The 144179-nt window shown below is 35.9% G+C and overlaps 6 protein-coding genes, 2 long non-coding RNA genes and 1 other non-coding gene across 9 annotated transcripts in view; 5 read left to right on the forward strand and 4 right to left on the reverse strand.

Annotated features, from left to right (window-relative positions):
* Positions 1-18414: 18414 nt before the first annotated feature.
* LOC130967750 (uncharacterized) lies at positions 18415-18825 on the reverse strand. Its single transcript, XR_009081427.1, has 3 exons — positions 18748-18825; positions 18592-18669; positions 18415-18506 (listed from the first exon to the last, which is right to left on the reverse strand). It is a non-coding gene; the product is annotated as an uncharacterized LOC130967750 (long non-coding RNA).
* Positions 18826-18928: 103 nt separating this feature from the next.
* LOC130967751 (uncharacterized) lies at positions 18929-19834 on the reverse strand. Its single transcript, XR_009081428.1, has 5 exons — positions 19753-19834; positions 19591-19658; positions 19435-19484; positions 19090-19252; positions 18929-19007 (listed from the first exon to the last, which is right to left on the reverse strand). It is a non-coding gene; the product is annotated as an uncharacterized LOC130967751 (long non-coding RNA).
* Positions 19835-20206: 372 nt separating this feature from the next.
* Positions 20207-39101, reverse strand: LOC130965792 (uncharacterized). The gene is made up of 5 exons (XM_057890551.1): positions 38750-39101; positions 26293-26731; positions 25800-26225; positions 20377-20632; positions 20207-20260 (listed from the first exon to the last, which is right to left on the reverse strand). The coding sequence occupies exons 1-5, from the start codon at positions 39099-39101 to the stop codon at positions 20207-20209; spliced, it is 1527 nt and encodes a 508-aa protein (XP_057746534.1).
* An 8781-nt stretch (positions 39102-47882) lies between these two features.
* LOC130965793 (uncharacterized) lies at positions 47883-49405 on the reverse strand. Its single transcript, XM_057890552.1, has 4 exons — positions 49241-49405; positions 48918-49031; positions 48625-48743; positions 47883-48465 (listed from the first exon to the last, which is right to left on the reverse strand). Exons 1-4 carry the CDS (start codon positions 49403-49405, stop codon positions 47883-47885), a joined length of 981 nt encoding a protein of 326 aa, XP_057746535.1.
* Positions 49406-51563: 2158 nt separating this feature from the next.
* LOC130967867 (uncharacterized) lies at positions 51564-54426 on the forward strand. The gene is made up of 5 exons (XM_057892903.1): positions 51564-51809; positions 52078-52175; positions 52352-52451; positions 53447-53629; positions 54107-54426. The coding sequence occupies exons 1-5, from the start codon at positions 51753-51755 to the stop codon at positions 54227-54229; spliced, it is 561 nt and encodes a 186-aa protein (XP_057748886.1). The 5' UTR covers positions 51564-51752; the 3' UTR covers positions 54230-54426.
* Positions 54427-58121: 3695 nt separating this feature from the next.
* Positions 58122-65869, forward strand: LOC130965201 (putative multidrug resistance protein). The gene is made up of 7 exons (XM_057889928.1): positions 58122-58494; positions 59005-59059; positions 59171-59358; positions 59963-60420; positions 61275-61815; positions 62550-64507; positions 65413-65869. Exons 1-7 carry the CDS (start codon positions 58315-58317, stop codon positions 65777-65779), a joined length of 3747 nt encoding a protein of 1248 aa, XP_057745911.1. The 5' UTR covers positions 58122-58314; the 3' UTR covers positions 65780-65869.
* Positions 65870-69500: 3631 nt separating this feature from the next.
* LOC130965794 (uncharacterized) lies at positions 69501-82140 on the forward strand. The gene is made up of 3 exons (XM_057890554.1): positions 69501-69735; positions 81085-81192; positions 82028-82140. Exons 1-3 carry the CDS (start codon positions 69501-69503, stop codon positions 82138-82140), a joined length of 456 nt encoding a protein of 151 aa, XP_057746537.1.
* Positions 82141-93825: 11685 nt separating this feature from the next.
* Positions 93826-93929, forward strand: LOC130971598 (small nucleolar RNA R71). The gene has a single exon (XR_009082809.1). It is a non-coding gene; the product is annotated as a small nucleolar RNA R71 (small nucleolar RNA).
* Positions 93930-134395: 40466 nt separating this feature from the next.
* LOC130970591 (pentatricopeptide repeat-containing protein At4g04790, mitochondrial-like) overlaps positions 134396-144179 on the forward strand; it is a 14413-nt gene continuing 4629 nt past the window's right edge. The window contains exons 1-9 of the mRNA XM_057896719.1: positions 134396-134840; positions 135191-135250; positions 135398-136042; positions 136567-136746; positions 139063-139127; positions 139953-140060; positions 141648-141761; positions 142349-142444; positions 142720-142818. Of these exons, the coding sequence (XP_057752702.1) occupies positions 134672-134840; positions 135191-135250; positions 135398-136042; positions 136567-136746; positions 139063-139127; positions 139953-140060; positions 141648-141761; positions 142349-142444; positions 142720-142818 (1536 nt within the window). The 5' untranslated portion in view covers positions 134396-134671. The remainder of the gene's footprint in view (positions 134841-135190; positions 135251-135397; positions 136043-136566; positions 136747-139062; positions 139128-139952; positions 140061-141647; positions 141762-142348; positions 142445-142719; positions 142819-144179) is intronic.

Below are 144179 nucleotides of genomic sequence, written 5' to 3' on the forward strand. Positions count from 1 at the left end.
ATTTTTAGTCCTGTTATAAGACCATCTACCATTAGGACTATGATTTCTATTGCTGTGACAAAAAGCTGGCCTCTGTGGCAATTCGATTTCAATGATACCTTTCTAAATGGCACATTGGATGCAAATGTTTATATGATGCAACCACCAAGTTTTCCCTCCTCTGACTCTACTTTAGTATGTAAGTTAGATAGGACAATCTATGACTTGAAGCAAGCACTTCGTGCTTAGCTCCGCCTTTGGTTTTACTAATACTAAGGCTAATAACTCTTTATTTGTTCGAATCACTAACACTAGTACTATCTACCTATTAGTTTATGTTGATGATATAGTTATTATAGGGGACAATGCATCTAAAATAAAAAACTCTCATTCAACATCTTCACAATAAATTCTCTCTCAAGGATTTAGGCAGCCTGCATTACTTTCTTGGTTTAGAATTCAATAAATTACCTAATGGTGACCTACACATATCTCAGTTAAAATAAATTCTGGATCTATTACACAGAGCTCAGATGCATGAATCGAAAACTGTACCTACCCCTTTATTATCTACTCCAAAACTCATCTCCCAAGGCTCACCAGAGTTTGCGAATCTAATTAAATATCGCTCACTAATTGGAGGCTTTCAATATGCTACTTTAACCCATCCTGAAATTGTCTTTTTTGTAAACAGGATTAGTCAATTCATGCAGAATCCAAGAAGCATCATTGGAAAGCTCTAAAGCGCATACCCAGATATCTCTTAGGTACGTATCATTATCATGGTTTATTATATTCCAAATCTACTGATCTTCGTATTCTGGTGTTTGCAGATGTTGATTGAGCTAGTGACTTAGAGGATAGAAGAAGTACCAGTGGTTATTGTGTCTACTTAGGCTGTAATCCCATCTTTTGGTGAAGTAGGAAACATAATATAGTGAGTCAAACATCCACTGAAGCAGAATTCATGTGCTTGGCAGATACAGGGCTGATGTTCTCTGGGTGCAGAAGTTGTTATAGGAACTTGGCATACTGCAAACTGTCTCCCCAACCATCTTCTGCGACAATTTGAGTGTTGTTATGCTTGCTGCCAATTCAGTTCTTCATAGTCTCAGCAAACATTTTGAAATTGATTTGCATTTTGTGCAAGATAGAGTTGAAAAATACCAACTTTTGTGGTTTATATTTTTTCTGATTCTCAGGTAGCTGATGTGCTGACCAAGCCCCTCTCAGCAACTCTTTTTCATAAATTCCGAACCAAACTTAGGGTGGTTTCCAATTCCACACTAATTTTGAGGGGGGATGTGAAGAGTATCACTTCTAATATAGAGCCTCAAACTGATACAGTCAAGAAGTAGTTAGAGCCTCGCCTTTCTTGATCTTGGTTCTTGTAATATATACCCTCTGATTTATCTATAAATAACACTCTTGGCTACTAAAAGAGAATAAAAATTAATTATATTTTCTCTCTACTCTTTGATTCTCTACTATCTAATTCTCTAGTCATACATCGTTGCTGCATAATCACATATGGTGTACACGTAGCATAGTCGATATTATATAATCATTTTTGTCATTTTCAGCCATTAATAATAATACATACGACACACATCCATATCTTTATATATATCATCGCAATCAACAATATATGACAAAGACTATTCAAAATGAACATTTTTGTTCCAACCTTCAAACAACGTAATCTTAAGTCCTCCATATTTTCTAAGTCATCAACGTAAGATTAATGGTAAGCCAAGTAACAAATAACAATAATAAATTTGAAATTAGGTAAGTAACAAAATGTTTTATTTTATTAATTACATATAATAACAGATATTTCAAAAAAAATTGGACATCAAATTACTTTTATATCCCTTCTAGATAGATAGATAGATAGATAGATAGATAGATAGATAGATAGATAGATAGATAGATAGATAGATAAGGATCCAAAGATAAAATTTTGATTCAAGCATAATAAAAACCTCCATGTAATAGAAACTACTTTGCACTCGACTCCACTAACACTCTTCATTAGAAATGACAAAACAGATCGAACTCACCAAACTACCAAAAATTGTCAAATAGATTAAGATTTTGAACTCGTCAAAATAAAAAAGACCACCAAACCCTCAGCTTGGGTGGGAGTAGGGCAAGTTGGACTAGCGGGCCACCGCTTTATTTTTCCTTTTGTTTTTTAATGAAAAAATAATGAAAAACCTAAAAATCAATTCCGTAATTCTCTTTTCAATTTAAGCCTCTCTACCTTCTCTTAACTTATTCTTCGACAACGCCACATTTCCTCTTCTGCACTGACATCAAAGTAATCTTAGATTTGCCATCGTTGTTTGTTGCTCGTCGTCGATTGTTTGCTCACCTTTACACACTGCCTTTGGGTTCTGGATTGTTATGCTTCTAAGTACTGCTGTCACTGATTATGATAAAAATTATAATTATGTTGTTCTACTTCTTGTTTCTATTACATTCTACTCGCTGATTATGCTAAAAAACTTTTGATTGTGCAAAAGACTCTCATTATGTGAATTGTATTCTGATGATCAATTTTGATTGTGAAAAAAATAATTTTGTCTATATTTAGTGTTTTATTGAATTAATCTTAGTTAGGCAATTAGTTACATTATAATTTAGCTTTACAAAAAAGGCTAAAAGAGCGAGTCGGCCCGCTGACCCCCTGTTAGATGAGACGGTTTAGCAATTCTAGTCCGTTTGACTTTGGTGGGTCAGCCTGTTCCACCCGTTTTGGGCGGGCTTGGGTAAGGTAGGACGAGCGGGCACTCTGCGACTCTTACCCTTCATGGTTTGAAAGTAGGGTGGCGAGTAGGGATGACAAAAAGAATCCGAACCTGTGGGGATTACCTGTGATGGAGAGGAAAATGGAGACCCAGTAAGTCCCCACAGGGACAGAGTCGCGTCCCTACTAATAAACAGGGAAGGGGCGGGCACTGAAGTACCTTCCCTATGGGGACCCGCTGAATCTCCACTTGAGTGAAACTACTTAAATGCCTTTTATATATATATAAGATGCATAGCAAGTGAGGAAGAGAACCCCTAGTTTTGAACTCTCACACAGTTGCACACTTGCACTCTCTCATCTACCCACTTCTCTCTCTCTCTCTCTCTCTCTCTCTCTCTCGCCAATCTCCAACCATGCTTGGCCTCTCTCCCTCCGCTCTCTGTCGCCGACACCATCTACAACGTCACCGACTCCAACCATGCTGCCGCCATCCTCTGTTGTCGTAAGTGTCGCTGAAGTCTCCTCGTCACTCCCATGCAAGCTTCGCCATCGCAGAAGGTGAAGATCTGTCATTGCGGAAGGTGAAGCCACAACCCACAAACTCTCCTCACTCTCCAGTCCCTTTCCCTATCCCTCTCTCTCGCGATCTTGCCCATTGCCTCTGAAGATTTTCCATCATCTCTCTCACGAACATCGTTGTCTCCTTCGTTAAACCTGTCATCGATAAAGACCTTTTAGGTTTATCTTCCTCTTCTTCTGAAACTGTTATTGAACCTTGTGTTGTTATTGTGTTACTGTTAATGTGAAAATTTTACTTTCTGAGTGTTGTTGGTAGTTACGGTTAATGTGAAAATTTCACTTTCTGAGTTTTGTTATTATGTTGTTGTTAATAGATCTTATACTTTTATGAATGATGGATGAATTGGCTATGTTTTTATGTATGAATTGTTTTGTTTTGTTTCAGTTCTTTCAAAAACCTTCATCATTTACAAGGGAAGGTGAAACACAAGGTGCAGTAGCAGTGCTGCCAGCAACGGTTGAGTCTCAACAAGAAGCTAATGCTAATTTAAAAGTACCAACACCAACGAACTCAAGTAGCACAATCACAAACTGAATGCTCAACTCCTTATGGCTGTGGAATTAAAAGAAAATTAACTTCTGATGTGAGGAATCATTTCAAAAGACAAAGAATTGATGACAAGTGAAAAGCTATTTGTAACTATTGCAAGTCAAAGCTATTAGGTGGCCTTAAACAAGGGACTTCACACTTGTATGATCGCTTCAAATCTTGCAAGCTTCGCACAATTTAGGATATAAGAGTTTTCTCAAATAAACACATCCGTTAATAGTGAAACACTTATGATTGGTTCATATGCTTTTGAACCATTTTTTTCCCTAAGATATATGGAGCAAGTGCGTTTAAAATAGAAAAAGTGAAAAACATTTGTCAAGACTTGGTTAAAGAATATATGAACAAGGATATGGAGAGAGAGGGAGATTTAATGCATCATCTACTACTCTAAGCTCTACTACCCTAAGATCTGGATTTGTTGATGTTGTCATGTTGACATGGATGAAGATTGGGAGGCTAATTTTGCATTGATGTTAATGAAGAGTTAGCATTTACGAAGTTTGAATGGGACCATTATTTAGATGAAAAGGTCTAACCTAAATAAAAAAATGATGCATTTGGCATTCTTGGTTAGTGAGGCAAATGGATTGAAATTTCTAACCTTGCAACAAATTACAAGAGAATTTTTGCTATTCTGATTTCTACAATTGTTTCGGAGTCCTCTTTTAGTACTGGTGGCTGGGTTATCACACCACATGTAATACCTGGTCTAACCGAAATTAATTAAATAATGAGTTAAGTAGGAGCGAATATGGTTGGAAGATTTGGCAATTGGAATTTGATGATTTCAATATGATATTTGGATTCAGTGAATTTTTCTGAGTCGGAAGACATAGTTTTCTGCGTAAAAGTGCGCAGTGGAATTTTGACCGGCAGTACCAGCTGAGACCTGTCTGGTACTGCAGCTGAGAAAGTTGATTATGAGTAAATAAGATTAAGAAATGAGGAATTATAATTAGGGGAGGTAGAAATATTTGAAGTGCGATTTAGAGCGCTAATGTTAAAGGTTTTGGTCCAAAATTGGGCCAACGGACAAAAATAAGTGAATTGGGCCTAAGTGGGTCCAAGACCCAACATATATAAACATTAGTTATGAGCATTTCAGCTCATTTTTACCCTAAAAGAGAGGTTGGGGCGCTGAATTAAGAAGAGAGAAGAGAAGAGAGAAAACCTAACTCTCTTTGATCTTCAAACCACCATAACTTGAGCTACGGAGCTCCGATTGACGAGCCGTTTGCGGCCACGCATCGCTCTTCTCATCCTCTACAATTCTATCTAAGTTTTGTGGTGAGTATTCTATTCATCTCTGCCCAATTTTCGAAATTCTCCACTGTTACATGTTTTTGGAAAGTTAGTGTTGAAATCTTGTGATTTTGGGTGTTTAGGGATACTCCAACATGGATTCTAAATGGGTTCTATCCCTACTTCATATGGGCTGAGGTAAGAAGTGCTCAAACCCTTGTGATTTATCATCTTTATGAGCCCTAGGTTGATGTATGTATGTGATATTGGTTATGTTAGTGTATTTGGTGATTTTGATGCACAATTGGGAGGTTGGTATTGCTTGTGGAGCTTTGGTGAGGCTTGGAGCTAAGAGTTGGTGGAGACTTCCATAGAAGAGGCTCAATTGATTTGGCTACAAGAGGTACGGTTTAAGTTTCATTTAAGTACCGTGTGGTGTGATGAGAATTCCTAGGCTAGATGCCCCTAGGATTAAGTTTGGATTGTGTAAATGGTTGATGCTAATATGCATAGTTGGTATATAATGTGAATTGATGATTGGGTTGAGAATTGTGTGGCCTTGTATGCTTGGTGTATTGAGAATTTGATGTATTGGGTAATGAGTATTAATTTGTGGTTTATGCATTTAAATTGTGAAATTGGGCCGGAGGCCGTAAATTTTGGGCCGGAGGCCGGAAAGAGGTAAGGGAGGTAAGTTGATGTGTGCATTGTATGATGACACAAGTGATTGGATGAATTTCATATAATGAATATGCGAATGATTGGGTTGATTGTTGAATAATAAGGTTTGAGGAGTTGAAGGGTGAAATTATGTAGATGAAGTATGTTTGGTTTTGGGTTGAGAAATATTATGTGGTCATATATGTGATTATGATTATTGATGTCTTGATGGTATGATGATGCATGAGAGGTATATATATTGTGATATATGCTTGAGGAATGATTAAGGTTGATTTGTGGGTGAAACCACGTGATAGTGATTATGATATTGATTATGTATAATAATGGTTGATTGGAAATAGTATTGTTGGAAATTGAGATGAGGAAGGATGTATGACATGTTGATATGTTTGTAATTTAGCCATTTGCTTGAAATGGGTAAAGATGGTTATATGGCGATTTTGTGAATTGTGGTAAGGTGTTAATGTATGAGTTGAGGAGGCTTGATGTTAATTTTGATATATTTTGACCGGTTTCAAAAAGGGTTGAAATTGGCATGTTTTGGTTGATTTTGAAAAGGGTTGAAAATGGCTTGTTTTGAAAATGGCACTTTGTGGTTTTATATGAAAACATGGTTTTTGGGCATACTTTGACGGGACATAACTTGGACTACGGATCTCTGTTTTGTGCCAAATCTGTTTAGAAATGTAATTAGATCCGGGATGTCCATGCCGTTCGAAGAACGGGTGAAAAACGATTTAAAATGAGAAAGTTATGTCCGTCGGAAGATTGGGGGTTGAATCTGTGAATTCTGCAGCTTTTAACTTAGAAAATTTTTAGCAGAATGACCCTCCACGCGTAGGCGCACTTGGCGCGTACGCGTCGTTCTTCAAGAAGGCACCATCCACGCGTGCGCGTAGTGTGCGCGTGCGCGTCGATGCGCTGCACCCATTGCCCAGCCATTTTCCCGAGAGTTGTGCCAGAGTTGTGCCAATCTTGTGCTTGGGGCGCAAGTGTACCCACGCGTACGCGTGGCTGACGCGTACGCGTGGCTGACGCGTACGCGTCGTTGTCTATTTTTCAATCCACGCGTCCGCGTGAATGGCGCGTATGCGCCGATGAGTTTTGTGGCCATCCACGCGTGCGCGTGGAGTACGCGTACGCGCGGCCCTGTTTTCATGCCAAAGTTGATACTTGAGTTTTAAAAGCCAAATCTCATACTTTTAAGCCTCCGATCTCACCCCTTATGTATTAAATCATTATGATATGCTTAGTAATGAGAAAGGAACTAGGGGATGTGGTAACTTGCGAGTGAAGCAAGGGGAAAAGTTATGATCAATGGCGATCAACGATGATTATATGAGATATGGAGGATGACGGTAGGAGTACCGTGTATGCCATGAGCCGAAGGGCGATATTTATTGATAAATGGCTGGTTCCTGATTGGACCATGAGCCGGATGGCTGAGTTATTGCCGGGTCACGGCAAAGCCATTATTGATTATGGCTAAGAATAATTGCATATATGATTAATGAATAAATGTGTTAAATGGATAATAATGGAAGATGCTGAAATGTGATGTGTAACCCCGGGTAGTAGGCAGTGGCGTTGTCCACTTGCTCCGGGTGTGAGACGGAAAAGGATGTTTATGATAAATGGGTTTAATTATGGAGTTTTGAATAAATGTATTTGTGATACCTGGGTAGTAGTAAGGGTTGTGGTTCGTCCCACTTGCTCCAGGTTAATGTTTGAGATTTGATAACAATGAGGATTGATAATGTGAATTGAGATTGAATGAATATATGTTTAAGATACCTGGTCAGAGATTGTGACGCCTGGGTAGTAGCCGCAGTAGTGGTTGTTCCACTGGCTCCAGGTTGAGCTGTTAAACACCCGCCTGGGTAGTAGCCGCAGTAGTGGTTGTTCCACTGGCTCTGGGCTGAGCGGGTAGTAGCAAGGGGGTTGTAGCTCAAACCTACTTGCTCCGCAAGGGGTGTTTCTGTCCATGGTTAGCTACCAGGACATGTCGGGTTGGCTATATAACCGACAGATGATATCATCAGCCATAGGGCAGGCATACATCATTTGCATATGTTTGAATTGTTTGGGTTTGCCTATTTGCTTTGGATTTCTATATCATATATGCTATGTTACCTGATTACATGCTACTTGTTCTACTTGTACCTTATTTGTGTATTACTTGTCTGTATTGCTTGTGTTTGTACAACTGAGAGATCCCTCATGATGGTGTTGGTGGATGTTGGGGGCTGTTCTTGATGAGATGAATTGATAATGCGATTGCATAATGATGATGATTTTTGAATGAGATCATTTGAGCCTCCTGGGTAGACGCAGTGATGTGATTTCACTAGCTCCAGGCGAGGGTATGATGTATTGATATAAAGTTGCTGAGGCAGAACAGCTGGTAATGGTTTTGCTTATGATTCTAAGTCTGATTCATGAAAGAATCAGCGAATTGGAAAACATGTGTAACATGAACTAGATTTAGTATCCCCTTACGACAGATGCCTATTTATGGATTAGTGAGAATCTAGGCTGGATATTTGGTGAAAAGGAGTTTAGGATGCTTAGTGAGTTTTATTGCAGTGCATTGTATTTATTTGGCACTTTTACCGTACTGGGAACCCATGGGCCCGGGGTTCTCATTCCGTATATATCTCTTGTTTTTCAGATACAGGTTCAGGTGCTCAGAAGTGAGCTGCGGTTCGTCTGAGAGACGGCGAAGATATTTATTTTCTCTACTTTGTGTTTTGCTTAGAATCTCTCCACCTTTGTTTTGAAAAGATTATATTATGTGTTGAACTCTTTTGGAACTTGCCTATAGAGGCTCTTATGTTTCCTTTGGGAGAGATTAGGATGTACTGTCGTCAACTACTTTCATACTGTACCCTAGCCGACCTAAACTTCGCGGGTCGCGACTAGTGGCTATTACTTATGTTATATATATCTATCCGTTATCTATCTCTTAATCTCCTTTATGCCTTGTCCGTTTATCGCTTTCGGCTTCACAGTTTAACTTTTCGTTGTCGAAACGTGAGTGATACGTCTTCGCGATTTTATTTCTACTCTTTTCAGGCTTCTCGAATAATACTCCTTTCGAAATTAACTATATTTATATATTAAAAATCCACCTGAGAGTCGTACCACCGTAATATCATTGACTTATGACTCGAGCATAAGGATTTGAATATTAGGGTGTTACACCACACAGGAATAAACTACTTCCACAAACATTAAAGGCTTTGGTGTGCTGCTAAAATTGGTTTTGGAATGAGTTCAAAGGTAATATAATTAAGTGATAAGTAATACTAATATTTTTTTTTTACTTTTTGGTTGAATAGTTATACTAATTTCTTATTATTTTTAATATTTTAGATTTTCCACCATCAAATGTAAACTTTGAATATTTTACTATATAAGCTATTGGCATTGGTGATGATGTAAGTATATGATTAATTTTTTTCATTTTTATTTAGAATCAAATTAATGATATGCATAATATCTGAATTTACACTAACTCATTATTTAAATTTGTATCATTACAAACAAATTTTCTATAATCGTTAAGGAAAATTTGTATTATTAAGAGAGTACTATCACCGAACTATAATCGTCAGCCAAGAGTCCAAGATTTGTCATGATATTTTGTTAGAAACTTTTCTATTTTATTTTATTTTAATTTGTATGTTAAAGATTTAGTTGAATAGTATTGAATAGGATATTTTAACGTTGAATACGTTTGAATTAAGTTTGATTTGATAAAATTTAATTAAATTATATGAAATTTTATCATAATTGTAATTTTTCATTTTTTAAGATTTAATATCTACAGAGATGGAGCGAGGACAAGAGACAATTTCCTAAACAGGGACGGGGTATGGATACCCATTTCCATCTCTAATAGCAAGTAGTGGTGACAATGGACAGAGTAAGGGACGACTTTTCCCCCTACTTGACCCCGCCCTTCTTTAACATGTATAAAATCCAAGGTTCTGAAAACCGGTTCGAACCGTCTGGTCGAATCGGTCAAACTGTAAATCGACGAGATTTGCGGTTCGATTAGAAACTATAACCGCTAGATTTAAAAACCGTTATTAATCCGTCAAACCGACCAAGAATCGGTTAGTCAAACCGAACTGAAACCCATTCGATTTTCAATTTTTTTTTTCCAAATTAATGGCAGTGTTTTGTTTCAAACCAAAGAAACCTTAACCAAACTCAAGCACCTTCACTCACTCACTCACTCCCTCCTCCTTCCAGCCCCCTTCCTGAATCAGAAAGCAACCCAGCCAACCCTAGCCTTCAAACTCCAAAGGCTCAAATGGAAACCCTAGCCTCCACCACCGCCGTCGTCTTTGTCGAGCAGCTTTGTTGTGGTAGCCGTCGTCTTTGTCTATCCTCTGGTCGCTTTCGACTTCGCCTGCCCTCTGATCGCCATTGTCTTCATCTGCTCGCCGAAGGTCAATGCTCAATGCTCCCGTTGTCTCATTTTACATCGCGACAGCTCTGCTGTGCTTGTTCGCGAGGTTGCAGTGAAGCACACCCGCAGAACTACTAGCGTTACTCTCGTTCATCGCGCCACCACCGTTCATCGCACTGATGATTTGATTTTTGATGGTTTAGAATTTCACAAATGAATTCTCGTTGCAAGTATAGTTCCTAAACCAAACAATAATCTTTTCATACAAAAAGTTGTTTGTCACTAAAACAAACCCCTAAATTTATAAACCGAAGTATTGAAACCTCAGGTTGTTCTCCCTAGGAATTACAATAAAGTGTCTTGTTATTGGTTGTGAGTTATTTTGGGGTTTTGATGTGAAGCATGAAAGATAAATGGCAAGAAAGTAAACTAAGGCCTAAAAAAGGTCTTGGCAAGGGTTGGTGGTCAAGGATCTCTATCCTAATCACTAACCACAATATGAGAATTGGCAAGGATTAATCTCATTAAATCATCCTCTAACTAGTAGTAAAGGAAAGTCAAATGAGCTATATCAATCCTAGTCCATAAGTCCTAACTCTCCACTAATTCAATTAATGAGAACTAGAGTAAATGGCTCCAATCATCAATTACTTGGACATTAGTAACTCAAGAGCTCCTAAGTTACCTTTTCAAGCCAAGAGTATAAAATTCTACTCTAAAATCCAACCAAGCATTTCATCAAACACTTGGAAGGTATAAAAGGAAAACATAGTAAAATTGCAAGAAAAATAAATCTACACTACTCAATTGCAAGGAATTAAACAACAACAAATCAAATAAACACAATTATTATGAATTACCTCTAATTGAATTGAAAGAGAATAGGAGGAACAAAAGTAGATCTACAACAAAGTATAAGAACAACATAAAGGAAATTACAACAAAAGAATAGAGGAAGATGAATGTAACAATAAAGAATTGAAAGGTAGAAGTAGAAGAAAGCAAAGATTAAAACCTAGATCTAAGAACTAATCCTAATCCTAATCCTATAGAGAAGTGGGAGCTTCTCTCTCTAGAAACTACTTCTAAAACTAAACTATGACTAATGGTCAAAAGTATGTTGATTCCTCTTCAATCCTTGGCTTAAATAGCATCAGAAATGAGTTGGATTGGGCCCACAAGACTTTTAAAATTGCTGACCACGTGTTGCATTAAGTGGGTCATGTGCCACCATCGGCGCGTCCGCGTACCGTGCGCGTGCGCGCTTCTATGCGTGATGCAACTATGGCAAATCTTATATCGTTTCGAAGCCCCGGATGTTAGCTTTCCAACCCAACTAGAACCGCATCAATTGGACCTCTATAGCTCAAGTTATGATCAATTAAGTACGAAGAGGTCGGCTTGACAGCTTTTTGGTTCCATCATTTCTTCATGAGTTCTCCAACTTTACATGCTTTTTCTTCATTCCCTTGATCTAATCTTTGCCTCCTAAATCTGAAATCACTTAACAAATATATCAAGGCATCTAATATAATCAAGGTGAATTAAATTTAGCTATTTTGAGTCCTAAAAAGCATGTTTTTACTCTTAAGCACAATTAAAGGAGAATATACAAAACCATGCTATTTCATTGCATAAATGTGGGTAAAAGGTTATAAAATCCCCTAAATCAAGCATAATATAAGCCTTACAAATGGGGTTTATCACGCACCTCTGTCCTAGTTGCCATTTAGCACCCTGTTGCTGCCTTCAATTGCAGTTTCTTCTCCTTCCTCGTTCATTGCTTTGCTCCGCCATGCGACAACAGATCCACAATGAGTGAGGTCACGTTTTGCTGTACGAAATTTCTTAGATCGAAATTCTCAAGTCTCAATGTGCAGTTCTTGTACTGCATATCTGATTTTTAACTTTTGGTATGAAGTTTTTTAGTTATTGAAGTTGGTTTTGTTGTTGCCGAATTTGTGTTGCTGCTTCATTGTAATTACTAATTTGCTATCATATAATTTTTGTTGTTACTGATTTTATATCTAAAATTGTAGTTGATAATTGTTGAATTGTTGCTTGATTTTAGCAAGATTGAACACATATTTAGTTGTTAGCTATGATTGAACCATCTTAGAGCTTTTCCTCCCATGACAGGAAGGACACTAAGACACTAACAAGGGACACAACTTATTTTTCATTTTTTTCTTTCATTATTCTTGTTAATTTTTCATAATTATATTTTTTATTATTATATTTTTTATCTTAAATTTTTTGAATGAAAAAAATGAGAATAAATTGGATTTTTATAATTTGTTCTAGTTTATCACCAAACAGAATATAAGAACACAAATATTTGTGTCTCTGTCCATCAGTGTCTTGTTCTATCTTGTTCTCAGAAACAAACGCAGAGTAATTTGCTCCATCAATTCTAACGGAGGACAAAATAGTCCTTAGTAACTTTAACAGGGGACAAAATGGTCCCTGACCTCCTCTATTCAGAAACGACACTGTTCTCCCCAAATTTCTATCATATCTCGCATAACACTAACAGTCTAACACTGTAACTTCAAGCTACAGAATGCACACTTTGCAACTTCAATGTTCACAAGAAGAAAAATCCTCAAGTTGTTCTCAATCAATTCAAGAAGCTAATGACTATGTATCTCAAGTACTTGTCATCTTCGATAGATCCCATGAATCTAGAAAGTAAGTCTGATTTGTTAAGGCCTATCGCCGACGTCGTCATCTCCCTCCTCCTTTACCCTATCATGTCCTTGACCACATTATCCACCACTTCGATTGCTTCCTTAAGCTTCTTCTCCGAACCAATATTCAATAATTGCTTCAGTTTCCATATGAGCGGACAACAGCAACATTGCTCGTTGTACTGATAGCTTGGATGTGAGGTCGAAGCTGTCTGCCAACTTGGACTCTAGGAAAGAAGGAATGAAGTACTCGGAGTCCATTCCAAATGAGAATTTGCATATGATATCGAAGAAAAATCTTCTCATGATGTCCTAATATCCAACAATCTATATTGCTTGCGGAGAGTGGAGAAAGGCGTGCCCTTGGAGTAGTGGTGGATGTTGTTGGGGTTGGAGGTGATGCTGTTATCAAGGACGTGGAGGTGGATGTTTCTGGTGGGTGAAGTACGGAGGAGGTGGGTGTACCAGTCATAGAGATTCAGGAAGTATGTGATCCATGACATGTTGAGGTAGGTGCGACACATGTGGCAATTATACCATGACTTGATCTTGGAGTTAAAGAGGAAGAAGGAAAAGATGTAAAAGAAGACTGTGAAGATGAAGAAGGAGAGTATGAATGTTAGGGTTATGCGAGATATGATGAAGATTAGGGAAGAATGATGTCGTTTTCGAACAAAAAGGTCAGGGAACATTTTGTCCCCTGTTAGAATTGTCAGAGATCATTTTGTTCTCTATTAGAGTTGTTAGGGACTATTTTATCTTTCATTAGAGTTGAAGGAGGTAAAAATCTAAATGACTGATGAAATTAATTGTTAAAAACTAATCGAATAATTAATTTTAATTAAAGACTAAAATGTCTTATTTAAAATTATTTGAGAACCAAAATGAATAAATACTCGATCTATAATGTTCTTTTCTTTTCTTGTATGAGACCAAATTCCGATCTTGGCAAATGGAATGACATCATATACACTGATTAAAAAACAAAAAATTCTGCGATCCAATCCTTTTATTATTCACAACTAGAAAATGGTTTAATACAGACAGATTTACAGACAGATTTGGTATATATTACAGACGGATTTTTGGTTACCGACGAAATTACCGACGGATTTTGTCCCTCTGTAAAAGCCTCGTCGGAAATTATTTACCGACGGATTTTTTTCCGTCGGAAAATTACCGACGGATTTTTACCAGTTACCGACGGATTTTCCCTCTGTAAATTCTCCCTCCATTTCCTGAAGGCGACAAACTTACAGACGGATTTTTCGTCTGTAATTACAGACGGATTTTCAGACGGATTTTCCGCCTATAATTACAGACGGATTTTCAGACGGATTTTCCGTCTGTAATTATAGGCAGATTTTCAGACGGATTTTCCGTCTGTAATTACAGACGAATTTTCAGACGGATTTTCCGTCTGTAATTACAGACAGATTTTTCGACAGATTTTCCCTCTGTAATTTAAACTTTGGAAAATCATGATTACAGACAGAAAATCCGTCTGTAAATCCATCTGTAAGGTAAAATAGAATTTTTTTTACTTTTTCTAATTACAAAATAAACTTGTTTTCATACAAAATAAATATAAATTTAATACAAATTTTTATCTAATTTATATTCGAATATTTATAATATTTCAAAAAATAAACAAATTCATCGTATTATCAAATTAAAAGAAAGGTACTATATTAAACAAGCAAGTCAATATAATTCAAAGCATAAAGAAAATGTATTGATACATCAACTATAATCCTCAATATATTTTTCAACCATACTAAAACTATCAACCATACTAAAAGCTGTGTTATTCTCCATATTAAAACAGAAATTGAAAAATGCCAAAAATCTCTATATCAGTTTAGACCTCAGTTACAACAATCTCTCAGGTGAAATCTCATCTTCTCTTGGGAATCTATTGAAATTAGAAGCACTTGATCTTTTCCACAATCAACTCACTGGAGAAGTCCCTCCACAAGTTGGTGACATGAGCAGCTTGGGAGTGCTTTAATATTTAACTGTGTTAATTATGACAAAAAGCAACACACATCTGCAAGCTGTCAAAAAATTAATCCAAATGAAATAGCAACAAGAAATTAATATGTGATCAAGAATGTTCCTGACACGCAAAGCCAAGCATGGACAAGAATGGTTAGATAATTGCAAGTAATTAACCTCCAAGTTCTTAAAATCTCCTATATAGTTAAGTTTTAAATGACAGGATTGAACTTCATATATGTAATTGAAAATGTGATCATAGTAGTTTAAAGCAATGCAAGACAACAATACAAGAAAAAACAATACCTGAATACTCTGAGTTGTGATGTTCTAATGGATCAGGAAGAATTATGAAAGTGATAGGTGGTGGTTATTGTGCTGATCAATTATGAAAGTTGGTATTATACTATTATAGAAGTGGGGTTTAATTTTAACAACAAGAGAAGAAATAAAGAGGAAGATATTCTCAATTCTCAATAAAAATAACTCAAAAAAAAATACACTATTATAGAAGTGGGGTTTAATTTTAACTCATTTTGTGCATTAATAAGCATGCACATTGAACAATTAGCTCGCCAATGCTTGCTTTATTTGCGCAAGTAGTTCTACACATTTTGAAGAGTTCACATTCTTTGTTACAAAATTTGAATCCAACCAACAGCTAATAATTGTTTTAATCCTTCATGTCATTGCTTACACAGCTAAAAAGAAGCAAATGGGACACTTGAAAAGTATAAAATGTTAGATAATTCTATGATGAAGAGGTTTTTGTGTGAAAAGAATAAAATAATATATAATTTATGTTAAAAATTAATAAAAATAAAATAATACATTCTCTTAAATAAGTATTTAATTATCTATTAAAGAAAATCTTTATTTTTTTTAGCATTTTTTCTCTTAGTTTTTATTGTAATTATTGCAGCTGATTAAAAACTTATTAGTTACTTACATAACATTTTCAATAAGGGAGTCCATATAGGACGAGTTAATTAATAGGCTAACCAAACATTAAAAATCATTTGTAACATTACCAAAACCAGAAACACCATAGCCAGCTCCAAGTTCAATTACACGTTTTCCTTTAAGTTTAGCTGGAGAAAACCTTCCCTTTCTGCAATTCCGTTCCTGAAAAAACTAAATTATATTTATGACAGGACAGTTCAGAAAATGTTAGGAGGATCAACAACTTACAAGAAATTTGGCAAAAACAAGTGATGAATCCCACACTTTTGTTCCTAAGTGCTTTGAATTGGGATCCTGACAAAACAAAATTGGCATTGTCAAATATTTTATAGATAAAGAGGAAAAAGAAAAAGGAAAACTTCGGGGGGTAAATAATCGAATAATGAATTCAAATCCTAGAAGCTAAAGAAGAAAGCTATTAAATCATGATAATCAATAATCAATAATCAATATGAATCAGAAGCAGGACTTCGAGAAAGCTATTAAATTATCCATTCCAGCAGTAACATGATAATGCAGTGCAATTTTGGTGTGGTGTTAGATCAGTGGAATCAAATCATGTTTTAACTACAATAAGCAGATTATAGATCCAAAGTTATCAATCTACAGAGAAACAAAGAATGAAAAAACCATGGAGCAAAGTTCGACTTGGAATAGATTAAAAAAAAATATCGCAGAATTGGGGGAAGAAAGAAATGAATCCAAGAACAGTGTGTGAAATTAGAAACTGATACAGATGTAATTACAGCTACAAATCTTTGATGTAATCACCCTGTAAAATTAAAAAGCAAAACAGAAGGAAAAGAGAAGATATTAGTGCTGAATCAGGAACATGGTGATGAAAGTGATTTGTAATCGTCAAACGAACTTAAATATAGCAAAGCCATTACATAAAAGAAAACAGTTTATGCACTTTCACTTTCATGAATGGAAACCTGGATTTTGTTCAGCCTTATTGCTTAATATTCCTATAAAAGGTATCTCCTTTTCCATGAATGCTGAAGATCCGCGCCGAGTTTTCTTGCGATAAATGCATGTCCTGACAATATATTCAGACAAAAAATTCTTGACAAAGTTATGCTTAACCCAAAAAAAAAGAAAAAGGAAAGAAAGGAGCATGATAAGGCCCTTAGAGACATTGCGTCGAACACATGATAGACATGAATATATTATAACATTATATCCAACATAAACATGAAAGTTAACACCATCAAAATAAGTAGAAGCCATGCAGGTGCACACATTACAACTAACAAGTATTTATTTGAAGGAATGATATATCGATCACAAGCAGCAAATGGGAAAAAGATGGAGATTTTGAGAAAAGGTCCCATAAGAAATAATCCTACTTACAATTATAATCTATAAATACAAAAGGCTCCTATAACAGTCACCTCTGGTTCCTCAGCATTGAAGTTCAGAGCATAGTTATTTCCAATTTTCATGTACATCCCACACTATCTACCTTCCAACAAAGTTAAATATAACGAATGCATTATAAACAAACAAAAGAAAACCAGAATCAGTTTTCATTTTCTCATGAGATCCCATGTGTTTAATGTTACAACAAAGGAGCATGAGATATAAACCAAATCAGCATAAGAACCTATTCAAGGATTAAAAATAGAATTAAAAAATTAAATACTGCAATCAGCAATTCATCATCCAAAAAATAATATATCATTAAAGTTCAAACAAGGAAAATAACCAAAAAAGCCATCAGATCAATGAAGGACCTCATCAATATTGATTTTATCCATTGACATTATGTAGCAAATTTAGCATTCTTATCTAAGAATCCAGTAAATATAGTAGTTTCTAACGCAGTATTCTATCAACAGAAAAGAGAAAACATGTGAATACATACATAGTGAAGGAACTTACTGATAAAACATTGTCAATCTCATTTTCTGATGCATGTTCTGAAATATGAAGTAAACTATTTTAGGGAAAAAAAAGAAGGGATTTATTAAAATAAGAGTAAAAAAAAGGAGGGATTTATTTATTTATTTTGAAGGTTGTGAAGAACACACCATTTTCCATCATGGATTGCAACTGCTTGACTGCATCCTGGTTGCCAATACCCATCTTCAACTGAAACAAGGACAAATCTGCAACTGAGTTCTTGAAAAAGTGTGACCTTTAACACTAGCACAGGAAGATTCTACCCATTAAAGAAAGAGAAACTAAAATTGATTGATTCAGGTTCCCCAATGGGTTAGAGAAGAAGGTGAGGGTTGCTAATGCTTCTCCACCATGAAAGGATTCAAACTTTGTTTTGATCAAGTCATGTGAAAGCATGGAAGGGAAAGGGTGGTGGTGTTGTTTTTGGGAAAAGTATAATCAAAAGCAGAAAAATATATATAGGACTACTAAATTTCAACATCATCAACAACCACCTTAGATTATTTTTCTGTTACATAACTCCAATTATTAATAAGATACACACCAATTAATTAAAACACTTTTTCATAAATAAATAAAGAACTAGTTAACCTTGGTAAGAAGGATTTGGGCTCCTGCATATTTAAGATCCCAATTAAATTCTGTTACGCTAGCACTTATCGATTCTTCTTGTATGTACTTCAAATACGCAGGCTTCCTCGTAGCCATGTATAACCATGTTGCTAACCACATAAGTTCATCCTGTATTATCCAATAATTATTATAAACAGCCACATCATCGTATATATATAACATTCACTTGATAAGATTGATAGGAAATGATTACATTATAGCCTGAGTAAGAGCAGTAGAAGGGACACTCTCCATCATAGGTTCCTTTGTGTGATTTTGAAAACACAAAAAGCTGCCAATAAAATAAGATACAAATTAAAATAAGAGCATGATTGTGTTTAATTATATATAACAAAATATTGTAACATACCGATTTTGCTTCGTTTTAACTCATAATTTTGGAGCCTCTGTTTCATGAAGAGATCCAACTCCGGTGAAAGTTGCTGATTCACATTTAATCTCATTGTAAAGTTACTAGGGATCATATTTCTATACAAAACTGTGAAAAAGAAGAAACGCACAGGGTTAAGAAATTTAAAATTTTGAACCTCATCATGCTATTCAAGTAGTACGCAAGAAAAATTGGAACAAGTTTCTTCGGCTGGGGGTTAGATCCATCTGCTGCATTTTCTGCAAGAGTTGAGACAATGATTTAAGCTTAAAGGCTCTTATCACGATAGAAGTCAAGGTAAAATGATTAGTGACATCTCACCATTTGTTCCAGCAACTTGCTGGGTTCCCTCTTGACTACCAGCTTCTCTTTTAATATCAGCCCCGTCATCTCTATCATTATCATTTCTATCACCATCATCTGAGGAAAAAGCAATTTGCTGCTCGTTCTTTTGAGGAAAAAGCAACTCAAGGGGCGCCTACATCTGCCAAATTATATTCAAATTAAATCTGAATACAAGTTTCCAATAAAGAAAACATGAAAAAAAAACAATTCTTTAAAAGTTTGGAATTTGATTAAGATAGAAGCAAATCACTTCCCCAAGAAAGGGCCTTAAATTTTACCATGATATAAAAAATAAAAATAAAAAAAGGGTCCAAGAAAGACCTGATGATGCCCGTTTTGGGTGATTTTCAGCTGTGGAGAGTCCCCATCAGCTGCAAATTTAAATGCAACGCCAACAATTATCATCAAATACTTGGATTTCTAATTCCTTAACTAAGAAAAATGTCCCAAAACATTTGAGTTGAGGTTTGGTTTTACCCATGAGAGAAGCTGTTCCACCCGATTGATTCAACCTCACCCACTCATCCACAATTTCCTTCCACTTCCTGCAAATAAAACAGCTCAATCAAGTACACTGAAATTATGATAAGATTAATTCAATTTTGAAAATAAAAAGAAAAGTAGTGTTTAATCAACAACCTCACAAGTAGCTTCACCAATCTGCGAACGCCATTGGAGGAATGCTTCCGCAACCGATTCACGTGCCTCCCAATGTTAGTCTCCTGCAAGGAAAAACCAAACATCATTATACAGGAAAATAAAATTAATTCAAAAAAAAAGAAGCTAAGTTACCTTCAACGCTTGGAACTACATCTCTGCCACCAGTTCAACAAGAAAACTTATGTGTTAATTAATAACTACTAACATTTAGATGATTAATATGAGGAAGAATTAGAATTTTATACCTTCAAAATAGAAGATCCATCAAATTTAGTACTATATTCTTCAGGGACCTTCCAAGTTATAATTAAGAAAACCTCAGGTCACCAAGTTCAAATAGAACAACAAGGCAATACACAATAAACAAGTTTCAAGAGCACAATGACAAAAAGAAATATTAAAAACTATAGAAAGCAATGGCCTACCATGAATTTTAGGTCAAAAAAGCTTCGATTGCAGAAAATAATTCATCAAAATCAGAGTAAACCTGCAGATTCAAACAAAGCACAAAAGTAGAATATGATAAATCTAAAAATGGCACAGAAAAATTAAGCCCTAAGATTTATCATGAAGAACAGAATCACAAAATCAGGATATATATACCTGAAATTTGAGATGGTTACGAGAAGAACTAAGAGAGCGAGTTGAGATTAGATGGAAGAGGAGCCAGAGGGAGCAGATGCGATGAGAGCGGCGGCAAAGAGAGATCTGCGACGATGGGAGTAGATGCGACGAGAGCGGCGGCGGCGGAGGGATCTCGTTCGACGCAAAGGATGATAGAGAGAGATTGTGCGACGCAACGGTGGCAGCTGCAGCGGCGGAAGAAGCAGCCACGGAGAGGAGAATGAAGTAGCTCGTGCTACAGAGAGAAGAAGAAGCAGCTCATGTTTGATCTGAAAGAGCTCGTGTTTCATTTAGGTTTAATTGAATATTTTTCGACGGAAAATTTAAATTACAGACGGATTTTTCGTCTGTAATAATTTAATAAAACGCGCATCTTATCTACTTAATTACAGACGGATTTTCCGTCTGTAACCATTCCATGGAAAAAAAATTAATTTTTTCGACGGAATTATAGACGGATTTTTTTTTTCCGTCTGTAATTTATGCTAATCTATTTTTTTTGTTTTTCGACAAAAAAATCCCTCTGAAATTCTGTCTGTATTTCAGTGGGATAAAATCCGTCGGAAATATCCGTCTGTAATAACTAATTTTCTAGTAGTGATTATCATTGCTTTACATGATTGACACTTTTTTTTTTTGCTTAATCTATGTTTGTTACTATCATAGATTTGATGGAGTGGATATATATTTCATTTGGTTTTTGTGATTTTACTTTGAGTGAGGTCCTCCCATTTTTTTCTTAAAGAGTGCATTACACATTAATCTATCTTTGTTAATCAAAAATGCAACTTTAGTTTTCTTAACAATCTTGAATTCGACTATATATAACATCTTTTATTATTGTTATTTTCTTTTGAAACTGGTTCATATAGTAATATACATTTATGTAAATATTGAGTTCTTCAAGAGAATTTTATAAATTTATTAATGTTAACTATAATAGATTTATACCAGAGGTTATATAGTTGGATTTAGTTTATTTACCATCTGGTTGAAGATTTAAATGTGTTTTTCTTTTAGGTTGTTTATTTTTTAAGATAAAAAAAATATGACACTAAAACAGAGACAATAGAATATAGACATTAAAAATTAATGTTTATATATTGTGTTTTAATATTATGTACAAGACAGTAAAATAAAATCTAATATTATATTTAAATAGACATAAACAAAATAAAAATATAATGTAAAATGACAAAAATAAACATGTCCTCTAAAAAGCTCACATACCCACTTTTTCCTCTCTGTGTCTCTCAACCCTTGTCTGCCATCATCACCCTTCTCCAGTAGTCATTGTTGCCATCGCCTCGCCTCTCCTCTACCTTTTCACTCTCAACCTTCAGGCCATGGGTCACTTGTAAGAACTCAATTTTTCGTAAAATCATTTTTGGATTTTTGTGATTGAAATTCGCAAAATTCGTGAATCACAGTTTGTAACAACCCGAATTTTTATGCCAACGCAATATTTTTCGAAAAATGTTATTTTCAGCGATTAGTTTTATTTCGATGAGTTAATTCTGAGTTTTGAAGTAAAATAAATGATAATATAATTTTATTATTATGTTATTAATTTATTTTACATGCTATAATTATAATAGAGCATAGATAATAATATTACTATTATTATCAAGTATGATATTTGCCGATATAAGTAATTATCAATATTTTTTGATGAATTTAGAGTTACTAGTACTTCATTAAATATCTTTCATCGTTAAATTACTAATGTTATTTATATTAATAACTCATATATATTTAATCCTATATACATTATTATTTATGTAATAATATATTTAATTTTTATAATTATTCATTTAAGATATTTATAATTTGAACCGTTAACTCAACAGTTTCAGAACTTGACACCTAACCACTATATTACCATTAATTATTATCATTACTATTAGTTCCATTCACTTGGCCGACCAAAGCCTCTAAGTGAACAAAAGAAAAGAAAATGGAAATGTGGTTTATATGCATATGTACATATATAAAATTATGACACTTAATAACACTTAACACCACAAATCTTCACATATCACCATCGGCCTTAATCATTTTCATTTTCCTTCCTTCATCACCGTATGAACTTGAAAGAAAAGAGGGAGAGACAGAGAGTGTGCTTGAGAAGAACTGTGCCCTTCCATGAGCTTTTGCCTTCGATCTCTTATGATCCATAATTATAATTAAAAATCTAATCTGATAAAAGTGTTTGTATCTTTTTCTTACACATTAGTGTCACTTTTGTTCGGTACAAATTGATGGTAACGTAGTTCTCTTTTTCCTTAAGTTCGGCCAATTAGAATTCTAAAAGGCACAAATAATTTTTGACATTTTCTTCTTCAGTAGCTCGGTTAAAAAGTTTTTCCAGAGTTTCTGTTGTTTTGATTTCGTACGGAAGTAGAATTTCGATAAATTTTCACAGATTAAATTTATATTTGATAAGTGAATTGGTATTATAATTGATTATTGATTGAATTAATTTGAGATTATGTTGAATTTTTGTGAAACTTTGATAATTGGCCAGGGAAGAGCAGCCCAAACAGTGATGCATTGACAAAATTTAGGGTGTCACAATGTTGAAAATTAAGTAAAATTTGATGAGGTTTAAGTGGCTAAGTGATTATATAAAAGTTATGGCGAATTGGTAACTGTAAAACTAAAAAAACGGATTAAGATTTAAATGTATATTTTGAAAAGAAAATAAGAAGGGTTTCGGTTCTTTGTAAAGAGAAGAAACAACCATGAAGAATTATTTTGGGGGATATAAATGTATTTTTATGAAGAGATTGAGTTTAATATTATAATTATATAAGTTTTCCAGGTATTTTGGGTAATAAATCAAGTTCAGGGATAAAACGGATATTTTATAAAAGTTTAGGGTTATTTTTATAAATATGAAACTAAGAGTGAAGGTTTAAATATAATTCTATAAAATATTTAGGTCAAAAATAAAATATTAAGGAGTTGGTGGTTTAAAAAGTAATTAATAAACACTACAAGATACACGCCGAATAGTGGCGATTTTTTGATGGATTTGCGGCAATTTTAGATACCAGCGGTTCCAGAAGCGTTATGGTTTAGGGCGGTGGAGATTTGATTTTGCAGCGGTTCTAAAAAATCGTTGGTACAACCACTATCGTCGTTTGATTTAGCGGCGATTTAAAACCACCGCTATTGCAATGAGCGGATTTAAAAATAAATTGCAGCAGTTATAAAACCACCACAAACTTATATGCGTTTTTAAAAGAATTTGCAATAGCTTTAAACTGCCACAATTTATAAACAAACTTTAAAAAAAAACTGACTAATTATAATAATTTATACCATTTTTCTTTGTTGTAACCTATTTTCTTTACATCATGTTTATCAAATTTGAGATATTAATATAAAAAATACTAAATAAACAATATTAAACTCATAGATTAATCCAAAATGTTAACTAAAAAAATACTTATTTTTTAAAATAAAAAAACATGATATTCGAGCACTACTTGTGCACATACTAACATATATATATATATATATATATATATATATATATATATATATATATAGGGGAAAAACAAAACTAAGGTAGTAAAAATAAACATCCTAAAAAAATCCTAGATATTGAAGCCCCCATTGAACGTCATCACTAACAAATATAAATCATGAGACATATTTCATTTGGAATATAAACAAGTTGATTTTGTAAACTATGTCTAATTAAATTTTTCTTTTTTTATGCTCTCTCTTTCTTGTTTTTTCTCCATTTTCTTCAATTAGAAATTTTTTGTTATTAATTTTCAAACTATTAAACTAACTTAATTGAACTTAATCATTAAAATAATTTAGTCGTGTAGCATCACCGCCAACAAAATACCGAAGAGAAATATAGACAGTAATTACAACTTGCAACGCTACAAACCAAATTTCACAAATCAAACTTATTCAAATACTCTTGTAGAACTTGCTTTGATAAGTTTAACAACTTGCGACTATAAGGTATCATCACCTAAAAGCATAACACGGATCCAATTTATCTGATCCTTCATTGACATGTGAATACGAACCATAATGACTAACCAGAAAATGAAGCAAATAAGGCAGAATCCATGATGTCGAAATAAAAAGGGAATGATGTTTCTTGCCCTCTTACCTATTGTCCAGTATAATCTTATAACATTTAACATCTTTCGCATGCTTTTTTTTGTCCCGCTTAAAGAGCATATGATGAGAAATCACACTTTATAACAACAATTGATAAAAAAATTTTTTGAGAAAATCTATTTTCCGAAATAATAGAAATTTGCCTGAAAAACCCTGAATTATAACTCATTCAATCACACTTTGCAACAGATACTAAGTATCTTCCAGCCATGAAGAAAGTATGCAAGTGAACAAGAGACCAGATGACCCTCAACATAAAGTTATAAAAAATAACAAAAAGAAAAGGAAAAGAAAAGAAAAAGAAAAAAGAGAGAACTTTGGAATAGACAAGTTTCTAGTATGCTAATTAATGTTCAGTACGTCAAAAAACACAAAACTAAAGGAATACGTAAGCTTGTTGTATCATTTGAGTTAACTGGAACTACGGTACGGACGATAAATGCCAAAACAATAAAAGATGCAAGTATAAAAGGGTATACTGCTAGGGTAAAGAGTGAAGAGTGAAAATTGATTTTTATAGAATTAAAAAAATTCACCAATAAAAATTTATATGTTCATTCTAAATTAAAGATAAATCTTCACTCTTTACCCAATTCTACTCTAAATTCCCGAATGAAACATGAGTACATTTGACACCATTTACATTCGATATATAACAAATCATAATAGAGTCAACTAGGAAAACAAATACATCCCAAGTCCTACGATGAATTCAAGAGTATCATAAGCTTCTTTAATCCTCTCAATCTGTAAAAAGAAGTCAGCAAGAGTAATAAATTTTCTATTTTCCAATATTCTTGGAGCTCAAGAAATGAAAACTAGAAGCCAACATGCAAGATATCGAAGACAATAATTTCAGAGATATACTTAGGCAAAATAGGAGGTAGTAGAATTTTAAGCTAAACTTTGATAAGCCTTTTACTTTAAAGTAAGGGACCATTCGTCTCATAATTTCTATGGAGTTATCTGACAATATGAAATCTAAACAACTTAAAAGAGTTTTCTGAACTGAGAAAATAATATCTTGATTCTTCTTCTCACACAAATCAATCTAAAGCTCAAGTTAGAGGAATATTGGATAGTAGCAATAGCAAGTTATAAAATGATCAAAACAGAACGCAAAAAGAATAACAAAATAAATTATGCTTAATACAAAATCTGCCAGAGGACTCAACAAGTGAAAACAACACATGGCAGCCACCAAGAGTTAAATCAAGCACGGAAATCTAACAGTAAATCCTAACAATAACCTTAAGCAGCCAGCCTTCTTACTTTTTTTGGCCCTCACTTTCTTCTTCAAATCAGCTTCTTCTGACTTCAATAGAGATAGTTTCTTCTTGATATTCTTCCCCTTCTTTCCAGAATCTCCATCCTCAAGAGATAATTCACTATTCTGACTCTTCTTGTTGGAATTTTCCTTCATCACTTTCGCAGATTCATCCTGTTTACCACTTTTCTTAACATATTTTTTCAATTCTTTGACACTGCTCAACTCACTCAATGCCCCTTTCTTCCTCTTCTTATTCGCCAATTCTCCACTACCTTTTCCAGCATCCTTTAAATTTTTCTCCATAACAACACCACCACCATCATCATCACTACCTGCCACATCTTCAACATTATCCCCACCAACTTCGCTATCCATGTATCTAACTTCATGAATCCTCCCCCTTCTTCTTCTTCTTCCTCACCGCCTTCGCGCCACTATCGTCTTCGTCCTCTTCCTCCTCCTTTATTGTCAGCTTTTTTTTCTCTGCCTCCTCAACCTTACTGCCCTCAATCCTCAACTTCACCTCCGGAACAGCCTGGAAAACAGGCAGCGCCAGCGACTCGTAAAGCTTAACATGCAAGGGCCTCAAATTCGCCCACTTCTTCGGCACAACCTCTACAACCCCCTCAATGACAGCCATCATATTCTCAACAATCTGCTCACTCTCCATGGAAACCTTGGAAACCTTCACAACACAACAAGTCCCCGTTCCAAGAAACAGAAGCACCGACAAACACGCCTTATCCACCTGCTCCTTCCAATTCTTCTTAGTCAAGTCCATCTGCACCGGCACCTTCTTCTTTTTGAAGAATTTCTTCCCCAACAGCCTGGGCATCAAAGGCACCACTCTCTTATCAGCGAAAAAAAGATTATATGAATCACAGAGCTTCCACTTCGCCTTGAAAGGGCGGTGTAAAACCCGGTTAATTAACGGCTAATTAACCCATAAATGAGAATTTATTCTAGAAAGTCTAAAATGTGATTTTTATGGCTAAATGTGATAGAGGAGACTGAGACGAGAATTTTGGTACCAATTTTATAGAATTCGGACCAAGATTGGACCGAACGGGCCAAACCGGGCCAACCGGACCCAAAGTGGGCCCTTGGCCCAACATAACTTAACCAAAACCCTAGTTTTCAACACTCTCTCTCCTCACAACACACTCAAACACGCTGAAATGGTGGAGAGGAAGGGAAGAACACTCTCTCAAGTTCTTTCTCTCACTTGATCTTCAAACCACCATAACTTTTGATCTAGAGCTTCGATTGCCGCTCCGTTTGCAGCCACGCGTTCACCGTGGAGAGCTCTACAAAACCCATACAATCAATCTTGAGGTAAGCCACGTGTTTCTGTTCGAAATTCCAGCCCTTAATTTCGAGTTTCATGGGTGAAATGTTGAGATTTTGGGTTCTTTGATGTTATAGGACCCAACTCTCTTGAAGGAGAAGGTTAATCTTGTCTCCTTGGACCTTGGGTGTGGTAAGATTCTCAATCCTAGTGTGATTTGTGGTTTTATGATGTTTGGGTATTGAGATGTTGTGTATGGGTATGATGATTGTGGCTTAGGTTGTGTATGTGTGGATATTGGAGCTTGATTGGTGACTTTGAAAAGCTTGGAAAGGGTTTGGTGGTGAAAAATCTGTTCTTGGAGGTGTTGAGGCCTTGAGAGCTTGTGGATAAGTGGTTTGGAAGTGCTCCGGTGGAGCTTGGGAAATTCGGCTAAGGTATGGTTTCGGTTTCCCGTATCTAATATGTAATGTGGTAGGAAATACTTAGGCTAGAGGCCCTAAGATAGGCATTGAATTGTTGATGTTGTTGAATGATTGAGATATATGATGTGGTCATATATGTGATGATGATTATTGATGCTTTGGTGGTATGATGTATGAGAAATATGCATGTTGTGATATATGCTTGATGATTGGTTATGGTTGAATTGAGGGTTGAACCATGTTGATGGTGAGTATGATGTTGATTGTGTACAATAATGATTTATTGGAATTGGTGTTGTTGAGAATTGGCATGAGGAATAGTATATGATATGTCAATGTGTTTGAGTTTGAGCCACTTGGGTGAAGTGGGATAAAATGATGAGATAGTGATTTTGGTAAATTGTGGTTATGTGTCAATGTGTGAGTTGAGGAGGCTTGATGTTGAATTTGATACATTTTGAATTGATTTCAAAGAAAAGGGATGAAATTGGCATGTTTTGATTGATTTTGGAAAGAGTTGAAAATGGTTTGTTTTGAAAATGGCATATTGTGGTTTTGTATGAAAATATGGTTTTTGGGCATACTTTGACGGGACATAACTTGGACTACGGATCTCCGTTTTGTACCAAATCTATTTAGAAATAAAATTGGATCTGGGATGTCCATACCGTTCGAAGAACGGGTGAAAAACGATTTAAAATGAGGAAGTTATGTCCGTTGGAAGATTGGGGTGTAAATCTGTGAAATTCTGCAGCTTTTAACTTAGAAAATTTTTAGCAGAATGACCCCTTGCGCGTGGGCGCACCTGGCGCGTACGCGCCGATCTTCCGAAAAGTGCCATCCACGCGTACGCGTGATGTGCGCGAGCGCGCCGATTATGCTGCACCCAATGCCCAGCCATTTTCCAGAGAGTTATGCCAGAACTGTGCCAGTATTGTGCCTGGGGCATGAGAACACCCACGTGTATGCGTGGTTGACGCGTGCGCGTCGATTGGCAAATTTTGGAATCCACGCGTTAGCGTGCATGACGCTTGCGCGTCGATGAGTTTTTGAGGCCATCCACGCGTGCGCGTGGAGTGCGCGTACGCGCGGCCCTGTTTTCATCCCAAAGTTGATTTTTGAGTTTTAAAAGCCAAATCTCATATTTCTAAGCCTCCGATCTCACCATTTATGTCTTAAATCATTATGGCATGCCTAGCTATTAAAAAGGGGCTAGTGAATGAGGTAACTTGCGAGTGAAGCAAGGGAAAATGAATGATCAATGAGGATCAAAGATGATTAAGTGAGATGCGGAGGATGGTGGTGGAAGTGCTTGTTATGCCATTGGCCGAAGGGCCGTAATTATTTGTGAATTGGCTGGTTCTGGATTGAACCATGAGCCGGAATAGCTGTGTATGCTATGAATATTGGCTGGTTATGGATTTAACCGTGAGCCGGAATGGCTGATATGGATGTTGATCCATGGATGAGGATTCATGCATGTTTATGCTAAATTATTGATAATTGTGAATTGCACTTCCACTATCAGAGATACGAGTTTCCCTAGGTAGTAGCAGTGGCTAGCCACCACGTGCTCCAGGTTGAGACTTGATACTCTGTTGACCCTATGTCGTAAGTGTGGCCGGGCACTGTGAAAGACCCGGATGAGCTCGCCCCCGAAATATTCACCAGTGAGGGTGATGGATATGGATCATGTTTATGATCAAGTTTATAATGAGTATAACTCGAGTTGGGGATGCGCGACAGAGGGACAGTCCAATGGTTAGCGACCAGGACTTGTCGGGTTGGCTCTATAACCGACAAGATGATATCATCGGCCACTAGGGACAGGCATTCATCATATGCATACTATGTGAATTGTTTGAGATTGCCTATTTGACTGCATATTACTTGCTAATTGTTTAAATGTCTTAACTGCTCCTATTTGTATATTCTTTGTCTGATATAACTGTGTTTGCTATAATATACTCCTGCTGGTGGTTGGGAGGTTTGAAGGAATTGGAAAGGGAAGTATTAGTTAGACTGAAGAATCTTTAGTCAGATGCCCTTATATGGTTTAGCTTGTTTATAAGCTTTGATATTATCTGGAGGAAGTTCTAAGATTGCCTTTGGCTTTCCTCTATTATTATGTATTATATATGTGGAAGCTGTTACCATGCTGGGGACCTCTGGTTCTCACCCATGCGGATTTTGTGGTTTTCAGATGCAGGACGTGAGGTTTCCCGCTGAGGCATGCTGGAGACTTCTAGATTTGCGAAGATCCTTTTTTCTCGGGGCTATGTTTTGGTTTATATATTTTGCTTAGATACTTTTATCTCCATTAAATAATACAAACTGTGATGACTCCTCTTATGGGAGATTTTGGAGAATAGGTCTTATGTATTTGTGTCCCTTTGGGTTTCCTTTGGGGTTTTCCTTATTTTATCATATGTATATATATTGCTATGCTCGGACCGGTTATCTTCGCAGCCGGATCTTGAGTCTTGATATTCCTGTTTTTGACACTCCTTTGTATATATATAATCTCGCGTTAGTTTATCCTTGTTCGTTGCGTTATCGATCGGAGTGTTGCGCTTTTGAGTTGCGGTTTTTGTTTACCCCTTTTTCTACAAAGGCTCCTAGTTATAACCAATCATTCATACTACTATACGTACTAAATTTTTGTTTTAGAGGTCGTAATACCTTGCCATCTCTGAATTATGACTTAAGCATAAGACTCTGTATGGTAGGGTGTTACATTATGGTATCAGAGCAGTTCGTTCCTGTAGAGCCTGAGGGATGGACTGACTATGCTTCTGTGCATTCTCTGTACGTGTGTTATGTGCTATTAGTATATCTGCTTGATATAATTGCCATAACCGTTCATGAGCATGCATTTGGGACTTTGAAGCACTAGACTTCCGATATTGAGACTGATCAACTTAATATCGATTGTTGGGTGTGTATAGGAACCAGATGGCGCCTCGTGGACGCGGTAGAGGTAGTGCGAGAGGTCGTACGAATGCTCGTGCACCGGAGAATAACCCTAATGACCCAGTGAACTTTATGGCTGCATTGGAGAACATGGCTGCTGCTATGCAAGCCACTGCTGAGGCTCTTGGTCAACAGATGAACAACCATGGTAATGATGGAGGTGGAGTTCAGGGTCCGATAACCTTCGCAAACTTTTTGAAGGTTAATCCGCCTAAGTTCAAGGGAACCACTAGCCTGACTGAGGCTGATACATGGTTTCAGGCTATAGAGCGAGCATTGCAAGCACAAGTGGTACCTGAAGGACAGCGTGTCGAGTTTGCCACCTATATGCTCACAGGTGAAGCGTCGCATTGGTGGCAAGACATCCGACGTCTTCTGCAGCAGGGTGATGACTATATCACCTGGAATGTCTTCCAAGAAGAGTTCTATAAGAAGTACTTTCCGACTTCTGCTAGGACGGCTAAGGAACTTGAATTATTACAGCTGAAGCAGGGTACTATGTCCATATCAGAGTATACTGACAAGTTTGAGGAGCTGTTCAGGTTCTCTCGTATGTGCCAAGGGACTCCGGTGGAATATGAGGAATGGAAGTGTGTTAAGTATGAAGGAGGACTCTGGAGTGATATCTTCAGTTCAGTGGGACCAATGGAGATTAGGACTTTCTCCGAATTAGTGAACAAGTGTAGGGTTGCTGAGGAATGTGTGAAAAGGGCAACCGCTGAGAAAGGGAGTCACAAAGGTTCATTTCCACAGAACCGAGGGAAGAGCTTTGCACCTAGAGGTCCGTCTTTCAAGAGGGGAGGCTCTTTCAAGAGGCCCAACAACAACAACTCCCAAGGGAAGAAGTTTGGGAAGCAACCTCAGAATGAACAAGCTTGTACTAGGTGTGGAAGTCACCATCCGGGAGCACCATGCAAGGCCAGATGGGGTTTGTGCTACAATTGTGGAAAGGCGGGGCATAAAGCCGCAAGTTGTCCGGAAAGGCATAAACAAGGTGCTGGAAAGGCACAACAGACTGGTCGAGTGTTCACCACTTCAGCTATAGGTGCCGAGGGATCCGAGACACTCATTAGAAGTAACTGTGAAATAGCTGGTCAAACTTTAAATGCTTTATTTGATTCGGGAGCATCACATTCATTCCTTGCATTTGAGAAAGCCCATGAGTTAGGGTTGAAGATTGTAACTTTAGGTTATGATCTAAGGGTGTACAATGCTACCCATAAAGCCACGGTAACTAGGCTAGGATGCCCGAAAGTTTCCTTTAGGTTCAAGCAGCGTGATTTTGTTCATAATTTAATCTGCTTACCGATGATCGGTCTTGATCTTATCTTGGGATTGGACTGGTTATCTAAGAACCATGTTCTGCTTGATTGTTCTACAAAGTCGGTGTACTTTATGCCGGAAGATACAAAAGGGCCGGTCGTGGTGAATAATTATTACTTGAATTCGATGATGGTGAACTATTCTGGAACCGAATGTCAGGGTATCATGTTGCTAACCGCGGGTGTTTCGGGTGATGATCAAAGGTTGGAGCAGATTCCGGTTGTGTGTGAGTTTCCGGAAGTGTTTCCCGATGATATTGATGAGTTTCCACCTAACCGAGAGGTTGAGTTTGCTATTGAATTGGTGCCCGGGGCGGGACCAATCTCAAGTGCTCCTTATAGGATGTCACCGTTAGAGATGAACGAGCTTAAGTCTCAGTTAGAGGATTTGTTGGGAAAGAATTTTATACGACCAAGTGTTTCCCCGTGGGGTGCTCCAGTGTTACTGGTGAAGAAGAAGGATGGGAGTATGCGGCTCTGTGTGGATTACAGGCAGTTGAACAAGGTTACAATAAAGAATAAGTACCCATTGCCGAGAATTGATGATCTCATGGATTAGTTACAAGGAGCTGGAGTTTTCTCTAAGATTGATTTGCGATCCGGTTATCACCAGATAAGGGTGAGGGGTGAGGATATCCCTAAGACCGCTTTCAGAACTCGTTATGGTCATTACGAGTACACCGTGATGTCCTTTGGGTTGACGAACGCTCCTGCGGTATTCATGGATTACATGAATAGAGTCTTCCGTCCGTTTCTGGATAAATTCGTTGTTGTCTTCATTGATGACATACTGATTTATTCCAAGACTGAAGAAGAGCATGCGGAACACTTGAGGACCGTGTTGCAGATTCTAAAGGAGAAGAAACTTTATGCAAAACTGTCTAAGTGTGAGTTTTGGAAGAGTGAGGTGAAGTTTTTGGGCCATGTGGTGAGTAAGAAGGGAATAGCAGTAGATCCAACTAAGGTGGAGGCGGTGATGGATTGGAAACAACCAACCACCATAACAGAGATAAGGAGTTTTCTGGGTTTAGCTGGCTATTACCGAAGGTTTATCAAGGGCTTTTCACAGATAGCTTTGCCAATGACAAAGTTAACCCGCAAAGACACTCCGTTTGTTTGGATGCCTGAATGCGAGGAGAGCTTTCAGACATTGAAGAAAAAGTTGACGACCGCACCTGTGTTAGTGTTACCCGAGCCGAATGAGCCATTTGAGGTGTATTGTGATGCCTCATTGAAGGGTCTAGGGTGCGTGCTGATGCAGCATCGTAATGTGGTGGCGTATGCCTCACGACAGTTGAGACTTCATGAAGTTAGTTACCCTACGCACGATTTGGAACTCGCTGCGATTGTGTTTGCCTTGAAGGTGTGGAGGCATTATCTCTATGGGGTTAAGTTCCAAGTCTTCTCTGATCATAAGAGCTTGAAGTATCTCTTTGATCAGAAAGAGCTTAATATGAGGCAGAGAAGGTGGATGGAATTGTTGAAAGACTACGACTTTGAGTTGCATTACCATCCGGGAAAGGCAAACGTAGTGGCAGATGCATTAAGTCGGAAGTCATTATATGCGGCTTGGATGATGCTTCAAGAGGAGAAGTTGCTCAAGGGATTCGAGAGTCTTAAAATTGGTGCTTAAACCTTAAATCACTTAACAAACATATTAAGGCATCTAATGGAATCAAGGAGAATTAGATTTAGCTATTTTAAGTCCTAAAAAGCATGTTTTCACTCTTAAGCACAATTAAAGGAGAATATACAAAACCATGCTATTTCATTGAATAAATGTGGGTAACGGTTATAAAATCCCCTAAAATCAATACAAGACAAACCGTCAAATTGGGGTTTGTCAGTGCTCGAGAAGTATCCGGAACCTTATGTTTGAGCCGATTAGAAATCTCAAGTGACTTTAAGTCCGAACTCCTAAAGGCTCATCAAAATGATGAAGCGTTATGGAAGGTGTTACCGGCCATTGAGCAAGGAAAACAGTGGAGAGTGTCGGAAGAAAAAGATGGGTTATGGAGATTCAAGGGTAGGATCATTGTGCCGGATATTAGCACTTTGAGGCAAGATATCTTAAAGGAGGCACACAAAAGCGGATTCTCCATTCACCCGGGAAGTACTAAGATGTACCATGATTTAAAGGCGATGTTTTGGTGGCCGGGTATGAAGAATGATGTGGCGGAATATGTTTCAAAGTGCTTAACTTGTCAAAAGGTAAAGATTGAACATCAAAAGCCCGCCGGTATGTTGCAACCTTTAGAGATTCCACAATGGAAGTGGAAAAGTATTGCAATGGACTTTGTGTCAGGATTGCCAAGGACTAGGGCTGGTTTTGATGCTATTTGGGTGATTGTGGACCGATTGACGAAGTCAGCTCACTTTTTGCCCATTCGTATGACTTACACCCTTGAGGAGCTAGCACGGTTATACATAAAGGAGATTGTGAGACTTCATGGTGTACCTGCTACTATGATCTCTGATAGAGATCCTCGTTTCACTTCAAGGTTTTGGGGTGCATTTCAGAAGGCTTTTGGAACCCGATTAAGCTTGAGCACGACTTACCATCCTCAAACAGATGGTTAATCTGAGAGGACGATCCAAACACTAGAGGATATGTTGAGAGCTTGTGTTTTGGACCAACCGGCGAGTTGGGATCGGTATATGCCATTAGTGGAGTTTGCATACAATAATAGTTATCATGCGAGCATCGGAATGGCTCCGTATGAGGCCTTGTATGGGAGGAAATGTCAATCTCCGCTATGTTGGTATGAAGCTGGAGAGAAAAGCTTGTTGGGACCGAAAATGATAGCTGAGACTACTGAATAGGTCAAGAAAATCCGAGATAGGATGTTTACGGCGCAGAGTCGTCAAAAGAGTTACGCCGATCAGAGGCGAAAGCCCTTAGAATTTGAGAAAGGAGACCATGTTTTCCTTAAGGTTACTCCGACCACGGGAGTAGGTAGGGCGATTAAAGCAAAGAAGTTGAATCCTCGATACATTGGTCCATTTGAAATCCTAGAGAGGATTGGACCAGTGGCGTATCGGATGGCTCTACCACCTCATCTTTCGAACCTGCACGACGTGTTTCACGTGTCGCAACTTCGGAAGTACACTCCTGATGCTAGCCATGTGTTGGAACCCGAATCGGTTCAGTTAAGGGAAGATTTGACGCTTCCAGTGGCTCCAGTCAGAATTGATGATACTAATATTAAACGGTTGCGTGGAAAAGATGTTTCATTAGTCAAAGTGGCATGGAGTCGAGGCGGTGTTGAGGAACACACTGGGAAACTTGAGTCGGAGATGCGAACGGATTATCCGCATTTATTCTCAGGTAATTTCATTTGAATTTTGTGGGCAAAATTCCCAATTAGGTGGGTAGAATATAAAACCCGGTTAATTAACGGCTAATTAACCCATAAATGAGAATTTATTCTAGAAAGCCTAAAATGTGATTTTTATGGCTAAATGTGATAGAGGAGACTGAGACGAGAATTTTGGTACCAATTTTATAGAATTCGGACCAAGATTGGACCGAACGGGCCAAACCGGGCCAACCGGACCCAAAGTGGGCCCTTGGCCCAACATAACTTAACCAAAACCCTAGTTTTCAACACTCTCTCTCCTCACAACACACTCAAACACGCTGAAATGGTGGAGAGGAAGGGAAGAACACTCTCTCAAGTTCTTTCTCTCACTTGATCTTCAAACCACCATAACTTTTGATCTAGAGCTTCGATTGCCGCTCCGTTTGCGGCCACGCGTTCACCGCGGAGAGCTCTACAAAACCCATACAATCAATCTTGAGGTAAGCCACGTGTTTCTGTTCGAAATTCCAGCCCTTAATTTCGAGTTTCATGGGTGAAATGTTGAGATTTTGGGTTCTTTGATGTTATAGGACCCAACTCTCTTGAAGGAGAAGGTTAATCTTGTCTCCTTGGACCTTGGGTGTGGTAAGATTCTCAATCCTAGTGTGATTTGTGGTTTTATGATGTTTGGGTATTGAGATGTTGTGTATGGGTATGATGATTGTGGCTTAGGTTGTGTATGTGTGGATATTGGAGCTTGATTGGTGACTTTGAAAAGCTTGGAAAGGGTTTGGTGGTGAAAAATCTGTTCTTGGAGGTGTTGAGGCCTTGAGAGCTTGTGGATAAGTGGTTTGGAAGTGCTCCGGTGGAGCTTGGGAAATTCGGCTAAGGTATGGTTTCGGTTTCCCGTATCTAATATGTAATGTGGTAGGAAATACTTAGGCTAGAGGCCCTAAGATAGGCATTGAATTGTTGATGTTGTTGAATGATTGAGATATATGATGTGGTCATATATGTGATGATGATTATTGATGCCTTGGTGGTATGATGTATGAGAAATATGCATGTTGTGATATATGCTTGATGATTGGTTATGGTTGAATTGAGGGTTGAACCATGTTGATAGTGAGTATGATGTTGATTGTGTACAATAATGATTTATTGGAATTGGTGTTGTTGAGAATTGGCATGAGGAATAGTATATGATATGTCAATATGTTTGAGTTTGAGCCACTTGGGTGAAGTGGGATAAAATGATGAGATAGTGATTTTGGTAAATTGTGGTTATGTGTCAATGTGTGAGTTGAGGAGGCTTGATGTTGAATTTGATACATTTTGAATTGATTTCAAAGAAAAGGGATGAAATTGGCATGTTTTGATTGATTTTGGAAAGAGTTGAAAATGGTTTGTTTTGAAAATGGCATATTGTGGTTTTGTATGAAAATATGGTTTTTGGGCATACTTTGACGGGACATAACTTGGACTACGGATCTCCGTTTTGTACCAAATCTGTTTAGAAATGAAATTAGATCCGGGATGTCCATACCGTTCGAAGAACGGGTGAAAAACGATTTAAAATGAGGAAGTTATGTCCGTTGGAAGATTGGGGTGTAAATCTGTGAAATTCTGCAGCTTTTAACTTAGAAAATTTTTAGCAGAATGACCCCTTGCGCGTGGGCGCACCTGGCGCGTACGCGCCGATCTTCCGAAAAGTGCCATCCACGCGTACGCGTGATGTGCGCGGGCGCGCCGATTGTGCTGCACCCAATGCCCAGCCATTTTCCAGAGAGTTATGCCAGAACTGTGCAAGTGTTGTGCCTGGGGCATGAGAACACCCACGCGTACGCGTGGTTGACGCGTGCGCGTCGATTGGCAAATTTTGGAATCCACGCGTTAGCGTGCATGACGCTTGCGCGTCGATGAGTTTTTGAGGCCATCCACGCGTGCGCGTGGAGTGCGCGTACGCGCGGCCTTGTTTTCATCCCAAAGTTGATTTTTGAGTTTTAAAAGCCAAATCTCATACTTCTAAGCCTCCGATCTCACCATTTATGTCTTAAATCATTATGGCATGCCTAGCTATTAAAAAGGGGCTAGTGAATGAGGTAACTTGCAAGTGAAGCAAGGGAAAATGAATGATCAATGAGGATCAAAGATGATTAAGTGAGATGCGGAGGATGGTGGTGGAAGTGCTTGTTATGCCATTGGCCGAAGGGCCGTAATTATTTGTGAATTGGCTGGTTCTGGATTGAACCACGAGCCGGAATAGCTGTGTATGCTATGAATATTGGCTGGTTATGGATTTAACCGTGAGCCGGAATGGCTGATATGGATGTTGATCCATGGATGAGGATTCATGCATGTTTATGCTGAATTATTGATAATTATGAATTGCACTTCCACTATCAGAGATACGAGTTTCCCTGGGTAGTAGCAGTGGCTAGCCACCACGTGCTCCAGGTTGAGACTTGATACTCTGTTGACCCTATGTTGTAAGTGTGGCCGGGCACTGTGAAAGACCCGGATGAGCTCGCCCCCGAAATATTCACCAGTGAGGGTGATGGATATGGATCATGTTTATGATCAAGTTTATAACGAGTATAACTCGAGTTGGGGATGCACGACAGAGGGACAGTCCAATGGTTAGCGACCAGGACTTGTCGGGTTGGCTCTATAACCGACAAGATGATATCATCGGCCACTAGGGACAGGCATTTATCATATGCATACTATGTGAATTGTTTGAGATTGCCTATTTGACTGCATATTACTTGCTAATTGTTTAAATGTCTTAACTGCTCCTATTTGTATATTCTTTGTCTGATATAACTGTGTTTGCTATAATATACTCATGCTGGTGGTTGGGAGGTTTGAAGGAATTGGAAAGGGAAGTATTAGTTAGACTGAAGAATCTTTAGTCAGATGCCCTTATATGGTTTAGCTTGTTTATAAGCTTTGATATTATCTGGAGGAAGTTCTAAGATTGCCTTTGGCTTTCCTCTATTATTATGTATTATATATGTGGAAGCTGTTACCATGCTGGGGACCTTTGGTTCTCACCCATGCGGATTTTGTGGTTTTCAGATGCAGGACGTGAGGTTTCCCGCTGAGGCATGCTGGAGACTTCTAGATTTGCGAAGATCCTTTTTTCTCGGGGCTATGTTTTGGTTTATATATTTGCTTAGATACTTTTATCTCCATTAAATAATACAAACTGTGATGACTCCTCTTATGGGAGATTTTGGAGAATAGGTCTTATGTATTTGTGTCCCTTTGGGTTTCCTTTGGGGTTTTCCTTATTTTATCATATGTATATATATTGCTATGCTCGGACCGGTTATCTTCGCAGCCGGATCTTGAGTCTTGATATTCCTGTTTTGACACTCCTTTGTATATATATAATCTCGCGTTAGTTTATCCTTGTTCGTTGCGTTATCGATCGGAGTGTTGCGCTTTTGAGTTGCGGTTTTTGTTTACCCCTTTTTCTACAAAGGCTCCTAGTTATAACCAATCATTCATACTACTATACGTACTAAATTTTTGTTTTAGAGGTCGTAATACCTTGCCATCTCTGAATTATGACTTAAGCATAAGACTCTGTATGGTAGGGTGTTACAGGCGGTAATCGGAGGCCAGCTTCGACAACCTGAGGACCTTGGAAACGGCAACGTTATTGGCCTTGATCTTCTTTTGAGCTTCTTGTTTAGTGAGTTTGGATTTGGGCCTGTCGTCGATGATGAGGCAAGTCTCGTTGAAGGGGGAGAGGAGAGAGTGAGGTAAAGGGACCTTGTAAGGGTTAACGCGGGATTTGTGAGGGATGGTTTTCAGAGTGACGACTAAGTAAACGAATTCTTCATCGGCGTCGAAGAGTTTGGGTTTGTGAGACTCGGAATTGGAATCTCGCCACTTCAGGAGAGCCTCCACGGTGTTCTTCACCGTCTCGGTGGGTATTCTTGGAGAGGCTGCGGAAGCCATTTCGGAAAGAAGAGGAAGAAGGAGAATGGGCGGCAGGGCGGGTAATTAGGATTTTGAATTTTTGCCTTTGAGGTTTTAGAGGGGTGTTTTGATTTGATTTGATAGTGTCCGAGTCTGAGCTGCCTTTTTTTTTAAAGAACAAAATGAAGCATTCGATCATTTATCTAAATAAAATAAATTGAATTCAATATTACTGATTTATCGTAAATTATTTTTTTATATATTTGTGTATTTTTATAGGTAAATCATGAGAATATATAAGTATCATATTTGATATTTTAGTATAAAATTCATACACATACATCTCCCAAGGTTTAGTAAAAAAATATAATCCTATGAAAACTTGAGCTGCTCTCAAAATTTGGTAGGCAAAAAGAGAAACTCAATAAAATTATTTAAATCAATAAATAATAAATTATTTAAATATTTAAAATTAATAATTTAATATTAATAAAATTCAAAATAAGAAATTTTAGTAACTGTGATAAATGTGAAAGAGTAAACACTCTATTCCTATTTATTTTTACGAAAGAAAAGACGATTTTTGTCAAAAAAAATACTTCAATTTCTGACTTTATTATTTTGAAATAATATATTTTTTTGTCAAAAAAATATATCGAAAGTAGAGAAAATTGATTTTGTAAGATTTTATTTGTAATATGTAGGATTTTTATTTTTTTAAACTTTTTTTTATTGGTGATGATTAAGTAGAGAAAGACTATTGTTAGAAGTACATAAAAAAATTGCAGTACGAAGACCTTTCAAAAACAAAAAATAATATCAAACGAGAAATGAGAGAAGAGACCACTGATGTTGATGTTGATGTTGATGTTAATGATGGTAGAGAAAATAACAATGATAATAAATTATGATTGTAAAATAAAAATAATAAAGATAAAAGGATAAAACACGTTCATAAACCAAACTCATTGCAATATTACGTGAAAGTCCCAAAACAAAAAAGATTACGTGCAAGTCCATTTACTTATTTATATGTAAACCAAATTTACAATATTCGAATTTAGTAGGTTCAAGGAAAAATCGAGTTAGAAAGCTTCGATCTACTAGGGTTTAAACGTTGAGTTGAAAAGCTCATGGTAAATCGAATAAATGGGTTTTAAATTGTGTTCATAGTAAATTAAAACAAGTGGTTTCGATTTACCATTCCTACTAAATCGAATGCAATGGCTTCGATTTATAGCCATTGAAGATCATTAGTAAATCAATATCAATGGATTCGATTTACTTGCATAAGGCTTATATATAGAATTCGAATTCACCTGGTTCGAATTACAAATTTCTCTCACCCAACCCCACCACAAACGAACCTGGACAAAAATTTTGGAAATAAACCCCACAAAATTCAAATCTGAACACATGGAGGATGATCCAAACCGCATCTATTGGTTGGATGGAGTTGCGCATATTGCTAGTGCCATCTATGAAGAGGTTAGTGAATGAAAATTTTTGTTTTCAACATAATTTAGTCATGCTAGTAATTTTAACATGCTTTCTCCAGTAGTTGTTTATAGTCCTTAGTTAAAAATTAGAAAATTGATTTTTTTTCAATATAAATGGTGGTTAGAAGTAGTAAGTTATTAGTTGGTTAGATTTCAAAAACTTGAAATGGTACCTAAAAATGTTAGTTAGAGTAGTGATTGCAGGCTCTATTAGATTTTTTAAGTTATTAGTTCTATATTCAATGAGAAGTAGTTTAGGGTTAGGATTAACTTTAATTTAACTTTGGCAGTCATGATGGTGATTGAGGATTGCGATATGTTTTATATGTTAAAGATAATTTTTTTTCAGAGTAGTCATATGTTAGGCCCATTTTGTTTTATCATTTTTTCTTTTGTTTGAACGTGTAAGATTATATATTTGGGTTATGGTTTTTTTTAAATAGGTCATGCATTATTTAGTATTTTGTTGTTGTTCCTATGAACAATTTTTTCATGGTTCTTATAAACGATTTTTTATAAATTAGGGGCATGCAATATTTAGCGTATTTAGAATTTTTTTTAATCGAACACTGTTTGGTTATGGTTGTTATAAACAATTTTGTATCGTTGTGCAGTCCCAGCAATGTATCACCAGCATGAGAAGGTAACACGGTATGCCTTTAGATGACAAGATCATGCCGTACTTACATATGACCGGTTTATATCATCTTGCAAGGCTGAACAAGACTTGGTTTAGATTGGATGAGCCATTAGTGAGTGCATTCGTGGAGAGATAGCATTCGGAGACGCATACTTTTCACATGCCGTTCGGAGAGTGTACGATTACACTGCAGGATACAGTATACCAGTTAGTGCTCTCGATCGACGGTCAGTATGTCAACGGATACCTCACGAACTTTGAACAACACATCGACGATGGCCGCCTTGTGTGGGCATGGTTCGAGGAGCTATTGGGTGTTTTACCTCCTGCGAACTGCATCGACAAGTTCACGGTGAAGTGCACTTGGAAGTTGGAGACATTTAATGAGCTTTCGCAGGCTGCATATAATGCTATTGTTAGGAGGTATGACAAACCCCAATTTTGTGGTTTATCTTGTGCTTAATTTAGGGAATTTTATCAACTTATCTCACATTTATTCAATGAAATAGCATGGTTTTGTTAATTTCTCCTAATTTATGCTTACGAATGAAAACATGCTTTTTAGGCCTTTAATTAGTCAATTTTAATTCATCTTTGATTCCACTCGATGCCTTGATATGTTTGTTAGTGAATTCAGGATTGAAAGGACAAAGAATGGATCAAAGAGGTGAAGAGAAAAGCATGCAAGATGAAGAATTCATAGAAAATAAGGATTTGGAGTGCTTAGAGCGACACGCACGCGTGACAGATGCGCACGCGTGAAGAGGAGGTCATCCAGGCGACGCGTACGCATGACAAGGAAAACGCCAGACGACGCGTACGCATGGCCCATGCGTACACATCACAATCAGCACGTGACCTCATTAAAGTGAATAAGCTGGGGGCGATTTTTGAGCTGCCCAAGCCCAAATCTAACTCATTTCTGAAGCTATTTGATGCAGAACTCAAGAGGGGGAGCAAGTAATTTAGTTTAGCATCATGTTGTAGGTAGTTTTCTAGAGAGAAAAGCTCGCTCTTCTCTCTAGAATTAAGTTAGATTTAGGTTAATTTCTCTTAGATCTAGGTTTAATTCTTGTCTTGATTTAGTTTCCCTTCCAATTTCTTGTTTCTACATCTTTGCTCTTTTAGTTTATTTGTTATTTCCTTTATTTTGTTGTTCTTATGTTCATGCACTTTTGCTTCCTTTTATTTCCATTTAATACAATTTATGTTTGATGTTTTTATTGTTTAATTGCTTGCTATTGTTATTTTCTTGCTTTAAGTAGTTGTAGATTTACATTTCTTGAACTTTTATGATGTCTTTTCTTTTTTGCCTTTCAAGTATTTGATAAAATACTTGGTAGGATGTTAGAGTAGATTTTTGTGTTCTTAACTTCAGATGATAACTTAGGAAACCTTGAGTTGCTATGTCCAAGTGATTAATAATTGGTGTCCGTTAACGCTAGTCTTTCACTAATTCAATTAGTGAGTTGGCTAGGACTTATGGACTAGGATTAATAAAGCTCATTTGACTTTCCTTCACTTGTTAGAGGATGACTTAATGGGATTGATCCTTGCAATTATCATGCTGTGGTTAATAATAAGGATAGAGATCTTTAACTATCAACCCTTACCAAGACCTTTTTATCATTTGAGTTTCATTTACTTTCGTGTCATTTACATTTCTTGTTTCTTATTCCAAAACTCCAAAAGATACAATCCATAACCAATAATTGAGCACACTTTCCTGCAATTCCTTGAGAGACGACCCAAGGTTTGAATACTTCGGTTATTTTTATTGGGGTTTGTACTTGTGACAAACAAATTAAACTTTGATTGAGGATTGTTTGTTGGTTTAGAACTGTACTTGCAACGAGATTTCATTGAGAAATCTTTACCGACAATTTTCCTCCATCAAGGTATGCCCGTGCGTATATCATGATGCTCTTATCAACTCAGCTATTTGGTGATAAGTCCAGTACACGCCTTCACATTCGTTAGCTACCCTACGTAGCCAAGCTAGAGGACATGGGTCGATATAGCTGAGGGTTTGTTGCTCTGTCATAGTCATACCGGTGCATCTATCGAGTGGCCAACAAGAATGTCGTCAAGTTAGCCGGTCCATTGCAGCTCCTGCAGTCATAGATCTTCTGGCAGTTTCCTGGTTTCTGACCTAATGGATTTGATGTCTTTCATTGGCCGTTGGCGTTGAGGTACTTGCTTTTGGGTTATGTTGTGACTTTTAATATGTTATCGATTTATTTTTATTGTTGATAAAATATTTTGAGTTTCAGATGGTCAGGTTATCATCCAACGTTGAGGGACAAGGGGCCTCGAGTCGCGCATTGGAGACTTAGGATATATTTACTTCAGTCTGGGAATGTGAGTATTTAGGGTTTCAATATGTTCATCACTAATGTTATGTTGGCACTGTTTACTATTTATGATGACTAATGATAACTAGTTATGTTTACAATTTGTGTAAATGCCATATAACTTGCCTAATGTCATTCAGGTGGTGCATCTCGAGATATTGGATCTACGACATATGACCTTGTAGAGGGTTGTGACAGCATTAATCTATTTTGCTGTCATAGAGTGGCATCAGGTGGATCGGGTGCTACCTTAGCTTGGTGGAGTACATCATCGACCCGTGCCGCACTCAATATCAATTTCTTGATGTTAAAGGATGACAGAGGTGGAGATCGGTAGTTTCTTGATACGTTACAGAGTTGTCACATTCATTTAGCCAATAGGGCGCATCATGTATTACAGTTTGATGTTGTTCCAAACACAGGACCTTCACATGCGTACTAGGAGTGGTGGCATGAGCACGGCAGGAGATTCTTATCTCCTGAGCTCCTCTTTGGTGACCCCAGGGCAGTTGCGATACCAACCAAGGCGATGCAGCGAGGTCTAGGACACGTTCCTAATATAGACCAGGTGCTTGATGTCCTAGATAGATATCGTGTTGGGATATGTTCTAGTCAGCGTGAGTGGAGGTGGCTCGACAATTCCATTGATGTATTGGAGGGAAAGGGTCGTGGTCGTAGAGAAGGGAGGGTTCGCGGCCTTTGAAAAACTAGGGGTGGTGTTCAAGGTAGAGCCCGGCGTGGAGGGCGAGGCAGAGAGGATGAGGGTAGCGGTGAAGATGAGGGTGGTGATGGTGGAGATGATGGGGGTGACGGAGGTGGTGGTGGAGAATACGACGGTGGTGATGAAGGTGGTGATGGTGGTGGATATGATAGATCTGACGTAGGTGACGGAGGTGGTGGTGGAAGTGGTTATGGGGCCCATGGTAGTGGAGGTTATGGTGGTCAGGGTGGGAGTAGTAGAGGTGGTGGTCATTGATAAACCCCATTTTTAGGGTTTATCTTGTATAAGGTTTTGAGGGTTTTATTAATAATCTTTCACACTTATTCATATAAAATTCATGGTTTGTTGTTCCTTTCCCAATTTTTCCTCATAAATGAAAACGTGCTTCTTTTATATTGAATTCGATATATTTTAACCCTCCTCTATTACCATTCGATGCTGTGATCCGTGTATTAAGTGATTTCAGAGCTTATAGGACAAGGATGGCTCAGAGGAGAGGATAGAAACATCCATTAGGGAGAGGAGCATGGAAATTTGAGTTTTGGAAACTCGAGCAGCGACGCGCACGCGCACATGGCGCGTACGCGTGGATGCGCGCCACCAGATCGGCGTGAAGGAGCCAAGCTAGGAGCCAACGGCTTAGCCAGAACCTCATAGACGCGCCCGGCACTTCACGCCTGCGTGCAGATTGCTAAAACCCCAGGGACGGTACGCGCACTGTGTGCGTACGCGCCGATGGACGCACGTGATTTTTTAAGAAGAAAACGTGACCAACGATTTCAGGCAGTTACCAACCCTGTCTTGGGGTAGAATTCTGGCGGGAGAAGCTTAAGTAGACCAAGGATTGAAGGGCTTGGGATCTATTCACTCATTTTAGACACAATTTCTAGATTTTTCCATTAGGTAGTTACATTCTTGGTAGAGAGAGAAGCTCCAACCTCTCACTAGGATTTCATTCTCCAGTACAATTCTCCTTTGATTTCTTGGTGAGATCAATTGCCAATTTACTTTTGATTTGATACAAGTTGTAGATCTACTCTTCTCCCACTCTTAATTTGTGTTCTTTTGATTCCTTCACTCTAGATCTATAAATGCTTTATTATTTTGATTTGAATCAATGAATTGAGGTATTTTTATGTTCATCCATTGTAATTGTTTGATTGTTTGGTGATTGTTGTTTGAATTCAACTCCTTTCTCTCAATTTCAATGTCTACCATGAATGCTCACCAAATGTTTGATGAAATGATAACCCTAGCTATGGAGTAGAACTTTCTCACTTGGCTTAGGGGTTGAGTTATTGGAGATACTTGAGTAGTGGACATCAATATTGATTGAGAATTGAGAATTGCTAATTGGCTTGGAGTGCACTAAAGCTAGACTTCCCAAGGGCTAGGCTAGGACTTATGACTCAAGTTAGTTACTTTCACTTGACTTTCCTCCATCCTTAGGGGTTAACTAAGTGAAGCAACACTCAATTGCTATCATAATTGAAGGAAACTATAATGATGGAACTTCCAATACTCACCCTTGGCCAAGGCTTTTATATTGATTGATTGTTGTTTACCTTTTGCTAGCTTACATTCCCATACCAACTCTCCACGTCACAAAAGACTTCCTAATCAATAATGTGCATTCTAAGGCAATTCCTAGGGAGGACGACTCGAGATTAATGCTCTCAATTGTAGATTGTAGAATTGTTTGATGCGGAATTTGTGTGTTGGTTAGACTATACTCACGATTGGACTTATTACCATTTCTATACCAACATAAAAATAACGTTCATCAATCATGGTAGAGGAAGTGATGGCTAGGGTGGTGGAGGTGAGGCAGGTGACGATGTGGTCGGACGAGGATTTGGTGATTATTTCGTTGGGGTTCCTAGCAGTGATGTGGCAATGCACGCGAGTCAGACGTGCATTAGCCCAGGTGAGATGCTATCGAACTTGTTTGGCATTGAGGGCCTTGACGTAGAGTTCGGTGGGTCATACTTCCTTGACGAGATCAACATGATCATGCAGAAGGATGACTTGGCTAGACGCAAATCTCAGGTAGGTGGATCCCAGGCACACCTTGATGTGGATTTGAATGAGCCTCCTATTGGACCTGTGGATGACACATTTACATTGGGTGGGACACCCCCCTCAGCATTCGCTACACATACTCTGGCACATCCCAGTCCATCCACGTCATAGGAGCGCATACCAGACGAGAACGAGGTCCCTCTAGGCCAGAGATCACGACGAATTAGGCGCCCCCGCTGATACTTCACAGGATAACATCTCTTATGACGGGTGATTATTGCATTATTCAGTTCATGTTATGTATTCCATGTTGTTACATGTTATTAAATGTTACTTAGTATCGACTCAATGGTAGTTATACCTTACTGAGAAACAACTTAAGTTAGCATATGCGTTATGTATTTTATTAGATTTAGAAGGACATGTACGTCATATTGTCTGGAAGCCCGTTTATGTTATATGACTATTTCATAATTTATAATAAAGTTGTCTCATAACGTGAGATAATAATACGTAATATACTCGGAAACAATCATATGATGAAGTTTATAAACTATCAAGCAAGAATGGAAACAACAATAACCCTTACAACGGACACCAACATTAAAATAAACCAACGATGACACTGAAGACAAAACATTAGAATAACTAAGCACAACCCTACACGTTACTGGTGGATACAGAACCGATGTTAACTCCTCTCTATGGATACCTCCTACGTGTGTGGCCAAGCTGTCTGCAAAGCCCACATCTCTTAGGCCTGTTTGGGTCAGCCTCGTCCATGGTAGTACGGATTCTAGTAGTCCTGAGATTCCCTTTAGACGCACGTCTCTTAGTGGGATAAGGTATGACTGTCACACCATCATATGGTAGCCAAAAACCTCAGGGATTGGAAGTTTGAATCCCATTCGATAAACATCAAACACTGAGCTAAGGTGATACACCTCATGAACATATGTGGCCCAACTCAGACATGCGTATGCACAGCATGCTAAGGAATGACGACATGGATACTAAAGTATTTGGAAATAGCCACAATCACAAGTCTGGGCCGTGAAGGAAACTCTATAAGAGCCAAGTGAGAAGCTCTCGGTCGAAGTGGTTTTAGCTATAGTGAACTCAAAATTATCCCTGTTGTACAAAGTCACCGTGAAACACCTTGAGACCTTCAGATTAGCTTCTATTGCCTTAATCAAATGCTGACTAAACTGCTGTCCGATTTCTAACTATGCCTCTGTCTCTCTTCCTTTGCGAACAAGTAGCTCGACCAGTATCCTATAAGTGTACTTTACCAACGAACATACTGGAAGGTTCTTTACACCCTTTAGTATTGAGTTACACACTTAGTGATATTCGTAGTCATATGCCCGAATCTCCAACCTTCGTCCCGATACTAAGTCCACTGTGCATAGTGAATCTGATTAGCCTAGCCACACATTGCAGGGTCTTCGGATCGGAGGATGTCAAACTAGTAGTGGAACTCGACTCCGTCTTGGCATAAGCAGCATTCATTAGAAACCTCCATGCATCCTTGTCCTTAAAACTTAGGGCAAAATTCACTACCACGTGACATATACAAAATGCTTAGTATACATTAGGTGAAAGCCAACGACCATCAAGAGCCTCCAATGCAGCCTTTATCCCGTTGTGCCTACCCAATATGAGTTGATTACTTAGTTGAGACATTACATGCTTCCGGAGGTGAGACTGAAAGAATGACCACAATTCTGCACTCTCACCCTCCACAAGTGCGAATGCAATAGGAATGATATTGGAGTTGCCGTCCTGAGCAATCACGACGAGTAGTGTACTTGTGTACTTGCCGTACAAGTGGGTCCCCTCGACACTAACCAACGGCTTGCAATGACGAAAGGCCTTGATACACCGTGAAAATGTCCAAAAAAGTCGATGGAAGTAAGCTGATGACTCATCCACTTGCCCACCAACTCGCATAGGACTCGTCCTTAACCCTACGACATTTCCTGACATCGTGATTTGCACACCTAGTACCCATAATGGCAAATCATTATATGATACTTCCCAATTTCCGTAAATCTGTGCCACGACATTCTGCTTAGCCAACCAAACCCTCCTATACGTCGGTCTAAAATCGAAATGTGTCTCTGTCGCATTATGCAATACCTTGATCGACACGGCGGCATCAGCTCTAATCATAGGCAGTATGAAGGCCAATATCACATGATAATCAAGCATCCTATGATCACTAGATATCAATGTGGCTAGAAGAGTATGAGGTCCATTGTACTGTTTTACCTCCCAAATACCTCTGCACTGGCGGAGATTGATACGAATCAACTATATCCACCTGTTGTCGAACTCCTTACACTTCTCATATTGCTTGCGATGATCGGATTCCAACACTTTGTACTCAATCCCACAGCGGATGCTATAAGTCTTCACGCTTAACATGACCTCCTCTTTATCCTGAAATTGTTAACCCACCTAGAACTCAGCTAGAGCTCCTGTATTTAGTGTATCTCTGGCTCCAAAACTAATAGGTACTCTCGGAACCCCCTGCTATGACATGGTATACAAGTCCAAAGCTAAAGAGTGTGAAGGATATTGCTGCGTTCCTGAACTAGATGGTCTACCACCCACAGTTGGAGTAGTCCTCGCTGTGTCATCATCGCTATCATCAGCAATCGTGGCGGGCTCCAAATCATCATCATCATCATCACGAAGTACATCCTCGACACCATCAGGTACTCCACCCTATCTCGAAACCGGGACCATAACAGGAGTATCACCTATTTTTCCGTCACGATTGCGGTTCAGATCAGCTGCAAAAGACGAAAATGCAACCAAAACTACCTCATGTGCAATCACCGTATAGATGACGAGGCACCAAGAGGCATTGAACTAGAGCAAGCTAGAATTGCTGAGGATTGAGGATTCCGGTTCGAAGCTCATGAACTATAGACCACATCTACAAGCTTGGCCAATAGCTCAGGGGTCCTCACATTGAGAAATTGACGATGACAATAGAACAGAACTTGCAAATCTTTGTCATTGCCTATGACGAATAAATCATACTTCACATAATTTCGTAACACAGAAATCGGGATCCTATAGAATAACTTCTCCATCCGTTTCACATCATGCAGCCCCAATTTTTGGAATATTGTATTCTGAAACTCAGTGAAACTCGTCGAAGGTTTGAGAAAAACACTCAACGGATCCTTATCAGTAAATTTAATTTCAGATCTTATTTTTTTTCTTAATCGAACCTCTATAGTGTACCAGAACTAAAAAACTCTCATCAATAGCCATAATGAGTCCCACTATGATGAGAAATTCACGTTCATAACATATTTATATATGTTGGGGTTATACTAAATCGAGTTAATTCAACTCGATTTTGTATATATATAGGTCACTTAATAGCAAATCGAACCTATGTGATTCGATTTACCACTAGCCACTACTGGGTATAAATCGACTTTATCTCGTTCGATCAACTAATGATTTGTAAATCGAAATGACTTAATTTGATTTACTAATACTCAATGTAATTCGAATCATATGGATTCGATTTACTTCAACTTAGGCTAATTCGAAGGTATTAAATTCGATTGATATCTAACTACGGTGCACCAACTAATTCGAATCATGTTGATTCGATTTAGTACTATGAAGTCTAATTCAAATTCAATAAATTCGATATACATAAGAATATGCATGGAGACATCCACGTAATGTTTTTTATTTTGGGAGATTCATGTAAAATTGGACTGTAATTGATTATTGAATGTAATTTACCCAAGATAGAGTTATAATAATGACGAGGATAAAAAAAAAGGTGGTAATTTGTCCTAATTCTAAATTATAAAACTTTAAAATTCTAAATTATACTTCAATGTAAATTTTTTTAAAAATATCTAATCTCTTTTTTTTGTCTTTTTATTTTAAATCTTTCAGTTCTTTACACTCTTCAAAAGATGTTTTTCTTTCTCTTGTCTCTGTTTCTTTTCTTTCTCACCAATATCATCTCGTTTTCTCCCTTAATCTTTCATCCGTTTCGACTCTTTCTCTACGATTTCTCTTCTCTTTCGTCTCATTTTCTCCCTCTTATTACTCTCTTCTCCTTCCCTCTTTCTAATTAAATCTCTCATATCCGATTCTCTCTCATTACTCTTTTCTCATTCTTTCGCTCATCATTTTTGATCGTATCTTTATGTTTTTTAACACTTGCTCCTGCAATGAAGCGAACAAAGATGAAATTACCAAGACACGAATTATGAACTGAAAATCACATGAATACAACAAAACAAGTGACAAATTACCTGTTATGAAAAGATTAGAGAAGAAGAAGTCATTACTCAAATTTATTAAAAAAATTCAAAATTTAAAAATTATTTTTTTAAAGTCAGACCAAAAAACTACATTAATTTAACCAGTTTATTGTAGTTTTTATTAATTTTTTAAATCGATTTTTTTAAATAAACCGAACCAATTTAAATACTGATTTTTTATTAACCCAGTTAAATCGATTAATTCAGTTCAATTTTCGAAAAGCTGATAAAATCTATGGAATCCTATGATTTAGTAAACGAAAAAGTATACTCCAATTAAACCTATGAAAATCTTTACGATTTAGTAAAAAAAAAAGATTTTGAGGCACTACTATAACTTGTAACGCCCCAACTAATTGTAACAATATCAACATGCTAAGTTGTTAATAATAATAATAATAATAATGTAGCTATATAATTGAAGAAAAGAATTTGATACTTTATTTTTCTATTGTTGATATATATATTTTTTAACATTGTTTTATGTATTTTTTTGGTATTGACATAGTGATCTATCATCTATCTAATTATGTTTAATTTTTGTATTTTTAACACATTTATATGGCTTTTAACATTGATTTATTGATTTATAAATATTCATGTAGGATTGTTTCGTTTTTTATGCAAGAATAATTCAAATTGGAATCTACGATCAATTGGTAATGCGTGCAATACATGATTATTTTTCGGGAGCTGCTATGGTGAGGACAGCATTAGTGTGCTGTGCTCACTTGATGATGATGACGCGGATTGCTCCGCTGGGCAACAGCTGTGTCTAGGCAGCTCGTAAGTGCGTCAGGTCTACTGTTTGATAGTGCAACCTCTTTTACCTCTTTGTTTACGTATTGTCCCATCTGTTTTCTATTTTAGGTCATATTACAACTCTCACCCAAGATGCTCCATTGCTACGTGCCTAGAAGGCTGAAGGCCTGAACCCAACTTGGCCCATATTATAAAATTATGAGAATTCCAAATTAAGACTAAAAAGACCCAACCATAAGCCTGTGTAGGCCCGAAAGGCTTAACGGGCCAGCGTAGAACTGAAGAGGCATCTTTGTTCCTAGTGCTGTCCTTGACTGTTGTGTAGTGGGTTTCCGTCTTTGCAGCTCAGATCGCAGCAAAAGCTTACTCAGCTCCGTCAATGGCTCCAGTTGCTCCTCGTTCCGGCGACGCCATCTTCGCTAACATCGAGCGTGTTGTAAGCAAACACAACATCTCTCTCTCTCTCTCTCTCTCTCTCTCTCTCTCTCTCTCTGTTTTGATTCCTTGCTCACTCGAATTTTAACGTGAACATGTAAATTTGAATTTACATTGTAGTTCACGGAACCGTTGTTTCGCTCGTAGTTCATAGAGTCGTGAACATGTAAATTTGAATTTACATTGTAGTTCACGGAACCGTTGTTTCGCTCGTAGTTCATAGAGTCGTTTTTCTTGTATGTATTAACGATTGCTTTTGGAATTTTCAGAATGCGGAGCTTTTTACTCTAACGTATGGCGCGATTGTGCGTCAATTGCTCACGGATCTGGAAGAGGTTGAAGAGGTGAACAAGCAGCTTGAACAAATGTACGGTTCAGAATCAATTTCTCTCTCTTACAGATTTTTCACTTGATAACATAGAATTTTGGTTTTTTCATGTCTAATTTGGAGAGTTTGGTTCAGTTTAGTGCCTAAAAAGTTTTCGTTTATATTCATGTCACTTTGATCACTAATGTAAATTTTGCTGTTTGGTTGGTTATCAGGGGTTATAACATTGGAATCCGTTTGATTGACGAATTTTTAGCAAAATCCAATGTCTCAAGGTGCGTTGATTTCAGAGAGACTGCTGATGTAATCGCAAAGGTATTGCATTATTGCTTGGTTTATTTTGGTGCTTGTAAATTGCCTAAAATTTTCAGTTTCTTCATTTAAACATCGTTTCTTTTCTGTGTCCAATTAATTTGTTTGATAATTGGTTCTTTTCATGCCTTCATAGTTATATTGGTTTTCTAATTTGCTTTAGTTGGTGTGTTCCATTTCTGATGCTTTGAGCATATCTTTGAGTGGTTTAGAGCAGCAGTGCAACGTTGTTAATTTAAAGGAGTATGAAGCATCCTTCTGAGATAGTGCAAATTGGATCTATTGAAAACAAGTCTGAAACGATTGCTATGTAGAGGCAGTGGATATGTTTGCATCCCATCGGCTTATCAAAAGACTGAAACTAATCAATTATAGTTGAACAAGTAATACCTAAGTTTATGTCCAACTTTGCTTTTGCTATAATTTAGTTCAAGGAAATTCTGCCAAATCAGTTTAAATGGTGGCCAAACAACATACAAGGATTGAGAGAGGAAATGGGTACACAAAACATTTTCTCTTGATATGTACTGGAGAAAATTTACAAACATCTAAGATCCATAGAGGGTTCAAAAGGATCCCCTATCTGTGGGTTTGGCTGTCCATTAAAATTACAGAGCGTATGTCTAGTTCAAGACACATAATGAATGGCAACTATATATTGTTTAGTGTGTACTGCCATCCTTCTCAACATTACCAAACATGTTCATACTTTAGGTGACTAACTGACTATATTTCATTCCAAATCACTTTTAAACCTAAATTTGTCATCATCAAACTATGTAGTATAAGTATTTCAAGTTACTTTGGCCATTGTTATATGAGAGGATCCCGGGATTATACATATAATTTCTTTGGGTTTTGATGGAATGATATGCTTGATTTCATTGCTTGTTAGCTGTGTGATGGGTATGTTGTTGTTAATTATGTTACTAATAAAGCATAGTTATAGCAAAGGACATGTTTTGTTTTTGATCAATTGTAATAATGTTATTATACAGGTTGGTTTTAAGATGTTCCTTGGTGTTACTGCATCTGTGAGCAACTGGGATGCTGAAGGTACATGTTGTAGTATCATTTTGGAGGATAATCCTTTGGTAGACTTTGTTGAGCTTCCTGACACCTGTCAAGGTCTTTACTATTGCAACATGTTAAGTGGTGTCATTAGAGGAGCCTTAGAGATGGTAAGCTTCTAGTACTATTGCAAGTTAGCAACATCTGAAATGATTTAACATATTAGGCCTACATACCTGAACTTCCATATTCATCAATGTTTATTTTTTTCATCAGTTTTTCTTCTCATTTTCAACTACTAAGAAACTAGCAAAGTGCTTTTTTATGGTTGATGCCGCTTTCTGCTGTTGGCTTCTGAAATAATTTGAGCGATTTAATCATTAAGCAGTTTATTTGTGTGTGGAAATGGGCAGTTTTTAAATCAATTTTTGTCACAAGCTGCCGGTGTCATTTCTCTTCTTTATAAATAATTTTTCCTCAGATACTTGTCATGTACTCAATCCAATTATCTACTATAATTTTTCTTATCATGTTCTGTTTCTTGTGATATTTGGAATCTTTAAAGGTGATTTCTACTTCATATGCTTCATTTCTTTTTCCTTTGTTCGTTGTCATGTCTGATGGTTTCTATGCTTGCCCATGTTCAGGTGTCAATGAAGACTGAGGTCACTTGGATCCGTGATGTGCTTCGAGGTGATGATGTGTTTGAGTTGCAGGTAAAACTTCTCAAGCAGGTCCCCGAGGAGTATCCATACAAGGATGATGAGTGACATTTGTTCTGTAATGTTGTATACTCAAGGTTTTTGTTTCATATTTTCCCAAGTTAGATTATCATCTATCTATCCACCTAATGCTGTGTGTATTATTGTATTTTGATGAAACTTTACAAATACAATAGAAAATATGACTGATTAGATTAACTGAAATTGACATTGACAGAGTACTGCAATCTATCCTTAATTACTTATATCTGAGAGATCCTATACTTGAAAAATAGTTCTTATTTTCTTCTTCATTTTTTATTGCCATTTGCTTGATGCAGATGCTTCATGCTTAAGAAAATAAAGATTAGCAAACATCTTTTTAAGGACACATGAACTCGTCCCAGGTTAGTGATACACAACACGTCTTAATTTATCAAGCCTACATAAATATTCTCAGGAGAGAGGTCAAACTCATGTTTATAAGGAGATTAGTGTCCTATTTTATAAAATACTATCGAATAATATAAAAAAAATTATATAACTTAAATTATAAGGAGACTTTAGTGCCCGTTTTGTCTGGTTGTCAGTGGTAATTTGTCATTTTGATTCGTAGCATTTTGAGGTTTTTGAGAAATGTTTATTGAAAGTATAAAAGTGCAACCATAGAGATAAATCAACTTAAATTTTAGGAGAACCAATGATTGTTTAATTACATTAGCTCAAGCCACAAGCCCACAAGGGTAATACAAATTTTCTTTAATGGTCTTTTACAACCTGTATTTATATTGTAGGAGTTTAAAATTTCTATCTTAATAATCATTTAAAATTAAAAATAATTTTTTAAGATAAGTTTTTTTTGGAAGCTGTTTTATACTTTTTGAAGGAGGGAGCTTTCTACTATGGTGAAAGTATCTTTGGATGCTTAAAGGACCAAGGTTGGCAATGGAAATGGCGGTACTGTTGGGTATCTCTCGTAAATATGGATTTCTAAACTTTTTATCATATGAATTATGAACCCAATTTTTATCACAAGCACCCAAAGTTTGGTAACGTAGATAACAAATTACACCTTTACACGCAAAATTTTGTCTGCACAAATCGATAATTTTTATTACTTGTATGGATCATTGAGTCTGAGCAATCTTTTTTTTTTTTTTTAAAAGTCATACTATGATCTAATGTTTTTTTAATAAATCAATAAAGAAATATAAGTCTACCATTTAATTATAGTGGTATTTTAGTTTTTAATTTAATTTATAATTTCTAATATAATTAAATAACCTTTATTATAAAAAAATATTTTGGTCTAATTCTAAAAATATTTTAGTTTAAAGGTCAAGTATAATTGTATAAGGGTTTTTTTTTTAAAAGAAAAAAATTGTATAAGGGTTTAGTCTTTTTAATATTAGCTTAAAATTTTTAATTTCTGATATAATCAAACAAATTTAATTAATCCTATAGGATAATTTAGTTTTTTCATGCTAACAATTAAAGAGTATTTTAGTACTTTAAATATTAATTACAAGAATATTTTTGTCTTTTTAAAATTATATCAGGTTTTCAATTTTTAATACAATCACCGAGGGCATTTTTGAACTACAAAGACATTTTTTTCTCTTTAAAATTAATGTAAAAAAAAGTTGGTTAGTCTCTTAAAATGAATTCTGCACAAATTTTAGTCTTTTTATAATAAAATTCAAATACTAACTTCTAATACAATTACTTGCTTAAACCTCAAGTATTAATTTCAGATATTAATTTCTAGAGTTTAATTTTAATGCACTAACAGTATAAAGCGTTTTACACAGTCGTGTAGTTGTGTAGTCGTTACTTAATTAAATGCACGTGTAAAACTACTTTATACTGACAGTGCATTAAAATTAAGTTATAATTTCTAATACAATTAATTTCTAATCAAAATTAATAGTAGGAGACTAGGAGGAGAAGATGCAGAATTTAAAAGATTCAACTAGGAGCTCGCGACTAAAGGTTAAAAAAAAAGAAGTTAAAGGTATTTGGTTGAACTTTATTAAAATTTTTTTTTGGTTTATCACACTATTACTTAGTCGGATATGTCAAGGACTAATTGTGGTCGTCTGAGCTCCATTTAAAGATTTGTCACTGGCCATTGGATTATTATATGCACAAGACAGGATTTGAACTCTCGACACTTATTTAAACAGTCGAGTGAGCTGACTACTTGATGAACCAAGTTGGTTGATTACAAATATTATGTAATCACTCATTATTTTTGTTTTTCAATCATATATTATCTTTAACTCATTGACAATAGTAATTGAATATTAGCTTTATTATCTGCTAAAAAGTCACATATACACGAGACTGGGTTATATATTAACTTTTACAAGAAAGAGTCAAAATTAATTTACTTTACATTAGATAGATTAACTTTGTATACAGACAAATTTCTCTCACTAACTTGGTAAAAATCTCCCAGGTTGACATATGGTTAGAAGATCTTGCAAAAATATTTTTATGTTGAAAATATTAAATTAAACTGATTTTCTTTTTATGATATATTTATTTTCTCTGTCCAACAAGACTTGCTGTAGATGCCAATGATAACCGAACCATAGTAACCTCAGAACAAAATGACACATTCTACACCAAAACTAAATAAATAAATAAATAATGAAAACCAGATCCGTCTGTGTAGCTTAAAGGTTAAATAGAAAGCTTATGCATCCATCATCACAAATATTTAAAAAGTGAGAAGTCTATGCTAAGCGGAATAAAGTGCAAATTCAAATTCTTATTGTACTGAACGAACATATATACCAGACAATATACTAAATAAGAATCCAGAATTAAACTTCGCCTATGACCAAATCAAGTTGATGCAACAAAGATTGTCTCAATCTCTCACAGGCTTTTCTTGTTAGGTGTGGCCGGCAGCAATACACATTATAAACTGCCAGGTTAGATAATTACAATTCGGTTCCTTAATCCTTACAAGTGGCAAAAACTATTAAAAAAAAAAAATCAGAGATTGAAGTAATTATCCATGACAAAATATGACACTTACATTACTGATTAAACAATTTAATTTTGATATGATACATTGTCATCTAATAGAGATTTATTATATTAATAACTTTTGAAATAACAATTAGTCGACTCAAAGAGTATAATTTTATTTATATGAAAATATTTATTTTACACTGATTTATTTTATTAGTATACATGTATATTAATTTATATTGATATGGAATGAAGCCGTACTGATTGAGAATTAACAAAAAAAGAAAGATAAAATTATGTTTGAATCCCTAATGTGACTTTGGCCCTACATAATACATGATAATACAAATTAAAACGCCTTAGAAATATCGAATGATTATTGCCTTCCTAAGTTGGCAAAACTTTTTTTACTAGTTTCAATTGGCCACACTCATTATCTGACAGTTAACAAAGGAATCATTCTCTGCAAGTCTATATAACCTGAAGATGACAAAATACAAAAGAGCCCATGGAATAAAATTAATGCATCTGGCTAAATTAACTATGTCTAGAACCACGATATTAAACAACCAACCATACAAAGTTACACAGACAATGTATCAATATCATGGTAATTAAAAAATGACATGAATATTTTATATTTGAAGAGTTTAACAGCTTTTTCTTTTCTTTGTTGAAGAATTATATAATTGATGTATAGATTCATTTTTTATCTTGTACAAAAATCAACTTTCATTTAGAGGAATAAAGTAATAACATCAAATTCTAAACTTATTGGCGAAAAATTTCTAATATCTTGTTAAATCATTTTCATGAGAAAGTTAAATTGTTATGTATATAGGCACAAAAATGATTATAGTTAAAATAAAATAACTAAATTTTGAATAAAATATATTTGCCCGGCGGCCATTTTCACTCTATGTCCATGTTTTATCAAACGGCCTTGTTTCTAAAATGACAACAACAAGAGCCATTTGTTAGTCCATACTCATCTATTTAACTAAGAATCTGACCAAGCATATATAAATCTTTTTCAAGTATATATTTTAGTGCATTAGTGACATATGTAGCTTAATAAATCTCTAGTAGAGGGGGAAAAAAATAAAAAATAGGGTATATATCTTTCATTTCATTCTCTCCAAAGAGAGCATCAAGTGAAGGTAGCAATAATGGGGAACAATAGCATGTTTCGTTATGCAGATGGTGTGGACAAGTTGTTAATGTTGTTTGGGACCATCGGAAGCATTGGTGATGGATTGCAGAACCCTCTTATGATGTATATTCTTAGTGATGTTATCAATGCTTATGGAGACAAGAATACCAAATTGGGTATGCATGATGTGAACAAGGTGAGAGCTTGTTCATTTAAATTTAAATAATCTATATATAATTATTCTCTTTTGCCATACATATATTTAAATTTTTATGTGATATGCTTCATCTATTCTAATGTAATATGCACCTTTTTAGGAAATTGCTTTTTGTTAATCTCTTAGCATTTATTCAATTTAGAACTTACATTTCTCTTGTGAGAAATTCAAGAAACAATTTTTTTTTTTCATTAGCTCTTCATTGATCTAAAAAAAAAAAGAATTTCAGCATAAGGCTTTCTTCTATCAGTTTAAGTATGTGGGACAAATAATTTTATGACAGATATAAAACAATTTATATGTCTTTGTTCAATAGCATGAAATATTGATGTAGAGAAATCACGATATAGTATTAAAATTTTATACGAAAAAGTAGAGTTTATTTTTCTTATCCTTTATTCCGAAAATTTTGATTTTTAGGAATATGATTAGGCAACAACTTTTGATATTTCCTGACTTCACCTTATTATTTATTTGTTTTAATTTCAGTATGCATTGAGGCTTTTATTAGTTGCAATTGGTGTTGGACTTTCAGCTTTTGTAGGTAAGCTGCATAATTCAGAATTCACAGTTACCTTGATTTTGCAAAGCATAATTCAATTTGGAAGTTAAAGATAATAATTCCAGCTATCTATTTTGCTTTATGCGACTGCAGAAGGAATGTGTTGGGCAAGAACTGCAGAGAGACAGGCTTCAAGAATGAGAATGGAATATTTGAAATCAGTGCTGAGACAAGAAATTGGATTCTTTGATAGCCAGACAGCTGGTACTTCAACAACTTACCAAGTTGTCTCACTCATCTCCTCAGATGCCAATACCATCCAAGTTGCCTTGTGTGAGAAGGTTTCACTATTAACTTCTGATCTATTATGCTTTCCCCAAACTAAACTTGCTTTCTCTGCTATTTTTATCATCACATATATTTAAAGTCAACCCTCAATCGTTTCTTAACAAAAAGTATGAAAACAGATTTATTTTTCCATATTTGAAAAAAAAAATGATAAATTCATCTTTCATTATTTAAAAATTTATACATGTAGAGAAGGATTAATAATATGTCTCCTTTTTTTTTTATAAAACAAAAGATTAAAGGATAAATAAATCTTTGACTATTATTCATAAAGATATATAAGTATCTAACTAAAATTAAATATTTATAGGTCCTTTACATAGTAAAAATAAAATACGACATAAATTCTTTTTTGAAATATATAAATTCTTTGATTAGTCAACAAAAAGATCTATGTATCTTAACTTTTTTTTAATGATTTGGGACCTATAAATATTTAATTTTAGTTAAAAATTTATGTCTCCTTACAAAAAAATGGTTAGAGATTTGTTAGTTTAGAATCCTTTCAATAGATATTTTCCAAGAGTTTGAAAAGAAATTTCCTTTATTTTTATTCTTTATGCATACACTAATTTAGAACTTTGTGTGTGTGTGTAGATACCAGACTGCTTGACATACATGTCAACATTCTTTTTCTGCCACATCTTTGCATTTGTGCTTTCATGGAGACTCACACTTGCAGCCATACCACTCTCCCTCATGTTCATAGTCCCAGCTCTCATGTTTGGGAAGATGATGTTGGATGTGACAATGAAAATGATTGAGTCTTATGGTGTTGCTGGTGGGATTGCAGAGCAAGCAATATCTTCAATAAGAACTGTTTATTCCTATGTTGGGGAAAACCAAACTCTGAACAAATTCAGCAGTGCCCATCAGAAAACCATGGAGTTAGGAATAAAGCAAGGTTTTGCAAAAGGGTTGATGTTAGGGAGCATGGGAGTTATTTATATAAGTTGGGGTTTTCAGGCTTGGGTTGGAACCATTCTTATCACTGAAAAAGGAGAAAAGGGTGGTCATGTTTTTGTGGCTGGCTTCAATGTACTCATGGGAGGGCTGTAAGTGGTTTTCCCCTTTTCTAATTCTTGTTTTACATTACATTTTTATGTGGCAAATTTTTTTATTTATGGGGACATTTTTTTAATTAAAAAATATTGGATTTTTTTAGAATTTTACCATAATATGGGAGTGAATGCAAAAAGGTATATTGCTAGGGTGATTTAGGAAAATCGATGGATGCGATATCTAATTTTTTTTAAAAAATTTAAAAATAAAATTGTTGGGTGCAATTTCTGATTTTCTTTAAAAAACAAATAATTGAAATTGGTGAGTGTCATTTCTATTTTTTTTTTAAATTATTAAACAGTAGAAATCGGTAGGTGCGATTTCTGCACACTACCATACATAGCTCAAAGAAATCAGTGCCACCGATTTCTAGCACCATAGTAATGTATTTCACACCACTGCCATCATGCTCTCGAAATACATAAACATGAGCCACATTGAATAATTTGCGTTTTTATGTTACATTACATTTCTGTGATATTTAGTCTCTTGAAAAATATACATGACATCAGTTTAGTTTCTAATAATGCTTCTGTATTTATTTTCAAAAAATAGCTTCCAAAAAATTTGTGTCATTTATTTTGCATGACATTCATTTAGATTCTAAAAGTACATTTAACAACACTATTATCATTGAAAATGTGGTTATGACATTTACTTGATCTTTTCTATTCATATGCATATTGTGTTGCTAGTCTAACAATATATGTGATATAACAATAAGGACTTGATTGATATCACAAATCTTTTTAATGACTAAATTGTTATCATGTCACAGTTCTTTCAGAGAATATTCTTGAAGAGTACTAGTTTAGTCTAATATTATTATGTTATTCATGAATTTCAGGAGCATTTTAAGTGCACTTCCAAATTTAACTGCCATAACAGAAGCAACTACTGCCGTCACTCGCCTTTTCGAAATGATTGATAGGGTACCATCCATAGATTCTGAAGACAAAAAGGGGAAGGCCTTGTCATATGTTAGAGGAGAAATTGAATTCAGGAACATATACTTCAATTATCCATCAAGACCAGACACACCAATCTTACAAGGACTCAATCTCACTTTTCCAGCAGGCAAGAGAGTAGGCCTTGTTGGTGGTAGTGGTTCTGGAAAATCAACAATCATTGCACTTCTTGAGAGGTTCTATGACCCTATTGAGGGAGAAATACTATTGGATGGTCACAAGATTAGTAGACTTCAGTTGAAATGGTTTAGATCCCAATTTGGCCTAGTGAATCAAGAGCCTGTTCTTTTTGCTACATCAATTAAAGAGAATATATTGTTTGGAAAAGAAGGGGCTTCAATGGAAAATGTGATAAGTGCAGCTAAGTCAGCAAATGCACATGATTTCATTGTTCAGTTGCCAGATGGTTATGAAACTCAAGTAAGCTAACTCCAACTCCTATCAGAAAAAAATAAATAGTAGGGCAGCCAAATAAACTAGATAAGAATGAGAAAAGAAAGAAATTAAAATGTAAATATATAGAGATTTCTTAATGGTAAAGCTATCTTTTGAAGTTGCTTTGAGCATGCTTTCATTTAAGTTTTATCATTCAATATCAAACTTGCAGTTATTTTTTTAAATGTCTAAAAATCGAAAATACTGAAACATTGCGACATATTAAGATTATTTTTTATTATTCTTATTTCTACTGTCCCTTTAATTTTATTCCACAGACATTTTATCTGTTTATATATTTATTGAGTAACGCTAGGGAGTTAATTTTTTTCAGCATACATTAGCCAATTTTTTTATAATTATTTTGTTTATCTTAAATTTTAAAACTTAAATCATAAACTCTTAACTCTAAACTCTAAATTATAAATCATAAACTCTAAATCTTTCAAAAATTGAGAAATTTTAAAATTATGAAAGAAAAGTTGCTTAATGTTAACTAACTAAAAGTTAGTTCCTATACTGTTTCATATTTATTTTCTTCTCTAAACAAACTTATGTGATTCAGTATCTCTATATTTCTATCCTCAAATTCATATAGTTATCAAATTAATAGGGCCTAAAGTGACGAAGAAACTAAATTTTCAGTATGCAAGAAGAGGTAACACTTAATATGTTTGACTGAATCTTCTTATTGCAAACTACTATGATTCCTTTCCCAGGTTGGACAGTTTGGATTTCAATTATCCGGCGGACAGAAGCAGCGAATCGCCATAGCAAGAGCATTACTTAGAGATCCAAAGATTCTCCTGCTTGATGAAGCAACCAGTGCTCTGGATGCACAATCCGAAAGGGTAGTACAGGCTGCAATAGATCAAGTTTCAAAAGGAAGGACAACAATCATCATCGCACACCGTTTATCGACGATACAAACGGCCGACCTCATTGCTGTCCTTCAAGAAGGCAGAGTGATTGAATTAGGCACCCATAATGAGCTGATGGACTTGAATGACGGACAAGGCGGAGCCTACGCCCGAATGGTAGAGTTGCAGCAAGTAACAGCTCAGAATGATGAACCAAGGCCTAGTTCCAATGCTCCCAAGGAGCGAAGGAGCACACAAAGGATCAGCACTCCTCAAAGCCCTTCAGTGAGTTTCACATCAAGCACACATGGCACTCCAATGTTCACTCCCTTCAGCCAGGGACTTTCCATGGGAACTCCTTACTCCTACACAGTTCAATATGATCTGGATGATGATAGTTTCGAAGATAACCCGAAACGATTGCATCATCCGGCTCCGTCACAGTGGCAATTGCTAAAGTTAAATGCTCCTGAGTGGGGTAGAGCATTGCTTGGACTCTTGGGAGCGTTGGGCTCTGGAGCAGTTCAACCAATAAATGCATACTGTGTTGGATTGCTAATATCTATCTACTTTGACACTGATAACATGAAATCCAAGACTCGACGCCTGGCCCTGGTTTTCTTAGGAATTGGTGTCTTTAACTTCTTCACAAGCATCCTCCAACACTACAATTTCGCAGTCATGGGCGAAAGATTGACTCGAAGAATCCGCGAGAAGCTTCTAGAAAAACTGATGACATTTGAGATAGGATGGTATGACCAGGAAGAGAACACCAGCGCAGCGATCTGCGCAAGACTATCTTCCGAAGCCAACTTGGTTCGATCGCTGGTAGGCGATCGGATGTCATTGTTATCACAGGCATTATTTGGTTCTCTGTTTGCATATGCTCTAGGACTCGTGCTGACGTGGAAGCTGTCCCTTGTGATGATTGCAGTGCAGCCAATTGTCATCGGAAGCTTCTATGCAAGGAGTGTTTTAATGAAAAGCATGGCTGAAAAGGCGCGAAAGTCACAACGAGAAGGAAGCCAGCTGGCAAGTGAGGCAGTTATAAACCACAGAACAATAACCGCCTTCAGTTCTCAGAAGAGAATGATGTCACTCTTCCAATCCACTATGTTAGGCCCTAAGCAAGAGAGCATTAGGCATTCTTGGATTTCGGGTTTCGGCCTTTTCAGCTCCCAATTCTTCAACACTGCTTCCACAGCTTTAGCATACTGGTATGGTGGGAGGCTCCTTGTGAATGGTGACATTACTCCCAAGCATCTGTTCCAAGCCTTCTTGATATTGCTCTTCACTGCTTACATCATTGCAGAGGCTGGAAGCATGACAAATGACATATCTAAAGGAAACAGCGCAGTCGGATCGGTTTTCGCCATTTTGGACCGGAAAAGCGAGATTGATCCTGAGACATCATGGGGGTCAGATAAAAGAAGGAAGATTAGGGGTAAAGTTGAGCTTAAGAGTGTGTTCTTTGCATATCCAACTAGGCCTGATCAAATGATATTTAAGGGTTTGTGTCTCACAGTTGAAGCTGGGAGAACAGTGGCACTAGTAGGGCATAGTGGAAGTGGCAAATCCACCATTATTGGTCTTGTTGAGAGATTTTATGATCCTTTGAAGGGAAGTGTGTGTATAGATGAACAAGATATTGTGTCATATAATTTGAGAATGCTGAGGTCACATATTGCATTGGTGAGTCAAGAGCCAACACTTTTTGCTGGAACCATTAGAGAAAATATTGCTTACGGAAAAGAAGAGGCTACTGAATCTGAGATAAGAAGGGCTGCAGCTATGGCTAATGCTCATGAATTCATAAGGTACAATACAAGAACTATTATATATATTGAGAAAAACATCACATTTTTTTCCTTTTGATAATCACTCCTTTCAAATAAGAATCATGAGTGGTCATAGTATATCATCATAGCTTAATTTTGCAAGTCCAACAACTTATTTCAAAACACCTAAAAAGAACCACTGGTAAGACTCGTAAATAAGTGAGCATTTATGTTGAATAAATTAAGGATTTGGGTCTTCTCATGCTCAAAATGAACCTGACGATCTCATGTTCATCACATCTTTACCATTGATTTGATTGCTCTAACAAATTAAAAGATAAACAATTATGGCAAAATGTGAAATAAAATGTTTAGTTATAACATGAGAGGATCGTTATCTGTAAAATGGTGAGTCACATTGTCAAGACTCAAGTAAAATACAATCCTTCTCACTCTTGTCTCCTCTATTCCTAAAACTTGTCTTCCTTCTATTTCCTCCAAAATACATACTTTTTTTTTATTAATTTTTATCAACTTTTCAGTTAAGCCTCTATAATTTAAAAGTTTGTAATTGAGTTCTTATATTAGATAAAAATTTGCAAATAGGCCTCCTCAAGTTATTTTTTTTGTTAAAAAATACAAAATATTTTTGAAATATTTTTTTTGTGTTTTAAGTAAAATAAATTATGAAATGTTCTGAAACCAAATATTCTAGGAATAATGTGTTTTTTTGTTGAAAAATAATTAGTGAGGATCTAATTACAAATTCTTATCAGTATAATGACTCAATTACAAACTTTTAAAGTCTAAGGATCTATTAAAAATTTGGTAAAACTACGAATACTAACAGAGTAATTAAACTTTAATAAAAATATTTAAATTTTTATATATTGAGAAAAGTCATGAAAATAAAAATAAAATATTTGTGTTTGTGATGATGGCAGTGGAATGAAAGATGGGTATGAGACATATTGTGGAGAAAGAGGGGTTCAACTCTCAGGAGGGCAGAAACAAAGAGTAGCATTAGCAAGGGCCATACTAAAGAATCCAGCAATATTGCTTCTTGATGAGGCTACAAGTGCATTGGACAGTGTGTCAGAGAATTTGGTCCAAGAAGCACTTGAGAAGATGATGGTTGGACGAACATGCATTGTTGTGGCACATAGGCTATCTACAATACAAAGATCCAACTCCATTGCTGTCATTAAGGGTGGCAAGGTTGTGGAACAAGGTTCACATAATGAGTTAATTTCCCTTCACGGGGCATACTATTCTCTTATTAAACATCAAAATGCTAACTCCTCTCGATAAAATTTGCTCACGATCTTGTAATGTATAAATTGGTTTTGTTTCTTAATAAACTGCTTTTATCGTTTGCCTTACGCTTTAATTATGCTTAGTTGTGTACATGTATTTATTTATTTTTTGCTTTTGAATAAAATTACAAATAAATTTTTGAAAATTTATATTTCGGATATAGACAAATTAGTTAAAATTAAGATCTTTTATCCTAATTATAGGAATTAATTTAAAGATAATGTGTTTATATTTATTATTGTAAAAGATTTTATTGATATTTTTTTCAAAAATTAATTTATTCGAAGTGTAAGTCTTTAAAGATTGTTTTGTCACTTTCTTCTGCTTTTTTTATATATTAAAAGGTTGAAGTGATTTTTCAGCACTCAGCTAATCAACTTACTAAGGTAGAATATAATTTTACAGCCAACAAGTATTTATGAAAGTATTTGCACATTGCCTACTTAAAAAACCCTTGTAATATATAAGAATTTACAGTGCCAACTCGTCAAATCTAAACACAAATATATGAGATAACTCTTAGTCTTAGATATATATTGGAACTAGGACCTCAGAACTAGAAAAATGTGTTTCTACATATTTTTACTCATTCTAATTCAATCCATTTGCAATTAAGTTTGAGAAGGTTTGAGATTAAAATATCTAATGTTCTTTAGATGACTCGGGTTTATTTGAGTCATTGTATTAGTGTTAAGAATATCTAAAATTCTTAGATCACTTGTATTGATCTAGGTCAAGTTTAGCCAGAAAAAATTTAAAGCAATAATAACTAATAGTTCTTATATCAGTGGTGATTTGAGTTATCTTAATCTGAGAAAATTTTAAAAATAATATCTTGTAACATTTATTTAAATGATGAAATTCTCATCTTGATTGAATATTAAAATTTCAGAGGAGAAAATTATGACAATTACAACCAAAAAGAGATAATAATTTTGCAGCGTATCAAAAAGAGGTAGAATAAATTTGGGGTATGTTAGGTAACGAATGACTTTTTTGAACAATATGAACAACGGATAAATAAAAAAGTACTTCACTCCCAAATTATCTTCTAAACATTAACATTAGGATAACCATCTGCACACCTAATAAATTGAACATCCGACATATTCATTGTTCACATTGTTTAGTATTTTCATTATCTACCTATACTTTTCCAATAAATTTTTAAGTTTGCTAACCGAAAAAGAAGTCAAAGCAATTTTTATCAAAAGAGAACTCATTTCAATTATTGCTTCTATTGTGAATAAAATATGGACACAAAATAACATAGTACAATTTTAGAATGATAAATAACAATCAAGTAATTATTGTAAAAAATTAGCTTCAAAATACGGGTGATAATTTGATGCTCAAACTTTACTTTTTGCCAGTAATTAATTTGTTGAAGATAAAAATATATGGTACTGAAATAATACATGTAGTAATCATGTGTGTGGTAGAAAAGAATTATTTTCTTCACTAAATGAATCAATTAAATCATTAGTAAAGTTTGGATAATATAGTACAAAGATTTCTATGGAAGTAAAAGAAAAACATCAATTAAATTGAATGATAGTTCTTAGAATTATATTTCTGATTTTTTATACTCTTAAACTTAATTATATTTTACCGTGAGGCTGTTACCTGAGAAGGAATATAAGAAAATAATCTATCATGGGTATTGTATTATGTTTGACAACAAAAAAAATTCATTGATAAGGTAAAGATGACTTTAAATAATAGAATATTTTCATTGAAAATATAACATGTGAATTTCTTTTGTGTCAGTTTTGTAATACCTGGTAATAACTAGTTGACTCTAGGTGGCATATACAGATTAGACATTTTCACTTTTTTCTTTTGTTGTTTGGATTACTTGTCTAAAAAAGCACAAGTTTGACTTACTAATGGTTCATATTTTTAATTGTGTTTGTGAGTAGGGGTGGTAACGGGTAGGGTAGGGTTTGAAGGCAATCCTAATTTTACTTGCGGATTGAGATTTTTATATAAATTCAACTTTATCCTACTTGCGGGTTGAGAATATCCCAACTCTAATCCTACCGCTCTCAACCCACGGGTACCCGACTCTACCCGCGGGTTATAAAAAAGATGCAAAATTATTATATAACTTCATGATAATTAAAATAGAACTGACTTTTATGTAAAAAAAATATTAAATGATCAATTAATAATCTTTTTTTAGTGGCTAAGAATCTTTACATTTAGTGAGAGGTCTTTGGTTCAACATCCACTTGAAACATATTTTTATATAAATATATAATATATACATATATAGGGTGCGGGTTGGTCGAGTAGGGTTGAGGCTCAACCCGCACCCTACCCGACCTGCACGAGAATCCAACCCGCACCCTATCCTACCCGCTGCGGATCGGATTGACAACCATACCCGATCGGGTGGGATCAGATTGGATACCTACGTGTAGGGTACACGTTGCCACCCCTATTTGTGAGATTTGTCAAGGACAAGAAGTATGTAGATTCATTCCGTACTAAAAAGTCATGGAAAATTAGAATACTATTTTAAATTGTGTAGTTAGATTTTTGTTCTATTAAGGTTGTTTTCCAAGCCGTAATATTAGGTATTTTATAACTTTTATTGATAATTTTAATAAAAATATATGAGTGTATTTTCTAAAATAAAAATTAGAAGCACATGATGCCTTCAAGACTCTTAAAATATTTGCTGAAAAATAAAATGACTGTAAAATTAAAATTCTTAAAATAAATAGAGAGAGAATATTTTGATTGTTCATATTATTTTAAGCAATATAAAATTCAACATCAACTAATAATTAAATATACTTTTAAATAAAATAGAGTTGTTAAATAAAAAAAGAATAGAATTATCATAGATATGCTAAGATGTATGCTCAAGTTAAAAAAAATGTCTAAATAAAAAATTTTGGACAGAAATAATTGCAACTAAATATATTTTTTGACAGGTGTTTAACAAAAAAGTGTTCATGATAAAATTCAAAAAAAAATTTGGAGTGGAAAGCGAAAAATATATTTTTATTTGGTTATTAAAAACATTCACAAAAAGTATATAAATTGTATAATCAAAAAATAAAAAAAATCACAAGTAGAAATGTGATATTTGACGAGAAAAGTATGCGGAAGTAAAATAAAAAAACAGAAAACAACTAATTATAATTTTAAATGCTTATGATGAATATTTGGTTTTGTGTTTGAGGTAATTAAAGCTCTATATATCATATTGAAACTCTAGATATCTATATATAAAGATTTAAAAGATATTTTAACAACTCAATTCACCTTTCTTAAGTTATCATTTAAGCAATTAAGCCATTTTTTCTCAGTATCATTACACGTGGAATTAATATTACATTTTCAATGTTCCTTAAGACATATAGCTTTTAACACCTTTGTAAGTTAAGTAATATGTAATATTCAACAATTTAGAGTACAATATATAATATTAGTTTCTACATAAAATAAAATAGCATTATTAAATAATGATTACTTTTAAAAAGTTGTTGAACTAAAGAGTCACTTAAACCTAATCAAAATAATAAAATATTTTACTACAATACTCTCTGCAATGAGATTTTTGGTTTTGTTTATAATAGTAACTTCAACTCTTGAAAAATTTTAAGGACAACCTCTTTATAGAATATGTTGCATATAATAACCAAAAAAAATTTTAAACATGTATAAAACTTGGTATATTGTGAAATCAATAGAAAGCCCGATGGCTAGGAATGGGGAGACACATGTACCAACAATGTTGATAATTATTGTTTGTTTTGCTATTATTGTTGAATTTCACGGCACTGTTTTTAAACAATTTTGGACTCTGCCTTATTATGTAGCAGCTGAAAATCTAAAAGAATGTTATGAAAAGTGTAGGATACTTTATCAGAACAACTCAAAAGAAAAAGAGCAATGCAGAGAAAGATGTCGTGCTAAGTACCCGGAAATTTCTGGTAAAGTATATCTAAGTTTTTGTTGATTTATTTTAGATTCTTTAAGTTCATGTTATCTTTTATATATATATATATATATATATATATATATATATATATATATATATATATATATATATATATATTTGATGGGATACATTTTCATTCTTTTATGATTGTTGAGAGATTAGTAAATTATCTAGAAAGTATCTAAAATATATTTTTATGATAAAAAAATATAAAAAAATCAAAGAAAATTTTAAGAAATTAAAATCATGATGTTTAATGTAATCATTATAATATATGAAATCAATCATTTAAAAGATTATTTGAATTTTATTTTTTTATTGCACTAATATAATGTTATGTTTGGTTTATGCTTTATAATTATTCAAGCTAGGAAGCACTGTAGTTCAACTATTAGTGGAGAAGTTATGAGGTCCATATATTTTCCATTAATTGTATTCTAAGGTAAATTATATTAATAAATTATTTTGAGAGTTTAAATAATTTATTCATGTAATTTATCCTATATTTTAAGATCAGAAATGCTAGATAGGTATTAAAATTTATTATTTTTTACTATTATTTTTAGTGTTCAACTTAATTTTTTTAGTCTAATTAATAATTCAACAATATATTTTAACTTATACTTTTAAATATTAATAGCTAAAAATGATGATAAAAAATAATAAATTCTAATAACCATCTAGCATTCTTTATTTAAGACCCCATTTATTTATTATAAGTTTGTTCAAGTTGAAATTTAAACAAATAATCTTCCAACAAATGAAAAGATAACTATTTTGATTCTCTTCTACTAATTATAGTTTAACAAGTATTTTGCAGTGTTGATCCTCTTCTTCTAATTGTGAGCTTCATAATTTTTTATTTTCATAAAAAATATTTTGTAGTAATTTAGTAATATTTAAAAAATTAATTAAAATTATAAGAAAAGAACTTAACATTTTGTAGTGTAAATCATAATTATAAAAATTCTTCCAGACCTATTGGTTCAACAAAAAATCAGCAACCTACCTTGGTGCTATTAAACCTAATATATAATAAGCTCAATCAAACTATGGTTCACATCAAACCGGTTTTAAACCACTCATCAAACTAGACATTGACCCGCTTGTCCATTAAGGCAGTGTTTGTTTTGTCATACATGTCCATCAAGAGATGGACACGGTGGTACATGTCCACCGTTTGGTTCATTAAACATAAATTTTCGATGGACACGGTAACACACAGAAGCACATAAAATATATGTCTTTAGTGTCTCTCCTTTAACCTAAGACACTAAGACACAAATTATAAGACACAAACTTTTCTAATCTTATCCCTTCTTTTTTTCTTTAATTCTAATTTTATCCTTTTTCCCTTATCCTCCCATCTTCTCCTTTCTCTTTTTCTGATTCACCTCCTTCTATCATATACTCTCATCTTCTTCTCCTACTCTTTCTTCATTCAACCACAGTCTCTCTCCATTCCACTTCTTCGCCGCCATCATCGTCGCCACTACTGTCATCTCTTTCTTCATACGTTGTCGCAACCACTGTCGCGTTCCTTTGTCACGCCGCCTCCGCCATGGTTGTCTTCTCCGTTCTCTGCCTCAGTGTCGTTGTCGAGGCTTCCTCCCATGTTTGATATTGAGGCATTTCCAAATCAAACTCGCACCCCTCTTTCCAGATCTGCCTCCGTCTCTCTTTCACGCCGTTGCCTCTCTTCCACCATATGGTCATCTATTTTACTGTTTTTTTTCTTTCCAGTTCTTTGAGGGTTTTTTTTGTGATGAGAATAATTGTCTGTTTTTAATTTCAATTTTAATTTTTTGTTTGTGACTGTAATTAGATCGTGCTTTTTGCATGTGAGATGAGAAGAAGATAATTGGGGGGAGAGTTCTCTATTCTTTTTATTTATTTTTTATTTAAATTTTGATTAATCTTGTTGTTAGAGTGATTTTGTGTTAGTTTGTTGATTTGTTGAATTGAATTTGTAATTGCATTAAAAGTTATTAATGGTGATAATCTGAGTTAACATAACAATGGTGATGGTGATAGAGATAGAGATGTGATAATGATGATAGGGTTATTAGTGTCATTTTATTAAAATTGTAATTTGAATGCAGGATCTTGTACTTAAATACCAAACAAGTTTAAGATTTTTATGTCCTACTGTGTCTATGTCATTTTATGTCTTTATGTTTATGTCTTATGTATCCCCATCCACTAACCAAACGGAGCCTAATGTACTAGGTAGAACCTTGCAAACTAAGGTAAATTTTGAAATAATTCCAAAACTTCAATTGATAGGGTTAAATCCATTGACCAATGCCTTGGTGTCATACCTCCCCATCATTTGACATTTTACCAAGTAATCTTTTATATTTTTAAGCCTTAATAATTATACATAAGAGATGAAAGACTAGTTTATTTTTTATAACTGTAGTAAATAGCTTTTGATGATTTTAATCTAACTTTGATATTCTAGTTAACTTTTCTAGGGTTTTGGATGGCTAAATTTTCGAGATAATAACTTATAACATAATAGGATCTGGAACTTGGCAGGGTGTAAATATTAAAGAGAAATTAGTATGTTTTAAAAATATTGACAATTATAATTTACGTAAAAAAATACAAGAAAGTAGTCAAATGATTAATATGACTCACGTTTTGTTAGATTTTGATAGACCAAACTAGCTTATTTAGTATACTTGTAGATGCAAAAATTTGAAACTATGTGATTGGTATAACATGCATGTCAAATTAAATATATTACAAACTTAACCTGATAACATTGTTTGTAACACGTGTAAGGCTGGTAATGAGTGGCACTGAGTAGGATCGATTTAGAGTAGGATCGATTTAGGCTCAATAATAATTATACTCGCATATTGAAAATCATTCTAAAATTCTATTCGCACCTTAAAATCTTACACCCGATTTTATCAGTAAAATAAAAAATATATAATATTTAATCATAAACTATTTAATAAACATATTAATAATATAAAAACTACCAAATTAAGTTTATATTAAAATTAAAAGCTACAAAATTATAATTAAATATGTATTAAAGTTATAAATGACATAAACATTAATTTATCATCAAATTTTTATTAAAACTAATAACACAATTATATAATAATTGACTGAATGATTTTCAAAAAAATTATACAAAGCAGAAAAAGTGTGTTTGATCCCCACAATTTATTCTATATGTATAATATTTTTATAAATTATACTAATATATTAGAGAATCCGAGTAGGTCGAATACGGTTAGACCTAAACTTTAACTTTACCTGACCCTACCTCAACCGGCTCCACCTACAATCTTACTTGAATGGGTTGGATTGAAATGGATATCCGTAGATGCAGTTAGTGTATATTGCCAATCCTAAATACATCACCTATTATTAAGTCATTTTATTTTGTCACATGTTATGTAAAATTGTATTTGATTTATGTATGGGTGAAAATATAAACACAAATACACAAGCATTAAAGACATAGACATAATAAGACATAAAATTATCATTTTATTTGGTAATTATGCATAAAACAAAATAATAAATTACAAATATCAATATTATCTTTATCATAAAAAAAAAAATTACCACTGCCACTGCTTCTCTCGGTCACCATGACCAATACTTCACCATCATTTATAATAGAGAAATATTATCACTCTCTTTGACTATCATTTTTTACTATGTCATTCTTCATCAACAAAACAATACAAATCAAACAAAAAAATACCATTAGAAAATAAAATAAAATAAAATTTTTTGATTCAAAATTCAACCAAATCTATTATATTCATCAAATCTAGACTTACATATCTCTGAAAAGAAGAGAAAAAACTTGTTGGAAGGTAGAAATAGAGATAAAACTCCTTCTTTGTACAAATACACCTCTTTTAAATTATGAGAGAAATTTTAAGGAATGAAAAAGATAAAAAGTGACAAGTAGTGGAGATAAGGAGAAGAGACGTGGCATTGAGGAGGAGTAGAGAAGAGACAAAAGAAAGAGAGAAGATAGATGCAGCAAAGGTGAGGAAGAAAAAGAGAAAAAAAAAGAGAAGTTGTAAAAGGATAAAAATTGGAATTATAAAATTTAATTAACAATAAAAGTGAAAAAATTTACGTTTTGATCTATGTATTTCAATATCTCAATAAATTGGTAGTACACAAATTTTATATATTTGTGTACTATTATGTACTAGTGTGACTTTTTTTATTTTATATTTTTGAAAATCAAACATAGAATATGAGTGTGTCATTATGTTTCAAAATTTAATAGATATAGTCACTAAACAAATACTACCTAATATTACATGTCATCCCTTCATTAATAGAATTAAGATAGAAAATGTTTTAGGGATTAAGGGGAATCATAATTGTTTCTTATAAAAAAAGGTATTGCTATTTCAAACTCATCACAACCAGAATAACACAAATTTGTACCCACAAGTACTATATTGAACATTAAGGGTATAATAATATTGTAAAATTTTTAAAATTTGTATAGAACTTGACCTAGCATAAACTTGTGTGTAGTACAAAAAAAAATATATGATTAAAAATGATGTGACACATACTTTAGTGAAAGTTTTCAATGACTTAGAAAAGGAAATTGAATCTAGAACCATTTTTTAAGCTTTTAAAATTTATCCCCAAAATAGATTTGAAAACATATTGCAGCTAAGTTTGATATAACAATTGTGTGAGAGATAAATTATTTTTATCTCACAATGAACGTAGTAAAATAGAACAAATAACAGAAGTTTACACTGTCATATATCCCAATTTAGTCACTTAGTGCAATATAACCTACATCTAATCTAGAAGTGACAATGGGTAAGGTAAGGTAAAGTTTGGACCAAATTCTAACCCTACCCGCGAGTTAAGTTTTTTTTTACATAAACTCAACCTACCCGACTTACGAGTAGTTGAGAACATCCCAACTCTAACTCTATCTATTCTCAACTCATGGGTATCCAACCCTACCCATTTTCAACCCATGGGTATTTGACCTTACTCGTGGGTTTACAAAAAATTGCAATATTATCATATTACCTGATGAGCATGCAAATTAAAAATTCAACACAAACAACACAATTATCCTACAAATAACACAATCATCCCATAAACAACATAAAACATCAAATGTTCAATTTTACTAAAAACTTTACTAAAATTAATAATAAAAAATACAAATAAAATCATTGTAAGTTCATGAGCATTCCATTTGCAGCAACAACACCATCACTAGTCTATAACATCAGATACAACATCATCATCATTTATAGTTTGATAATCAAATTTTTCACCTATAAATCAATATTTATTAATCAATCTATATATAAATTTAGCATTAAAATAAACAAATAAAACAGTTAAACCATAAATAACTTCTTTGACGATATGCTGCCCACAACCAGTTTTGATTATACATAAGAGTTTCTATGATATCTTCATGAAGACTACCACGATGAGGAGCAATTACTCGACCACTCGTACTAAAAGAAGACTCAGAAGCAACTGTAGACACAGGAATATCAAATATATCTCTCACAAATCTTTAAAGGGTTGGAAACTTAGCCCCATTCACTTTCTACTAAGCTAAAATATCAAAATCGACACTCAAAAGATGAACATCTTCCTCTATATAATAATCAAATTTAGTCTTCACAAATAAACCATTTTCTCCCCTCTTTTGTCTGATATACAATTGATAAACAATATCATTATCTTGTTTTACATTCATCTGTAGCTCTTGTATAAAATCCTCAAACGCATTACTTGAATTAGATGCATTTTGTTGGCACTCATGAAGCAAGTCATAGCATATGAGTGAACATTCTTTTCATGATGAAACATGTTAACATAGAATTCTCTAACTAGGTCCAGGTACATTGGTTTTCTAATATTGAAAAGGTGATTCTAGTAAAAAAACTCCATGTTCGCAATAAAATCCAATCCTTTTATAGCTAAAGTAAGAAGAGCAAAGAGGATAGTTCACTATTACAATCCTATAAAATTCATAGTTTATGCTTCAAAAAAAATGAAGTGGATCTTATGAAGTACAGCACGGATAAGGACACAACAGATGACATGACACGGGACACGGTGATACACCAATTTTAAAAAATTGTCGGACATAAGGACACATATATATAAATAATATATATTTATTAATATTAAATTAATAACTATTTTAAAAAACAAACGTATGATATGTATTTCTTCCTAAGTATATAGATATTCAAAAGATAAAATCCTAAACTCTTATGTTTTAATAGAGTTAGTAAGTTTTGTACATCACATTTATATACAAAAATGATCTAAAGTCATACTATTTTTTCATTATATATGGTGGATATCTTCATCATTAGAAAAAATTACTCTATCCAATTCCGGTTCATTAAGAGAAATGTTAGCAACTTCAAAGATACTATTTTCTTCATCAATTGGTGGAAACTCATCTCCAGCAATATCCCACATCATAGTTTCTCTTTCATTGTATTGTGGAGTTTTTCTTAAAAGAAGATGAAGAGTAGTACGGACAAATACTAAATTTTCTACACTTTAAGCTTCACCTTGTTTCTTTTTAGTTAATGTATAAAGGAACAAGTGCTCCAATTTCTTTCACAACAAGAAGATGAAGATGGTTGCCCAAGTAACTTAAGATCAATTGGTTGAAAAAGTTTTGTTTTATCACCATGAATTAGCCACCAAGATTTTGGATCGACTATACCTCTATCATTCAAGGAGTCATAATCATCAAAGACCCCTCTACCATAAAAAAAGCTTGCAAATTCAATGTTTATATTCTCCTCTCTTCTTTATTAAGAAAACACATCTTCAAGTATTTAACTCTCGCATTAGTGATCTTAATATCTTGATGAGGAGAAACTTGTGTATGATCTTCTCTAAATCATTGGTGGCTATAATACCTATATAATTAGTGGTTGAGAAAAAATAGTAGTAATTCAATTATCTTTACTTAATACTTATAAATAGAAGATATAAATTATAAATATAAAGGGTTATCTTGGATTCAATGAATGTGCTAAACGATGAAGGGTGTGCTATTTTTTGTTCATTTTAAATTAATATTGAGTGCACAACATTATAGAAGGATGATGACTCTTGTTCCTCCTTTCTTTCATATAGATATATATAACACTTTTCACTTTCTTGATAATTGAATCTCGCATCTCATGAACCAAATAAAGAGTAGGTACTTCCTTGTATATGCTTCTTAAAACATCATAAATAGGATTTGTGAAAGCAAGAACATAATCAATTTTTTGCCACCAATTTTCACTCAATTTTTTTTGTAACAAACTCAACTTTTGTCAACATTATCTTCTTTGTACGAAGACCACTTCTCACTATAACCGAGTTCTTGCTTTAACAATCTAAACCCTTTGAGCATTACAATGGTGGAAGCAAATCGAGTTAGAGTAACATTAAGCAACTTCAATATATTAAAGTCATTGAATATAGATAACTTCATATGATGATTAACAATGAAGTTTTTTTTATAAAAGATGCATCTTCATCAATTTGAGTGATCCAAGAACATCCTTCATAAATAAAATTGTTCTTTTTTGTGTTCTTAGCTACACAAATATCCTTTAAAGTAAAGTTGATAGTATGAACAACATAAGGAGTCTAATAAATAGATGAGAATTCAGCTTCAATTAATAAACCAACTGTTTTACAAACCGGTGCATTGTTAGTCATAATCTACACTATATTTGAGAGGCCAAATTCTCTTATCACATCTCTTATTTGCTTTGCAACATAATTCTTGTCCTGGATCTCATATGAACAATCTACAACTTTTAAAAATATAGGCCCACTTTCAGTTACAATCATAAAATTAAGAAGAGGTCTCCTTTGAAGATCACTCTATCCATTACTTATAATGCTCACTCCCTCTTCACTCCATGAATTTTTGGTAGACTCTAACATTCTTTTCACATGTTACTTTTCTTTCTCAAGTAAAGTTGTCCTCAATTTATTATAACCAGGAGGAATATAACTATCAATATAATTATTGACAGCATAAGAAAAAATTTTGACAAAATAAGAATTCTATGCTAGATGAAAAGGTAATCCAAATGAAAAAAATATTCTAGCAATATATAAATCTGGAGTTTTCGTTGTATTCATATTAAAAGCATTCACTAAAAACCTAATAGCCCTTCTTTTTCTTGAATCAAGTTCACTTGCATTAGATAAAGGTGGAAGAGAAATTGACTTAAACTTTTTATTTTCATGCACCAATGTACCTTCACTCTTAAGTTTTTAAAATTTTTCAAGGTTTGTTGATATAACTTTTGCACAAAATCTAATTTCGTTTTCTGAAATTTTTAATAAGTGTGTTCTTACTCTAATGTAAGAACCACTAATGAAACCTTGCAAAATATACATTAAAACTCAAGATTTTCATCACTTTCAATCTTATATTTCTTTATTACAAATTTTCATAGAGACTTATCTACACTTTTTTTAGAATTGTTTTGAACATTCTCTAAACTCATCTATCACAATTTTACAATAATTTAAGAACAAAAGTTATTTTTGCACAATCTAATTCCTTTTGTATGAAATAACTACTAAACAATGTAATCACTAGTTAAATGTGAAATATTAGAATTGATAATCGCTATCCAAATTTACATTTGACATTCAATTTTTTATGATAGTTTAAGAACTCACTAAGATCCTAGAGAGAAAAGTGAGAGCAAACCACAAATAACAAATTAAAACAAAGCCAAAGCAGACTAATACAACCACTAAACATATAACAACAACTATAATATCATAAACCTTACAGGCATTAATACATCTAGGATCACAATCAAAACCTTTAATTATCACAAGCAAGATGACCTATTAAACAATAGCTTTCTTTTTTACAGCTAAAAGGAATTAGTGGATTAGGTTTGTGAACAATGAATAATTAAGCAACTATGTGGATGGAACCAAAGAGAAGTATAGAACAAAATAGAACCAAAGAAAAGTATAGAGTAAATAAGAGGTACAGAACCAAAAATTGAATGACAGAAAAAGAATGATCCTCTCTTATTTGAAATAGAGGAGGAAAATGGTGACCAGAGGGGCGATGAACATGGTAGCAAGCATGGGAGCAACAACAACAAGCACAGTGGAGATGGCAGCAGTGAAGAAAACATGTTGAGATTGAGCGACTAGAGAACTTTGGAGCGTGTACAATGACGGAAATGGAGGACAAGCACTCGTACGACGGCGATGACCAGAGATGTTGGTAGTGATGAGGAAAGAGTGAGACTGTGAGAGTAAGGGGGTTGACAGTAGGGGTGGGTGGAAGAAGAAAAGTTATGGTTTGTACTACCTTTGAAAGAATTTTACTCGTGTAAAATTTGGGGGAGTTCACTTTTGAGTCATGTCTGCCGTGTCATATCTGGGTTGTGTCTATGCATCGTGTTCATAATGTGTCCGACACGCCGACACACCAATTTAGAGATGTCTTCGTGTTTGTGGATCATAGTTAGAGTGAGGGAGTTTAGCGAAGTGAAATTTGAAAGTAATAGGATCGAAATCATCAATTCCTCTACAGAGTGAACAATGGAGCGAGGGTTACCTCTTTTTGAATGAGTCAAGGGACGCAGACGAGAGGCGAGACGAGAGTTAGGGCATGAGGAAGAGTGAAGAGGAGGAGAGGTTGATGGTTCTTCCCCTATCATAGGATGCTTCCCTTTGGCAACACTAGGACGAGATGGTTTGCTGCCTGAGACGCTCCCGTCGATCGACATGCAGTAGTTTTAGTTCGTGCCGTAAGTTCAGGTTCAAGAGGAGATGGAGATAAAGAGTGAGTGAATGTGAATATGAGTGTAAGCAGGTTGAGAAGGGGTTAGTTTTCGAAGATATTCAGGGATATTCAGGTGGATTTGAATGAATACTCATCTTCTTATAGCAGTTTTCTTTCTCATCTCATTAAAAACAAAAAGATATTTTAGGTTTTAAAAAAATATTTTAATTTTCTCATCCTTAACCATAAGGCATAATTAGATGTACCAAGAACATATTTAATGATTTTTTTTACAGCTGAAAGATGGAACTCCTTTAGTTGTGATTGAAATTTAGAATAAATTTCAACACTTTGTACAATGTCCGATCTATAAGAAGTAAGATACATAAGAGAATCAATCATTCCTCTATATCTAGTTTCATCCACATCTTTTTCATTTTCATCCTTGTCCAACCTTAATTTTGAGTACATTGGAGTTATCATGGGATTTGATTTTTTCAACCCAAGTTTCTTAACCAATTCTTTGACATATTTTTCTTGGCACACAAAGGTACTTTTAAGAGTTTGTTTAATTTAAAGACCAAGAAAGAATGTGAGTTCTTCCATCATATTCATATCAAATTCACTAGTCATAAGCTTTTCAAAATCTGCACACAGAGATTCATTAGCAGAACTAAAGATAATATCATCAGCATAAATTTGAACAAGAAAGAACTAAGTCTTTCATACCAAATTCTAGGAATTTGTCTCAAACCATAAAAAACTTTTGAAAGTTAAAAAACTTGGTTTGAAAATTCTACATTTTCAAAACTGGAAGGTTGAGCCACATATACTTCTCTACCTATGATATCATTCAAGAATGTACATTTTACATCCATTTAGAATAACTTAAACTCTTGGTGAGCGGCATAGACAAGTAGTAGTTTTATTACTTCCATTCTAGTAATTAGTGCAAATGACTCATCAAAGTCAATTTATTCTTCTTGATCATAACCTTCAGTCACAAGTCTTGCTTTATTTTTAGCTATGCTATCACTATTTTTCAACTTATTTCAAAAATCTACTTGGTTCCAATCATTTTCTTTCCATTAGAATCAAATACAAATGTACATACATTATTTTTCTTAAATTGTTGCGCCCCTCTTTCATAGCTTTGACCCATGAGGAATCGTCAAGTACTTCCATATTTTTATGTTCAATTTGAGAAATTAGAATCATATTATTTTGTTCAATTGTTTTTTTTATAAGAAGATCTAGTTGTGACACTTTATGATAGATCTTCAATAATAAAATATTGTGAATAATTTTTTAAAAATTTGCATTCTCTAGTTCTGCATAAGAAACACCAATATTGGATTGTGTTTTTGTCACTCAATATTTAATATAAACCTATACACAATATACTTTATCAAATAAATACTTCGTCAAACTGAATTATTATTTTCTAAGCTCAACACTTACTAATCTTGATGATTGGAGTGTTAATTAGTTATTTATTTTATCGAATTGCATTCCTAAATATCCTTTCACTCCATCTTAATATATGTTAGTATGTTACAGATAATCCTCTAAAGGCATGTATACTTGAGTGCAAGAAACTCCATCCAAACCCAACACCGTTTCAAAAGTGCAGAAAGAAATGTTATGAGACATTCCAGCAAAATCCTGGTAATCACTTTGAGCTTATATTATATCTTATATGATGTGATAAACTTTTACTGTTTTTATTTTCATGAGATCAATGAATATAAAAAAAAAAAAAAAAACTATTTAAATAATTCATTTATAGTACACCGTATATAACTGAAATTGAATATATTAAATAAGTACTTTGAAATAAGTACTTCAAGAGCATAATCTAACATAAATTTATGATATTAGTACAAAATAAATTAAAGGACTAGTGACTTGTGATAATAAATAACGAATTTAATTATTTTGTTGGTTTCTATCATTTTATTAAATTTATAATTATATTTTTATATTTTTTTAATTAGATTTTTATACTATTTTTAATTTTATAATTAAATATTTTTTAGTATAAAAATTATTAGAATTAACTAAATAATTTTGTATAAATTAAAAATATTTATAATTAAAAAATTAATTAGATTTTTGAACACATATTTTTTTAAAAAAAATATTTTATTAATTTTAATATTTTTTATGTAAAAATAATATAATTACAAAATTTAAAAATAGCATAAAAATTTAATTAAAAAATATATAAAAATTTAATTAAAAATTTGATAAAATTATAAAAATTAATAAAATAATTTTGAACACATATTTTTTTAAAAAAATATTTTATTAATTTTAATATTTTTATATAAAAATAATATAATTATAAAATTTAAAAATAATATAAAAACTTAATTAAAAAAATATATAAAAATTAATAAAATAATTAAACTTAAATAGTGTGACACAAGCACAAGTTGTGTTGATGATTTTAGTGGTACTATTACTAAAATAACCTTAGGCTCATCTTGTTATATTGCAGATGATGCTCGGAGGGATTGTGTCTATAGATGCATGGTAATATTTGGGAATGATAAGATAATGTTCGAAGAATGCAAAAAGGGATGCTATAATACATTTCCGCCAACACTGTAAAAAGTAAATATGTTATAGTGTTTTTTTTTTTTTTAAGTTTTAAATTTGTGACGAGTCTTTCTCGGTTTATATTTTCTTTTGCGAATATTTGATGAGTAAGAGATTAATAAATTATTAAGAAAGTATGGACGGTGAACTAATAACCATAACATAAGAGTCAATATTTTTCAATAGTTGATTTCATTAAAAGATTTGTTTGATATGAGCTTAGTCGAAAGTAAAAAAACATTAAACACTTGAAGTTGAAACAGATTACGAACTGATTTGCAATGTTGATTATGTGGGCATTTAATGCTTTGATGATGATTTTTTGTGGTCATCATATGCGTCAATTATCATGAGTCTTACATTTTAATTGTAATTTCTATGAAGCAATTTACTTTGGCTACATAAATAAAAGAGTTTGTCTATCATGTACCTTAAAAGTATAGATTAAAATTATAAATTTAAAATTTTTTATTAAAAATATAAAAAATTTTAATTTTTAATATATTTATTTTGTATCTATTAAATAAAAAAATTTAAAATTTTTTACTAATAATAAATTTATCATATATCCTAAGAGCACATGCTATAACTAAACTCTAAATAAAAATACATAGAGTTAAGTACGATTTTGGTCTCTAGCGTAGAGGTCGAAAATTTATTTCTTCTTCCACCTTTTTTCGCTACAAAATAGTCCCAAAGATTTAACTTAGTTTTAAAATCGTCCTTCGGATAAAAATACCCCTCCCACCCCTCTTCTTCCTTCCCCTCTTCTTACTCAACATTAACCAGAAGTAAAAGTAGAAACGCAAATGCAGAAACAGAAGCAAGCGAAAGCAAAATAACAACAATCAACAGAACAACAACAATAATAACAATGGATAATGGAATCAGAACTACAATGAAAACAGAACCAGAAGCAGAAGTAAAAACAGAAACAGGCAGAAGCAGAAGAAAAACTAGAAGCAGGCAGAACCAGAAACAACCAAAGCATCAACAACAACAATGGAATAAAAGGAATAAACAGAAGCACCTCAACAACAACAACAATGGAATCCTTTAAATCTGAAAAATTAAAGAAAAAAATAAAAAACTGAAACAGAGGGAAAGGGTTGCGGTAGTAGTGGGGGAGGAAGGGCTGCGGCGGTGAACGGCAATGCGGTGTTGGCGGGCTACAAATCGCCACGAGGAGGGCGCTGTGGTGGTCGGCGGCACTGTGGACGGCTTCGTTCCTCTCTTCTCTTTCTCTCTCCTTCTGCTCTCTCCTCTCTTGTCATTAGTGTATGTGCTGAGAAAGAAAGGAGCAACGGCGACGGCAGCGTAGAGTAGCGACCTTTCCCCTTCCCCATTTCCCTTCTTCCCTGGAAACAACACCCCCCTCCCGATTCTCTTTCTCCTCCTGTCCCTTTCTTTCTTTTTTTCTTTTTCTTTTATTTTATTTTATAATTTTTTTAGTTAAGGGTAATTTAGTAATAAAAATAAAAATTTGGTAAAAATGACGATTTTAAAATAAATTGAAATATTCTGGACCATTTTGTAGTGAAAAAAAGGTTGGAGATGAAATAAATTTTTAACATCTACGTTAGGGACCAAAATCGTACTTAACCCAAATACATAATTAATAACACTATACTTATAAAAAAATGTAAATTACTCTTTTAACTTAATTGACACAATTAATTTCTTATATTTTTAATCCTAAAAAAATTTTAAATCACCTTAAAGTAAATTTATAAAAAATAAAAATATCTTAATTTTGATTGGTCTCTATCTATTGAAAACAAAAAAGTTCTAAAATTATTAGTTTGTGACATGCAAAATAAAATAATAAATAATAAATTAGCACTAATTTATTGATTATAGATATAAAATTATGTTAAATTAAAAAATTTTAACAACTTCATTTTACTATACAACTCGTATTTTACATATAGACTATTATAAAATAAAAAATAAAAAATAAACAAAAATTAAGAAATATATTTTTAAAAATAATTATTAACTCATTATATTAAAATTAATAAATAAATAAATGTTAAATAAAAATTAATAAAATAATCAAAATCATCACCTATTGATACATATATGAGATAATTTAAAATATACAATATATAAGACACATAGTTTAAAATTTGATAATATTAATGTAAAAATTTGTTAATTATGGATATTATACTAATGAAATTATGAATGTACATGTTATGAGTATGAAATTATAGATAGAGTAAAGTATCGTTTTTGTCTCCAACGTTTGGTGTAAGTCCTAAAGTTGTTCCTAACGTTTTAATCATCTTATTTAAGTCCCCAATGTTTTAAAATTGACTCAATGTTGTCCTGTTGTTAGGGATCCGTTAATAGAATTGACGGCCGGACAAAATTGAGACGATTTTGAAACGTTAGGGACAAAAACGATACATAAAAATAAATTTTAATTTAATTTTATCTTTCAATAATATCACTTTTTTACTATACATAATATTCAATTATTTTTTAATTACATCTAAGTAAATTACACTTAATCACATTACTTTTATTTTAAATAAATTTTATTTTTTATAATTTTAAAGAATTTTGATACATTAGGACAAAAGGTATAATTTATATTTTATTATATATATATATTATTTTTTTCATTTCCGCAAGTTTATATATTAGTCATTCTACAAACATTTCATGATAACTAAAAATCTTTAAGAGTAAAGTTATAAAAAAATTAATTTATTTATAATGAAAGTAATATGATTAAGTGTAATTTACTTAGATGTGATTAAAAAATAATTGAATACTATGTATGGTAAAAAATTGATATTATTGAAAGATAAAATTAAAATTTATTTCTATGTATCATTTTTGTCTCCAACGTTTTCGTCTTATTTAAGTCCCTAACGTTATCAAAATCGTCTCAATTTTGTCCCGCCATCAATTCTGTTAATGAATCCCTAACAGCAGGACAACATTGAGTCAATTTTGAAACGTTAGTAACTTACCTAAGTTACAAAAACTCAATAAGCGGAAATTGAGTACAAGAAATACAAAAAGTGATAAGAAAATCCATTAAAAATCAAAGGCAGAAGCTATCTCGAAGTCTTTGAAAAATTGATAAACTAGACAAAGCACAGCCTGCCAAGATAAAAGGGTTTTCCAAAGCAAAAAGATCAAAAGGGTTTTTTTTATAAAACACATATTAAAGGAAAAAATTGCAGAAAGCTTGCATGCGCCAAATATATCTTAAAGCCCTTATCCAAAAAAGGGCAAACATTAAACACATTTTTTGTTTACGGCCATAAAAGGCCAAGAAGAGTCAAAAATCAGCCACAACAATAAAAAGATAAATTGTTCAAAAAGGGGACCCACAAGTTGGGCCCTATATAGCTCAAATCAACTAGAGGAAGGATTGGCATCACTAGAGGGAAGAGAAGTCGGATCAGCGGCAGGGGAGGACGGAGCAGTCTCTTCAGCAGTAGGGGTCGGAGCATCTGAAGACGTTGGCTGATATCCCTCTTGATGACCCTTGTAACTTAGGTTATTCTTGCGATGCATTTCTTTTTTCTCAGATCCTCCGACTAGGTAGTTGTTTTAATGTTTTGGGGATTCCGAGTTACTATGATAGACCGTATAACCTCTTTACATGACTTGTACCTCATCGTTTTATCCTACCGACCACGTAGGTCGGGCATGTGATTTTTACATTTTCTCGATCTTAAGTCGGCGCTAGGAAAATAATAACTAATGAAATTTACAAAGAGATGTAGAAAAAGATCTTTATTTATTGATGAAGGTACTTTTTGCTACTAAGGGGTTAAAAATTATTCCTCCTTAGTCTCCACTTTGATGCCTCGTTAAAACCCTCTTCAGGAAAACCCTTCTTTTGGGAAAAAACTATGAAGTCAGGAAAAAGAGTACATCAGGGAATGGAGTTCACTTTTAACTATAGTATCTTTTCATATTATAAGCATAGCACGACCTAGGTAGCTCGGTACCACTCAAGTCGGTTACCTTGTAGTATCCCTTTCCTAAGACTTCACTGATCTTATATTACCCTTTCCAATTAGCAGCGAGCTTCCCATCCCCAGACTTGTTAACTCCAATGTCATTTCTGATCAAGACCAAGTTGTCTGGAGTGAAGCTTCTTTGAATGACTTTCTTTTTGTATCTGTTTGTCATCCTTTGCTTCAATGCTGCTTCTCTTATCTGGGTTGTTCTCGGACTTCAGAGAGTAGGTCGAGTTCTTCTTTGTGCCCCTGTATGTTGCCAACCTCGTCGTAGAAGTTCACCCTTGGACTTTTCTCATTGATTTCGACTGGTATCATGGCTTCTATGCCATAAGCAAGTCGGAAGGGTGTTTCTCCTGTGGCAGACTGGCTGTAGTCCAATACGCCCATAGTACTTGAGAGAGTTCTTCAGCCCAAGCTCCCTTTGTACCTTGCAACCTTTTCTTCAATCCAACTAGTATAACTTTGTTAGCTGCCTCAGCTTGCCCATTTGCTTGTGGGTGCTCTACCGAGGTAAACCGATGCTTAATCTTCATGCTGCCTACCAGTTTTTTGAAGGTGGAGTTTGTAAACTGAGTTCCGTTATCAGTGGTAATGGAGTGAGGGACTCCATACCTTATGATAATGTTTTTGTAGAGGAACTTCCGATTTCTCTGGACGGTGATGGTGGCCAATGGTTCTGCTTCGATCCACTTTGTGAAGTAGTCTACTCCCACTATTAGGTATTTTACTTGTCCAGACGCTTGTGGAAAGGGTCCCAATAGGTCCAATCCCCATTTTGCAAAAGGCCATGAAAAAGTTATACTAATAAGCTCCTCGGGGGAAGTGATGTAGAACTTTGCATACATTTGGCATGGCTGACACTTTTTTAAGAACTTGGTGGCATCTTTCTGCAAGGTCGGCCAGTAGAATCCGGCTCGGATGACTTTCCTAGCCAACGACCTTGCTCCGAGATGATTTCCGCAGATTCTATTATGGACTTCTTCCTGTACTTCCGTTGTCTTTGAGGTTGGGATGCACTTTAATAATGGTGTGGATATTCCTCTTTTATAGAGGATATTTTTCACCAAAGTGTAGCTCTGTGCTTCTCTCTGGATTTTCTTGGCCTCTTTTTCATCTTTGGGTAGGATGTCAAATTTCATGTATTCGATTAGTGGGTTCATCCATCCGAGGTCTAATCCAGATACTTCAAGGACGTCTTGTTTGCCCTCTGTTTTGTAATTGAGGGTTCTTGGAGAGTTTCTTGGATCAGGCTTCTATAATTCCCTCCTGGCTTAGTACTCGCTAATTTAAAGAGGGCGTCTGCTGGTGCACGAAATTGTGATCATCAACAATGGCGCCAAAGATTTGGAGCTCTCAAACATGAATCACACTTTGTCACAACTTCGCACAACTAACCAGCAAGTGCACTGGGTCGTCCAAGTAATACCTTACGTGAGTAAGGATCGATCCCACAGAGATTGTCGGTATGAAGCAAGCTATGGTCATCTTGTAAATCTCAGTTAGGCGGATTCAAATGGTTATAATGGTTTTCGAATATAAAGATAAATAAAGAATAAAATAAAGATAGAGATACTTATGTAATTCATTGGTGGGAATTTCAGATAAGCGCATAAAGATGCTGTGTTCCTTTTGAATCTCTGCTTTCCTACTGCTTTCATCCAATCGTTCTTACTCCTTTCCATGGCAAGCTGTATGTTCGGGTTTTACCGTTATCAATGGCTACCTCCCGTCCTCTCAGTAAAAATGGTCCAAATGCTTTGTCACAGCACGGGTAATAATCTGTCGATTCTCGATCATGTCAGAATAGGATCCATTGATCCTTTTGCGTCTGTCACTACGCCCAACACTCGTGAGTTTGAAGCTCGTCACAGTCATTCAATCCCTGAATCCTACTCGGAATACCATAGACAAGGTTTAGACTTTCTAGATTCTCAAGAATGCTGCCAATAGATTCTAGCTTATACCACAAAGACTCTGATTAAGGAATCCAAGAGATACTCATTCAATCGAAAGTAGAACGGAGGTGGTTGTCAAGCACGCGTTCATAGGTTGAGAATGGTGATGAGTGTTATGGATCATCACATTCATCAGGTTGAAGTGCGAATGAATATCTTAGAACAAGAATAATTGTGAATTGAATAGAAAATAGTAGTAATTGCATTAATACTCGAGGTACAGCAGAGCTCCACACCTTAATCTATGGTGTGTAGAAACTCTACCGTTGAAAATACATAAGTGATGAAGGTCCAGGCATGGCCGAATGGCCAGCCCCCAAAGTCTAAGAACTAAACGTCCAAAGATAGATACCAAGCTTAAAATCCAATAGTAAAAAGTCCTATTTATACTAGACTAGTTACTAGGGTTTACAGAAATAAGTCTTAGTACAGAAATCCACTTCTGGGGCCCACTTTGGTGTGTGCTTGGGCTGAGCTTGAGCTTTACACATGCAGAGGCTTCTCTTGGGGTTAAACACCAAGTTGTAATGTGTTTTTGGCGTTTAACTCTGGTTTGTGACGTGTTTCTGGCGTTTTACTCCAGAATGCAGCATGGAACTGGCATTGAACGTAGTTTGCGTCATCTAAACTCGAATAAAGTATAAACTATTATATATTTCTGGAAAGCCCTGGATGTCTACTTTTCAACGCAGTTGAGAGCGCGCCATTTGGAGTTTTGTAGCTCAAGAAAATCCATTTCGAGTGCAGGGAGGTTAGAATTCAACAACATCAGCAGTCCTTTGTTAGCCTCCTATAAGATTTTTGCTCAGGTCCCTCAATTTCAGCCAGAAAATACCTGAAATCACAGAAAAATACACAAACTCATATTAAAGTCTAGAAATGTGAATTTTGCATAGAAACTAATAAAAACATCCCTAAAAGTAGCTAGATCCAACTAAAAACTACCTAAAAACAATGCCAAACAGCGTATAAATTATCCGCTCATCACAACACCAAACTTAAATTGTTGCTTGTCCCCAAGCAAATGAAAATCAAATAGGATAAAAAGAAGATAATATACTATAAATCCCAAAATATCAATGAATATTAGTTCTAACTAGATGAGCGGGACTTGTAGCTTTTTGCTTCTGAACAGTCTTGGCATCTCACTTTATCCTTTGAAGTTTAGAATGATTGGCATCCATAGGAACTTAGAGTTCAGATAGTGTTATTGATTCTCCTAGTTAAGTATGTTGATTCTTGAACACAGCTACTTTTATGAGTTTTGGCCATGGCCCTAAGCACTTTGTCTTCCAGTATTACCACCGGATACATAAATGCCACAGACACATGACTGGGTGAACCTTTTCAGATTGTGACTCAGCTTTGCTAAAGTCCCCAGTTAGAGGTGTCCAAAGCTCTTAAGCACACTCTTTTTGCTTTGGATCACGACTTTAATCACTCAGTCTAAAGCTTTTCACTTGGACATGCATGCCACAAGCACATGGTTAGGGACAGCTTGATTTAGCCGCTTAGGCCTGGATTTTATTTCCTTGGGCCGTCCTATCCATTGATGCTCAAAGCCTTGGATCCTTTTTACCCTTGCCTTTTGGCTTTAAGGGCTATTGGCTTTTTCTGCTTGCTTTTTCTTTTTCTTTCTTAAAATTTTTTCGCCATTTTTTCTTTTTTTTTTTTCCGCAAGCTTTGTTCTTCACTGCTTTTTCTTGCTTCAAGAATCAATTTTATGATTTTTCAGATCATCAACAACATTTCTCTTTGTTCATCATTCTTTCAAGAGGCAACAATTTTAACATTCATAAACAACAAGATAAAAAATATGCACTATTCAAGCATTCATTCAGAAAATAAAAAGTATTGTCACCACATCAATATAATTAAACTAATTTCAAGGATGAATTCGAAACTCATGTACTTCTTGTTCTTTTGTATTAAAAACATTTTTCATTTAAGAAAGGTGAAGAATTCATGGAATTATTCATAGCCTTAAGACATAGTTACTAAATACTAATGATCATGTAGTAAAGACACAAACATAGACAAACATGAAGCTCAAAAACCGAAAAACAAAGAGATAAGAACAAAGCAGTTAAGGAATGAGTCCACCTTAGTGATGGTGGTGCCTTCTTCTTGAAGGACCAATGGCGTCCTTGAGCTCCTCTATGTCTCTTCCTTGCCTTTGTTTCTCCTCCCTCATAGCTCTTTGATCTTCTCTAATCTCATTGAGAATGATGGAGTGCTCTTGGTGTTCCACCCTTAATTGGTTCATGTCATGACTCAATCCTTCTAGAGAAGTGTTGAGTTGTTCCCAATAGTTGTTTAGAGGAAAATGCATCCCTTGAGGCATCTCAGGGATTTCTTGATGATGAGCTTTCTCATGCGTCTCTTGAGATCCATGAATGGACTCTCTTGTTTGCTCCATCCTCTTCTTAGTGATGGGCTTGTCCTCTTCAATAAGGATGTCTCCTTCTATGACAACTCTAACTAAGTTGCATAGATGGCAAATGAGATGAGGAAAAGCTAGCCTTGCCAAGGTGGAGGGCTTTTCGGCTACTTTGTAGAGTTCTAGAGGGATGACTTCATGAACTTCTACTTCCTCTCCAATCATAATGCTATGGATCATGATGGCCCGATCCACAGTCACTTCAGATCGGTTGCTAGTAGGGATGATGGAGCGTTGGATGAACTCCAACCATCCTCTAGCCACAAGCTTAAGGTCCAGTCTTCTCAATTGAACCGGCTTGCCTTTTGAGTCTCTTTTCCATTGAGCTCCTTCCACACATATGTCTATGAGGACTTGGTCCAACCTTTGATCAAAGTTGACCCTTCTAGTGTAGTGGCGTGCGTCTTCTTGCATCATAGACAAGTTGAACACTAACCTTACGTTCTCTGGACTGAAATCTAAGCATTTCCCCCGAACCATTGTAAGCCAATTCTTTGGGTTTGGGTTCATGCTTTGATCATGGTTCCTAGTGATTCATGCATTGGCATAGAACTCTTGAACCATTAAGATTCCAAATTGTTGAATGGGGTTGGTGAGGACTTTTCAACCTCTTTTTTGGATCTCATGTCGGATCTCTGGATACTCATTTTTCTTGAGCATGAAAGGGACCTCAGGGATCACCTTCTTCTTAGCCCCAACTTCATAGAAGTGGTCTTGATGGACCTTTGAAATGAATCTCTCCATCTCCCATGACTTGGGGGTGGAAGCTTTTGTCTTTCCTTTCCTCTTTCTAGAAGATCCTCCGGCCATAGGTGCCATAAATGGTTATGGAAAAACAAAAAAGCTATGCTTTTACCACACCAAACTTAGAATGTTGCTCGCCCTCGAGCAAAAGATGAAAGAATAGACGAAGAAGAAGAAGAAATGGAGGAGAGGGAGAGAGATATGTATTCGGCCAATAGGGAGAAGAGAGGGTTGTGTTGTGTGAAAATGAAGAAGGATAGAGGGGTTTATATAGTGGAGGGAGAGGGGTAGGGTTCGGTCATTTAGGGTGGATTTGGGTGAGAAAGAGATTTTGAATTTGAAGGTAGGTGGGGTTTATGGGGAGGAGAGATTGAGGTGATTGGTGAGGGGTATATTGGTATTGGATTGTGTGAAGAAGAGAAAAGTGGGGTAGGTGGGGATCCTGTGGGGTCCACAGATCCTGAGGTGTCAAGGATTTATCATCCCTGCACCAATTAGGCATGTAAACGCCTTCTTTATGCAATCCTGGCGTTTAACGCCAGACTGTAGCATGTTTCTGGCGTTAAACGCCACTTTCATGCTTGCTTCTAGCGTTTAACGCCAGTCTGATGCTTCTTTCTGGCGTTAAACGCCAGCTCTATGCTCCTTACTGGCGTTTAAACGCCAGTGAGCTCCTCCTCCAGGGTGTGCTTTTTCTTCTGCTATTTTTGGTTCTGTTTTTAATTTTTGTAATTGTTTTGTGACTCCACATGATCATAAACCTAATAAAACATAAAAGAACATTAGAAATATAGATAAATAAAAGTTGGGTTGCCTCCCAATAAGCACTTCTTTAATGTCAATAGCTTGATAGTGAGCTCTCATGGAGCTTCACAGATGTTCAGAGCATTGTTGGGACCTCCCAACACCAAACTTAGAGTTTGAATGTGGGGGTTCAACACCAAACTTAGAGTTTGGTTGTGGTCTCCAAACACCAAACTTAGAGTTTGATTGTGGGGGCTTTGTTTGACTCTGTATTGAGAGAAGCTTTTCATGCTTCCTCTCCATGGTTGCAGAGGAAGTTCCTTGAGCTTTAAACATAAGGTAGTTCCCATTTAATTGAAGGACTAGCTCTCCTCTATCAACATCAATCACAGCTCCTGCTGTGGCTAGGAAGGGTCTTCCAAGGATGATGCATTCATCCTCATCCTTTCCAGTGTCTAAGATTATGAAATCAACAGGGATGTAAAAGCCTTTAACCTTCACTAACACGTCCTCTACTAATCCATAAGCTTGTTTTATTGACTTGTCTGTCATCTCTAATGAGATTCTTGTAACTTGTACCTCAAAGATCCCCAGTTTCTCCATTACAGAGAGTGGCATAAGATTTATACCTGACCACAGGTCACACAGAGCCTTCTCAAAGGTCATGGTGCCTATGGTACAAGGTATTAAGAATTTACCAGGATCTTGTTTCTTTTGAGGTAAAGTTTGCTGAACCCATGTATTTAGTTCACTAATGAGCAAGGGAGGTTCATCTTTCCAAGTCTCATTACCAAACAACTTGGCATTTAGCTTCATGATGGCTCCTAGATATTGAGCAACTTACTGTTCATTTACATCTTCATCCTCTTTAGAGGAAGAATAGTTCTCAGAGCTCATGAATGGTAGAAGGAAGTTTAATGGAATCTCTATGATCTCTATATGAGCGTCAGATTCCTTTAGGTCCTTAATAAGGAACTCCTTTCTGTTTGGGGGATGTCCCATGAGGTCTTCCTCATTGGGATTCACGTCCTCCTCTTCCTCTTTGGATTTGGCCATTTTGATAGTATCAATGGCCTTGCACTCTCTTTTTGGATTATCTTCTGTATTGCTTGGGAGAGTACTAGGAGGAGTTTCAGTGATTTTCTTACTCAACTGTCCCACTTGTGCCTCCAAGTTTCTAATGGAGGACCTTGTTTCATTCATGAAACTTAAAGTGGCCTTAGATAGATCAGAGACTATGTTTGCTAAGTTAGAGGGGCTCTGCTCAGAATTCTCTGTCTGTTGCTGAGAAGATGATGGAAAAGGCTTGCTATTGCTAAGCCTGTTTCTTCCACCATTATTAAAACCTTGTTGAGGCTTTTGTTGATCCTTCCATGAGAAATTTGGATGATTTCTCCATGAGGGATTATAGGTGTTTCCATAGGTTTCACCTATGTAATTCACCTATGTTATTGCAGGGTTCTCAGTATCATAAGCTTCTTCTTCAGAAGATGCCTCTTTAGTACTGTTGGATGTATTTTGTCATCCATTTAGACTCTGAGAAATCAGGTTGACTTGCTGAGTCAACATTTTATTCTGAGCCAGTATGGCATTCAGAGCATCAATTTCAAGAACTCCCCTCTTCTGAGACATCCCATTACTCACAGGATTCCTCTCAGAGGTGTACATGAATTAGTTATTTGCAACCATGTCAATGAGTTCTTAAGCTTCTGCAGGCGTTTTCTTTAGGTGAATGGATTCACCTGCAGAATGGTCTAGTGACATCTTAGAGAACTCAGATAGACCATCATCGAATATATCCAAAATGGTCCACTCTGAAAGCATGTCAGAAGGACACTTTTTGGTCAACTACTTGTATCATTCCCAAGCTTCATAGAGGGATTCACCATCTTTTTGCTTGAAGGTCTGAACATCCACTCTGAGCTTGCTCAGCTTTTGAGGAGGAAAGAACTTGGCCAAGAAGGCCATGACCAGCTTATCCCAAGAGTCCAGGCTATCTTTAGGTTGAGAGTCCAACCATGTTCTAGCTCTGTCTCTTACAGCAAAAGGGAAAAGTATGAGCCTGTAGACTTCAGGATCTACTCCATTAGTCTTAACAGTATCACAGATCTACAAGAATTCAGTTAAAAACTGATAGGGATCTTCTGATGGAAGTCCATGAAACTTGCAGTTCTGTTGCATTAGAGCAACTAGTTGAGGCTTCAGCTCAAAATTTTTTGCTCCAATGGTAGGGATTGAGATGCTTCTTCTATAAAAATTGGAAGTATGTGTAGTATAATTACCAAGCATCCTCCTTGCGCCTCCACCATTGTTATTGGGTTTGGCCATGTCTTCTTTTTCAAGATTCTCTGTAAGGCTTTCTCTGATTTGGTGTGCTTTAGCTTCTCTTAGCTTCTTCTTCAGAGTCCTTTTAGGTTCAGGATCTGCTTCAATAAGAATGTCCTTGTCCTTACTCCTGCTCATATGAAAAAGAAGAAAATAGAAAAGAAAGAAAAATTCTCTATGTCACAGTATAGAGATTCCTTTATGTGAGTAGAAGAAGAAAAGAATAGAAGAAGGATGAGAAAAAAATTCGAACACAAAGGAGAAGAGAAGGTTCGAATTTTTAGATGAAGAGAAGTGTTAGTAAATGAATAAATAAATAGAAAGAGATGAGAGAGAGGGGGAATTCGAATATTATTTTTGAAAAATTGGTTAGTTATTTTCGAAAATTTAGAGAAGAAATAAAATTAAAATTAAAATTTGAAATAATTAGTTAATTAAAAAGAATTTTGAAAAAGGATGAGGAATTTTCGAAAATTAGAGAGAGGAAAGTAGTTAGGTAGTTTTAAAAGAGATAAGAAATAGACAAAAAGTCAATTAGTTAGTTGAAAAATATTTGAAAATCAATTTTGGAAAGATAAGAAGTTAGAAAAGATTTTGAAATCAAATTTTTGGAAAAGATATGATTTGAAAAAGATATGATTAAAAAAGATATGATTGAAAAGATATGGTTGAAAAAGATTTGATTTTTAAAATTAAAATTGATTACTTGACTAACAAGAAACTAAAAGATATGATTTTAGAATTTAAAGATTGGACCTTTCTTAACAAGAAAGTAACAAACTTCAAATTTTTGAATCGATCACATTAATTGTTAGCAAAGTTTTCGAAATTTTGAAATAAAATTAAGAAAAAGATTTTGAAAATCAATTTTAAAATTTTTGAAAATAATAAAAAAATGAAAAAGATTTTATTTTTGAAAAAGATTTTGAAAAGATAAGATTTTTAAAATTGAAATCTTGACTTGACTAACAAGAAACAACTTATTTTTAAAATTTTTTGACTAAGTCAACCCAAAGATTTCAAAATTTATGAGTAAAATAAGGAAAAGATATTTTTTGATTTTTTTGAATTTTTAATGAAGAGAGAGAAAAACACAAAAATGACTCAAAACATAAAAATTATTTATTAAAACACATGATGCATGCAAGAACACTATGAATGTCAAGATGAACACCAAGAACACTTTGAAGATCAAGATGAACATCAAGACTTATTTTTGAAAAAAATTTTAAGAAAAGAAAAACATGCAAGACACCAAACTTAGAAATTTTTTATGCTTAGACACTATGAATGCAAAAATGCATATGAAAAACAACAAAAGACACAAAACAAGAAAATATGAAGATCAAACAAGAAGACTTACCAAGAACAACTTGAAGATCATGAAGAACACCATGCATGAATTTTTTGAAAAATGCACAAATTTTTAAAAACATGCAATTGACACCAAACTTAAAAATTAACACTAGACTCAAACAAGAAACACAAAATATTTTTTGTTTTTATGATTTTATAATTTTTTTGTATTTTTTCGAATTTTTTTTTTGAAAAATGAAAACAAAGAAAAATTTTTTGAAAGATTTTTGAAAACTTTTTGAAAAGAAAATTACCTAATCTGAGCAACAAGATGAACCGTCAGTTGTCCAAACTCAAACAATCCCCGGCAACGGCGCCAAAAACTTGGTGCACGAAATTGTGATCATCAACAATGGCGCCAAAGATTTGGAGCTCTCAAACGTGAATCACACTTTGTCACAACTTCGCACAACTAACCAGCAAGTGCACTGAGTTGTCCAAGTAATACCTTACGTGAGTAAGGGTCGATCCCACGGAGATTGTCGGTATGAAGCAAGCTATGGTCATCTTGTAAATCTCAGTTAGGCGAATTCAAATGGTTATAATGGTTTTCGAATATAAAGATAAATAAAGTATAAAATAAATATATAGATACTTATGTAATTCATTGGTGGGAATTTCAGATAAGCGCATGAAGATGCTGTGTTCCTTTTGAATCTCTGCTTTCCTACTGCTTTCATACAATCATTCTTACTCCTTTCCATGGCAAGCTGTATGTTCGGGTTTCACCGTTGTCAATAGCTACCTCCCGTCCTCTCAGTGAAAATGGTCCAAATGCTCTGTCACAGCATGGCTAATCATCTGTCGGTTCTTGATCATGTCGGAATAGGATCCATTGATCCTTTTACATCTGTCACTACGCCCAACACTCGCGAATTTGAAGCTAGTCACAGTCATTCAATCTCTGAATCCTACTCGGAATACCACAGACAAGGTTTAGACTTTTCGGATTCTCAAGAATACTGCCAATGGATTCTAGCTTATACCACGAAGACTCTGATTAAGGAATCCAAGAGATACTCATTCAATCGAAAGTAGAACGGAGGTGGTTGTCAGGCACGCGTTCATAGGTTGAGAATGGTGATGAGTGTCACGAATCATCACATTCATCAGGTTGAAGTGCGAATGAATATCTTAGAACAAGAATAAGCGTGAATTGAATAGAAAATAGTAGTAATTGCTTTAATACTCGAGGTACAACAGAGCTCCACACCTTAATCTATGGTGTGTAGAAACTCCACCGTTGAAAATACATAAGTGATGATAGTCCAGGCATGGCCAAATGACCAGCCCCCAAAGTCTAAGAACTAAACGTCCAAAGATAGATACCAAGCTTAAAATACAATAGTAAAAAGTCCTATTTATACTAGATTAGTTACTAGGGTTTACAGAAATAAGTCTTAGTGCAGAAATCCATTTCCCGGGCCCACTTTGATGTGTGCTTGGGCTGAGCTTGAGTTTTACACGTGCAGAGGCTTCTCTTGGGGTTAAATGCCAAGTTGTAACGTGTTTTTGGCGTTTAACTCTGGTTTGTGACGTGTTTCTGGCGTTTTACTCGAGAATGCAGCATGGAACTGGCGTTAACGCCATTTTGCATCGTCTAAACTCGAATAAGGTATGGACAATTATATATTGCTGGAAAGCCCTGAATGTCTACTTTCCAACGCAGTTGAGAGCGCACCATTTGGAGTTCTGTAGCTCCAAAAAATCATTTCGAGTGCAGGGAGGTCAGAATCCAACAGCATCAACAGTTCTTTGTCAGCCTCCTATCAGATTTTTGCTCAGGTCCCTCAATTTCAGCCAGAAAATACCTGAAATTACAAAAAAATACACAAACTCATAGTAAAGTCCAGAAATATGAATTTTGCATAAAAACTAATAAAAACATCCCTAAAAGTAGCTAGATCCTACTAAAAACTATCTAAAAACATTGCCAAAAAGTGTATAAATTATCCGCTCATCATCTGCTCTGCTGTTGAGGTCTCGAGTTATGTGTTTGACCTTGGTCTATGCAAAACGCCCAAGATACTCCAAGGTTTTGTCTAAGTACCTCTTCATATTGGTGTCTTTAGCCTGATACTCTCCATTTATTTGGGAGGTCACAATCTGAGAGTCGCTGAACACAACTACTTTGGTCGCTCCGACTTCCGTGGCTAGTTTTAACCCTGCAATCAATGCTTCATATTCTGCCTGATATTTAGAAGCTGGAAATTCTAATTTGAGGGAGACTTCCACTTGGGTTCCCTCTTGGTTGAATAATGTTATGCCTGCACCGCTTCCGACTTTGTTGGAGGATCCATCCACGTATAGTTCCTATGCAGTGGAGGCTTCCTCTTGATCTCCTGCATATTCTGCCACGAAGTCGGTGAGGCATTGGGCTTTAATTGTCGTTCGAGTTTCGTACTTAATGTCGAACTCGGATAGCTCTATGGCCCATTGAACCATTCTACCTGCAATATCCATTTTCTGAAGGATTTGTTTCATGGGCTGGTTCGTTCGAACTCTTATTGTGTGTGTTTGAAAATAAGGCCGTAACCTTCGAGAGGCTACAATTAAGGCATACGCTAACTTCTCAAGTTTTTGATACCTCAATTTAGGGCCTTGTAAAACTTTGCTGGTGAAGTATACAGGATGCTGCCCGACCTCGTCTTCCTGTATTAGAGCTGAAGCTACAGCTTTGTCGGATACAGACAAATACAGGACGAGTTCTTCCCCAACTTTAGGTTGGGTCAGAATGGGAGGTTGGCTTAAAAACTTTTTGAACTCTTGGAATGCTTCTTCGCACTCAGGAGTCCATTCGAACTGGCATCCTATTCTTAGTAGAGAGAAGAGTGGTAGCGATCTTAACACTGATCATGCCAAGAACCTTGAGAGAGCTGCAAGTCGGCCATTCAACTGCTGGACTTCCCTTAAGCAAGTCGGACATTTCATTTCTAGGACTGCTTTGCACTTGTCGGGGTTGGCTTCAATCCCCTTTTGTGTAAGCATAAATCCCAAAAATTTTCTTGCCTCCACCGCAAAGGTGCACTTTGCGGGATTCAACCTCATCCCATGCATCCTGATGGTGTTGAAGACTTGCAAGAGGTCAGCCAAGAGGTCGGCCTTATCCTTGGTCTTTACTAGCATGTCGTCTACATAGACTTCCATTAGACTCCCAAGGTGAGGTGCAAACACCTTATTCATCAGCCTTTGATATGTGGCTCCTACATTTTTTAACACGAAAGGCATGACCACATAGCAATAGTTTGCTCTTGGTGTGTTGAAATATGTCTTTTCTTGATCCGACTTATACATCGAGATTTGATTGTATCCCGAGTATGCGTCCATGAACGACAAGTATTGATACCCCCAAGGTGGAGTCTACTAAGTTATCAATGCTTAGAAGTGGATATGGGTCTTTGGGACACGCCTTGTTCAGGTCAGTGTAATCGACGCACATCCTCTACTTGCCGTTTTACTTTTTGACCAGTACTACATTTGCCAGCCATGCCGGATATTTAACCTCTTTGATGAAGCCAGCTTCTAGGAGGGCTTGTACTTGTTCTTCCACCACTTTGGCCTTTTCAGGTCCGAGCTTCCGTCTTCTCTGTTGAACAGGTCGTGATCCGGGATAGACCGACAGCCTATACGACATGAGCTCGGGATCTATCCCTGGCATGTTGGAAGCTTTCCAAGCGAAGAGGTCGGAATTCTCTCTTAGGAGCCTTATAAGCTTCTGCTTCAGATCTTCTTTCAGGTGGGCTCCTATGTTGGTATTTTTTCCCTCCTTTTCTCTGACCTGTACTTCTCCAGTTTTTCCACCCGGTTGCGATTGCAACTCTTCTTTAGCTTGAACCCCTCCGAGCTCAACGGTGTGAACCTCCTTGCCTTTTCCTCTCAAGTTCAGGCTTTCATTGTATCACTTCCTTGCCAATTTTTAGTCTCCCCTGTTGGTTGCAATTCCCTCTGATGTTAGGAATTTCATGCAAAGGTGGGGGTGGACACTACTGCTCTAAGCCAATTTAGGGTTGTTCTGCCTATTAACGCATTGTAGGCTGGACCCATATCGACGACTATGAAGTTGATACTCAAAGTCTTGGATTTCATCCCCTTTCCAAAGGTTGTGTACAGGGGTATGAATCCTAGTGGCTTTATTGGTGTATCCCCTAGCCCATATAAGGTATCACAGTAAGCTCTTAGTTTATTTTCATCCAATCCCAGCTTATCAAATGCTAGTTTGAACAGGATGTCGGCCGAGCTTCCCTGGTCCACCAAGATTCTGTGTAGATGGGCATTATAAAGGATCATGGTGGTCACCACCGGATCATCATGTCCGGGAACAATGCCTTACCCATCTTCTTTAGTGAAAGAGATGGTAGGGAGGTCGGGGACTTCGCCCTCAACCTGGTAGACTTCCTTTAGGTGTCTTTTGCGAGATGATTTTGTGAGACCACCTCTCGCAAACCCTCCTGAGATCATGTGTATGTGCCTTTTCGGGGTCTGCAGTGGGGGGTCTCTTCAATCCTCATTATCTCGCTTTCTCTTGCCATGATGGTCTGACCTTTCCATGAGATATATGTCAAGTCGACCTTCTCTGGCCAGCTTTTCTACCACATTTTTTAGGTCATAACATTCATTTGTTGAGTGACCATATAGCTTAAGGTACTCACAATATTCGCCACGTCTTCTCTCTTTCTTGTTTTTGATGGGTCAAGGGGGAGGTAGCCTTTCTGTATGACAGATTTCCCTGGAGACATCCACTAGAAAAACTCGTAGAGGAGTATATGAGTGATATCTACTGGGCCTTTCAAGGCCGATTTCCTCTTTTTTCTTGGGCTCTCTCTCTTTCTCTTTTGATGATTGAGAGCGCCCAGGTCGCCAGCTTGGCTCTCTCAACCTGGCATTTTTTTCCATGTTGATGTACTTCTCGGCTCTTTCCTGTACATCACTGGTGCACGAAATTGTGATCATCAATGGCGCCATCAACATGGTACGCTCGATTGCAATCTCAACTCTTTATCACAACTTCACACAACTAACCAGCAAGTGCACTGGGTCGTCCAAGTAATAAACCTTACGGAGTAAGGGTCGATCCCGCGGAGATTGTTGGTATGAAGCAAGCTATGGTCATCTTGTAAATCTCAGTCAGGCAGATTCAAATGGTTATGGATGATTTATGAATAAAGCATAAAATAAAGATAGAGATACTTATGTAATTCATTGGTGAGAATTTCAGATAAGCGTGTGGAGATGCTTTGTCCCTTCCGTCTCTCTGCTTTCCTACTGTCTTCCTCTAATCCTTCTTACTCCTTTTCATGGCAAGCTGTATGTTGGGCATCACCGTTGTCAGTGGCTACAGTCCCGTCCTCTCAGTGAAAATGTTCAACACGCTCTGTCACAGTACGGCTATTCAGCTGTCGGTTCTCGATCATGTCGGAATAGAATCCAGTGATTCTTTTGCGTCTGTCACTAACACCCCACAATCGCGAGTTTGAAGCTCGTCACACTCATTCAATCCTTGAATCCTACTCAGAATACCACAGACAAGGTTTAGACCTTCCGGATTCTCTTGAATGCCGCCATCAATTCTAGCTTATACCACGAAAATTCTGATTAAGGAATCCAAGAGATATCCACTCAATCTAAGGTAGAACGGAGGTGGTTGTCAGGCACATGTTCATAGGTGAGAATGATGATAAGCGTCACGGATCATCACATTCATCAAGTTGAGGAACAAGTGATATCTTAGAACAAGAATAAGCTGAATTGAATAGAAGAACAATAGTAATTGCATTAATACTCGAGGTACAGCAGAGCTCCACGCCTTAATCTATGGTGTGTAGAAACTCCACCGTTGAAAATACATAAGAACAAGGTCTAGGCATGGCCGAATGGCCAGCCTCCCAAAGAGGGTTCAATCATAAAAACATGATCAAAAGCTCTAAAGTGATCAAAAGATTTTTAATACAATAGCAAAATGTCCTATTTGTAGAGAAGTTGTAGCTTAGGGTTTACAAAGATGAGTAAATGACATAAAAATCCACTTCCGGGCCCACTTGGTGTGTGCTTGGGCTGAGCATTGAAGCTTTCGTGTGTAGAGACTTTTCTTGGAGTTAAACGCCAGCTTTTGTGCCAGTTTGGGGGTTTAACTCCCACTTTTGTGCCAGTTCCAGCGTTTAACGCCGGGCAGTCCTGAGTTGATTTGGAACGCCGGTTTGGGCCATCAAATCTCGGGCAAAGTATGGACTATCATATATTTCTGGAAAGCCCAGGGTGTCTACTTTCCAACGCAATTGAGAGTGCGCCAATTGGGATTTTGTAGCTCCAGAAAATCCACTTTGAGTGCAGGGAGGTCAGAATTCAACAGCATCTGCAGTCCTTTTTAGCCTCTGAATCAGGTTTTTGCTCAGGTCCCTCATTTAAGCCAGAAAATACCTGAAATCACAGAAAAACACACAAACTCATAGTAAAGTCCAGAAAAGTGAATTTTAACTAAAAACTAATAAAAATATAATAAAAACTAACTAAAACATATTAAAAACATACTAAGAACAATGCCAAAAAGCGTATAAATTATCCGCTCATGAATCACTTAATGAAGTCGGGTGCCTTTTCGAGATGGAATGGGAGAAGGGACCTTCTCGGAGTCCATTTATTAGGCCCATAATTACTGCCTCCATGGGCAGGTCTTGAATTTCTAAACACGCTTTGTTGAACCTTTCCATGTAGTCCCTCAAAGGTTCTCCGACCTCCTGTTTTACTCCCAAGAGACTCGGTGCGTGCTTCACTTTATCCTTCTAGATAGGGAATCGCATAAGGAACTTATGCGAGAAGGCAGCGAAGCTAGTGACCGACCTTGGGGGGAGGCTATCGAACCACTTCATCGCTGCTTTTGTCAAGGTCGTCAGAAAAGCCTTGCAGCGAGTAGCATCAAAAGCCTCAGTCAAATACATCCGACTTCTGAAATTGCTTAAGTGATGCTTTGGGTCAGTGGTTCCATTGTAGATGTCCATATCAGGGCTTTTGAAATTCCTTAGAATTTTTGCCCTCATTATGTCCTCACCAAACGGGTCTTCTCCTCCTAAGGGAGAGTCTTCTCGGTCACTGCGAGAGTTTCGACCTCGGAGAGCGGATTCCAGTCTTAGGAGCTTTTCCTCAAGCTCCTTTTGTCGGTCAATCTCGCTTCTCAAATTTTTCTCTGCCTCTTGCTATCGTTCCAGCTCTTGCTCCAACTGCTCCAAGCGTCCCTGATGACCATGGAACAATCCCATGAAGTTGGCTGCATGGGGGCTCTCCTTCCTTTCCTGGTTCGCGCCCCTCAGAGGAGTTTTTCTTTGGGTCTTTTACTCCTGAGGTACCTTTTTTGTGCTGGTTAGTCACCCCTTGGTGAGTGACTATCGCTCTGTCGTTACTACCACCAGCGTCCTGATTCTCTTACTTAGAATCAGAGGCTGTGTTTCCATCCACGTTGAAAATCATCTGCCATCACGGCTTGGTCTCTCGGGTCCCCGGCAACGGCGCCAATGTTGCGATGGGTAACCGGAGGTTAATAGGTTGGACTTGTGAAGTTGGCCTAAACGTCAGGAGGAGGTGGTCTATGACTTGGTTCGAGTCTGAGAGCCGCCGTCCGACTTAATTGTGTGAAGGAATGGGGGTGGTACCTGCAAAGACACTCCGATGCCTAAATTAGCACAGTGGCAAGCAGATTTAAGAGAGTATTAGAACTTAGAGATACCTGAGAGGTGTCAGTATATTCATAGTGGTGAACTAATAACCACAGTTGGAGTAGTCCTACCTTTTAAGGTGGGTAACCGTCCTTTTATCTTAGGAAAGTTGAGATATAGCTTCTGGAAGTGAGTTTAGAAATTTTAGGAGCAGTTACTTATTTGAATAAGTGTTATCTGCCAGCTATCCTTTGACCCCCGCCGACTTCTTTGAAGTGGAGTATGTATTCAATCTGACCTCTTATAAGGAGGTCGGTTAGTAGCGAAGGCCAATCTTTGGATTGGACCTTTTTGGTTTACTTAGACCTGGGCCCTAGTATTGGATCAGGGTATGAACAAAAATAATTAAATTTTATTTTATATTACTCGACAAATAATTAAATTATTATCTTTAAAACTTATTAATTAACTACTTTTGTTAAAGATATTATTATATAATCTAATTTTTTTTATCAAAATGTTTGTGAAATTTAAAATCTTCACAATTTTTTTAAAAGTTACTCTTTTATCTTTTTGTAATTCTTTTTCTTTTTTTCAGCACTACAATTTCAATCGATCATCAACTAATATTGACTATCCACACCGACTATTTATTATTTTCAGCAAACTTATGTTTTAAATTTTAAATTTTAAATTCTTAATTCGAACTCTAAATTTAAAATTTTAACCCTAAATTTTTTATTCTAAATTTTAAATTTTAAATCTTAAATTCTATATCTTAAATTGAATAAATATGAAAATTATGAAAATGTATAAAATATGAAATAATTATTTAAATGCACAATATATTATATTTTAGATACTGAGGAGAGAATTAAAAAATAAATATATTTTGAATACTGAAATTCTGTTATGTGACAAAACGATGCCATGACGTATTTAAGGTGCACCCGAGATACGCATATACTCGAAACATAATTTTAGTATCTGAGATACGTATAAAATACGTAATGCAGGTTTTAGCATCCGAGATATGTTTCGAGACATATATAAAGCTACAACAGTCGAGATTTTCGTTCATTTGAATATTTTTTAAAATTTTTGTGACTTTTTAATAGTTTAAGTTCGAGTTTCTGAAATACATATGACTCCCGACAATATGTTCGCGACAAAGACATCAACAGACTAAATGCAACTTGTCACATAGCTGAAATTTTGGATTTTGAGATTAATTTGTTTTCTCTTTTATTTTTAGTAAATAATTAATTTAGATGTTTATGCTTTATTAATTTAGTTAATGCGTTAAGTATTTTGAGTAGGGTAAATTAGAGGTTCTATATTAACTTAGGTAGGTATAATATGTTTTAATATTTTTATAATTAATTTTAAGTTAAGTTAAATAAATAAAATAGCTAAATATAAGTTAATATATTAGTTAAATTAAATATATATTATTTAAATAAAATATTTGTTCGATTATATTTTTTTACTAAAACTTATCATTAGATTGAAGTCATCTAGAATATTACCGATAAGGTTAAAATAGTATAACATGAATGATTTATTTTTTAAATTTTGTTTGATTGTCTTTTTTTTACTTAATACTGTGAATATTAGCAATGAAAATTATATTTGTATGGAATGCAATATTTTATTAACGATATATATCTACTAAGTTTACAATATTTAATAATTATTGAACATAATTAATGGTTCATACGAGATTAATATGCAAGAGTAAATGTTGCGACTATTGCAAAGGCCTCAGTTACTGTTGTCACGCCGTGTGACCTTGGGTTTTCCTTCACTGGGCATCCTATTATCTTATATCAAGGAGGCAGCATTTGGACATATAATAGAGTTGAAGAATTTCATATTTGACAATTTCTTGATCTCTGCATTTATAGCGGTGGAAGCCTGAGACCCATAGCTTTCACCTTTCATGGGGTGAGGTCAGCATTACATTTCAAGATGTTGCCTACCATCTTGGTCTGTATACTGAGGGTGAGCCGATTATGGTTGTACCAGAGACTTCCAACCATACCATGGACACCCTATGTGGGAGTAAATTGAGGATTTACTTTGTGCCACGTCGCCACCACAACTAGAGGGAGGAAAGCAGGTTTTCAGTTTGAGGATGACCTGGCTAAGAAACAGGGTTTCATTCATTCCTATTGGGGCAAATCCAGATACACTCTGTAAGTACACTAGGTGCTAACTTGATGATACTTATTGGGAATTTTTTTTCACGGACAAGTATGCTACACTTGTTCCTTTGAGATAGCTGCCATTACTTGTGGATTTTCATCGTTGAAGCAAGTTGCCTTGAGAATCTGCAGTATTGGCACACACGATAAAATTTGAAATTTACTTTTGAAAAAGATTTTAAAAAAATTAAGTTTTGAAAACAAATTTGAAAGGATGATGGATTGGATTTGAAAGCCATTTGTTCTTTTGGATTAAGACACCTTTGATATTTTTAAGACGTGGATTTTTAGAAATTAGGATTAAAATTTTTGGAATTGAAGGATAACATTTTGAAACATGTTGATGCAAGAAATCATGAATTGAAACATAAAAATTTGGAAAAATTATAAAGAAAAACGAAATTGTACCTCCTCCCACCATCTGGCGTTAAACGCCCACATGATGCATGTGTTGGGCGTTTAACGCCCAATAGTTGCTTCTCCTGGGCGTTCAACGCCCATTTGGTGCTTCTTTCTGGCGTTGAACGCCAGGAAGTCCTTCGTCACTGGGCGTTTTTCTGAACGCCCAGGATGCTAGCAGACTGGCGTTAAACGCCCAGAAGGTGCATCTTTCTGGCGTTTAACGCCCAGAAGATGCTCCTTTCTGGCGTTTAACGCCCAGATGGCTACCCTTACTGGCGTTAAACGCCCAGTGGGAGCTTCTTTTGGGCGTTTAACGCCCAAATTGTTTCTTACTGGCCTTTTCATGCCAGTAAGCTTCCAATTTCCCTGTAACTCTGTGACTTCAACCAATTGCTATTTCACCCTTGAAGATACTTGACATATACCTGAAACAAAATTAATTTACTTAATGAATACGAATAAAATTAAATTTTGTGATCAGCTGGGTTGCCTCCCAGCAAGCGCTTCTTTAATGTCATTAGCTGGACTATCACTGAGCTTCAATTAAGTCTCAGTCTTGAGCATTCTTGCTCAAAATTGCCTTCAAGATAATGTTTGACTCTTTGTCCATTAACAATGAACTTTTTGTTAGAGTCACTATCCTGAAGTTCTATGTATCCATATGGTGATACACTTGTAATTACATATGGACCTCTCCACCGGGATTTTAATTTCCCAGGGAATAATTTGAGCCTTGAATTAAATAACAGAACTTTCTGTCCTGGCTCAAAGACTCTGGATGACAATTTCTTATCATGCCATCTTTTTGCTTTCTCTTTGTAAATTTTTGCATTTTCGAAAGCATTGAGTCTAAATTCCTCTAGCTCATTTAACTGGAGTAATCGTCTTTCTCCAACTAACTTGGCATCAAGGTTCAGGAATCTGGTTGCCCAGTAGGCCTTGTGTTCCAGTTCCACTGGCAAGTGACACGCCTTTCCATACACAAGCTGGTATGGAGAGGTCCCTATAGGGGTCTTAAATGCTGTTCTGTATGCCCACAGAGCATCATCCAAGCTTCTTGCCCAATCCTTTCTACAGTTAATTACAGTCCGTTCCAGGATTCTTTTGAGTTCTCTATTTGAGACTTCAGCTTGCCCATTAGTTTGTGGATGATATGGAGTAGCCACCCTGTGGTTGACTCCATAACGTACCAGAGCAGAGTAAAGCTGTTTATTACAGAAATGAGTGCCCCCATCACTGATTAACACTCTAGGGATACCAAATCTGCTGAAGATATGTTTCTGGAGGAATTTCAACACTGTTTTAGTGTCATTAGTAGGTGTTGCAATGGCCTCCACCCATTTGGATACATAATCCACTGCCACCAGAATATAAGTGTTTGAGTATGATGGTGGGAAAGGTCCCATGAAGTCAATGCCCCATACATCAAACAACTCAATCTCCAAGATTCCTTGTTGAGGCATGGCATAACTGTGGGGTAGGTTGCCTGATCTTTGGCAACTGTCACAATTAAGCACAAATGCTCGGGAATCTTTATAGAGAGTAGGCCAGTAGAAGCCACTTTGGAGGACTCTTGTGGCTGTTCGCTCACTTCCAAAATGTCCTCCATACTGTGATCCATGGCAATGCCAAAGGATCTTCTGTGCTTCCTCTTTAGGCACACATCTACGGATTACTCCGTCTGCACATCTCTTAAAGAGATATGGTTCATCCCAAAGATAGTACTTTGCATCTGTGATTAATTTCTTTGATTGCACCCTACTGTACTCTTTGGGTATGAATCTCACTGCCTTGTAGTTTGCAATGTCTGCAAACCATGGCACTTCCTGGATGGCAAACAGTTGCTCATCCGAAAAGGTTTCAGAGATCTCAGTGAGAGGGAGGGACGCCCCTTCTACTGGTTCTATTCGGGACAGGTGATCTGCTACTTGATTTTCTGTCCCTTTTCTATCTCTTATTTCTATATCAAACTCTTGCAGAAGCAACACCCATCTTATAAGTTTGGGTTTTGAATCCTGCTTTGTGAGTAGATATTTAAGAGCAGCATGATCAGTGTACACAATCACTTTTGATCCTACTAAATAGGATCTAAATTTGTCAATGGCGTAAACCACTGCAAGTAGCTCTTTTTCTGTGGTTGTGTAATTCTTCTGTGCGTCATTTAGAACACGGCTAGCATAGTAAATGACGTGCAGAAGCTTGTCATGCCTTTGTCCCAACACTGCACCAATGGCATGGTCACTGGCATCACACATCAATTCAAATGGTAATGTCCAGTTTGGTGCAGAGATGATTGGTGCTGTAACCAATTTAGCTTTCAGAGTCTCAAATGCCTGCAGACACTCTTTATCAAAGATAAATGGCGTGTCAGTGGCTAGCTGGTTGCTCAGAGGTTTAGCGATTTTTGAAAAATCCTTTATAAACCTCCTATAGAATCCTGCATGCCCCAGAAAGCTTCTGATTGCCTTAACATTGGCAGGTGGTGGTAATTTTTCAATTACCTCTACCTTAGCTTGATCCACCTCTATTTCCTTGTTCGAAATTTTGTGCCCAAGGACAATTCCTTCAGTCACCATAAAGTGACACTTTTCCCAGTTTAAAACCAGGTTAGTCTCTTGGCATCTTTTCAGAACAAGTGCTAAATGGTTAAGGCAGGAGCTAAATGAGTCTCCAAATACTGAAAAGTCATCCATGAAGACTTCCAGGAATTTTTCCACCATATCAGAGAAAATTGAGAGCATGCACCTTTGAAAGGTTGCAGGTGCATTGCACAGGCCAAATGGCATCCTTCTGTATGCAAATACTCCGGATGGGCATGTGAACGCCGTTTTCTCCTGATCCTGGGGATCTACTGCAATTTGATTATAACCTGAATATCCATCCAGGAAGCAGTAGTATTCATGACCTGCTAGTCTTTCTAGCATCTGGTCTATGAATGGTAAAGGAAAATGATCCTTTCTGGTGGCTGTATTGAGCCTTCTATAATCAATGCACATACGCCACCCTGTAACTGTTCTTGTAGGAACCAGTTCATTTTTTTCGTTATGAACCACTGTCATGCCTCCTTTCTTTGGGACAACTTGGACAGGGCTCACCCAGGGGCTGTCAGAAATAGGATAAATAATCCCAGCCTCTAGTAATTTAGTGACCTCTTTCTGCACCACTTCTTTCATAGCTGGATTCAGCCGCCTTTGTGGTTGAACCACTGGCTTGGCGTCATCCTCCAGCAAGATTTTGTGCATGCATCTGGCTGGGCTAATGCCCTTGAGATCACTAATGGACCACCCAAGAGCTGTCTTGTGCGTCCTTAGCACTTGAATTAGTGCTTCCTCTTCCTGTGGCTCTAAGGTAGAGCTGATAATTACAGGAAAGGTATCACCTTCTCCCAGAAATGCATATTTCAGGGATGGTGGTAATGGTTTGAGTTCGGGTTTTGGAGGTTTCTCCTCTTCTTGAGGGATTTTCAGAGGTTCTATTATCTTCTCTGACTCCTCCAAATCAGGCTGAACATCTTTAAAGATGTCCTCCAGCTCTGATTCCAAACTCTCAGCCATATTGACCTCTCTTACCAGAGAATCAATAATATCAACACTCATGCAGTCATTTGGGGTGTTTGGATGTTGCATTGCTTTGACAACATTTAACTTGAACTCCTCCTCATTGACTCTCAAGGTTACTTCCCCTTTTTGGACATCAATGAGGGTTCGGCCAGTTGCTAGGAAAGGTCTTCCTAGAATGAGAGTTGCACTCTTGTGCTCCTCCATTTCCAGCACCACAAAGTCAGTAGGAAAGGCAAATGGCCCAACCTTGACAATCATGTCTTCAATCACGCCTGATGGGTACTTAATGGAGCCATCAGCAAGTTGAAGACATATCCTGGTTGGTTTAATTTCTTCAGTTAAACCAAGCTTTCTGATAGTAGATGCAGGTATTAGGTTGATACTTGCCCCAAGATCACATAAAGCTTGCTTGGTACAATTACCCTCTAATGTGCATGGTATCATAAAGCTCCCAGGATCTTTAAGCTTTTCAGGTAAGCTTTTCAGAATGACTGCACTGCATTCTTCAGTGAGGTAGACTTTTTCAGTTTCCCTCCAATCCTTCTTATGACTTAAGATTTCTTTCATGAACTTAGCATAAGAGGGTATTTGCTCAAGTGCTTCTGCAAACGGAATCTTTATTTCAAGAGTCCTGAGATAGTCTGCAAAGCGAGCAAATTGCTTATCCTGTTCCGCTTGGCGGAGTTTTTGAGGATAAGGCATTTTGGCTTTGTATTCCTCAACCTTAGTTGCTGCAGGTTTATTACCTACAGAAGTGGGTTGGGAAGCCTTTTTAGAAGGGTTGTTATCAGTACTTGTATATAACTGATTCCCTACTGGCAATTGAACGCCAGTGGTAGGAGCTGGAGTGGCGTTAGACGCCACATCCTTGTTTGTCACTGGCGTTTGAACGCCAGAACCATGCTCCCTTTGGGCGTTCAACGCCAGATCCATGCTTGTTTCTGGCGTTGAACGCCAGGAATGAGCATGGTCTGGGCGTTCAGCGCCAGCTTTATCCCTCTCTGGGCTCTGATTGTCCTCAGAGGGGTTTTGAGTGTCCCCCTGTTCATTTCTTGGTTTCCTGCTGCTTTGAAGTGAGGTATTTAATGTTTTCCCACTTCTTAATTGAACTTCTTGGCATTCTTCTGTTATTTGTTTTGACAGTTGCTTTTCTGTCTGCTTTAATTGTACTTCCATGTTCCTGTTAGCCATTCTTGTTTCCTGTAATATTTCCTTGAATTCGGCTAGTTGCTGAGTTAGAAAATCCAATTGCTGATTGAATTCATTAGCCTGATCCACTGGACTGAGTTCTGCAGTCACTGTTTTAGCTTCTTCTTTCATAGAGGATTCACTGCTTAGGTACAGATGCTGATTTCTGGCAACTGTATCAATAAGCTCTTGAGCTTCTTCAATTGTTTTCTCATATGTATAGATCCACCAGCTGAGTGGTCTAGAGAAATCTGAGCTTTTTCTGTAAGCCCATAGTAGAAGATGTCTAATTGCACCCATTCTGAAAACATTTCAGAGGGGCATTTTCTTAGCATCTCTCTGTATCTCTCCCAAGCATCATAAAGGGATTCATTATCTCCTTGTTTGAAGCCTTGGATGTTTAGCCTTAGCTGTGTCATCCTTTTGGGAGGGAAATAGTGATTCAGGAATTTTTCTGACAGCTGTTTCCATGTTTTTATGCTGTTCTTAGGCTGGTTATTTAACCACCTCTTAGCTTGATCTTTTACAGCAAATGGAAACAGTAATAGTCTGTAGACATCCTGATCTACTTCCTTATCATGTACTGTATCAGCAATTTACAGAAATTGTGCCAGAAACTCTGTAGGTTCTTCATGTGGAAGACCAGAATACTGGCAGTTTTGCTGCATCATGATAATGAGCTGAGGATTCAGCTCAAAGCTACTAACTCCAATGGAGGGTATACAGATACTACTCCCATATGAAGCAGTAGTGGGGTTAGCATATGACCCCAGAGTCCTTTTGGACTGTTCATTCATAGGTGCTTCCATGTTGGATTGAACACTAGAGTTATTTGTTTATAAAGGATTGTGGAATAAATAAAATGAAATATATATAATAAAAAAAATATTTTGAAAATACTTTGTGAAAATTTTCCGAAAAAATTTGAAATTGAAATTTGGATTTTATATTAAAAATTTCGAAAAAGTAGTTTTTAAAATTGGTTAGAAAATAAAATTTTTTTTTTTGAATTTTGAATTTTATGATGAAAGAGAAGAACACACAAAAGACACAAGATTTAAAATTTTTAGATCTAATGCTCCTTATTTTCGAAAATTTTTGGAGGGAAAACACCAAGGAACACCAAACTTAAAAATTTTAAGATCAAGACACAAGAAAAACTCAAGAACACTTTGAAGATTCACAAGAACACCAAGAACACAAGAAAGAACACCAAACTTAAAATTTTTCTTGAAAGCTTTAATGAAATTTTCGAAAATTATGAAAGATTAACAAGAAAATACCAAACTTAGAGTTTGGTACAAGATTCAATCCAAGAAAAAAATTATTTTTTTTTTTTGAAAAAGGTTCCAAAGGGTATAACCAATTATCAAGAACAACTTGAAAATCAAGGAAGAACCAAGAACACTAACACGAAAATTTCAAAGAAAATATAAAATATGCAATTAACACCAAACTTAGAATAAAACACTAAACTCACGAAAAATTAACAATTAATTAAGAAAAATAATATTTTTGAAAAGAAATTTTTGAAAAGAAACTATCCTATCAAAATTTAATGACTCTATAACAACAAAAATAAATTATTCCTAATCTAAGAAATAAAATAAGCCTTCAATTGTCCAAACTCAATAATCCCCGGCAACGGCGCCAAAAACTTGGTGGACGAAATTGTGATCCTTAATTAATGGCTCTTTGGCATGTGCCAAAGAGAACTAATTCAACTAACTGATTACTTTCTTTTCACAACTCCGTTCAACTGACCAGCAAGTGCACTGGGTCGTCCAAGTAATACCTTACGTGAGTAAGGGTCGATCCCACAGAGATTATTGGCTTGAAGCAATCAATGTTATTTTATCAATCTTAGTCAGGAGGCTAATGAAGTTATTTGGATTTATTTGTAAAAGGCCAAACTACAAATTACTTAAAATTGTAAGTTAAAATAATAGAGAATAACAGTGTTACTTGTTGTGCAGTAATGGGAAATATGTTGGAGTTTTGGAGATGCTTTGTCCTTTGAACTTCAACTCTTCCTTGAAATCCTCTTCTCACACGCAAGTTCCTTCCATGGCAAGCTCTATGTAGGGTGTCACCGTTGTCAGTGGCTACTTCCCATCCTCTCAGTGAAAACGTTCCTATGCTCTGTCACAGCACGGCTAATCATCTGTCGGTTCTCAATCAGGTTGGAATAGAATCCATTGATTCTTTTGCGTCTGTCACTAACGCCCAGCCTTCAGGAGTTTGAAGCACGTCACAGTCATTCAATCCCGGAATCCTACTCGGAATACCCAGACAAGGTTTAGACTTTCCGGATTCTCATGAATGCCGCCATCAATCCGGCTTATACCACGAAGATTCTGTTGGGGAATCTAAGAGATATTCATTCAATCTGATGTAGAACGGAGGTGGTTGTCAGGCACACGTTCATGGATTGAGGAAGGTGATGAGTGTCACGGATCATCACCTTCTTCACAATTAAGCGCGAATAAACATCTTAGATAAGAACAAGCGTGTTTGAATGGAAAACAAAGGAATTGTATTAAATCATCGAGACGCTGCAGAGCTCCTCACCCCCAACAATGGAGTTTAGAGACTCATGCCGTCACAAAGTGTATAATTCAGATCTGAAAAAATATCATCAGGTACAAGATAAGTCTGTAAAAGTTGTTTAAATAGTAAACTCGTAACCTAGGTTTACAGAAAATGAATAAACTAAGATAATTGGTGCAGAAATCCACTTCTGGGGCCCACTTGGTGTGTGCTGGGGCTGAGACCAAAGCTTTCCACGTGTAAAGACCTTTCTTGGCGTCAAACTCCAGGTTATGACGTGTTTTGGGCGTTCAACTCCGGATCATGACGTTTTTCTGGCGTTTAACTCCAGACAGCAGCATGAACTTGGCGTTTAACGCCAAGTTACGTCGTCTATCCTTGCGCAAAGTATGGACTATTATATATTGCTGGAAAGCCCTGGATGTCTACTTTCCAACGCCGTTGAGAGCGCGCCAATTGGACTCTTGTAGCTCCAGAAAATCCATTTCGAGTGCAGGGAGGTCAGGATCCAACAGCATCAGCAGTCCTTTTTCAGCCTAAGTCAGATTTTTGCTCAACTCCCTCAATTTCAGCCAGAAAATACCTGAAATCACAGAAAAATACACACACTCATAGTAAAGTCCAGAAATATGATTTTTGCCTAAAAACTAATAATATTTAACTAAAAACTAACTGAAACATGCTAAAATCTACATGAAATTACTCCCAAAAAGCGTACAAAATATCCGCTCATCACAACACCAAACTTAAACTGTTGCTTGTCCTCAAACAACTAGATGAATAAAATAGATTCTAGCAGAAATTAAGAAGTAATAATATTTTAGAGTTTTAAATGAAGCTCAGATTCTTTATTAGATGAGCGGGGCTTGTAGCTTTTTGTCTCTGAACAGTTTTGGCATCTCCCTGTATCTTTTGAATTTCAGAATAATTGGCATCCTTAGGAACTCAGAATTCAGATAGTATTATTGACTCTCCTAGTGTAGTATGTTGATTCTTGAACACAGTTATTTTATGAGTCTTGGCTGTGGCCCTAAGCACTTTGTTTTCCAGTATTACCACCGGATACATAAATGCCACAGACACATAACTGGGTGAACCTTTTCAGATTGTGACTTAGCTTTGCTAAAGTCCCCAGTTAGTGGTGTCCAGAGCTCTTAAGCACACTCTTTTGCTTTGGATCTCGACTTTAACCACTCAGTCTCAAGCTTTTCACTTGGACCTTCATGACACAAGCACATGGTTAGGGACAGCTTGATTTAGCCGCTTAGGCCTGGATTTAATTTCCTTGGGCCCTCCTATCCAGTGATGCTCAAAGCCTTGGATCCTTTTTACTCTTGGCTAGTGCTCATGGCTTGTGAATATTTTTTTTTTTTGAACTGCTTTTTCTTGCTTCAAGAATCAATTTCATGATTTTTCAGATCATCAATAATATTTTTCGTGTTCCTCATCCTTTCAGGAGCCAATATTCATCAAATTCAAAGTACACTTTATGCACTGTTCAAGCATTCATTCAGAGAACAAAAAGTATTGCCGCCACATATAATTAATTATAGTCTTTATTACTAAGAACTCATAAATATAGATTACTTCTTTATTCTAAAAAAATTCTACTACTTTATTCATGCCTGATGATGATGAGAAAAATAAATTATAGCTTAATTGGAAATAAAATCAAAATAGACATACTAATTACTACTAAATATCTCCTAAGGTGAAATTAAGAAAAAAAAAACACTATCACTAAGTTAAAGCAGGAAAATTGGAACTCAGCAACCTTTTGTTTTGAGGAGGGGATGTTCCTCTAATCTCTGGGGTGTTGTTCAAGGATTAATTTTTGGCGCTTCAGCTCCCTCAGATCACGCCCTTGCTCCTCCTGTTCCTTGAGCAGTTTGCAGATCATGCTGCTTTGATTATTCTGTTCTTCCTTTATTTGATCCATAGCTTCTTGCAATCTGGAAATAGAAGCCTCAAGATGTTCCCAATATTCGAATTGGGGCAGTTCTGGGAGGGCTTCTTGTGCTCTCCTCTTGGTTGAATCATCTTGTTGCTGTTGTCTGACCATTGATATTCCAGTAATGGGCTTTTCAATTAGGATATATTCAGTTATTCCCATCTTTACTCCAGCATCTTTGCAGAGCATAGAGATTAAGCTTGGATAGGCCAATCTGGCGTCCTTAGAGTTCCTGTTTGCTACTTTGTATAGCTCACATGAGATCAGCTGATGGACTTCTACCTCTTTTCCCAACATGATGCAGTGAATCATGACAGCTCTTTTGATGGTTACTTCAGAACGGTTGCTGCTGGGCAATATGGAGCGCCCAATGAAATCCAGCCAGCCTCTGGCTACTGGTTTTAGATCTTCCCTTTTTAGTTGAACTGGGACTCCAGTCGTGCTGGTGGTCCACTTGGCTCCAGGGATGCATATATCCTCCAGAATCTTGTCCAGTCCTTTATTGACCCTCATCATTCTCCTATTAAAGGAGTCTGGGTCATCCTTCAGTTGAGGAAGCTTGAATATCTCCCTGATCTTGTCAGAATTAGTATGAATGATCTTTCCTCTGACTAAGGTCTGATGGTCAAAGAGGGCAGCTCCAATTAGTCTTTGCCTGTCTGTCTGCCATAGATTAGCATAGAACTCCTGAACCATGTTCCTTCCCACTTTTGTTTCAGGATTGGCCAGAATTTCCCAATACCTGTTTCGGATTTGCTCTTGGATCTCCGGATATTCATCTTCTTTCAGATCAAATCTGACTTCCGGGATCACTGATCTGTGACTCATTATCTTGTAGTAATGGTCTGCATGTTCTTTAGTTAAGAACTTCCCTTGATTCCAAAGTGGCTTTGGAGCACTTTCTTTCTTGCCTTTTTGGGTGGGTTGCTTTCCTCTAGGGGCCATGAATTTGATGATCACGGATAACCACACCAAACTTAGAGCTTTGCTTGTCCTCAAGCAAAAGAGAAGAAAGAAGAGGGATAGGAGGAGAGCAATTGTGGGATGGTGATGAGGAAGAAGGCGCCGAATATAATATATAGGGAGGGGGTGGGAAATTTTCGAAAAATAAGAAAGAGATAAGATAGAAGATATGATTTTTAAAAGATATGATCAGAAAAAGATATAATTTTTAAAAGAGAAAGATATGAATAATAATTTAAAAGATAAAATTTGAAATTTACTTTTGAAAAAGATTTTAAAAAAATTAAGTTTTGAAAACAAATTTGAAAGGATGATGGATTGGATTTGAAAGCCATTTGTTCTTTTGGATTAAGACACCTTTGATATTTTTAAGACGTGGATTTTTAGAAATTAGGATTAAAATTTTTGGAATTGAAGGATAACATTTTGAAACATGTTGATGCAAGAAATCATGAATTGAAACATAAAAATTTGGAAAAATTATAAAGAAAAACGAAATTGTACCTCCTCCCACCATCTGGCGTTAAACGCCCACATGATGCATGTGTTGGGCGTTTAACGCCCAATAGTTGCTTCTCCTGGGCGTTCAACGCCCATTTGGTGCTTCTTTCTGGCGTTGAACGCCAGGAAGTCCTTCGTCACTGGGCGTTTTTCTGAACGCCCAGGATGCTAGCAGACTGGCGTTAAACGCCCAGAAGGTGCATCTTTCTGGCGTTTAACGCCCAGAAGATGCTCCTTTCTGGCGTTTAACGCCCAGATGGCTACCCTTACTGGCGTTAAACGCCCAGTGGGAGCTTCTTTTGGGCGTTTAACGCCCAAATTGTTTCTTACTGGCCTTTTCATGCCAGTAAGCTTCCAATTTCCCTGTAACTCTGTGACTTCAACCAATTGCTATTTCACCCTTGAAGATACTTGACATATACCTGAAACAAAATTAATTTACTTAATGAATACGAATAAAATTAAATTTTGTGATCAGCTGGGTTGCCTCCCAGCAAGCGCTTCTTTAATGTCATTAGCTGGACTATCACTGAGCTTCAATTAAGTCTCAGTCTTGAGCATTCTTGCTCAAAATTGCCTTCAAGATAATGTTTGACTCTTTGTCCATTAACAATGAACTTTTTGTTAGAGTCACTATCCTGAAGTTCTATGTATCCATATGGTGATACACTTGTAATTACATATGGACCTCTCCACCGGGATTTTAATTTCCCAGGGAATAATTTGAGCCTTGAATTAAATAACAGAACTTTCTGTCCTGGCTCAAAGACTCTGGATGACAATTTCTTATCATGCCATCTTTTTGCTTTCTCTTTGTAAATTTTTGCATTTTCGAAAGCATTGAGTCTAAATTCCTCTAGCTCATTTAACTGGAGTAATCGTCTTTCTCCAGCTAACTTGGCATCAAGGTTCAGGAATCTGGTTGCCCAGTAGGCCTTGTGTTCCAGTTCCACTGGCAAGTGACACGCCTTTCCATACACAAGCTGGTATGGAGAGGTCCCTATAGGGGTCTTAAATGCTGTTCTGTATGCCCACAGAGCATCATCCAAGCTTCTTGCCCAATCCTTTCTACAGTTAATTACAGTCCGTTCCAGGATTCTTTTGAGTTCTCTATTTGAGACTTCAGCTTGCCCATTAGTTTGTGGATGATATGGAGTAGCCACCCTGTGGTTGACTCCATAACGTACCAGAGCAAAGTAAAGCTGTTTATTACAGAAATGAGTGCCCCCATCACTGATTAACACTCTAGGGATACCAAATCTGCTGAAGATATGTTTCTGGAGGAATTTCAACACTGTTTTAGTGTCATTAGTGGGTGTTGCAATGGCCTCCACCCATTTGGATACATAATCCACTGCCACCAGAATATAAGTGTTTGAGTATGATGGTGGGAAAGGTCCCATGAAGTCAATGCCCCATACATCAAACAACTCAATCTCCAAGATTCCTTGTTGAGGCATGGCATAACTGTGGGGTAGGTTGCCTGATCTTTGGCAACTGTCACAATTAAGCACAAATGCTCGGGAATCTTTATAGAGAGTAGGCCAGTAGAAGCCACTTTGGAGGACTCTTGTGGCTGTTCGCTCACTTCCAAAATGTCCTCCATACTGTGATCCATGGCAATGCCAAAGGATCTTCTGTGCTTCCTCTTTAGGCACACATCTACGGATTACTCCGTCTGCACATCTCTTAAAGAGATATGGTTCATCCCAAAGATAGTACTTTGCATCTGTGATTAATTTCTTTGATTGCACCCTACTGTACTCTTTGGGTATGAATCTCACTGCCTTGTAGTTTGCAATGTCTGCAAACCATGGCACTTCCTGGATGGCAAACAGTTGCTCATCCGAAAAGGTTTCAGAGATCTCAGTGAGAGGGAGGGACGCCCCTTCTACTGGTTCTATTCGGGACAGGTGATCTGCTACTTGATTTTCTGTCCTTTTTCTGTCTCTTATTTCTATATCAAACTCTTGCAGAAGCAACACCCATCTTATAAGTTTGGGTTTTGAATCCTGCTTTGTGAGTAGATATTTAAGAGCAGCATGATCAGTGTACACAATCACTTTTGATCCTACTAAATAGGATCTAAATTTGTCAATGGCGTAAACCACTGCAAGTAGCTCTTTTTCTGTGGTTGTGTAATTCTTCTGTGCGTCATTTAGAACACGGCTAGCATAGTAAATGACGTGCAGAAGCTTGTCATGCCTTTGTCCCAACACTGCACCAATGGCATGGTCACTGGCATCACACATTAATTCAAATGGTAATGTCCAGTTTGGTGCAGAGATGATTGGTGCTGTAACCAATTTAGCTTTCAGAGTCTCAAATGCCTGCAGACACTCTTTATCAAAGATAAATGGCGTGTCAGTGGCTAGCTGGTTGCTCAGAGGTTTAGCGATTTTTGAAAAATCCTTTATAAACCTCCTATAGAATCCTGCATGCCCCAGAAAGCTTCTGATTGCCTTAACATTGGCAGGTGGTGGTAATTTTTCAATTACCTCTACCTTAGCTTGATCCACCTCTATTCCCTTGTTCGAAATTTTGTGCCCAAGGACAATTCCTTCAGTCACCATAAAGTGACACTTTTCCCAGTTTAAAACCAGGTTAGTCTCTTGGCATCTTTTCAGAACAAGTGCTAAATGGTTAAGGCAGGAGCTAAATGAGTCTCCAAATACTGAAAAGTCATCCATGAAGACTTCCAGGAATTTTTCCACCATATCAGAGAAAACTGAGAGCATGCACCTTTGAAAGGTTGCAGGTGCATTGCACAGGCCAAATGGCATCCTTCTGTATGCAAATACTCCGGATGGGCATGTGAACGCCGTTTTCTCCTGATCCTGGGGATCTACTACAATTTGATTATAACCTGAATATCCATCCAGGAAGCAGTAGTATTCATGACCTGCTAGTCTTTCTAGCATCTGGTCTATGAATGGTAAAGGAAAATGATCCTTTCTGGTGGCTGTATTGAGCCTTCTATAATCAATGCACATACGCCACCCTGTAACTGTTCTTGTAGGAACCAGTTCATTTTTTTCGTTATGAACCACTGTCATGCCTCCTTTCTTTGGGACAACTTGGACAGGGCTCACCCAGGGGCTGTCAGAAATAGGATAAATAATCCCAGCCTCTAGTAATTTAGTGACCTCTTTCTGCACCACTTCTTTCATAGCTGGATTCAGCCGCCTTTGTGGTTGAACCACTGGCTTGGCGTCATCCTCCAGCAAGATTTTGTGCATACATCTGGCTGGGCTAATGCCCTTGAGATCACTAATGGACCACCCAAGAGCTGTCTTGTGCGTCCTTAGCACTTGAATTAGTGCTTCCTCTTCCTGTGGCTCTAAGGTAGAGCTGATAATTACAGGAAAGGTATCACCTTCTCCCAGAAATGCATATTTCAGGGATGGTGGTAATGGTTTGAGTTCGGGTTTTGGAGGTTTCTCCTCTTCTTGAGGGATTTTCAGAGGTTCTATTATCTTCTCTGACTCCTCCAAATCAGGCTGAACATCTTTAAAGATGTCCTCCAGCTCTGATTCCAAACTCTCAGCCATATTGACCTCTCTTACCAGAGAATCAATAATATCAACACTCATGCAGTCATTTGGGGTGTTTGGATGTTGCATTGCTTTGACAACATTTAACTTGAACTCCTCCTCATTGACTCTCAAGGTTACTTCCCCTTTTTGGACATCAATGAGGGTTCGGCCAGTTGCTAGGAAAGGTCTTCCTAGAATGAGAGTTGCACTCTTGTGCTCCTCCATTTCCAGCACCACAAAGTCAGTAGGAAAGGCAAATGGCCCAACCTTGACAATCATGTCTTCAATCACGCCTGATGGGTACTTAATGGAGCCATCAGCAAGTTGAAGACATATCCTGGTTGGTTTAATTTCTTCAGTTAAACCAAGCTTTCTGATAGTAGATGCAGGTATTAGGTTGATACTTGCCCCAAGATCACATAAAGCTTGCTTGGTACAATTACCCTCTAATGTGCATGGTATCATAAAGCTCCCAGGATCTTTAAGCTTTTCAGGTAAGCTTTTCAGAATGACTGCACTGCATTCTTCAGTGAGGTAGACTTTTTCAGTTTCCCTCCAATCCTTCTTATGACTTAAGATTTCTTTCATGAACTTAGCATAAGAGGGTATTTGCTCAAGTGCTTCTGCAAACGGAATCTTTATTTCAAGAGTCCTGAGATAGTCTGCAAAGCGAGCAAATTGCTTATCCTATTCCGCTTGGCGGAGTTTTTGAGGATAAGGCATTTTGGCTTTGTATTCCTCAACCTTAGTTGCTGCAGGTTTATTACCTACAGAAGTGGGTTGGGAAGCCTTTTTAGAAGGGTTGTTATCAGTACTTGTATATAACTGATTCCCTACTGGCAATTGAACGCCAGTGGTAGGAGCTGGAGTGGCGTTAGACGCCACATCCTTGTTTGTCACTGGCGTTTGAACGCCAGAACCATGCTCCCTTTGGGCGTTCAACGCCAGATCCATGCTTGTTTCTGGCGTTGAACGCCAGGAATGAGCATGGTCTGGGCGTTCAGCGCCAGCTTTATCCCTCTCTGGGCTCTGATTGTCCTCAGAGGGGTTTTGAGTGTCCCCCTGTTCATTTCTTGGTTTCCTGCTGCTTTGAAGTGAGGTATTTAATGTTTTCCCACTTCTTAATTGAACTTCTTGGCATTCTTCTGTTATTTGTTTTGACAGTTGCTTTTCTGTCTGCTTTAATTGTACTTCCATGTTCCTGTTAGCCATTCTTGTTTCCTGTAATATTTCCTTGAATTCGGCTAGTTGCTGAGTTAGAAAATCCAATTGCTGATTGAATTCATTAGCCTGATCCACTGGACTGAGTTCTGCAGTCACTGTTTTAGCTTCTTCTTTCATAGAGGATTCACTGCTTAGGTACAGATGCTGATTTCTGGCAACTGTATCAATAAGCTCTTGAGCTTCTTCAATTGTTTTTCTCATATGTATAGATCCACCAGCTGAGTGGTCTAGAGAAATCTGAGCTTTTTCTGTAAGCCCATAGTAGAAGATGTCTAATTGCACCCATTCTGAAAACATTTCAGAGGGGCATTTTCTTAGCATCTCTCTGTATCTCTCCCAAGCATCATAAAGGGATTCATTATCTCCTTGTTTGAAGCCTTGGATGTTTAGCCTTAGCTGTGTCATCCTTTTGGGAGGGAAATAGTGATTCAGGAATTTTTCTGACAGCTGTTTCCATGTTTTTATGCTGTTCTTAGGCTGGTTATTTAACCACCTCTTAGCTTGATCTTTTACAGCAAATGGAAACAGTAATAGTCTGTAGACATCCTGATCTACTTCCTTATCATGTACTGTATCAGCAATTTACAGAAATTGTGCCAGAAACTCTGTAGGTTCTTCATGTGGAAGACCAGAATACTGGCAGTTTTGCTGCATCATGATAATGAGCTGAGGATTCAGCTCAAAGCTACTAACTCCAATGGAGGGTATACAGATACTACTCCCATATGAAGCAGTAGTGGGGTTAGCATATGACCCCAGAGTCCTTTTGGACTGTTCATTCATAGGTGCTTCCATGTTGGATTGAACACTAGAGTTATTTGTTTATAAAGGATTGTGGAATAAATAAAATGAAATATATAATAAAAAAAATATTTTGAAAATACTTTGTGAAAATTTTCCGAAAAAATTTGAAATTGAAATTTGGATTTTATATTAAAAATTTCGAAAAAGTAGTTTTTAAAATTGGTTAGAAAATAAAATTTTTTTTTTTGAATTTTGAATTTTATGATGAAAGAGAAGAACACACAAAAGACACAAGATTTAAAATTTTTAGATCTAATGCTCCTTATTTTCGAAAATTTTTGGAGGGAAAACACCAAGGAACACCAAACTTAAAAATTTTAAGATCAAGACACAAGAAAAACTCAAGAACACTTTGAAGATTCACAAGAACACCAAGAACACAAGAAAGAACACCAAACTTAAAATTTTTCTTGAAAGCTTTAATGAAATTTTCGAAAATTATGAAAGATTAACAAGAAAACACCAAACTTAGAGTTTGGTACAAGATTCAATCCAAGAAAAAAAATTTTTTTTTTTTGAAAAAGGTTCCAAAGGGTATAACCAATTATCAAGAACAACTTGAAAATCAAGGAAGAACCAAGAACACTAACACGAAAATTTCAAAGAAAATATAAAATATGCAATTAACACCAAACTTAGAATAAAACACTAAACTCACGAAAAATTAACAATTAATTAAGAAAAATAATATTTTTGAAAAGAAATTTTTGAAAAGAAACTATCCTATCAAAATTTAATGACTCTATAACAACAAAAATAAATTATTCCTAATCTAAGAAATAAAATAAGCCTTCAATTGTCCAAACTCAATAATCCCCGGCAACGGCGCCAAAAACTTGGTGGACGAAATTGTGATCCTTAATTAATGGCTCTTTGGCATGTGCCAAAGAGAACTAATTCAACTAACTGATTACTTTCTTTTCACAACTCCATTCAACTGACCAGCAAGTGCACTGGGTCGTCCAAGTAATACCTTACGTGAGTAAGGGTCGATCCCACAGAGATTATTGGCTTGAAGCAATCAATGTTATTTTATCAATCTTAGTCAGGAGGCTAATGAAGTTATTTGGATTTATTTGTAAAAGGCCAAACTACAAATTACTTAAAATTGTAAGTTAAAATAATAGAGAATAACAGTGTTACTTGTTGTGCAGTAATGGGAAATATGTTGGAGTTTTGGAGATGCTTTGTCCTTTGAACTTCAACTCTTCCTTGAAATCCTCTTCTCACACGCAAGTTCCTTCCATGGCAAGCTCTATGTAGGGTGTCACCGTTGTCAGTGGCTACTTCCCATCCTCTCAGTGAAAACGTTCCTATGCTCTGTCACAGCACGGCTAATCATCTGTCGGTTCTCAATCAGGTTGGAATAGAATCCATTGATTCTTTTGCGTCTGTCACTAACGCCCAGCCTTCAGGAGTTTGAAGCACGTCACAGTCATTCAATCCCGGAATCCTACTCGGAATACCACAGACAAGGTTTAGACTTTCCGGATTCTCATGAATGCCGCCATCAATCCGGCTTATACCACGAAGATTCTGTTGGGGAATCTAAGAGATATTCATTCAATCTGATGTAGAACGGAGGTGGTTGTCAGGCACACGTTCATGGATTGAGGAAGGTGATGAGTGTCACGGATCATCACCTTCTTCACAATTAAGCGCGAATAAACATCTTAGATAAGAACAAGCGTGTTTGAATGGAAAACAAAGGAATTGTATTAAATCATCGAGACGCTGCAGAGCTCCTCACCCCCAACAATGGAGTTTAGAGACTCATGCCGTCACAAAGTGTATAATTCAGATCTGAAAAAATGTCATCAGGTACAAGATAAGTCTGTAAAAGTTGTTTAAATAGTAAACTCGTAACCTAGGTTTACAGAAAATGAATAAACTAAGATAATTGGTGCAGAAATCCACTTCTGGGGCCCACTTGGTGTGTGCTGGGGCTGAGACCAAAGCTTTCCACGTGTAAAGACCTTTCTTGGCGTCAAACTCCAGGTTATGACGTGTTTTGGGCGTTCAACTCCGGATCATGACGTTTTTCTGGCGTTTAACTCCAGACAGCAGCATGAACTTGGCGTTTAACGCCAAGTTACGTCGTCTATCCTTGCGCAAAGTATGGACTATTATATATTGCTGGAAAGCCCTGAATGTCTACTTTCCAACGCCATTGAGAGCGCGCCAATTGGACTCCTGTAGCTCCAGAAAATCCATTTCGAGTGCAGGGAGGTCAGGATCCAACAGCATCAGCAGTCCTTTTTCAGCCTAAGTCAGATTTTTGCTCAACTCCCTCAATTTCAGCCAGAAAATACCTGAAATCACAGAAAAATACACACACTCATAGTAAAGTCCAGAAATATGATTTTTGCCTAAAAACTAATAATATTTAACTAAAAACTAACTGAAACATGCTAAAATCTACATGAAATTACTCCCAAAAAGCGTACAAAATATCCGCTCATCAACTATACACTGTATCCATAATGTACCTCTTACTCTCGGCCAATTTGAACCGTGAGTTGAAGTTTGAAGCCATGTGACGTATGCAATAAGCATGATGTGCCAAGCAAGGATTCCATCCACTGTTAAGTGCATTTAGTGCAGTGCAAATGCCTACGATCTATTAGATATGAGAAGAAGTCCCGGTTGCCGAGTAACATACTGCCTCAAATTCGATAGGAAAAACGACCATGACTCAGTTGTCTTAGACTTGACTAATACAAAAGTTATCGGCAGAATGTTGTTATTACCATCTTGAGCCACGGCAATTAATAGTACTCCTCCATACTTTCAGTACAAGTGTGTCCCATCCATCGATCCAAAAGGTTTGCAGTAATTAAACGCCTCAATGCAATGAGAGATTACCCAAAAGACCTTATCAAGCTGGCTCCATTCTCTATCAACCATGTCACTTCCATAATAAAGAACAGCAATGCAATCGTGAATCGTACCTGAGAGGCATTCCTGCAAAACTTGTAATATGCCATGTGTCTTGTTGTACGACACTTTTCAGTCACCATAAATCTGAGCAATCGTTTTCTGCTTTATCATCCACACATTTCGATATGATGGTTTAAAATGGTAACTCTGATGCACTGCACTTTGCAACACCGGGATAGACACAGATGGACCAGTCTTTATTATAGGTAGGATGACCTTGCAAATCAAACTACTATCCAACTGAGCACGGTTCTGAGACATGGTTGGTGTTAAACAGGTGTATGCTCTACTGAACTTACACACTTTCCTACAAAATACTCGTGCATGTCAACATTCAGTACAAGACATAATTAACATAATAGTCTTTAATTTCATCAAAATTAACACATAAAATATACTAGTAGTTTAAGTTCTGATGTAGTGCCACACGAAGACTCCATAGACAACCATTGGTGAATTGCTTGCAACGACAATGGTATTTGAGCCTATCTGACTCCAAAATTTTGTACTCTGCATTCTTTCGCATACTGTAGTCCTTCACCGCCATCAGAACAGCATTACAGTTCCTGAACTTATGGCCAATCCGAAATTTTAGCCCATTATTGGTGTTGTAATCCTCCTATTGGCTGGCATTGAAAAGATCATCTAGCTGCATTGCGTTCAAATTCAAAGTGTGATAATGACTTGGAACTTTTGACAATTAAGAAATGGGTAAATAAGGATGCATGAGAAACCGAGCACCACCGCCGGTGGGAGTCTCCAGCACATACTCATCAGAGGAAGAAGTCTCGTTGGACGACCCGAACCCAACAACATAATCTGAATTGCCTTCTCTATCATCTTCTTTGGCACTATTACGAGGCTGGGGGTAGTGGATCGGTCTTGCATCCAGCGGGACTACTTTAGGACTCAAACAGGACAGCCTACCTCCAAATTGTATTAATCCTATATGAATAAAATTATATCCTTAATTACTATGTGCTTTTAATCTATCCTCTTCTAAAATGGTAATTGTCTTATTGTGACTTGTTCTAGGATAACTATACTCTAGCATGAATGTCATAATAGTTTCTTTTTCAGAAAGATCTCTTTTTATATACTTCATTTTTATCTATTATAGGTATATTCCAATTATGAAAACCTTCTTCTAACTTAGCTATTTCTAACTCATTTTTAGTTCCGGAGGTTGATGCTTCACTATTATTAGTTTTTACTACTAAAGAATTATTTCTACCTAGATTTAAATAACTCATTGTTCTCAATAATTTAGCCATTTAATGGTTAAAACTTTGTGAGTTACGGGACCACCCTCGTTGACCAATGGATTCATCGCCTGAGCGATTAGAAGATTTTATTTAAGTTCAGTGAATTCTTTCAATTACATTAAATTTATATCGTTTATTTTTGTTTTATCTGTTGTTAATTTAGTGAAATTAGAATTCGATTTTAATTAACTGCAATGTTGAGTTTTACTTATTCCTTCCAAATTAGTTTTTGAATTAGTTTCACCTTATGAATTCAACAAGTTATCTTCTTTATTAGGATAGTGTTATTTTCTTTGAGATCAATTGGAATTCGCTTCTTTCGTAGTTTGTGCAATTATATTCCAGGTTGATTTTCTATCTCTGAGTATAATGACTTGGTTAAGATGTATGCCGGACTTATTTTTTCAAAGATAGAGTTTTAGAATAGAAGTGGGAAAAGGTTACTTAGTGGCGCCTTCTCGAAACTCCTGCTTGCTAGAAAATTGTGAAATAATAAGGGGTTGTGCATAGAATGGATAGGAATTGATGTTTGCTTGAATGCATGCTTGTTTTAATTAATGCTTGCAACTGTTTTCTAAGTGAAAATTTGATAAATTATTTTGGTTGAGATCTCTAAATTAAGGGGAAACTCTGTCAAATTTTCATTAAAATCCTTGTTTGGTTTGTAAAAAAAATGAAAACTATAGTTGGAGGAAGCTTTTAATTATAGATAAAACTCTACCGAAATTTCTAAAAATTCTAAATATAATTAAAGAATGAAATTAAAAATAAAATTCTTTTGGGCATTGAATGAATAATAGTCATAAAATGAATAATATTGTATTAATAGTTATGAAATAAAACAGATTTTTAAAAAAATTGATTTCTAATTTGTTTTTTCTATAAATTCTTAAAATATCAGAAATCATATTATATTGATTACTTAAAACACCTCTCTGTGTGTGTGTGTGCACGCGCGTGTGCGTGTGTGCGTGTGCATGCGTGTGTGTGTGCGTGTGTTGCGTCTTTCTCTTTGCAGACATGACGACATGCAGAGGTGTCATGAATCGGCTTCGTGGTCGGAGTAGAGGAAAGGCGTCTACTGGTACCCTTAAGATCAATCATCGCCCTCTACCTCGGCTACCCCTGGAATATCACAGGCATCGGGTACACAGAATCAGCTGTTCATTATGGTCTCTAACCCCAACTACGTGAGTCCTTCTGCTGCGCCACCCGGAAGTCATCCGAATGCTTCAAGAGTGGAATCCTCTACCACCTCCACCCGCATAGCAGCCCACTACTTCGACGACAACGTCACCTCCGGGGACCAACACTGTAGTACTGGAATCCTCTCATAAATCCCAGCCAGATCCCCCTCCACCACCTCCCGGTCATACGGATGACGATTTGGCCTGATGGTTTGACGATGTGAGTACAACTTTAATGTCTTTTAAATGTAATTTAATTTGATATTCTTATTCAACATATGTCTTTGTTAATCTTAAGTTTTTTGATGATAGGTTTGTGCCAGATAACAATGTATATACATAGGAGTGTACCAATACCATTAAAATGATGTATGACAACCCATAGCCGTGCTACAAGAAGATCCCTACTGAGACCAGAGAGTGATGATTTCAGAAGTGGGCGGTGAAAACTCAACATATTCAAACTTTAGCTAGTTTATATTTTGGGTAAAGTATATTTTTTGTCCTCGAAGTTTGTCAAAAATTTCAAAAATACCCCTAAGTTTTATTTTGTTTCAATTTTGTCTCAAAAGTTTTCAATTTGCATCAAATATATCCCTGACAACTAAATTTTAAAAAAATTAGGACTAATCCAACAATAATACATCATAAATATGTTTGATTTGCTTGTGTTAAAGATTGTTCTTGTGAAGTTATTCCTGAATCGGTCATAATTTTTTTGAAAAATTAGTCGTTACAGGTAAATTTAATGCAAATAAAAAATTTCTAGGACAAAATTGAAACAAAATAAAACTTAGGGGCATTTTAAAATTTTTTAGCAAATTTTAAGGACAAAAAATATACTTTATCCTTATATCTTTTATTTGGTTTAATTATATATTTAATTTCGATTAACTAGTGCTAAATATTTTTTTGTGCAAGAGAAATTTATATGGGAGAAGACCCATGATACTATAATCAAGAAGATCTTCGACCATTAGATGGCTAAGCGGCTTCAGCAGATATTTCTGGACATATGTGAGAGGCACTGCCACCTCACTCAGTGGCTTTTCTCGGATGTTAAAAAGGCTCTCTACATCTACTGGGAGACTGATGAGGGGTTCAAGTATCGCCGAGCCACAAACAGAGCTAACAGTGCATCGGCGATGTTGTCGAAGTATACTAACGGGTGAGTAATTTTCATGAGACAAAGGCCAGGCTAGTATGTAACTTTTTTTATTTTGTTGTTAAGTTCGTTTTGTCTTCGACACATAATGTCATTATTACTTAATTTAACATAGGTTTAATTACTTTGTTGGTCCCTATAGTTTCATGAAATTTTCAATTAGGTCCCTATACTTTTTTTCTTTTTAATTGGGTCCCTGCACTACATTTTTTTTTCAATTAAGTCCCTTTTAGTAGTAATTGGCTTAATTTTATAGGGACCAACTAAAAAAAAGAATTGGTTAAAGGACTTACATAAAAGGGAAAAAAAGTGTAGGGACCCAATTAAAAAAAAAATTTAGTGCAAGGACTCAATTAAAAAGAAAAAAAGTATAGGGACCAAATTGAAAATTTTGCGAAACTATAGGGACCAACAGAGTAATTAAACCTTTAACATATTGTTTCAATATATGTAGTCTAAGTTGTTGGATCGTGATGTGATGATGGCGGAGACTTTCAAATATACTCACATCTTGAAGGAGAACAAGGAGAGATTTGCTGATCAGTAGTTTACAGATTATTATGTGAGTAAACGTCATGTGATATAAAGTTTAACATGTATTCGTTTTCAATTAACTATCATTCTAATCATAAAATGTGTTACACAGGAGTCCTACACGCAGGAATTGGAGGCTACAACCCAACAATATCAGCATATTGGAGAGGACGACAATAACTTTGCTGATTCAGTCATCGATCCTGATACGGTTTGGCGCAAGACTGCATTTGAACCGTAAAAGAATCACGCCTACGAGCTGGGATTATTTTTTGCCAACAACCTTCGCACCTCTATATTGAGGGCTTCATCTGCCTCTGCCACCAGCCCTGTCGATCCCGAGGACATCATCGATTTGATGGAGCACGTGCAGAATCTCACCCAGAGCCTTCACCAACAAGCTCAGCAGCTACAACAGTCTAAGAAGAGGTATAACGAGATCCTCATACGCGTGTCAGGCACAGATTTTGTTAGGCTGGAGCTTAGACATGAGTTGGAGCGGATTCAGTAGATGCAGCAACAGATGGTGGTGTATCACGAGCAGGCACCGATATCACCGCCTAGATCGCTGCCTCTGTAGGACCAGTGGGATGGTGACGATGACTATCAGTATCTGTAGTGATTAAGGTTTTGTTCTGCTCTATTTGATTGTATCTTATTTATTTGACTTATTATTTTATACGTACACTTGATATTTAATAAAATTCTTATTTGATTTCTCTTATTTAGAATTTGACTATTAATTGTATATTGAATTTACCATTGGATTTACCGGAGAAAAAATCCAACGGTAAGTGGCACGAAACAATAAAGTGTGGCGCCAAAATTACTGGCGAAAAATTTTCACCGGTAGCCAAATATATTTTGAGTCAAAGAATCTATCGCAGAATCCACCGATAACTACCGTCGAATTGACGAGGGTTATACCATCGGATTTTTTTCAACGGCAAATTTGAAAAATTCGACGGTAATATGTTTATTGGTAGATTATTTTCAGTATTCCGCCAGTAAACTCAACGGTATTCAGCATTTTTTTGATTTTTTTTCAAAATAAAAAAGGTAAAATGCATTAGTAGAGGAATCTCACAACTGGTTCTCATGAATAATGATAAACTCGATGACTGGACCAAGAGCGGCAAAAGAAACAAACAAACTCCCCAACACAATCAAACTTTGACAAAGTTGCTTTCTTCTGATACTTACTGATGAATCCGTAATTGATGATGAATTTTGGTTAAGATTGAATGGATTTCATCATATAAACTTGCACTTATTCCCTTTAATAGCATGTTTTTGAATCTTCCTCCAAAATTTGCTTGGTTATGAAAAAATGCTCTTTTGTGCTTAGTTTGATCTATTTTTATTCCAATTGCCTTCCATTTGATATCTTGATGTGTTTGTGAGTGATTTCAGGTGTATAAGGTAAGAATGGAGTGGAGAAAATGGAAGAAGAGCTTGCAAAGTGGAAGAAACTTGAAGAATCAAAGGAGTTGAGCTCAGAGACGTGTACGTGAGTACAGCCTCTTGTGCGTCCGCACAGGAGTCCAAGCAGAGCGCATAGATTGTTTCGAGCGCGTCGCACGTCCAGTCAAGCATCGCCTAATGTGCGTGCGCACAGCTACTCATGCGTACGCACATGTTGAGAATTTTGCAAAGTGTGCGGACGTACACGTCTGTGCGTTCGCACAGGTGTCCGCGCATGACCTCATTAGAAAAGTACGTGATTCACGATTTCAAGGATTTGGGAGCCCATTTCTGAAGTTTTTTAGCTCATATTGGAGGGGAAATGAGACACACAACATAGCATAGCATTAGTATAATTTTTAGGAGTAGAATAGAAAGCTTTTTATTTTTAGTTTTCTCTAAGTTTCTTATCTTCTCCATTAGGGTTTTATTAGGGTTTTACATTCCAAGTGCCATTTCCATTTTTTATCATTAGATTTTGCTAATCTCATTGTAAGTATTCTCTTGTTATTACTCTTTTTAGTTATATTGTTATTACTCTTTCTTCTAATTCAAGTTATAGTTCAATTTTGCTTCTCTTTTGCAATTTCACTTTCTTGTTGATGAATTTGGTGTTTGATGTTTGTTCTATGCTTTCTTATGCTATTTTTGTTGATTGAGATCAATTGTTGCTTTTGGTTTCAAATTATTTCTCATTTTTCTCATGTTTAAGCTTTTTGCCCACCAAGTGTTTGACAAAATGTCAAACATAATTTTAGGCTAAATTTTTGTCTCTTGGCTTGGGTAAAGTGAGCACTTGCATTCCTAGAGTTGGAATGTCCAACATTTAGTGTCAATTCTTGGGTTGTTAATTGTTCTTGTTCCCACTAACGCTAAGTTGTTGCTAAGGCAATTAGCAAGCAATTTAGGATTTGCGGGTTAAGAACACTTATACTCATTTAACTTACCTTCCGATGTGAGGGTTGATCAAGTGAGATTAATCCAACATAATTGGCATAGTTGGTTCCAACAAGAAAAGAACCCTTAGCTCACTCCAAGCCAAAACCCTTTTTTATGCTTTCAATCTTTCATACATTGCTATGTTAATCTCTTTTATACTTTACTTGTTTATATTACATAGTCGGTTCTTTAATTTCTTCATTAATTCAATCATTACAATTTTGCATGTTCTTTTATTGTTTTATATGTTCATTTTTTCATTGGCAACCCCTGGATCACTACAACCGGAATTTGCACACTCATTGTCTCTTAAGTGCTTCCTTGGGAGACGACCCGGGAATTAAACACTCCCGGTTTATATTTGGTTTGAATTGTGATAACATTTGATCGACGGTCAATGTGTTGGGTTAGGACTATACTCACAACGCCAATTCCATTTTGATAATCAAATTTTCAACCTATGCAATTTGGTCGTTCATCACTTACCTTGGATTTGTCAAAGTCGCTTTCTTCTGATACTTACCTTGGATTTGATTCTAACTCTGATAGAAGTTGGAGACTTCAACTAAGAAGCAAAAATGGAGGCAGATGAAGCACCGAAACAATGTTGTTGACCGTGGTTCTGGTGACAGTGAAGAAACCAATTTTTTCCTCTCATCAGATCCACCAATATCTCTAACACCACCCTTGTTCTCCCCTTCCAGAACCTTGTATTCTTCTCGTCCTCTGCCACTACATCTACAGAAACAAACGCAGGTTGGGAGTCTGGTGACCTTTAGATCCTGTAGTGACGTGTAGTGTTAGGTAGATTAATATCTTCAATGAGGGCTCTGATATGGCTGCTTTGTGGATGATCACTAATAGAGGTGCAGAATTGAATGGAGCTTGATGTTGATGGCATCGGAAGACGAGGTGATAGAGGCATCCTAGGTGTGGATGGCATAGATGGCGAGGGAGGAGAAGGAGTAGAGGGTGAGGAGGTGGGAAGAGGGAGAAGAGATGGTGGTTGCAATTAGATTAGGTATAATTTGGGGGGGGGGGGGTTTAACAATGCCATATCATTACTCAGTATACCATCTCTCCATTTTCATTTATAACCTTAGCCAATTTCGTTGATGGAGAAATCCTTCTTTACGTATGAGCACCTTGATAATGTTTTTAAATTTATTAAGGATATTTTTGTTAACAAAATTTGAGGATATTTTTGTTAGCGCAAAAAACTTTTGGGGGCGCTTTTGTGGTTAACCCTTTTGAGGTTTTCTACTTAACCAAATCAAATTACATACGAGATCACAGAATATTTTATTCGGCCGATAGTCTAATTCAATTTTTAGAATCATGGTTGGTTGTCTTTTGAAGTCGTGTTTTAGAGGTGAATTGTTTGCTCATATTCGATTTTTGAGGTTATTTAGGATTTTCTCACGTTCTTATTTCACCTTATTTACTTATATTATTTATAAAAAAATTTCTTAGTACATTAAACACTTGAGTAAACATAGATAACAATTAATGAAATTATTAATTTATATAATGCTAGGTTACCAATATTTTTAAACCAACATCAGCCAACTTTTTACAAATTAGAATTTATATTAAATTATACATCCTAAATCATAAACCCATCATTTTAGACCTTAAATTATAAATTCTTAAATAAAATTCTTCTAATGTTGACTTACTAAAAATTGATTATCTAAATTTTTCTATTAAATTATATTTAAATTCCTTAATAATTAAAACTCAATTTAAGATACTGTAGGATTAACCTTTTTTACTTGTCCAAAATAAGTTGATGATGTATTTTCAATTTAGAAAACTACAATTAGAACAATGACAAATAATTTAAATTTAAGTAATTAGAAAAGAATAAGAGATGACGAAAAAAGTGAAGTAAAACTGGCAGACAATGACGAAAAAAATCTAAATAGAAATAGATAAAGAAAAAAACAGAGAGGCGAAGATAAAATGTATAAAACAAAAAAATAGTCATAAATACCATACGAGAGCTAACAGGAGGTGTATGTGGTTGGAAGAATTTAAAATGGGAATATTATATTTTTATATTTAATTTAAAGTTTGAAAAACTATTTTTAAATAAGTTTAATTCTAAAAAATCAAAATACTAACATTTCAATTTTCACTTTTTTTTGAGTATCTTTAATTTTTATCGAAATAGAATTTTTATAATAAAATAATATTTGAATCACACACATCCAACAACATCTATTTATAAGGACTAAGGAACTAAGGATTAAAAATGATAGTATATCATTATATACATGCTTGTGTGTTTGTGGGTGTCGTGAATATCGAACATGGCAACTATTACGCATACTCACCCTATGGCCTATACTAGTAATATTGAAATTTTACGTATATCTGTTTCAAAATTTAGACAAACAGTTAAAAAGTTTGTCATTATCTAAGTCAGAATAAATTGGGTTGGACGAAGTTGAGTCAAATTGGCATCCATAGCTTGGCTCACACCCAAAGCTTCAAGCAAAATTTATTTTATTTAGAAAATGTTTAGAGACTTTAAAGTTTCTATTGAATAAAGAAAACAAAATTGGCTAGTTTTAAATCAAATATAAGAGAAAGGTAAGGAAATAATAATAATAATAATAATAATAATAATAATAATAATAGCAAATTCTTTTTCTTCTTTTTTTCCGGGGTCGCTCCATTTGAACTCATCGGTCACCCCATCACAATCACGCCATTCTGCAATATCATTCATGTTTTGTGCTTGTTGGCGCTGGGTTTGCAGTTGCACTCTTCAATTGCATTCAAATAGCGACTTGTATAACCAATCTTTGCCTCACGACTTCGGAAATCCGAACGCAGTGCAACACAACAACAAACCACTTCCTTCTAAAACCCACACGCTAACTAAAAAAGAAAGAACAGAAGAAGCGAAACCCCCAACCGTCATCTTCAATTGTTCATCGTTTTTGTAGAACTTAGATGCGCGCCTCCACCATAAGAAAACTATGCACCCTCAGCACCCTATTTCGCTCTCACTCAGCATGGAAAGCCATGGCACTTGCCTCTTCCTCTTCCGTTTCCATTTCTGAGCACAATGCTTCTGAGTTCAACCATTCTTCTATGAGCCACAACCGTGTCCCTTCTCGAGGTAACAAAAAAAAAAACTTTTCCATATTCGCAAACAGTATCCAATCATGTCTCAACTTTTTTTACCCCTAACTACCATTACCGTTGTTCCTCATTTCTCAGTAGCTTTTGAACTTCGTTGCATTAATGGGTTTTGTATCTTGGAGTTGAGGGGGAGCGAAACAGAATGATAATAATAATAATAATAAATAGAGTAAAGTAGCTGGTTTTTTGTTTTTCCACCTAAAGAGGATAATAATAATAATAATAACTGAACTTTGTGTGTGATCAAATGCATTGTTTTTTTGTTGCTGTATGATCGGGTTCCCTCTATTGTGTTCGTAGTAACGTTTTTTTCTTTTGAATGTTTAGGTGCAGAGGATTCTCCTGATGATGATAATACGGCTTCCGAGGTTTCTTCTATAGTGTACAGTAAGTGTTTGTGAAATTTACTGTGAGAAATGCGGAGTACTAAAAGTTTTGACTTGGTTATGCTGCAATTTGGAATGTTTCCAGACATCTTAAAATGGTTGATGCTAATCTTTTGGGGTGTGTCTGTGCACCCTTTTCGTTTTGCAGGTCCATCTCTGGCAGAGGAACCTGTTGTCGTGAAAGAGGAACCTGTTGTCGAAGAAGTTGACTATCGCAAAGCAAAAATGGAAAAAGTAGCAGATTTCACGTGGTGTCCTGATCTGTCTCCTGGCTACCTTTTGACTAAACGGAGGGGGTTAACCCGTGAGAGGAAAAACAAATGGATTTTTAAACTCAGCCATGATGAGCGTTTTGATAGGTTAGTTAAAATGTGTGCGAAAAGACTAGGAACAGGGACGACCCTTGATGTGTTTCGTCAGCTGGGTCGAGAGACCGGTGTGAAAGAGTTCAATGCATTAATAAAGATGAGTATACAGAAGGCAAGGACTACTAATAATGAATACATTGCCATAGAAGAATTGAGTAAGGCTTTTCACCTTTTAGAAAATATGAAGGAGTGCGGTTTTAAGCTAGAAGAGGAAACATATCAACCACTGCTTAGGTATGTCATAGACATGGGCATGGTTAAAGAGTTTCAACTTTTCTCTGATGTGGTCGGAGCTGAGTGTTCAGTTTCACGGTTAGGTTACTATGAAATGTTGCTGTGGATAAGAGTTGAAGATGAAGAAATGATTCGGGATATTTGTGAATATATTACCGTAGAAGATGGCCAAGACACTGCTGCTATGCGAGGTTGGTGAATCTATGTTTCACGTGCATGAACTTTTTATAGTTTATTTCAGATAACAGTAACATATATTTGAATATACAGCACAGGTTTTTAGCAGTACCATGTGGGACATTCATGATTTGCTTTATTTTAATGTAGAGACTATGCTGATGCTTTTTACAAGAGATCCTTCTTCATTTGATTTGGGATTGTGTGGCATGCATTGTGAAATGGAAATACTAAATATTCTGGTTTAACTTGTTATCTTTGTTGGACATGGGTGTGCTTTGCCATTGTACTGCAATTAACAAGTTAGTCTTTGTTCACATCTTAGATATTAGAAACATGGTTTGAAAATTCATGCTAAATGGTATTCCCAGGACATAGCTAGCATCTAGCTTCATAATAATAGAAGTGATTGTGCCAAGCCTAACCTGACACATATTGATGCAATTTCGCTTATTGTGTATGTTGACGTCCCATTGTAAAAGGAATTTTGTTACATATGGCACTAACATACGTTAATTGGAAACAAATCTTATTGCAGAAAATTACTTATTGGCTCTTTGTGAAAGTGATCTGAAGATCCAGATTACAGATGTGTTGAAAAATATAGACATAACAATGCTTTCATCTGCAAAATCTATAGCAAGTGTATTTCAATCATTAGGAAGGCTACAGTTGGAATCTCTTGCCGAGAATTTATTTTTGGATTTGAGAGCACAAGGTATGACTATGACCTTATACTTAATTAAGCTCCTTTGAAATAGTACAAGAAGAGGATCATTGTTCTGTTTTAAAAAGGAGTCTTTATACATGTGTATGTTAGTATGTATGCATGCATGTATTTGTTTCCTTTTTGTGTTTTGGATTCTCTTGTACTAATATATACACAGATTCACTGCTGATCAAGTATAATCCAACTATTGCACTTGCTTAAGTAGTTATTATGTTGATAGTGACAAAATATACAACACATTGAGGGTATAGATCATACATACTATGCTAATCACGTAGTCATCACGTAATTATAACTTGAGTTAACCTTAGGCACTTCTTTACATACATTTGCATCTGTGTAGAGAGACAGATTCAAAATCCTTTTCTATGTAGGGAGACTTCTCATTTAGTTAGCCTTTTCCACATCCTTAGAGATATCTTCTATCCACAACTTCTCAATCCAGAGTTTTTATCATGTTTAGGAATTCACCTAGTCTTGGGTCTCTTTAACTTTGTCATCCTGTCTCCTTGTCTAGGTAATAGGTCTTTGTCTCTTGTGTCTGTGTTAGGTACTTGGGTATTATGGGTGCCCAAAGTCCAATATTGGGTAGTATGGGATTCTTGATGTTGTATTTAAGGAGATTAGCTCTTCCCTCGTAACTTTGGTTTCCCTAAGGAGTAGGTACTTCACAGTCTGATAGAATATGTTCTTTCAAATCTTACTTTCAATTTCCTAGCCCATTCTTTGAACTAAATTCTTTTTTGCCTTGATACATCCATTGGAAGTCCAAAGCTCCTTAAAGATTAAATCGCTTATTTGGGCAGTTGTGCTTAACAGATTAACACTAATGATGCATTGTGGGTTTGAAGACATTAAAGTCTATTTCCCATGATATATATATTATGTACAGTGCTAGTTTAGAATCAGTTGGATATTTGTTTTATGGCTAATTCTATATATTTACGTGTTGGGTGTTCTAGATCTTTGGAGTAGTTCTTGTTGACTAGGTAAGTTGGTTTTGGGAGGAGGAAGGAAGCCAAATCTTTGCAGTAGTGTGCTATCTGTGCCACTGATTGGTGTATTTGGTTGGGGCATAACTATATTAGATAGCAAACACGTGGACAAGAAAGTTTGGGAAGAATTGGATATTTGTCCTCTATTTGGTGTAAAACTCATGATTTTTTAGAGGTTTTCCCCTGTCAGACATTTATAGAATCTGAAAACTCAACTTCATTAATAGCCTGTTCTTTTCTCTGCTTTTGTTGTCTGTCTTAAAGATGTTCTGCTTATACATGTAATGCATAAAACAAATCTTTTGATATCTTCTTTCGTCCAAATCTCTTTGATCTGGTTGAAGCTTAATATTGGGTCTACAAGAGTGTCACCCACCATTCCCAATTTTGTCCAAAATATCAAGAAACATATTTCTTCGAGAGATGACAACTTTGGTTTTTGATTGAGCTACTTCAATCCTGTGAAAAATATTGCACCTATTCCTGTTGTATGATTCTAATACATACTCTGAGAAGGGTGGGAGCAAGAAAGAAGATTCTATTGAGGCAGCAACAGCGGGCCAATAGAATTCCTCCTTTACTAGCATGAATAGGAGACATAAAAGTGCAAATGGTGGGGAACCACTTGTGTAACTAATTAGGCCATGTGCAAGAGTTAGTGGATGGGTGTGTGATCCTGGGCCGATTCTGTTAGGGATGAGAGAGATTCTTGTTTTATAGAGGAAAAAGGGATAATTAGAAGGTAGGAACTACGACAGAATTGGGAACGAGCATGGGAGTCTATCTAACACTACCATAGTGTTTTTCTGCTCTATAATTTCCTGCATTTCCAGTATAATTCTATAACTGGGGAAGGGGTGATTTCACACTAGTTCATTCCTACCCCAGCTCTTCTAGTTCTATTGTTTACTTTCTATCTCTTTTGGCCTTTACAATCATTACATGTAATGGCAATATTATCCATGTAGGCAACTAGATTGATGGATTGACCAAAGGAAGCATGTTTTTAGAGCACCAACTCCAAACATTAGAAAGGCACACCATTTCTAATAGGCATTTCAAGTATTTGGATTCAGAAGCTCAATTCCAATTATGAGTTAAATTCTAAAAACCAAATAGGGTTTGAGCCAACATAAATTAAGACATTAGAAATCTGTTTCCAAGCAGAAAGAATGAGTTGATGTTGAATCTGTTGAGTTCTGGTTCTGTACTTTTGTTTAGCTAGGGAGTTGTGTTTTGCTCTACAAAGTTGTCCTTAATGGTGGTCTTTTGTAAGTAGTTAGATTTATTCATTTTTTCTGTAATGCAGATTTTGATGAAGATGATATTTCAGGCTTCATTGCTGATTATGCTGTTAGCATTCCAAATTTAGCGGTGAGGAACTTCTCATGAATGCTTCTGGTAATGTCCTTGATGCTGTGTGACGTCAGGAGGCTTGTCGGCATATCTATATTTTTCTGCCTTCTCTTTTCCCTCCTTTTTTTTTTAAATTTCATCAAGAGGAGGAAAGGGAAAGACAAGATTGGGTGATAAGAGATCCCTTTCCAAAAACAAAGCAAAAGAAAGAATTATCTATAAAGCATAGTTTTCCAATCTTTCAACATGTCCGAAACGGAAGTCCTTGACCTATGTTTTTACTTTTACGTTTTCAAGATAATTGAGACTTGAGTCACTGTGAATGTTATATAAATCTAGTTGGTCCGTGACCGTGAGTTTGCGTATATTTTACCTGGGACAAACAAACTTTTCCATTTTCCATATCTATAAAATGACCGATGTGCATCCAAAATGATTTAAAACCGTTTTTGCCCACTTTTACTGATGTTGGCAAAAAGAAGTGGTACACATGCTAGTTGAACAGTGGACGGATATGTACCTTAATAAGTGTCTGAGCAGATATAAATCCCCCGAAGTGATCATATCTTATTAAATCCAGTTATAGAGTATATGCATTATTCAATTTATATATTACGCAGAATTGTTTGCTGAAAGTTGGTAGATACTTCTGAGGGCATGAGGGAACAGTAGGGTGCTGCTGGAAATGGGCTTCTCCCATGCCCCTAATCACAAAATGTTAATAAATTGTGATCTTATTTCAGAGATCTGGGCAGAAGTTTCAGTTTCAAAGGTGGTGTTTCGCATAACATTTCCTAAAATAATTTCTTTTTAAGAAAATTTTCTTTCTTTCTTTTTTCTTAGGTTGAAGATATCATCTCAAAATTCAAGAGTTTGCATGATCTATTGGAAGTTTTACATTCATCGTCATCATATGAAAAGCTGATTATGTATTGCTGTGATTTAGGCAAGGTACAGCTACTTCTTTCATTTTAGTATTATGAGTATCATTTGGTTACAAGAGCCTTGTCCATCAGATTGAAAAAGGATGGTAGAGTGAAAATGATAAAAAAAACCTTTAGAACCCCTGGAGTGCACTAAAGCACTTCTCTTGGCATCATCCTTTGCCTGACCATAGGACAAGATGATGAAATAGTAATCTGTTTATTCATATATTTAAAAAGAACGAGTCACTCAATAAAGTAATTTTTTCATATAATTTATTCTTCAGTCTTGTCATAACTCCACTAGTTCCACAACCGGTTCTTCCTTTGTTCTATCTATTGACATTTGAGGGCTTGTCTTGTCAAAAGGATATAAATTCACAAGGAAAGAGTAGAAAGAAAAAAATTAAAGTGATATTGACCAAGATCTCTCTAGTGATGCTTTACCACCAAGAAAAAAAAAATCATTTATGCTTAAATCTCTCTTGACCACCTTATTCAAAGTCTTTTTAGGTCTTTCTCTACCCCTAACTTTTTGTTGAATGTCAGTAAGACTTAATTGCAATTTCAAAATTGGATTTATGCTGATAATGTTCCACCATCCCACTAGCTACCAAAAGTTAACTCATTCTTCTTTTTGCTTGATTTGAACCAGTTGCTTCTGATTTTGAAGAATTTGCAAGTGTAATTATTAGTGCTCTGCTTTGAAGTCAAAGTACCAACTGCTAATTTCTACCATCCCTAGTAAAATATAGCGTTTTAAAGATGTTTGTTAGATGGTAGAACTTGTACCAGATATGACAAGAATTAGGCAAATGCAGTGCATTTGGAAATCCTTAGCGAATAGTCTGTTAATGAACCATAGAATTTGGGACAGACCCCTTAGTTCAATATCTGGAAGGGTGAGAGCTCCACTCTCCTCTTCAGCTTGGCCCCAAAATAGAAATATCTCAACATTTTCTATCATGGACCCAAATTGTGTTCTCCATTGGTGTTGAATCAAGTCCAGTGACCCAAGACCAATATGACTGAAAGCTTCATTCTTCTCTAGCTGCTATATTGACATGGGTTTGGACTCTCTTGCCAGAAGCTGAACTCTCTAGGGGTCTTTGCAATTTTTGGTCGATTTCCCCTCTTAGAACTGGTACTAGAGAAGACAAGAATTAGGAAAATGTAATGCATTGCACTGGGAAAGACCTAGTTATGTGCTAAGGAACATTACTCCTAGGAAAACCCCTTACTACAATATGTAGAAGAATGAGAGCTCCACATTCTCTCCAAAGGCTCACTGAGTGATTAAAATTACTTCTGTCTTCCTTATTTTCTTTATTCATACTGATCCCCTACTAATCATATCTAACTAACTAACTAACTAACTCACTCTTAAGTAACTCTTACTCTTACTAATGGTAACTAAATCATGTACTAAATGGGATCCTAAAATAATGGTACTTTTCTGTTACCTATTTTATTTACATTTCTTACTTCAAAGATCATAATGTGTTTTAGGGTTATTCTAACTTGATGTTTGTATGTTTGATAGAGTTATCCTTACTTCTCTGGAGCATGCATTTAAATTGTATTCCCTTAGTGACAATTTTAACTTTCAATGCAGGTTGATGTTGCACTTGATCTTGTTGATAATATGTGTGAAGCAGGCTTTACATTGTCAACTAGGATGTTACAGTCCATATTACACATTTGTGAGGAAACCTATGAACATATTTTGGTAGGACAGATTAATTGCAACAGCTCTGCCTTTTTTCTCCCTTCGCATTATAATTTTTATAAATGTATTTGTCTCCTCCCAACATACAGCATAAAATTTTTCGTCCATACTGTTTCAGTTGCTGTAGTAAGTGATTGAGTGTATAACTATCAAATTGTGCCCCACTCCTCTTTTATAAAAGGGGAGAAAGATTAAAGACAAGTGAACTTTTGCTTTTAATTAAGCCCATTTCATTTAAAAAACATTTTATAATAAAAAGGATAGTATGGTTTATAGGATTTGATTACTTTCAGCCACCATTATCAAATATGATGAGGAGTGTTACAAACCAAATGGACTTTTTGTATTTCTGTCAAAATCTCAAGACTTGCAACTTAAACATCCTTTCGTTATACTTACATTTTCCATTTCTGTATTACGCATACAGAACTATTATAACATAAAAAGTCTGAATGTTTCACCAGAGCTTAATTATTTGATGTTAAAATTCTCTGTAATGACTTTCACTTGTCTTAAGCCTTCTTGACAGTTATCCTTTTCTCTTTTAACCCTCTCTCTCTCTCTCTCTCTCTCTCTCAACATTCAAGGGTTACCGGATCTATTCCATCATACAGCGGTTCCATTTGAAGTTGAATGGTGAAATATGTAGGTGTTTGGTAAATTTTTGCGTGAGGGTGAAAGATGTAAGTTGTACAACACCCCCCCTTCCTCCCCCCACCCCCTTTCTTTTTTTTTGCATGGTTACATTGATATTACTAGATTGGTATTATATTAGATAAATCCTTATTAATAGAATAGGGAGATCTCATATATATTCTATATAATTTATAGAAAAAAGCACACACACAAACACATATACTCATATATTTTCAATTATGTGGTCTCTTTGGTTGGTCAATCGCTAGCCATAAATGTTGACTTCTATTAAAATTTATTGCAATTACTTTCTATGATGCAGTTTAAAGGTGCATACAAGATGGTTGATGACTTGGAGAAAATGAATTTCAAACCTACTACCGCCATGTACAATGCTATAATGGCAGGATATTTTCGAGAGGTGACATTCTTTTGAGGATATCTCTATTCTCACTTTGAGACTTCTCCTATTGATTATTATACATGTTAAGGGTGTTTGGGGGATAAAATGGAGACATGGAGTGGATGTTTTCATGGATGACCTAAATGTGTAAAATTACATATTGAGCTCATTCATGAAAAGTTTTGCATTAATTTTACCTTCCAACCAAACATATCCTTTGTATTACACATTATATTTCCTTATATTTCATGATTTATGTCTTCGTTTGATAAGATTTAGGATTAGAATTTTGTTATCAATGTTATAATCAGTGTAGTGCTTTGTATTTTGCATTACACCACTGTTATACAATATCACAACATATCAACGTATTATCTTATTATTCAGATTCTTATTATCAAAGTGGTACTGTCTTCCATGACCTGTGGCCACTGTGTTACTGCGGAGCTCCTACTATTTGGAGCTCTTTGATTTCTGTGGTACCTCACTTGTGGTTTGTATTCTATGGCCTATGGCTGTCCTTCTCATTTTGTCTGGCATTTTTTCTGCGTGTTTTCTTGTCTGAACGTCCTCTTAGAGTTTGTTTTTGGCACTTTTGAACATCCTCGATTTATTTTTTGGCACTCCCATGCAGTGCTTATTAGTTTCAGTCTTGTACAACGTCAGTGTTTACTGTAATATGGTCCTGATTTGTTTTAATTTAGTTCTTTATTCTACACAGTCCTGATTTGTTCATTAGCAATTCTTTACTGCCTCGATTTCTTTTTTTGGCAGTCCTGTTTTTTTCCAACAGGTTGATACAGCTCTAAAGTGCTTCTCAAGTCATCTGTGGCCACAATTTATTTCTAGCAATTGAATGTCGCACTGATTATTCAGCTAACAGTATCATCACTTTAGTTTTGGTCATTGTTGTTGCCATATAATCATTTTGGCAACCTCTTATTAGTGATAATTATTACCCATTTTGTCAACTATTGCTGCCACTGGACACAATTTTCTGGTAGATTTCCAACCAATTCTATTTAGTTCTTTTTCGTTTCTGGCAATTCTAGTCTGACTTTGTTGGTAGCATTTCTAGTCTGGCCTATTTTGTTCGAAGCAATTCTGGCTTACTTATGCCTTTTTTTTTTCCTTTTAGGATTTGATTGGAGCAAACATAAGCTTAGTATGCTTTAGTTTCAGGAGAAATATTACTAATAAAAAACAAAATTTGGTAATATCCATTATATGTTATAATAAGGTAGAATATTTCATAAGATATCCTAGAATATTAAAGAGTGCCTCAGGTGATCTCTCAGTATTGATTTCTATATATTCAGGAGAAATATTAGAAATAAAAAACCAAATTTTTTAATTTCTCCATTATATGTTATAAAAAC

Source organism: Arachis stenosperma, chromosome 3, assembly GCF_014773155.1.
Source record: "Arachis stenosperma cultivar V10309 chromosome 3, arast.V10309.gnm1.PFL2, whole genome shotgun sequence".
NCBI classification, from domain to species: Eukaryota; Viridiplantae; Streptophyta; class Magnoliopsida; order Fabales; family Fabaceae; genus Arachis; species Arachis stenosperma.

What these genes read in the sequence shown, in the direction of transcription:
- LOC130965792 (XM_057890551.1), bottom strand. Translation starts at nt 39,101, where the DNA reads ATGGCTTCCGCAGCCTCTCCAAGAATACCCACCGAGACGGTGAAGAAC. An exon ending in GTCGAAGCTGGCCTCCGATT is followed by an intron (nt 26,732 to 38,749) that starts ACCGCCTGTAAC and finishes ACCGGGTTTTAC; the next exon opens with ACCGCCCTTTCAAGGCGAAG. An exon ending in AAGAAGGCTGGCTGCTTAAG is followed by an intron (nt 20,633 to 25,799) that starts GTTATTGTTAGG and finishes TTCTCTCTGTAG; the next exon opens with CACGAGCTACTTCATTCTCC.
- LOC130965793 (XM_057890552.1), bottom strand. Translation starts at nt 49,405, where the DNA reads ATGGAGAAGTTATTCTATAGGATCCCGATTTCTGTGTTACGAAATTAT. An exon ending in TGGCCAAGCTTGTAGATGTG is followed by an intron (nt 49,032 to 49,240) that starts GTCTATAGTTCA and finishes GTTTCGAGATAG; the next exon opens with GGTGGAGTACCTGATGGTGT. An exon ending in TGTAAGGAGTTCGACAACAG is followed by an intron (nt 48,466 to 48,624) that starts GTGGATATAGTT and finishes GCCTATGATTAG; the next exon opens with AGCTGATGCCGCCGTGTCGA.
- LOC130967867 (XM_057892903.1), top strand. Translation starts at nt 51,753, where the DNA reads ATGGCTCCAGTTGCTCCTCGTTCCGGCGACGCCATCTTCGCTAACATC. An exon ending in TCGCTAACATCGAGCGTGTT is followed by an intron (nt 51,810 to 52,077) that starts GTAAGCAAACAC and finishes TGGAATTTTCAG; the next exon opens with AATGCGGAGCTTTTTACTCT. An exon ending in CTGCTGATGTAATCGCAAAG is followed by an intron (nt 52,452 to 53,446) that starts GTATTGCATTAT and finishes GTTATTATACAG; the next exon opens with GTTGGTTTTAAGATGTTCCT.
- LOC130965201 (XM_057889928.1), top strand. Translation starts at nt 58,315, where the DNA reads ATGGGGAACAATAGCATGTTTCGTTATGCAGATGGTGTGGACAAGTTG. An exon ending in GTATGCATGATGTGAACAAG is followed by an intron (nt 58,495 to 59,004) that starts GTGAGAGCTTGT and finishes TTTTAATTTCAG; the next exon opens with TATGCATTGAGGCTTTTATT. An exon ending in AATGCTCATGAATTCATAAG is followed by an intron (nt 64,508 to 65,412) that starts GTACAATACAAG and finishes TGATGATGGCAG; the next exon opens with TGGAATGAAAGATGGGTATG.
- LOC130965794 (XM_057890554.1), top strand. Translation starts at nt 69,501, where the DNA reads ATGGCTAGGAATGGGGAGACACATGTACCAACAATGTTGATAATTATT. An exon ending in TAAGTACCCGGAAATTTCTG is followed by an intron (nt 69,736 to 81,084) that starts GTAAAGTATATC and finishes AGTATGTTACAG; the next exon opens with ATAATCCTCTAAAGGCATGT. An exon ending in GACATTCCAGCAAAATCCTG is followed by an intron (nt 81,193 to 82,027) that starts GTAATCACTTTG and finishes GTTATATTGCAG; the next exon opens with ATGATGCTCGGAGGGATTGT.